This window comes from Triturus cristatus, chromosome 3_2 (assembly GCF_964204655.1).
Source record: "Triturus cristatus chromosome 3_2, aTriCri1.1, whole genome shotgun sequence".
NCBI lineage: Eukaryota > Metazoa > Chordata > Amphibia > Caudata > Salamandridae > Triturus > Triturus cristatus.
This window is the reverse complement of record NC_140584.1, coordinates 618,183,001-618,327,179: the sequence shown is the minus strand read 5'-3', so window position 1 is coordinate 618,327,179 and position 144,179 is coordinate 618,183,001. Positions and strand designations below refer to the sequence as shown.

Below are 144,179 nucleotides of genomic sequence, written 5' to 3'. Positions count from 1 at the left end.
CGTGAGCAGATTATTCTGTCGGACTCCTCAGTTCCTCAGGATCGGAACAATGCTCATTATGGTCCACCTCTCGATAGCTTCAAGTCTGAGGGCTATTATAGCGCAGATCAGTGAAGCGATCGAGCGAGGGAAGGAAAGGGAGGGGACAGCAGAGAAGGAGACCTGTAAAGACACAAAAGACAACACCGTTATCGTCCACTTATCCCCACCACTCTGCCCCCTGACCTTGTGTTTTAGCGCAAAGTGTGAAGAATAACCACCTGTAAAAGAAAATAAGGATAGGTGTGGTTCTTCAAGTTTCAGGCCACGTGCTTCACCCCCATACAGGAGGCCCGCAAGACAAGGCCCTAGTCTCAATTAAGAACACACACGCGCACACTACAAGGGAGAAGACAGTTTTAGTTTCAAACCTGCGCTATGCTCGGGGTATCCTCTCTATAAGTAACCCCTCCTCTCAGTTTAATGTACCCAATTGTTAGCGGTTAGAACGTCGCAGAGGTTGTAAGAGATTTTTTGACTCAACCACAATCCCCTGCTAGGGAAACAAAATCATAAGAACTCAATGTAGCGATCTCAGTTTCTCTGAGACTGTACAGTTTCACTCATACGGGTAAACAAAGTTTTCAATCATCAACAAAGGCAGTTATGGTTCACTCCTGGCGAACAATCCGTGTTTCACTCATACGGGTAAACAAAGTTTTCAATCATCAACAAAGGCAGTTATGGTTCACTCCTGGCAAACAATCCGTGTTTCTCCCACACGGTTCTATCGGTTTCTAGGAAGCACTTCAATGCCCAGGCACAGGTATGTCTGCCATGCACCGGTATTCCTGCTTCTCGCAAGAGCCTACATACGTGTGTCTCGCCAACGAGGAGGAACACCAGGTGATGACTACTAACGCAATGCCCTGTAAACCATCCTGCTATTGCTTACCCCACAATGTTCAAATAAAGTAGCCTGGTTATACTGGCGTCTGGATTAAGTCTTTAAATGTCTAGGATCAAGATGGACACGACAGCAACTGAAGCGGTGCACTGCACCCTTACCGTGCCATCACGCGTTTGCCAGCTGGTATTCTGAGCCGGTTTCTTCTCACCGAGACCTTACCAACACGATGCGCTACTGTGTAGCGACTCCAAAGGGCTCCTATGGCCGCCTGACCGAATCATGGAGGGAGGACTGGAACCGGAACAAAGTCACATCGCGTTGCCTCCGCATACAAAATAATCGGCAATGCCGCCAGGGCGGAAGTGCTCTAAGAAGCCTTCCGCGACTGCGCGCGCATGCCTAGTTGCCACTAACGCTCATGGGACATGTAGTCCCAGAGCGGTTCGCGCTTTTACCGGGAGACAATCAGGCCACTTTTGCATAAGGTTGCGAACAATCGGAACGGGCCGCGCTATCCTGACAATGCTAGTGTGAAGTGCCTGGATCGAAAAGTCAAAAACAATTGATGACAAATTCAAGCACAGCTAGTGCAGGACATCTTTTTGCCTAGGTTTAATCCATACATTCAGTATGCATTATAAGAAAGCAGTTCATTACATGGCGGTGCATAACTTGCTACTGTTAGTTTCTTGGGTCTTGATTTTTCCCTCAGAAATGGGAGAAATCCAACATAGCCCCTAATAGGAAAACTGAAATACTATTTTTGATGGTATGATGAATATTGTGTATTGAGATAACATAATGATAATTGAACTATGCCACGAATGTAAGCATACAGGTATTAACTATAGAAAGATTAGAATGAAACAGTCAAAGCTAGAAATGATTAGAAAGAACAAGTTGAAGTGGTGGCCATGGACTTATTCAGCATGTGGTTTGGAGAACATATCAAAGTGTTGCATCAGAAAAGTAGGACCAAATATCAGTATGATTCATATTTCGTTGAAAACATTGATATTGTACTTACATATCTTTATTAAGGCAGTTAGTTGGTAGATGGCATATCCATAAAATGTCTTAAAATTCACAGTACAAAATGAGGATAGAAGATGCGAGATACATTGGTAAGAGAGGCTGTGGGTATCTATTCTTAATTTGTGCTATGTGCTGCATTGAGCTGGTAGGCACATCGGCAGAAAAGGGAATACAGCTACACAGATATATGGTGGGTGCAATGGGTATGTTTCATTGAAAAGAGGGTGAAGTTAGTCTAGTGGTAGTGTTGATCCATATAGCATCAAGTTTTGCTCTTTTTGTTTTGTTTTCAGTCTTCCATGAGACCACCTTTTCAATGTTGGTGTTGCCAGTATATCATGTTAGGAGATGACAAGGGTCATTCTTAGGAATCAGATCACCTCACTAAGCTTCATAACATAGGGAACTAGGTGCTTACAGGGCAAGACTCAGCATAGTTAGTAAACTTCAAAATCAATGAGTGATAATAAGGGACTGGTAGTTAGGCTTGAGTGAAACCTTTGAGAGTGCTATTAGAAACAGGCAAAACTATAAGAATTCTCGCAACATCTCAGCATTCAATACTAAGGGCCTGATTAAGAACTCGTCGGACGGGTTACACCATCACAACGTTGACGGATATCCCGTCCGCCAAAATATAAATCCCATAGGATGTAATGAGATTTATATTTCGGCAGCCGGGATATTTGTCGCCGGTGTGACAGAGTAACCCGTCCACCGAGTTCTAAATCAGGCCCTAAGTAAGTGCTTTCCACTTCTTTCCAGATTATGAGCACGTGGAGTTTAGAAGACAGGGAGTGGGGCTAGTCTGGGGGTAGTGCAAGACCGGTATTTGGTGGCTGGGGAGCAGTAGGCGGAACCTCCGAGTCATACGTTGTAGAAAACTCAATCACTCCGTTAAGCTCAAAGGGAGGCTGTTATGCATAAGGCAGGATTTCCAGGGCCATTATATGAAGAGTTAGTGGGTATCATATTTACTTCACAACTTCAGTTAGTTGTAGGGCTTCTGTTTTGGATATTCGCTCACTTAATGTGTTCTGACATTTCCTACGTTTTCCTTGAGGAACCATATTTAAGGTCCTTGTAGTTCTTTGGCCTCTCTAGTATCCCTTGGATGAGAATCATTATGCTGGTTGTCTCCTTCGAATCCGTGTTTCCTGGATGCTTCTCTAGATCAGTGCTTAATTTCAGTAGTTGTTTTCCAGTGAACGGCACAGCCACTTATACACGGCACTTAATTGCCGACACTGGCACTTATGACAGCTGCCACATGATGGCGCTGTTTTTATAACTGAAAGATGAGCAGAGAAACAGTTGTTTGTTAATTCAATATACATTAAAAACAGCTAACACCTGCCACTCAAGCAATTCTTAAAGCTGTTGTGGCCTCGAAAGGTCTGAATTGTCACACTTCAGTGTGATGGTTAGTAGTTGTGTGAGTACAGTGGCAATGTGTGATGCAAACTGCAGTAGCCTCCCGATGAGGGCCCTGGCACTTATTTTTTTTGTTCCTTCTAATTAAGCAATGTGCTAGATGCTTCCAGACCCGATAAGGGGAACCTGGTTGTCATTCTGGCATTATTGCAGACTGCTCTTCCTGAGCATCTGCCAAGTCAGTTGGAGAACAATAATTCTGGGGAAAGAGTACTTTTCATCCTGATGCACAATTTCCATATTGTGGCACATTTATAGAGACAATTCCTCTTTTATCTCAGTTGTTACATAGGTGTACTAGGCCAGCTCTCCACTTAAACACACATAGGTGATAGAAGGAATGCTTGCAATGCGTCTAAGCATAGGCAATCACTCCAGTAGCATTTCAACCCATTGTTCATGCCCATTTTCCAAACTTTGTCTATTCTATTTGTTGATTAAAGGGTCCCAGAGTGCAGAACCACACACCGAGAGAGCGTCTGGTGTTTTGTTTTTTCTTCTTTCTCTTTTCACATCTTTTCCTCTGAGGGGTACCAACTGTGCAGCTTGATTAACACATACTTTTAGCCTCAATCCCAGGCTAGGTGTAGCTTCAGAATTTTGTTTCTGGCAGTGCTCTTCGGGGTCAAGACCCTGACAGATGCAGCCATTGGATGTTCTGTGAGTTAGACACAAACCATCAATGCAATAACTGTCACATATCCTGAGATATGTTTGTAAAAACGGTGCATTATATGCAGATTTCGTTACTTAAAAGACCAAACTCTACATTTCAGGGTATTCAACCGGCATTTTTGCCCTGGTAAATTTTGTCAGGTTTGATGTTTGAAAGGCGCTCTCTTGCGAAGAGTGCTGCTGTGGCAGCCATTTCCTCTGGTTTCGTGTATCCATACTCAACAGACCCTGTCGCCATTTTGTGTGGCAGCGAGAGATGCATGCCCTAATACAGCTGGATATTTTAGACTTAGAGTAACATTTGATATTTTATGCTTAGAAATATTTGGCCTTTGCTTCACTCAATAGGTCCGGATTTACGATTTGGTGGGTGGTCCCCCAGTCTGACAGGTTAGCTGAGACTCTGACCTCTGCTCCCGTGGCAGATGACATGCTAGCGTACGTAAAAATCTTTAGCTGCACATCATGGACCTGTAAGGCCTTCAGACAACCACCGGTGCACGATTGAAGAATTTGCCGAACAGGCGCCAAGTTTGTGGCACCTGTTCAATAAACTTATTTGTTTTAGACTACCAAAATCTACCAAAGCAGCAGTTTGTTCTCGAAAACCCAAAACCAAAATCTAATTATCCTAATATACAAGGAGTTTTCTACCTTTACATCATAACCATAAGTCAATGTCCATGCCAAAGGAGGAAAATCCACTGACAGACCCCCTCCTCCCCCCCATCCTAAATAGGGCAAGGCAACTGTCACTATTGCACTAAAGGAGAAACTGTATTCCGAACAAAGGGGCATATTATCAAGGATGGCGTTAAAAATTATCGCCGGTTTAGCGTTAGAAAACTGCCGCTTAAACGGCGATAATGGGCTTGATAATATGCCCTGGAGAATTCCCATAGAAGCCCATGTTCTGATGTGAACATGGGCTTCTATTGGAATTCTCCTGGGCATATTATTAAGCCCATTATCGCCACTTTAGCAGCAGTTTTCTGCCGCTAAACCGGCGTTAATTTTAACGCCGTCCTTGATAATATGCCCCAAAAGTAGGTAAAAACATTGATAATAGTGTGCATTGCTTTGCGTGATGCAAGCATCCACGCAGAACATGAGTAAATGACTCCACTCAGTGTGGAAAAGCCATGTTGTCAGCTACAATGTGGCTGGGACATATTTGATAATTTGCTCTTTCTCCTTTGACAATAGAGCAGAAAGTACACTGAACCATGGACGTAAATTAGGGATCACCGGGTGTCGCAACTGTGACACCTAAGCCACCCGTTGTGAACCCTGCCACCTTGCTTGCGACCCCTGGCTGTTGCCAGCCCTGGCAAGAGCACTGGTGACATAAAATCAGCTGCAGTGTGAGCAGTGCTTGATTGCACTTCTGAAGCTCTGCCTGCCAGTGGCATAGCAAGAGGGGGGGACAATCTGCCCTGGGCGTCACTTGGGGGCGGGGGCGAGCCATGAGGGCAAGGTAAGTTTTGTTTTTTCTGGATTCTCGCTTGTCGCAACCCCACGCTCGCTGTCATCTGGTGCCCGAAACCACCCCCACTCATCATGGTCGTTCGGCAGCACCCCTCCCCCCAGCACTGGGCAGCAAACTGTGGTAGCACCCCGGGTGTCAACAGCCTAAGCTATGCCACTGCTGCCTGCAGAGACATCATGATAGCCTGCAAACTGGGCCTGGGTGAGGGAAAGAACTTGTCTCACTCATTGCTATGGTGACCCTGGGCCGGGCAGGCCCGGGCTGTCTTTGATTTGTTACATTGTATGTATTAGCTGCGGGCCTGGGCCAGGAAGCTGAGCAAATGAGTACGAAGCACGTGCAGCATGGCTGAGCATGATTGGACAGTGACTAACTACATGTGCTGCAGCTACCAGCACATGTGTGTAAGTGGAAGCGTGCACCTGCTGCACCATACCATAACTGAGGACACGGTGCCTGGTGTGGTATGTGTACCACCATGTTTTGGACCACCAACCCGGACCCAGGGCCATCAATTAGGTAGCGCAAAAGCGCTACCAATGATGATGGCCGTGGCACAAATTATTGGCGAGCCCTGCATGGCATGAAAAGCTCACTGAAGTGGCACGGTCTTGGAGTTGGAGTTGAGTCGACTCGTGCCTGCTGCATAGATGCTGGATGTCAAGACTCTAGAGTGGCTGACTAGAATCTACGCAAATTCGGGACCAGGCCATGAGTGACTTGCGTCATCTGATTGTCACTCTCTGACTAAGTTGGACGGTCGGACCTCTGGCTGGTCGCGGGGCAGGTGAGGTTGTGTGAGAGAGAGACTGACTGAGTCATCATATTGTCTCGATTAGAGTCTCGACTCTCTGACTGCCTTTGTGGTGGTGCCAGTTGTTGTGACTCCTGTGAGCTGCTGGCCCTGGGCAAACCTCTAACATTAGCAACAAGTAAAGTAAGATAACAATATCTGTTCATTGAGTTGACACAAGATTTTCAAATGCCCTGCAAAACATCAGAAATTATTGTTAAAGAGCACACATTTCAGGTTCAACCCTTCTAGCGGTCTAGCCATTGTTTAGGTAATATGAATGACACATTAATTGCCATTGCTATGTGTCGACCACTACATCCGTGTAGCCACAGCATGCGCACGCCAGTCAGTGAGTGCTGGTGGACTGCCTAACAAGACATTGTCTGTTTTGAACACCACTAAGGCCGGAATGGCTATGCCGGACATCAGGAGATGGGCGGGCGTTTCCTCGGGAGGACGGAAGGGTAGGGGACAAGTTTTGTTAGTGTGGCCGGTTTTTTAGCAGTGCAGCAGTTTTAAAAGCACTGCAAAGTTCCTTGTATATTCAGCAGTTTTCGGACAACAATGAAAGTGTCAAGTAACTCTGGTGATTTGATAATGTACCTGCTAGCGAGATGGAAGTTTTGTCTAGTGGCAGTTTTCACTTATCTAAGGTAGCGCAGAGGGTAAACAGCCATTACAACAAGTTTTTTACTTCGCGATACCATTACAACACATGCATTCCCACGCATGCGTTGTACATCGCGAAGTCATTACTATGCATTTTTTTAGAACGCATGGTCATTTACCACTCATAAGGTATGTATGGTAAATGACCATTCCCAAAAAATGTAGATGATCCACATCGTGGTAAGGAAACAGAGGCTGCTCCGTTTCCTCATAACGACGTGCACCGCTCCTCAGAGACGACGTGAAGCAGGAACCAGGAGGAGAGAGGAACCACGAGAAGAGAGAGGTAAGGGGGATTGGGCATTGGGCATGGGTTACTTTTTCTAGGGTTTAGAGGGTCTGGGGGTCGTACTGGGGGTAGTGTTTTAGGGTTTTGGTTTTTTTGTAGTGTAGGATAGTGCTTTAGGGTTTAGGGTAGTGTCGGGGGGTCGTGCAGGTTAGTATTTGAGTGTAGGGACTGGACTGGGGGTCGGGGGGCATGCTGGGGGTAGTGTTTTAGGGTTTCGGGTAGTGTTGGGGTGTTTGTGTAGTGTAAGGGGTTGTGCTGGAGGTAGTTTTTTAAGGTTTAGGGTAGTGCTGTGGTGTTTGTGTAGGGTAGTGTTTTAGGGTTTAGGGTAGTGTTGGGGGGTCGTGCAGAGTAGTGTTTGAGTGTAGAGACTGGACTGGGTGTCGGGGGGTCGTGCTGGGGGTAGTGTTTTAGGGCTTAGGGTAGTGTTGTGGGGTTTGTGTAGTGGGGGTAGTGTTTTAGGGTTTAGGGTCGTGTCGGGGGTCGTGCAGGGTAGTGCTAGAGTGTAAGGACCGGTCTGGGGGTCAGGGAAGGGTTGTGCTGGAGGTAGTGTTTTAGGGTTTAGGGCAGTGTTGTGGTGTTTGTGTAGGGTAGTGTTGTAGGGTAGTGTCGGGGGGTTGTGCAGGGTAGTGTTCGAGTGTAGGGACCGGACTGCGGGTCAGGGGGGGTCGTGCTGGGGGTAATGTTTTAGGGTAGTGTTTTAGACTTTAGGCCAGTGTTTTAGGATTTCGGGTAGTGTTGTGGTGTTTATGTAGTGTAGGGGGTCGTGCTGGGGGTAGTGTTTTAGGGTTTAGGGTAGTGTTGTGGTGTATGTGTAGTGTAGGGTAGTGGTTTAGGTTTAGGGTAGTGTCGGGGGGTGGTGCTGGGTAGTGTAAATGTAGTGAGAGGACTGTCACTGTCACTTACCTTACAAACTTTTACCACGACTAGACCTTTACCTCGCATGCTCTTGCGTTGTAATGGCATGCGTGGTAAAGGCATAGTCAGGGTAAAAGTTTGCATTGTAATGGTATCTCGTTGTAACGAGTGCTATTCAGCACAGAGGGTTATTATACCTGCTGCAAATTAGGTGTACCATGCACATCAAAGAACAATATTTTATGTGGATAGCTCAGTGGATTACTGATTTTGTCTCTGAGATTCTGTTGTTATTGTGCAGTTCATAAGTTACATTCGTAATCTAGCACAGTGAGTTATGAACTGCCATCTAAGAGCTGCATGAAAGATGCATGGTACAAGTTAGAAAGTTATGTTTTTTCCCCCAGTCTTTCTATCATGATGTTGCTAAGAAAGGTTTGTTTGGGTGGAAATACATTTTTCTTATAAAAATCAACCCTAACCACAGTGTTATTTTCTGAATCCTGAGTTTGTGCTTTTTTTTTTTTTTTTTTTATAGAATTTTATATAGCGCGAACTTTACCCCAATCGGGTATCAGAGCGCTTTACATAGTACCAGTTGCATTACATGAAGACACAATCATTTTTTGTTAGGCACGGGGAGATTAAGTGATCTGCCCAGAATCACAGGATGTTCAGCGTCATTGCAGAGACTCGAACCCAGTTCCCAGATTCAAAGTCGACCGCCCTACCGTTAGGCCAACTCCTCTCCCCCTGAGACTAAACATTCTTAAAAAGTGCCTACCAATATGGATGACATTTGAATCCTACACCTTGTAGTCTCCTTTGCCTTCTGTAACATTTTCTATACACTGATTTACACATGTATAATTCATTGTCTCGGTATGTGTGTGTGATTTTGAAAATGTGGAAAGTTTTTCTTTAGGAACAGTGATTAATGGAGTCATTTTAAAATGCTGACTGTAACATCTTCATTTGTAAGGCAAGCATTCATGCCTTTGCTAATGCAGAACAAACATATTGTTGATCAACACAAGTACTGTACCAATGATGTGTATGTTTTCTGTAGAAGAAATTAATGATAGTAAACCTGGAAATGATCAATGGCTCCTCAGGTTTAGAAGTATGTATACAATATCATGGAAAGAAAGGTTGGTGGGAGAACTTCACCTGCAATAAATAGCACTGTTATCTATGTTCCAATACAGATTTAACTACATGTTACTCTTAGGGGTATATTCACAAGGATCTATCTCTGATTTAACAGCACTTTAGCGCAGCCAAAGTCGTGATAAATTTACCTCCCCATTCACAAGCCGGTGCAAACAGCCAACAGCACCACTTTTCCCGCGTTAGCATCCGCAACAAACATCGCCACGGATGACCCTGGCAACTATCGCTAATGAGATGCAGAGTAGGCATTCCCGAGCAAAAAGCCGCGACAACACCACTCCACAACATTCTCAACGACCAGCCAGGTCTGCGATAAGAACACAAAACAGGCGATAAGGCACGTTAGCCCCAGGAAATTAACACCTGCTCAGACCTGGTTTTGCATTTTTGTGGTGTGGCCTTGATTTTTACGCTGACATTTGACAAGTTATCTGGTGACTATCGTATGCTACCGCCTCATTGTGAATACTTGGTTGGCTCAGTGAAATTTTCCCGCGATAGGCTGCGATGTTGAGAGTTGCGTTAAGCTACTCTTGCGGTAGTTATCACGCGTTCTTGTGAATATACCCCTTAGTTTCTAAAATAAACGATAAAGTAAACTTGTTTTGAACATTATAGGCCTATCAACCTTTCCCTTTTATAAGTTATTTGTTATTGATAATGGCTGAGTTCAACTTGACTAGTGTATTTATCATTGTTGTTCACTATGTGATAGGTTCTTAATCATTGCTACATTATCTTAAGTGTATATCTGAAGATACTACCCGAAACAATGAATGTAGCTGCATTTTCAGTAGGATTTGAAGTATGTCTGTTTATAGGGTACTTTTGTATCAGTAGAAATTTTACAGTCTCTGTGTGTGGTTAACCAAAGCCACCTGTGCGTAAGTTACCAAAAGTTAGATGCATCACTTCCTGTAATAGCACCAAGCCAAAGGTCATGCAGTGTCACTTCCTTTGACTCCATGGTGTCTTAAGGTCACGAGATGTCACTTCCTGTGATTTGATCAGATTAAATGCCTTGGGATGTCACTTCCGGTGACTTTATCATGGTGGATCAAAGGGCAGGTGATGTCACTTCTTGTGACGTCACCAGGCCAATGTCTGTGTGATGCGACTTCCTGTAACATCAGGCAGGGGTCACATGGTATATGATGTCACTTTTGCTACCCCGGGCATTTTGACGAATTTACATCCATGCACTGAATCTTGGTGGGTTGAACAAAATGGAAATCTTAGGCGTACTAAAACTACCCAAGAATAACCTGGTGCGCAAGAATTATTTTGCATTTCTCTCTTTCTACGTTGCAGAGATCAGTGGAAAAATTTTAAAAACAGCTATTCCTAATTCATTAAAACGCCTCTTTTTGAGTCATCGATTGCCAGTACTTGTTGAAAAAGAATTAGCATTTTGATTGCCCAGAGAGGGAGTTTCTTCCTAGTAAAAGGCGAGCTCTAGTCGGACGTCTTCTAACTCACTGACAGGACTTGTGCTTTTCTTGCTGAGCTAATCTGCTTGGTTATTTGAAAGCCCAGGGAGATAGTCCATAGGTGTGGAGGTGCAATGCTGGTTGACCCCCTCTGCCTACAGAAAAAGAACATGCAACCTTGTACTAACCTGAATCTTTGTGTCCAACATTTATGTGTAATAGCCCATCTGAATCTTTACAATCTGCAGTTTTATCCTGAGAAAGATTACCACAGGAGCAGATAGATCAATTTTAGCTGAAAGACATTCATGTGTAATGACTTTTCGATCCCAGTTCTCTAGCCCTCTGATGTTAACTCTTGAAGGAGAGCAGTATAACCCTCTAGAAATCTGTAATGAGGATAAATGAATCTTCATATTCCTAAAATGGCAGATTTCGCATTGAAATGTTTCTTCTGTACCAGCGCTGATTTGAGAGGTGCTGCGTCCGAAATGACCATTCCAGAGAAGTTTTGTTTAACAGGTCTTGCACCAGTCCCTTGCAACTTCTTACACTACTACTATGTAACATCTGTTGCTCAGAACCAGCAGCATGCACGAGGAACGGCATAGAGTGGGTTATTTTGCTTTTGAAATCATGCAGTAGAAATCAAAACCCTTCTTCTCTTTTCATTGATGATCCCACCCATGCCTCCATTGATTCAAAGTGTGCCCTCTGAAACACCAGAATCTGGTGATGTTTTAAGCTTGACTCTTTCATGTCAAACAAACGCCAAGCTAATAGAGGAGGGGGAAGGATGGTAGTCCTGGTTTGTCTTGATTTTTCTCAGATTATCCCATGAGTGGTAGCTGACCGGATACATTGAGAACTGCCTTTTCAGTAAAGCAAACTAAGGACTTTTAGTTTTTGGACACAAGTACAGAATTGGTTTTATGAAAAATTGTTGAATTGTTTAATTTTGTTTTCCTTATGCCCCCATATACCCTGCAACCAGAGCGAGGTGTTCCAACCTGTATGTGGGGAACTGTCCTAGTTTTCCAAAGTGGCACAAGTTCGTTCAAACATCAATGGAACAAATCTTGAATTCATTGTAATATAACGTTATATAATGTCTTTATTAACAACCAAAATTATTTTCACCAGTCATTTCTTTAAGTTGGATCAAGAAATACTCAAATGTAATTATTATTTTCTTAGGGTGAGGATGTTATTGCAGGACAGAATGCTTTTCTTCATCATGATCTCATTATTTATCATATACAATAGAAACCAGATTTCATACCGACAATTTCAATGCTTTTCTCCTACTTATTAATCCGTTTCCTCCTGTTCACAGCAATTAATTAAAACAATACATCATCTTTAAAAACATATGGTTAAAGATGATGTAGTATGCACCCCTGGTTTCTAAACTAGGACGGTTGTACAGCTAGAGGCTTCCCAGGAAATCTGCCACTCTCTGTAGCCCGGGTTTCAGTTGACACCATCAACCATGCACTTGAAGATGCACTGGAAGATCTCCGGCTGTCAGGCTGGGCACGTATGTGTTAAAATGCAGCTTGTTTGAATATGGTGCTATGCAGGGGATAGCCCTTTCATTACTTTTAACATAGACCTTCTCAAACTGATGATCCAGAAAGTGGAAGGCTTGAACCTGTGTGGAGGATGTGAGAAGCCAACCAGTGACTGTATTGAGAATTGTTCTTAGGAATGGCTGTATCTGAAGGGGCTGGAGGTGGAACTTACCCACATTGATGGTTAAACCGAGATTGTGTAAAAGATAGAAGGTGATCTGGGTGTCGGTCAAGCACTGCTGAGTGCTTGCTTACCAGTCAGTAGTCAAGCTACAGGAAGACGTGGACTCCGCTCCTCTGGAGATGTGCAGCTACCACTGCAAACCATTTGGTAATGTCTCCGGGGGGCGTATTTACCCGGAAGGACAGAGCTTTGAACTGGAAGTGCTGTCCATTTATCATGAACCAGTGGTAGCGACGATGCGCAAGGTGGATCGGAATGTGAAAATAGGTATCCTTCAGGTCGAGGGTGATCATGAAGTCACCTTGCTTCAGCAGAGGAATGATGTCCCAGAGAGTGACCACGTGGAAATGTTCCAACAGGACGTACTTGTTGAGGAGCTGAGGTAGAATATGGGCCATCTTTCTTGGGGTATCGAACGTACAGGAGTATAACCAGAAAACGCTGGGCAGCATCAGATGTCTCAAATCACCCATGCCAATGCATTCCTTCCAAAAGGAATCTAAGTCATTATTCCTAATATTTTTCAGCCTAACCAGAGTGGGGTTCTATAAATGGAAAATGTTACCCTGTAAGCATCTGTTTGTGGCATGTAGTGCTGGAGATTGACATGGTCTGCATGCTCTCCTACCATCTACTGTTGGGCTCCGACGTGTCCAACTTGTTTTTCTACTAAAAAGTATAGGTACAGTGACTCTTCCTATGACTGGTAACATGCATGGCCACCGGCTAAATTGTTAAATTGTTTTCCCACATGGCGGGTGAGGATGGAGATGGAGATGGAGCACAGAAATGAAAGGAGAAGCCACGAAAGCACAATTAAAAAAAGAAAAGTAGGAGCAAGCAACTGCAACAACCGAAGGCTTCCAGGGAGGAGGATAGGTGCATGTGAATCTGCAACACTACATCCGACAAACAAATGCTCACAGGGTAAGTAACATTGTGTGATCTGGAGGAGTGTTGAGGAGTCAATGTTTGGCAGGTGCGGGTCCATTTGCTGCACCCACCGTTACAATTTGTATTTGTATTTTTGGTACTTATAAAGCGCATCAATCATCCCAAGGGACATCAAGGCGCTAGGAAAGAATGCAAATGCTAAACAGATTACTCTTTTAGCAAAAAATTATCTTACAAGAAATTATATATACATAATTGCACAGTTGTATTTAAGTAGCCCTTAGTACCCCTGATGACACGTTGAAGCATTTTTCAGAGAGTAGCACGTTACTCAGGAACCCAAAAACCCCAAATCCTTTGGAGTTATTCTCTCTCTAGGCACCCCAAAAGTAACCTCGGGTGGGTTGCTGCTGATGCTGCTGCTGTCTCTGATAGGAGGTGGAACCATCTGGAGAGGTTGCTTCGGTGCCGCCACAAAACTGGCTCCTATGAAAGGACCCATGTGGCGATGGGGGCTAAAGATCCCCCATTGCCTTAGCCGTGTCCTTAGTGATCTTTTCTAGCATCTGATCAACCTGAGGCCCAAAGAGATGTTCCCCATCAAAAGGCAGGTTTGCTCAGATGCTACTGGATTTATGGCTTAAAGCCCTAGACATGGAGCCAGGCAGGATGGCAAATGAGGATGCTTGAATTAATATGTCTGGAAGCGGTCTCAGCCAAGTCCAGAGCATACCTGATTGTGATGCTGGAAATATGTTGACCCTCTGCGACTAATTATTGTGCCCGCTGTCTATTCTGGTCCAGAAGGTGTTGGATCAGGCGCCCCATCTCATCCCACTGGGCCCTGTCGTACCTGGAGAGTAAGCTAACCCAGTTGGCCACCCTTTTCTCTGCAGTGTCAATCTTTTTACTCTCCTGGCAGCGAGGCATTTCCAGTACCTTAAGCATTAGCTCATTTACGTGCAGTATGCACAATCAACAAGTGTTTTGGGAGCCGACTCCATATTTAAGGTGGGCCCAAGGGGGAGGGCTTGTACTTTGTATCCACTCTCGGAGAGACCACTCAGACTTTCACAGGGTACTTAAAGGTTTCCTGGGTGGTCTTTAACCCTCAAGCATGGGGAGACATTGAACAGAATTCTGGATGTTGATAAGTGCTTTGATAAGGAAGTCATCCTCCTCAGTAACAGCGTGGACACCTACCTTCTGAAAAGTGGCTGCGCTGTGAATAACCTCATGACAAGTGATGGTGTTGTTCAGAGTGGAGGGTTTGGCAGGGTACAAGTCCAGATCCGTGTCACTAGGGGCAATAATATCAAAATTGTCCCAGAGATCAGTATGGTGATCAGAATCAAATGGAGCATCATAAGTGTCCAGAGGATGTAGAGGACTACCCTCCCTATAGGACGAGTGTGGGGAACCCTCTGACAAAGGTTGCTTATGTGGTGGAGGCGGTGGAGTAAGCAGAGAAAGGGGAGTAGAAGGAGTAGGAGGTACAGAGGGGCAAGAGGTTTGAGGACTGGTGCCCCTATCTTGATGTTTCTTCAGCTTGGGAGGTAGTGGTGGCTGCAGAGCTAGTTGCTCCTCAAAACTAAGCTTCCTTTTGTGAGGGGAAAGTCTCCTTCACCTTTAGCAGTGGTTTAGCCAAAATCGTGCCCGCTTGTGGGTAGATAAACAGTCTTTCCTGCTTAGTGCCCAACTCCTCTTAGAGGCACTGCAGAACTGGAAGGTCCTGTTCCTCAAGTCCACCAAGGAATGAACCATAGACGGTCAGCTGTATTCCAATAACTGTTTCTGCATCAAAGCAGGTCTTGCCACCAAGTGGTGTTTCCGCTCCAAGGAGCTCTTCAGCACCGAGGAACCTGATGGCATTAAGGAAGCTGTCGGCACCAAAGAATGCCAGGTCTTGGGTGCTTGTTTCAGCACCTGGGACAGAGGCAGAGTCGGCTCCAAAGACTTATGACACTGCCGGCCCTGCTGGGAGGCAGTGGCAGACCGGAAGGCTGTTGGCTAAAAAGTGGGCTTAATGTCCAACCCCTGGAGGAGTGGTGTTCAACCTGATAACAGGATCGATGTGGAACCATACTCACAGTTGATGCCTTCTGACGTTGGCATGGTGGAAGCCGGCAGTCTTCACTTTGGGTCCAGAAGGAGAACTTGGCTCTGGGCTGAAAGAATATGGCTGGTCAGAGGAAGGGGCGACAGCTGCTTCCCCTTCAACGTTCTCTCCGAAGATGTTGGGTGTATCCTTATCTTGTCGCTGCAACATTGTGCGTCCATGCAAAAAATGTAATTGTATCTTGCTAACAGGAGTGGAAGAAATGAAAAGCCTCGATGATGAGCACCAAACAGCGCCAACTCTGAGCTTTAGCAATGCACATCTGAACCAGACAGCAGAAGAAAACGATCTAACAATGGAGCCAAAGCCCATTCATGTTATCAGTCATAGGAGTCACTATACCTCGTGATCAAAAGACTTCTTCATAGAAAAAACAAGTTATACATGTTCTAGCCCGACACTAGATGGCAGGAAACTATGCAGAGTATGTGTATCTACAGCTACACATGCCACAACCAGAGGATTTTCAATAGAGTTTCTATTTCATGCATGGTTCCGATGCCCAAGTTAGCCCTTGTCCTTATTTCAATTCAATCTTTGTCACTTAGTTGAATTTGTCATATCTTAGTCCACAACAGCTATTTCCAAATAAAAGGCTGAATATGGCTTGCAGGATATTATAGATTACAAGGATGTGGCTTTTTGTTCCTGTACTCTGTGTGTATGGCTCAAACCTAGTAAGCAACCTAGTGGTACTGTCCCTATACATTAGCATCAAAAATAGTGTGACATTAGTGAATACTGGAATCACTCAGTTCAATTAGATCACGGGTACTCATAGTACGGCCCGCGGGCCGCCAGCGACCCGGCAAGCCTTTACTGGTGGCCCGCGGACCTTGCCTTGCATTTCCTATGAGTAAACAGTGAAGATGGCCGCAGGAGCACACGTAGTGAATACGTATTCACTACGTATGCTCCTGTGGCCATCTACTCTGTTTACTGCTGGCATCTGATTGTGCCCGCTTCTGTGACGTCACGCACAGCACCAGCGGGAAGCACAGGCCCTTTAAAAGTCAGCTGTAAGCGCTTTCACAGCTGACTTTTAAAGGGCCTTTTGGGAAGCTTCCTGTGTCCGTGGTGCCGACGACGTCCTTTCTCCGCCTGCAGCCTCTTCTCTTCCGCCTGCAGCCTTTTCTTGCCTCGGAGCCTCTTCACTGCCTCAGGACAACCTCGTCTCCGCCGGAGCCTCTTCACTTTGTGAGTATGTAAGTGAGCCCTTGCTGCTACACAAAAATCTTCATCTTTCGTTCAGAGAACTGGTAAGTCTTCCAATAGATTTCTGTTTGTGCTGCAGTTTCAATCCGGCACTTGTACAGGCAATGCACACTTTTTATTTACCCTTAACACATCTTTGATAAGACTTTAGCATCCGTGTATTTGTGTGTTCCCTGGTCCAGGAGGTACCCTGCCTCTGTATACTTAGCACCTGTTTCTTTTATCATTATTTTAGTGAGCCGCACAGCCTTATCTGGGGAATACACCACTGCAGAAGAGATGCTCTTCCTATCGCGATGACCTCTCGGCCCTGCCTCTTTTGTCATGCGGGTTATTTGTTATCTGACTGGTGATGCTGCTGTGTGCATGTGTCAGCAAGTGCTGCTACATGCTCCAGCTGCCTTGTAAGGCAGGAGCCGCAGGCCAAGCGCCCTCTGCACCTAAGAAAATGGGTATTTTCAGGCTCAGGGTTGGCGTTTATCAGCATGCTTACAAAATGGTTTACAAGGGTGAAGGAAAACGAGGAGCGAGCAATATATAGGGGAAATGACACCAGAAAATCCTTATTACTGTGCAAACCTGGAGTTTGGACATTCGAGCTCTTTACAACAGAGGCAGATTATGTTACAATTTGTTTTTTTTTTTTTAGGCATAGAGGGATTAAATGATTTATTCTTAATTATAGGATGCTGAGGGAAGGCTGGGATTCAAACCTGGGGGCAAATTTATTAAGTGTGAAATGTACAGCGCAGGGCAGAGCATGATGAACTGCATGATGAACCGTACTATGTCTTCCTCCCTACTCCAAACCTCTGACTTCAGTTTTGCCCCCCCACCATAGACAATCCTACCAAGCCTGCAAATACGATCTCCTGGTGTTTTCCGCCAAAAGATGCTACCACCAACGGAAGCATCCCTTCGTCCCCATGTCCGCGGGCACAGTTGTCTTGTCCTTGTCCGGCCCTGTGGCCAGCCTATGGAGTCTTTACCCACTGTAAATGGAACAGATCATGTGTAATGCCACTGTCTACCCTTGGCACATGTCTCTCCTTGAAAGCTACCTCTTGTCAAACAACCCATCAGGAAGATGCGCAGCATCTTGAGCACCTGCTGACCGCTAGCGGACTGTCTATTGGCCACATGTACCACTGCCATATTGTCCACTCTGAAACAAAACCTTCTTGTGTGCCCGCTCCTGCCCTCAGAGAATCACTGCTACCCCTAGGGGTCAGAATTCAAGGGAAACAATGCTCCTGCTTCCACGCCACAAACCACTCTTCCGCACACCATGTCTTGCCAATACAACCCAACACCTAACCCCAGCATTGTCTAGTAATGTTTTGAAACGGTAGTGATTTTTTTCCCCCCACTAGCCACGCCCCCACTGACCTCGCTCCCCACTGGCCATGCCCCCAACGGTGTGGCCCTCGGCCACAAACCACACTGTAAATTTGGCCCCCAATGGAAAGTTTGTGAGTACCCATAAATTAGATCAAAGTTGTTTTTACAGTGAGTGAAGAACACCCTTGCACTACTTTACAAAGTGAACACCATTGAAAAATCTAGGTTGTCAAAAAAGGGGTAAATGGTGATGCATGCAAAACCGTTGCCCCCTTTTCCCTACCCATTCATTTTGCTTCAATAAAAACATATAATTAAACCTTGAGACCTGATTGTAAGTAGTCGGGGCAGAACTGGTGACTCCACTTGCTTACTTAGTTAGAAATTACTTCTTAAGCATTATGCTAAAAACATTTTTATCGTTCTAGCTACATTCAGAAATCTTATTTTGCCAGACTTCCGAGGTTGTAGGAGATTAATTATAAACGTTGCAATCTTCCCTAACCAAGTGTTTTGACTTTTGTTGTGTTTTTGCAGTTCTTCAAATAATCTGAAATATTTAGCTGCATACAGGTCTTTGCATGTTGGTGTCAGGCAAATATCCATGTATTAGAAGGGTTTTCTGACCACTTAATAAACCTGGTTGCCTGGCCATTTTTTCCACACGGAGAGTGAAGTTAAGGAGAAAACCTTTCCGTAGGTAACAATATTTCTGGTGGATATATAATCTTCCAACATATTCCTAACCTTCCAGTTTGGTCTGAAAACCTTTTCCCCAAGAATACCTTTCCAGCTCCGTCAGGGGATGCCAGGCAGCTCAGCTCCAACTCCACTTCCAGATGTTATGTGACCGGAGTATATTAGGTGCGAACCAGCACGCTGGTGTCAGTTCCTGGTTTTTCTTTCAAGCCTCACTTGAGGCATGGGGAGAAATTGCGAAAGCTATGACGCATAGCACAATTGCATACATTAGGATTTTATTAATCATGGCACTAGCTCATTGGGCAGAAGGAAGAGCAGTGATGAATCTGCAGGAAGATTATATCTAACAGAAATATCGTTACCAAAGGGAAGAAACCATTTCTTTCAATGTATAAGGGATTGATCAGTGTCATACAGCTCGGGTAATGTACTCGTCTCAGTGTGCCTTAGATATGCAGAAGCTGTGCTTTGCAAAAGTATGCAAGGATGACCACATAGTTGCTAAGCAGATGCCAGCAACCGGAATGCTTCTGGATAGCAGTGTGGAAGCAGCCATGGAACTGGTGGAACCTCAAGACGTTAGACAGGCTAGATGTTAAAATAATTCTGACTCACACCACTTCACTATTGAGTTCCAGCAGCCTGCGTAGATTGTACAGGTGGCAAGCTACCTGGCTGCCAAAATAACATCTGCAAACTCAAGAAGGGAAAATAATTGTAACTAGCAATGCTCAACCTGCATGCATGCAGCTCCAGAGACTGGGGCTTAGGGTGGAGGACATGACATGACCATAGGTCTTCTCTATGTTGGAGGGGAAGAGGTGGCTAAATTAGGAGTGAAAAAAAAGATCGAATTAACATTCTCCTTGCCCAGTTTGGAGCCATCACTATAAACTGTGCCTCACCCGCCCACACTTTGTGCAGAGGTTTGGACAGAAGAGGGAATCTGTGGGGATGCGTACAGCAGACCCTGGGACCAGCTGAATATGAAGGCATCACCCATGGAATCATCAGGGAGGCAGGAATGACAAAAAAAATGAGGGCACTTTCTACCTTAGGCTATATCAAAGAAATCCCGAATGTGGAGACAATCAACTCCATCAGATAGCAGTGTAGCTCCCACTCGTAGACCTCCAGCTAGACAACTGATGGCACCCACTTTCATAATGAGGAAGCCTGTGAAATAAGCAGCTGCTTGGGAGACTGCAAGGGCTGCGCCCATTTCCACAGGCCAATTGCCTCCCAACATATGATCCAAGAGCCCACACTGCACTATTGATCTAATGGATGCTTGTGATGTTGTCCGACAGAGTATAGAAGTTGCCCCCTGCAATAGCAAGTTCGGTTGACCACTGCCCCAATAAACAGCCGCCCTCTGAGTGGCAGGGAGATGAGACTTCTGAATATTGATGGTAACACTGTGGTTGGGGAAAAGAGTCGTTGCCTGGAGATTGAGGAAATTCGATTTTCGATCACGATCGTTTTGAGCCTCCATTTTGTGCTCCGCCGCCATTTTGTGTTGCCCGCACTCAGGCAGCACGACGAACGAAGTCTTTTCTGCTTTTCCTGCAGTATTGTGTCAAAATAGCCTTGTACCTCTGTTTACAAAGCTGGTGTTAGAGACTGGCCGAGTACACTAATCCCTGTCTGGTTTTTCTAATCCCTGTTTTAACTATCTGTTGGTTCACACTATTCACTTCTGACTTTATCTCATCTTCTGGCCTTCGCTGTCCTCTGCTCGTATTCTCTCGTTTCACAACTGTCCTCCAAAACACACAAACGTATCTCGCCATCTGCAAGTCAGTTACAGACACGTTAATACCTTAACCGTAGGAGGGGTGGCAAACACAGTTGGAGGAGAGACTTCTTCGGGTTACTCAATACTTTTGTTTTCCAAATCTTTCTATTGGCTTTGACTTACTTTCAGACTATTCCTATTGGTCTTTCATTTATGTTTTAGGTGTGTCATTCGTTAATGTATATGTCACCGATGTACTATATAAGATTGTGCACCACGGAGGGAAGTGGCAGTCTCCTGAGAACATACCGTGTGTACTTCTAGGACAACTGTACTAGCTGCAGCTAATAAAATCTGATCTTTTACGCCGACAGAGTGCCCCCGTGTCTCTGTTAGCTGAAGCAGGAGAACCCAGGAGATTAAGGCATACCCTGCGCCGCCAGGCCCATAAGGTTTCTGGTTCTTCAACTGACGCCCAACGTTGGGTGGCTTCAGAGGTAGTGGTTCTGCCTGAAGGTCGTGAGGAACCCCGCAAGAAAATTCTGGAGGAATCGCGAACCACGTCAAGCGACCCCTGTATGTCGAAAGTGGTCCGAAGGTCTTTTGCAGCATGATTACTCCTTCCTGACGGCTACTGACGACTGCTGCCCTGACTGCCGCCCTGCCTTGGCCCTCTTTTTGGTGATGTATGGTAAAGCGAGACGATAGACGGGCCTCTGTTGGTGTAAGAAGACATCTTAGTTACGTATTGGTGGGTCGCTCCCACATTTGGTTCTTTGGTTCTTTGGTTCTTAGGTTCTTTGGGTCTTTGATTCGGGTATTGCAATAACCGAAGCCGAGGGGTAAGTACATTTGTGCTGTGTTAATTGAGTTAACCCCTTGATGTTTGTGAACTGTCCAGTGAAATAACGATACCTGGTCTGACTAAGTTTAGGAAACTTTGTTGTTTTGGTTGTAATAGGGATTCCCGGCTGGAGGACTCTTGTCCGATTCCTTCGGTTGGAACTCCCACTTATGAGCTCTATTCTAAACATGGTGTTGGCCCTATTGCCTTTAATGAGACATGGATCCGATACACGAAGAATGATGGGGTTTTAAAATGGCCAGAAAATGGTAGTTTTCAGCCTGACATACTAGATAATTTGGAAACTATTTTATTTAAAAGAAAAGCCCGTCCGGCAATGTTTGACTCTTTCCGCCTTTGGCGTAAGGAAGCCAAACAGAGAAAAATTAAGCAAGAAAAACGAGATAAGAAAGCACAGGGTATGACAATTATACAGGCTGCTCAGCAACTTAAAGATAATGAAGTTGATAATGCGATGGAAATTTCAGAAAGACAGCATCGTATGGCGATAGATAAATGCTATTCGATGTTGCCAGCTTCCCCTTCTGATAAAAGAAAAGATTTAGAGGAAGATCCCTTGATGTCTCACCTACTGAGATTGCCTCCGCCCTATGTACAAGGTGCTAATGCACCCCCGTTGTTACAGCCTGTTCAGCCGCCAGTTGCGCCTCCGCTTGCTCTGGCTCTTCCACACTTGCCCCCTCAAGTATTGCCGCCTCTGCCAGCTTTGCCTTCGACTCCTTTACCTTCATCTTCTTTGCCCTCTGCTCCCCCGGTAATTACTGATTTCTCTTCAGTTAGTTCGCCTAATACCTTGTCTCCTATCCTTATGTCCAATTCTCCGTCTATGCGTAAACAACTTACAGATACGGTCTCTGGTCTTTTATCTCCTTTCTTTAAGGCGTTAAATGTGTCTCCGGCATTTTCTCGAAGACAGTCTCGTAGTCAGTTCCCAGCTTCCGAAGAACGAGAAAGGTTGGACTCTCTCGCTCGCAAATGGATTGAGAAGGGTCCTCGGTATAGTGTACCCGACATTATGCCTACCTTCTCACAGTGGAATGCGCCTACGCAGAGATATGTTTTCAATGTTATGTGTGATACTCTTGTTAAAGGTTGGGAGGATATGGACTTGGGTTCGGTTCCTCAGGGTCTGTTAAATATTCAGGCAAATTTTGATAAGAGACTCATTGTGGGTTCTAAGGTTGAGGACGCTGTAAAGACACTTGTTACCTTTAGAACCTTATTTACCTCACAGACTTTTCTTGACTCCGATCCCTCAGTTAGGTTGACACTATAAAATTACCCAATGAGAGAGGTTCCTCCAGTATGGAGAGAAGAGGTTGCAGCAGCAGGTGCTAATCAAGCTATTCCTGCTCACTTCCAGCGAATATGGGTACATGTCCCCTGGAAAAGATCTGAAGTTTTGGCTCTTAAACAGTCTCTACCGGATCCTCGTAAGAACCCTGCAGGTTATTATAAAGAGTTGTCACAGACAGTTGATGCCTGCATCATGAATTTAGCAGACATCGATCTGTTGATAGGGAATGTAGTCCCACAAGCGTTATGGGCTAGGATTCGTAAAGAGAATCATGCCCAAGAATTAGGTGGAGACTGGGATACTATAATTGTCGCAGATAGAGACCAAGTGGGTGGTGCGAAGCCCGATGCTTTGATTTCAGAACTCCCTGGTAGGATTATTACATTAATGAAAACGATGATGCCTGCCTTGAGAGTTAACTGGGATAAACTAGCTGCGTGTAAACAGAAGAAAGATGAGAGTGTCTCCGATTTCTTCACTCGTTTCGAGGAGACCTTCATTGATCACAGTGGTCAGGACATGACTACGGAGGGTGGACAGCGATTATTTGTAGATAAGTTCGTATTTAATTTGCTTCCCGAGCTATCGCATAAGCTGAAAGACTCCGAGAGTTCATGGGCTGTTTCCTCTTCAGCCCAGATATTGGCTACTGCTCAATATTATGAAAATAGAGATAAAGAAGAAAAAGATAAGCAAGAGAAAAAGACTAAAGAATTGAAAACTAAGGTTCTCATGCAACAGGCTTATCCACCTCGTTATGCTCAGCCCCAGTTTCAACAGCCTCCACAGTTTCAGAGGGTGTATCAAAAGCCTGAGCCATATATTTCGCGACCTTTGTTAGGTCCTAATCAATGTGCCTATTGTAGAGAGGAAGGTCATTTTAAGAATAGTTGTCCGGTTTTATTGCAGCGTAATGGGACACTATCTGCTCCACGAGGTCGTGGTAGCCTCCAGTCAGCAAACAGAGGTAGAGGTCGAGGTATGTTGACCCAAGAACAGCATTCCCTTCCGCCTTCTAATTCCATGAACTACTTTGATCAGCAAAACGCTCGGTCTACACAGTATTACAATGAGGATTGTTATGTTGAAAGCGAGAATGAAAGTCTTCATGCTAACTAGGACAGCCATGGACAAAGTAAGGGAGTTGTGTCGATTCCAGTAGATCAGAATTCACCTTATGTTAATGTCACTACAATGGGTGTTTCAGAGCCATTTCTTTTAGATACTGGTGCGATGAGAAGTTCTATCATTCATTCAAAACTCCCTCTGGCTTAACGAATGTATCTGTAGGTTTTTCTGGCGCCCCAGTTCGTAATCCGGTTTCTTGCCCTTTGCCTATTTCAATTGGCCCTTATGATTTAGAAGTTCCGCTTCTCTTAACGAATGGTTGCGGCGAGAATCTATTGGGCTTGGATCTATTGAAAAGATTACATGCAGCGATATATTGCTCTCCTTCTGGTGTATATCTCGCTTTAGGACAAAAACTGACTTCTCCAATGTATTTGTCAAAAGCTCAATTCCCACCTGAATTGCTTTCTCTTCCTACAACGCTTTGGGCCACGGGTCCAAATGATGTTGGTTGTCTTGAAATTCCACCTTATGTTGTTACTCTCAAGCCCAATGCTGAATTGCCACGCGTTCCTCAATATAGAATTTCCACTGAAGGTGAAAGAGCGCTTTTGGAAATCATTCATGACTTGATTCAGAAGGATGTGGTTGAGGAAACGAGAGGTAACATATGTAATAGCCCTATTCTTCCTGTTCTTAAACACACTGATCCTTCTCAGCCTCCTGTTTATCGCTTTGTAATTGATCTTCGGGAGGTAAACAAAATTGTTGTACCACAGTTTCCTGTTGTCCCAGATATCACTGCGCTGTTGACAATGATACCTTCTACAGCGGTTTGGTTTTCTGTTATCGATCTGAAAAATGCTTTCGTTAGTATTCCCATCGCCGAAGAGAGTAGGGATATTTTTGGCTTCTCTCTTGGAGGCCGAAGCTTAAGGTTCAAACGCGCACCTCAAGGCTATTGTGAAAGTCCCTCTATTTATAGTCAAGCTTTGAAATGTCATCTTGATGCCTTTTCCTTGCCGTCTGGTGCTGCTCTCATTCAGTACATGGACGACTTGTTAATCGCTGCTGATTCAGGAGATATATGTAAGAATGTGACGGTTGCATTGTTGCGACACTTATCCAATCTTAATCATAAGGTTTCACCTTCTAAGTTACAATATGTTCGTCGAGAGGTTACCTACTTGGGTCATCTCTTATCAAAGGAGGGAAGACGATTAACCCCAGAACGTATCCAAGCAATTGCGCAAATGTCTGTGCCATCCACACAAAGAGAGGTACGTGCCTTTCTGGGCATTACTTCCTATTGTAGGCAGTGGATCCCTAACTTCTCTCTGTTGGCTAAACCTTTGTTTGCACTCACTTTGAAATATACGCCTCAGCCCCTTCCATGGACTGATGAATGTCAGAGGAGTTTTACTGACTTACGTGCTGCTCTGTGTTCTGCTCCTGTACTAGGTACTCCTGATTACAGTAAACCTTTTATGCTCTATGTTCATGAAAGAGAAGGTTGTGCGTTGTCAGTCTTAACACAGCGATTTGGAGATAAACAGCGACCATATGCCTATTTTTTGGCTACGTTAGATCCAGTAGCTAAAGCATTGCCTAGTTGTCTTAAAACGACAGCAGCAACAGCAATTTCTATTCGACAGTCGGCTGGAGTGGTGCTAGATAATACTCTCATTGTTATGGTGCCACATGCAGTGGATACTTTGCTAAACAGAACAAAAACACAGCATCTTACGAGTGCTCGTTTGTCTGGATATGAGCTGACGCTTTTGGCTAGCCACGTGCATATCAAACAATGTAATACTTTGAATCCAGCTACTTTGTTGCCTCTGCCAGAAGAGAAAGGTGTTCAAGAACAACATGATTGTTTCTTCCGTACTGAGGAAGAGACAAAAGGTAGAATTGACTTAACAGATACGCCATTAGTGAATCCGGATGGAACGCTATGGGTAGATGGTTCTTGTTTTAAGCTTCCTAATGGAGAAACAACTTCCGCCTATGCTGTTACTACCTTGCATACAGTTGTGGAAACAGCACGCATCAGACATAATTCAGCTCAGGCAGCTGAACTGATAGCTTTGACCAGAGCGTGTGTGTTATCCAAAGGAAAAAGAGTGAACGTGTACACCGATAGTCAGTACGCTTTTGGTGTGGCATTCAATTTTGGACGTTTGTGGAAAGAAAGGGGATTCCTTACTTCCCACGGCACTAAGATACAACATGGTCAGTTGGTGACTGACCTCCTTGAGTCACTTGCTTTGCCTACCCAGATAGCAATTGTGAAGTGTAGTGCGCATAAGAAGATTACTGACGATGTTGGTCGCGGGAATGCATTTGCGGATGAGGTAGCGAAAAAGACAGCCAGAGATGCTACAAGTCGCATGTATGTTGCGGGCCCCGCAAATAGGGTCAGAGAAAGAGGAATGTATGACGATACAGTAGAAAGTGTGAAATCAATTCAAGAAGAGGCTACAGAGAAAGAATTGAGAAAGTGGAAAGAAAGTACAGGAATGTTGGACGAGATGGGATGTTGGGTGGAATTGTCCGAGCACCAATGTTGGCTGTTACCAGATGCCTATGTACTACCTGTAATTACTATGGCTCATGGTCCAGCCCACCTAAGTGCGAAAGGAATATGCAAGCTTCTGGCTCCAGTGTGGCAAAACAAAGGAATCCCGAAGTGTGCAGACAATGTAGTGAAACATTGTATTATTTGCTTAATGTACAATCCGGGAAAGGGAACCCCAACTCCAGCAGGTCATTTTGCTCCTCCGACCTATCCATTTGAGGTGTTACAAATCGATTACTTTTACATGGAACGATGCAACAATCTCAAATATGTTCTAGTGGTGGTATGTGCCTTTTCCAGATGGATAGAAGCTTACCCCCTGAAACACAATACTGCTTTATCTACAGCCAAAGTACTTCTAAAAGAGTTTTTCCCTAGATTTGGTTTGCCGCGCATCGTCTGGAGTGACAATGGGAGCGAATTTGTGGGCCAAGTCATGCAAAAAGTTTGTGCAGGTCTTGGTATAAAACAGAAGTTCCATGCGGCAAACCATCCACAGTCAGCAGGTCTAGTGGAGTGCTATAATGGCACTCTAAAACTCAAACTTGCTAAAATACAAGCTAGTACAGGCCTTAGTTGGCCCGATGCCCTACCTTTGGCTCTTCTATCCACCAGAACGGCTGTGCATTCTCGTTTGGGACTTAGCCCTTATGAGATAGTTTTCGGACGCCCAGCTAATATATGGGGAGTCCCTCGCCCTAAAAAGTATTCAGACTTGCCATATCCAATGTTGATTGATTATTTGCACGATCTCACAACTAAATTGCGTGTTCTCCATCAACAGGTTCAGAGCGCTTTGCCAGAGGCCTCCACAGACTCAGGTCATTCCATCCAACCAGGTGACTGGGTTTGTGTGAAGAATTTCCAAAGGACGAAAAATTTGGAGCCTCGCTGGAGAAAACCCTGTCAGGTTCTTCTGACAGCTCGAACAGCAGTAAAAGTTGAAGGAAAGAAGAACTGGATTCACGGCGTGCACTGCAAGAAGGTTCCTTTGCCTTTGCCCTTGCCCTTTGATCGGTGGGTCCGCAAGGGTATAAATGACTCTGAAAGCTAGAAGGTTCCACGATTTATACCTTTTAGTGATGCACGCTTGAATGGAACATTGTCGGAAAAAGAAAACGACGACATTTTCCAAGAAGCTGTACCACCACATTTTCGTCTGAACACCACAAATCCACGAACATTGTTTCAGGATCAGACTGTACCTGATAAGGCTCATTACGATTTAAGACCCAGACTGAAGAAGAAAACTTGAGATTCTCTCTTTTATGTAGTTTCTATCCCGGTTGCAGGGTCACGGTAGGAGTAGTGGCAATAGGCCTGCAGGACTTGCAGTGTCATAGGACAGCAGACAATCGTGACCAAGTGAATAAGGAAGATTGCCGTGAGCATCCATTTAGAAGATGGAAACTACATTAGGCGAAAGAGAGAGAAAGAACAAAATGAAAGACAATCATTGTAAAATAATATACAGTCGTTGTGGTATAACTATGTGTTTTTATATTATTATGTATTTTATTGGCGTGTATAGGTTGGATTGTTTATGCTATGCAGCAAAAAGTTGTCCCTTCTTCTATCACTGTGCCTTCTTATTCTACTATCTCTCCGCATCTATTTCATACACTTCCTCAGCATGAACTCGTTAGAAGAACCGAATATTACAATAATTCATTTATCCAGTTATTGCACCAACACCAATTAGTAATTAATACAACCGATTTTTGGGTGTGTGGACTAATGCCTCATACCACAGAAAAAGGGATGCCATATTTAGTCCTTCCGTTCTCTTATGAAGGTTCTGCTTGGGCTTATTATGTAATTTTCTCTAATGCCTATCAAAGCCGATTTAAACGGACTGTCAGTTCTTATATTGGTGGACCAGATTTCAGTCATAGTTCATTGATAAAGGGAATGGTAGCTATGGCTAAAATCATGGAAAATAGTAAAATTTCTGTTGATGAGAGAAAAGCATATACTAATTGGAACGTCACTCATTATATCACTAGCCTTAGTGATAAGGTTAAACAGGGAAAATCTCCACCAATTTGGATTGTACCTCATCAAGGCAATTTCTGTTTGCAAATAAATGGCCAAACTACTGACACCGAACAGAGAAAAAGTTTTTGTTCCGATACATACATCCACTCATCTAAGAATTTGCCGCCGTTAGTGCCATCTCAGGGCACGTATTTCATCTGTCACGATAGAGCCTATACGTGGTTGCCGACTAGTTTTTCTGGAACTTGCTATATAGCTTTTCTTCTTCCCCCTACATACACTGCTTCTTCAAATTTTCATAAAAACAGATACGGCAGAGGAATTATTGATTCCAAAGACACAGCAGGACAAGAGGGAGGAGACTTCCTGAAAGGATTTCTTCCTTTTTGGGGTCCTATGGCAAACAGCAGGAATATGAGACAACTGGTTCGTGTTGTAGAGACTACCATAGACATCACTGTAGGAGCTTTGAGTAATATTACAGCGGAACTGCAGGCGGATCGTCTTATGACTTTACAGAACCGAGTTGCCTTAGATGTTATTCTTGCAGATCGTGGTGGAGTCTGTAAATTGATCAAATCAAGTTGCTGTATTTATATACCTGATGATGCTCCGACAGTATACCAGGCCATCTCTAAATTACATATAATCTCCGAGTCAATTCATCAAGACGAAGGAGATTGGTCGTTATTGGGATGGTTTTGGGGACTACTGTCCAAATAGGGTTGGAAAGTGCTAACATTCCTTGGTATGGTTTTAGCCATCGTTTTCTCTTGTTGTCTTTGTATGCACTGTGGTCCCGCTATCTGCGACCTTTGTGCTACTATGTGCATCCCAAAACCTAAGACACAAAGAACAGAGAATATTAGAATGATGTTACAGCAACAACTCGATGACCTCATGGCCATCGACATCGACTCAGATTAACGTGAGTCTGTGTATCTTGCCTGAGTTCTGGCAAAAGGAGGGTCTGAGGAAATTCGATTTTCGATCACGATCGTATTGAGCCTCCATTTTGTGCTCCGCCGCCATTTTGTGTTGCCCGCACTCAGGCAGCACAGCGAACGAAGTCTTTTCTGCTTTTCCTGCAGTATTGTGTCAAAATAGCCTTGTGCCTCTGTTTACAAAGCTGGTGTTAGAGACTGGCCGAGTACACTAATCCCTGTCTGGTTTTTCTAATCCCTGTCTTAACTATCTGTTGGTTCACACTATTCACTTCTGACTTTATCTCATCTTCTGGCCTTCGCTGTCATCTGCTCGTATTCTCTCGTTTCACAACTGTCCTCAAAAACACACAAACGTATCTCGCCACCTGCAAGTCAGTTACAGACACGTTAATACCTTAACCTGTGGGAGGGGTGGCAAACACAGTTGGAGGAGAGACTTCTTCGGGTTACTCGATACTTTTGTTTTCCAAATCTTTCTATTGGCTTTGACTTACTTTCAGACTATTCCTATTGGTCTTTCATGTATGTTTTAGGTGTGTCCTTCGTTAATGTATATGTCACCTATGTACTATATAAGATTGTGCGCCACGGAGTGAAGTGGCAGTCTCCTGAGAACATACCGTGTGTACTTCTAGGACAACTGTACTAGCTGCAGCTAATAAAATCTGATCTTTTACGCCGACAGAGTGCCACCCGTGTCTCTGTTAGCTGAAGCAGGAGAACCCAGGAGATTAAGGCATACCCTGCGCCGCCAGGCCCATAAGGTTTCTGGTTCTTCAAGATGTTCGTGGATCAAAGTTGGGGACTACACCTTTAGCAGTTAGTCATCAAAGTAAAGGTCTTCCAACCTCCATAGCAAAGCCTCCACAGCTGCCAACACCTTTGTAAAAATGTGAGACTATCATTATTCCAAAAGTGGAGCCCTCAAACTGAAAATCATGAACCTTAAATACCACCTGTGGGCATGGAGAATTGGAAGATGACAGCCAGCGTCCTGGAAGTACAGGGACACCAATCAATAGGATCTAGATCAGGGATACCATCTTGAACTTTTCCTGATAGCTGAACAGGATCAGAAGGCGGAGATCTTGGATAGTTCTTAATTCTCTGTCCATCTTGGGGATCAAGAAGGGAGTAAAACCTTGCACCCCTCTTATAGAGGCACCACTGCTATAGCCCCTTCTGTTTTGAAGATGATGTTTGAACCACCACACTCTTCAGTAACGGATGGAAGTAAAAAAAAAAAAAAAGGAGGAAGCTACACGGAGCAGGCTGTGGTGTCTACTAATCAGCTTGAGGATTACTAGGTCTTAAAACGCCTTCTCCCATGCACTCATTGTTGGGTCTAGGAGAGCCTCACTAAACAGAAGCAAGTGCCCCGCATAAGTTGTAGAAGAATGGAAGAGTTTTTAAAAAAAGATCCATAATCTCTAGCTGGAAGGTCTTCGCCTGCATGGTGTCAGCTGAAGAACCGGAAAACATCAATCATAATCTTTTTTTGGGGCCGGGGGTGCGGAGTGGGTTTTGGGACACCTGGCATTGAGGAAGAGTTCGGCATTGGGTAACGGTGTTGAGGCTCCATACAGTGCCAGGAATGGGGCCACTGCTTTAAAGTGGAAAATGACTTCTGCTTCATACTGCAATTTTTGTGCATTTTGGGTGGGGAGAATGTCTTAGGAGAATGTACCCTCGAGGGTGACTTTCCTTTTGGGGTGAGAGTTCACTAGAGAGTCTCCCTGTGGGCCTTAGTAAAAAATAGATTGTCTCCCACTCCCTAATGGCCTTTGGGTGCATGGAGGTTCAATAGCTGCACACTATAGCGTCACGTCCCGACCTCAGACACGACAGATATTCATTGTGGGGTTCCAAAGGGACATCTTCTTGCAGCAACCACTACAAAAAATATATTCTGAAAAAAAAACAATTTCGAGCACTAAGAAACACATCAACAAGACACATAAAAACAGGAATAAACACTAGTAGGCAAGATGGCAACTAAGGCACTCCGGGAATGTCACGTCCTGAGAACAAGTTATGGCTGGAGTTATGTGAAACCACCTGGTGGTGCTGGAGAGTCCTTGTTGGGGGGGAGGTAAATGCTTTTGAGACATACAGAAGTCTGGAAGGAGTATTCATAAGGTGAAGAATCTGCGGGAAGGTCTATTCATTAGAATTAAGCCATATGCACTTTAAACCCCAAGGTTCCTTACATTCCTGAAACTCGTCAGGGCTCATAGGAAACGTTCGGAGTCTTGCTGGGTGAACAGAACTTCATCAGCAAACATGATTCATTAAGAGTCAGTTATTATCCAGGTTGAAAGTCAGGCAGTAGACCCTACACAGAGAAGTGTAGGAGAGTCCAGAAGTGCAGAGAATTTCACACAGTGTGTTGAAGAAGTGTTCAATCAAAAAAAACTGTTGTTATGGAAAATAAAGATTTATTATAAATATTTCAATATTCCATTTATGGAAAACTGGTGATTGGGAAATGAACATGATACAGTTGAAAATCACAGAACACTGCATACAGATTGACTGAAGTCCTTATGGACTTAGGGAAGAATATGCACCTCTTCAGACCTACATGATTGCGAGGAGACTTGCTCAACAGCTTAAGGATTTCACACAATCTGGAAAGATGTTCCATCCACTCCCAGGCACAGAACCTCATGACAAACGACCCCTTGGCCATCTGAATTCAGCAGACACTATGAAGAAGCTCCATCACCTACAGAACTCCTCAAACCAAGTCTATCTTCAGCCACCACAATTTCAGGCACTCATGGCCACGAGAACAACCTTTACTCTTGAAGAAGTTTATGTACTATAGAGACTACTTCCCATTCAGTAACACTAGGAAAATCACTCTTAATACATGCCCAGCAACAGCTAGAGGTTACCTCTCCTCACAAGAACACCACATCTATGGACTTAGACCCTCTTTAATAAGTGGGGAAGCAACTGGGACAGGGGCACCTTTTCCTTCTGAAAGAATCAGCACCACCAAGACATTAACAGGTTACACTCGCATTGAAATGCTACCACAGTCACATTATTTGAATCTTCTCACCAGCATCATGTGGGTTATCAAACAAATAATCAGACTATCAGTTTACATTTTTTATCTATTTCTGCTATAGTAGTACGAGCATTAAACATCAGTGCTATTTCCTTCTTTTTCTCACCTCAATGAATATCCAGAACTGTGCCCACCTCCCCTTTTCTTGTTTTACAATATTGATAGGGTCTTAATATAAGGTTTATGATATGTACCCATCTGTACCATGAGGAGGAGGTAGGGCACAGTGACAATCTATGGTTGGTTTCTCAGAAATTCAGAGCTTCCAAAAGATATGTTTCATCAGCCACCTCCTACAATTCCAAGGAATGGTGTCGCCACTTGAATCAACTTCCAAAGCAGGAGCCCTAAAGAACTAGAGGGTATTGTAGTGCCTACTGGATGACAAAGTTTTGCAAGGGTGCCCTGTTAATTTGGATATCAGCCATGGTGTCACAGGTCACACAACAATGCTCAGCAAGTGCATCCATAGAAGCTTAAGTAGCTGCTTTGCACATGTTTGCCAGTAAGATATTCCTGAAAAGCTCAGCAGTAGCTCTTTTCTGTCATACATTTGTTTGCAATTAATAGCAGTGTGCACTCCTACACCAATTCCTAAACAGCACATCTGAATCTCCTGGATGACAGGTCTAAATTTATGGGATCTTTGGGCAAAGGAATCTTGCCTGGAGATCTGGAGACACTTTAAGAGCTGAGAAGCAGAACTGGCATTTGCGATGTGGAGTCCAGATCTTTGTTCCCATGTAATTCCTCCTCACCTTGTACACACGTTGTACAGGGGAGCATAACAAAAGTCAGTCGGTCCCTCAGCCTTTGGCCATTCTATACGCTAGTGTGTTTAAGCTAGCCCCATGCTAGTATGAGGAGCCTAAGTGATGTAATCAGTTTTCCTGTTATAGGAAAAGCCATATATAATGTGAGGATTGTCTCAACCTATTTCTACAAATGCAAGTCTTTATGTAGGGTCCAACACTGAAATATTCTGAATCGCTGACGGCCTACTTGCCATATTGAATGAACTTCAAGAATGCGTAGGAATTTGGTGCACTTGTGGTTACGGGGGTTGGACCGCACTAGCATTTTCATTGTTTTGGAAGTAACTGGTCTACCAGCCATGGACGCTATGACGAGCAGAAATGTAATGCTCATGTGGCTACGGGGGCTGGTTAATTGCCATTTCTCTCCATTTGTAGTTTCAGTGCATATACTTTCCTTTTTCTGAATACCGTAGGCTCTTATGAACTTGTGATTTATGCGGAAGCACCTAAAAGGATACGGGTGAGTGTTGTCCCTGCACATGTTTTTTGCAAATCATGAATGACATACACGTCAGTCTGACTGAATGTATCAGCCTGATTGAAAGTATGCGTTGACGACCAGCTCGGGTACTTTGAAGTATCTTTGAAATTAGGTATATGTTTTTATTTCTTAAATTACAGCCGAAATAGGAATTAGTGGTTCTTCTATCAGATGGTTAGAGGAGCAAGGGGCCAAATTATCCTCCCGTTTGTGGACAGTCAGTTGTTCTACAGATATATTGCTGGGATTTTCGGCAGCACATCTGTGTGAATGCTTTACCGGCACAGTGGAATGTCCTGATGGGGGGCATGCTTTTAGCGTCTTTCTTACACATTGGTGTTGCTTCCCCCTGTTCTTTCTTTTTCCTGTTGGTGTCATTGCCCCTTTCTGGTTATTAACAATGGCCCAGAAAGAGCAATACCTTCTTGAATATGTTCTACAGATATATCACTGATTTCTGGATAGCCCGTATGTGTGAATACTTTACCGGCACAGTGGAATGTCCTGATCGGGGGAATGCTTTTATCGTCTCTCTTGCACACTGGGTTTGCTTCACTACGTTTCTTCCTTTTCCTATCGGTGTCACTCCCCCTTCTGGTTCTTAACAATGGGCCCAGAAGAGTAATACTTTTTTAGTGTACAATGCTAATACAGTGCAATGCTCTGTTCAGGGGCATGTTTCTAATCTTTGTTTTCATATCAGTGTTGTTTAACCTCTTTTCTTCCATTTCCTACCAATGCTATTCCTCTTCTCTGGTTCTTAATATGGAGCTAGGAATAATAAGAACATTTGCTCATGACTACTTTATCTTATAGCTTAGAGTCTTACAAATACCTGAACACTTAGGTGGGGATGTGCACTAGAATTAGCGACCTTAGCGGAGTCATTCCTTGATGGTGAGAATATGGCATTAAATATTTAGAATATTTTCCTTTTTAAATGTGCTCTGGCACCCTACACATGGTGTCGGGTCAGCTCTCATTCGCAGGGATCTCCATAATGGATTAGTAGTTTCACTTGTGTGTAGTTCATGTCTAATGAAAAAATCTTTTGTTGTCTTCCCTCCTTTGTATGTAGCAGCTTGTTTTCATTTTTCACCATCTGTATATTTGGAAAGTGTGTTTATTACTGTATGTATTTTGTTAGTTACTATTAGTCGTTTTGGGTTGGATCCCAAAGAAAATCTTCTTCCTGCTTTTGACTGATCTGTTTTTGTGGCAGTTTATCATCTCTATTTTAGTCTACATTAGTCTCTGGTTTGTTATATAATTAGTACATTGTCTGAGAATGTGTATTTGTTTTGCATGTGTAATGTTTTAATAATGCATTTGGATGACTTTAAATGTTTTTATTCTCCGGTCTTAAAAGAATTATGTGCTTAGTTTTGGAACTGTGTTGTTCCTAATACACTGTCACTTTGCGTATGTATTTATATGTGTGTTTTCTGTGGCATGTTTGCAGCTCTGAAAGAAGCCTTCTACTAGCAAAACGCGCTAGCTGCAGCCTTTTTTGTCTACATGTGAAACAAAACAAGAATAAAAGAACACACTCATTTTGTCTTGCGCATACGGGTTGTTGGACTTGGCCCTTTTTGCAGGGTCATCCCTGAATTTTTTGCCTTCCTCCTATTTGTCACAAGTGCATACCTGTGCCAACTAGAGACCCCCAAGTCTAACACTGATCTATTGTGTTACCTTTTTCCAACACATCTTTTGTTGCCTCTCGAATATGTGTAAGGTACTCTGGATGTTCTTTGCATACTCTTGTCTACCCACTCCCCACAACACATTTGACCCAAGAGTTGAGATCTTGGTCCCACGAAATACCAATTAATCACACCTTATATTGTGGTGGAAGCGTGCTCTTGAGTGCTGCAGGACGTTTGGAACTATATCATACGAAGTCCTAGATTGGGCTTACACTGTTTTGATCTCATCAATGTGTTTTCCTTACAGATGTTTTCTTATCTATAAACTACAACAAAGTGGATACAAAAAAAAGAGATAAATAGTCCTCAGTTACTATGCTGAACATCAGGACACTACTTTGTTTCCATGTTGCTATCAATGATCTATAAGTTTCTGCAAAGCTAAAAAGAACATATGTTTGATGGCAATTTTCGATCCTTTCTCAAGTGACCTGAACTAGTTCTTTCTTACAAATGGCAGAACTTTTATCCACAGGCAGAGAATTTCTCACACACCTGAAAAGTGTACCATGCCCTCACCAGTCCATGGGTACACTGAGTGCCAGATGGAAAAGCCCAATCTTCTTGGACTGTATAACAGAGATATTGCGAAGTGTGCAGTCTTTAGTATGTCTCTGCCATCTATCACTACCATGTATTCGCTTTCTGTGTTTGCGGAAAGAATCACTCTGCCCCTATCCATTGTTCTGCTGTTCTACTGGTGGAATCCAACATGAATGGCATTTCTCAAAGTTCCCAAATGGCTCTATGAAATGGTGATCTTTTTCAAATACTGCCTCCTTCCTCATGCCACAGTGCTGACACTCGGTGGTTTGAGGATTAACTCACAGAAGTTCATCTAAAGAAGGAGTCATCCTCACCAAAAATTATTTTAGCTACAACACCATATTAAGGTTGACTAAGCCACATTCTTCACAGTATGAATTTCATGAAACCTCTCCTGTCCAGTTAACGGTCTGATATTACCAGACAATTAACATAAAAATGTTTTTCTAAAAAAAAACTCTAACTTTCTCAGCATCACCATCCAGGAAGATGTCAATACAGAAGTGCATGCAGACCCAGAAGCCACTACTGACATCACACTAGTCTGCGAGGCTGTGACCAACCAAATCATGTCTCACCAGTGAGACAGCGGATGAAGGACTGCTTGCATTATCCCAACAGAGGTAGATCAGCGTTTGAAATTGGACGCGAGACGGCACACCTATAGAGCTTCCGAACCTATACGGGGGATACTGGTTTATAGATGCAGACTTTCTGGTGGAGGCTCATACTGAGAGTTCTGGGCGAGCTGCATCCCACTCTGATACTCTTACAAAGAACACTCTGCCCTGGAAGAATGAATTTCTGCTGTTGAACGCAAATAACCACACACAACACACCTAAACAACCACAGAAATCGCCGTTTCAGGGAGTTACAAAAAAATAACAATAGTGGTGGCATATACAGATTATCAGGGAAACACACAGGTACACGCACAGCCACACATGACAGTCACACTGCACAGATAATGAACTCCTGCTCTCTGCTGGAGCGAGCACCTCCTCCGAGTCACAAACGTACTCTTCGACAACAAGTGGAGCACAGCCCCTACCACGGGTGCCATGAGCAAGGAACATGTGCACATTCACCGCAGAGCACTGTGAGAAGCAGCCATCTGCTGTGCACAGCTGCTTATGTCTGCTTATTACAGAGGATCTCAAGACCTCTTGGGCAGTAGGGTGACAAATTCTCAGGTGTCCTGCATTTGTAAGAACAGCATCAGTAGGTTTCCAGCCTGTAAAAAAAAAGACAAAGATTGGGCAAGATGCAAAGGACAAATGCCTCCTCAGTATCCCCATTTACCCCCTAAACAGATGTTATCTATGTGGCTGGACAACCCCAGAGACATACAGGTACATCTATAGTCACTCACGTTAAACACTGCGGATAGGATATCACATAAGGAAAGGTAGCCCTGTCCTATCTATCTTAAGGTCTCGGTGATGCATTTACGGTTGATTCTATTTTTCTTGAACTGTTCATCTGGCATTAACTATTCTCACTGTCCCTTCGATCATGGAAGTTTTAAAAGGTTTTCACAACATGAGCGAGGTTTAGTTCCCCTCATCAGACCCCCGAATACAGGCATACCATTACCTGGAGAAAGAGACGAGGGCCACAATGTCTAGAAGGACTTCTAGAACATAGAAAACCAAGAGGATGACGTTCATTACTGCTTCGAGACGTAACACATAGGTCTGCAGGAGCAGGTAGTACAAAGCCATCATGGCAGCTGGAAATGTCAGGCCCACACTGATGACTACAGGCAGTTTTCTCTGAGTCAAGTTTCCTTTTGAACCTGTAGCATGCAAAGAGCAGAGCATCTTGTAACATAAAAAGTCTAAAGTACAGTTTATACACAACAAGGAGAAAAAATAGATGGGGTGGAGAAAAGAAGAAAAATAGATAGTAAATGAACACATCAGCAAATCCAAGTTAGGACCCACGTAAAGGCATTTATTCTGAATGCCAGTGTGACATATTAAGCAATTGGATTGCTGTTTAATGGAGCACCATCAAACATTACTATGTAAGGATGCAGGTTTATTTAGACAATTCACCGTAAAATGATTTATGGACACTATAAGGAAGCTACACAAACTACAGCTGTTTAAAATGATCATAGACCCCACTTCATGGTGTACAGACAACAGTCTCTTGAGTAATGCACAACATATCATGGCATCCCATCCTGCGAGAGAAGTATTTCATTTTCTCTGATGTAGCAGATTACCAAATATTCACTGAAGTATGCAGAACACAAACAAAAACTGGCCGTTTACTGAACTTGTAAATGTATAAAAGGCACCCGTTACATATAACTTCCTCGGTTCCACAGACCCATGTGAAATAAAAATATGAAGGCAGTATTTAAATCTCATCTCTGTATGGAACCGGGGTGGATTCTCCATTAGGGCTCGGCTCCTGCGCCCCCCTGATATTCCTTCACATTCCTTTACAAATATTAAATAGATCGATTTATTTAGAGATAAGATCGTATCTCTAAACAAATTGATGTATTTAAGTCTGGGCTGGGTGTCCCAGGTTGCCTTCCCAGCCTCGGTCTGATGCAAGAGACAAAAGCCAGAGTAAATCCACTTTCTGAACTATGATGCACAACACAGGGCTTACTGTTCTAAAGCCCTGCATAATGAATCATTGTCATTGTATCCTATGGCAGTATCCACTGTAGGCCAGTGACGCTTTCAGCGTCATAGTTTTGGGCGTTAATGTCTCCATCCCTGTGCGAGAGCAGCCGTCTGTCGTTCATAGACTTAGATCCCACCCTTTCCCATTCATCACACGTAGGAGTGGATGCAAGAACGTGTGATCTGGTGCCTTGTTCTCTGTAATGGCAAGTGTTAGAATGCTAATCTTCTGTTAGGTATATTGTTCTGATACCCTCGCCACACTACTCTTCCCTACTGTGACAAGAATCAACCCAAGCCCTGACTGCACGTCTCTAGACCCGTTAGAAGTGGAGCTGCTGCATTTGTTCCCCTGCGAAATGATCCAAAAGAGGAGCAGGCCAGGGTTCTTGTCCCCCTGTGAAGTTGATGCAAATATCCGAGTCAGGGGCAAAGCGAGAGAACTGTGCTTTCAGTAGATAGTTATCTGCTGTAAGACATTAAAACTGACCCCGAGTACCGAGTCCTGCAGAGAAGTACATGCTGTGCGCCTTAAAGTCTATCCAGTTCAGCTGAGCTATGTTGGCTCATTTGATATAAATTCATTGCAGTTCTAATGCGGTCTGCAGGCAGAGTGTCTTTAAATCAGCTGCATGCCACACTACAATCACTACATCCCTGTAGGTGCATGGCCATGCTGCTTCGTCTCCAGACCAACAGCATGCAATGCAGACTAACAATAACATAGTTTTAATGGCACAGTTTATGTCCGCAAGGTTTGATGAAATACTAGTCTGAAAAGAAAAGCATTGTGTAGTTTTAAAAAACAATTGATTCACAAGAAAGAGGTGGACATTAGCGATCATAGCAGTCCGCACCATGGCCCTCCAGTCCACATTACCGCAGTCTTGCACACCAGTGACATGCCCTTAACAACATTAATGCCAAAAACATGGATTGATTTACAAACAATGAGTGTTAAAAACGTTAAGGAAATGCATGTCAGCTATTTAGTTTCTCTCTTATTTCAAGTTTTACTTAATCTTGCCTCACTCAAGAGTTTGCTATTTAATCATGTTGTGTTTCTTTCTGTATTATTTTTCGTGCATACTTTGAGCTGTGCAGGTGTTTGAGGGGCTTTGATTGAGAGCTCCAACGCCGGCGCTGAAGCCAAAGCAAAGTGCCTGTCAGTGGGTTGGCTTCTCTGCAAAGCACGCAGAACAATGGTCTTCATGTGTTCCAGTTGTAATTGCAATTTTGTGAAAATGTTTGTGAATGGGGGGGGCAAAATATTTACAGGGCAAAAGTAAATAAATTGCTTAAATGTGAGTGAGTGCAGTGTTTGGAAGTGGTGAAGTGAGGGAGATGCAAGGGAATGCATTTGGGGAAGAGTGAAAAGAGGGTGCCGAAGAGGAAGGAGAGGTGGTTGAAGATGTGCAGATGGACGAGATGTGCAGAGAAAAAGGACATATATATATCTAACCTAGAGCACACATAACTGAAGACAAAAATCCTTCCACAGGCCTCTATACAATTGAAATATCAGAATGGAAACATTTTGAAGGATAATTATTATAACAAGTCCTTGTTGTTTCTCATTTATGTTAAACAGCTAAAAACCGTTGACAAATCCAATCGCACTGACAGGTTTTAGGTGTAGGTCAGTGTGTTATATATCTGGATGCAATTACATTTAAGAGAGAACCCAAAATACCGGTCGGGTAGCACACTATATGAATCACAGAAATTTATTTTACGTGTTCCCTTTTCGAGAGTCAACACATTTTTCATTCCAATTAAAGACCTGTCTTCGCATATTTCCATATGACAGATTGCAGTCAGCAGCTGTGAATCCTTACCGAAGCCTGGTTAGAGCATATTCTTCCAAAGTTGATGCCGCATGCAGTTCAAGACACTGGGCAAGCACACACTTTTAAAAGGCTGAAGTTGTTGCGTTGCACAATTTGCACATTACAGTAACTGTCAAATATATTAATGCAATAAGATATAGGGCAGTTTTTTATGTGTTTAATATTTCAAAACTATACATTCCCACTGCTTTAAAAACCTTGCTTTATCACAAAATTAATTCACTTTAAGATGAATCATTTGCCAATCTTTTGTTCAATTTATTTCTCTGGAGTAGGATCCAGCCTAGAACCCACGTTTGTTCATTAAGCTTGCCCGCGTCGCTCACTACATAAAAGTCATACCAAACTTTTACGCCACGCCACTGGTATGGAAAAAAATATATTTAAAAATGGAAAAGTATCAAGCCCATTCTGTTTCTTTTGCTTACACACACCCTATACATAGATTCCAATCATTTTGCCTTTTTATCTACATTCTGTGGAACCTAATCAAATGTGGGTTCTTGTAGGTAAACTCAAAAATAAAAACATTTTCTTTTTTTTTTTTAAACATCTTTTTATTAACCTTTTCACTTCCAACCATTACTGCCATACCATATCGTGCTTCACAACGTACATTACATCTTTTCTGATTACATCTGCATTCTACATTAGGGACCCCTTTCATGTTCTTCATTACATTGACACCCGTCTCTTTAACCGCACCACAACATCCCTCTTCAGAGCTCTTTATACGCACCCCTACTAGTCGGAGTGGTCTGATTGGGATTCGTCCTGCGGAGGATCGCAGATATTGCCCTGATATAGATTCCACTTCCCCATATCTTACTCCATTTTTTGGGGCAGCCTCTGTGTCTGTATACTGATTTTTCAGTTACCATCAGTTCATCCATACCATTACACCATTTTCGGAGTGTCGGGGCTTGCCGGGCTCCCCACTGCTGCGCAATATCCCTTTTTGCTAAGGCCATCCCTAGCGCTACCCATGTTTGTACTGTCTGAGTAAGGTCTGCTGCTTCCCAGACATTCAGGATGCATCCCCGCGGTTCAGGAACCAGTGTTACACCTGTCACCTGCGCTACTGTGCGCACTATTGTTTTCCAATAGTCCTGGATGGCGACAAATTGCCATAGTATGTGCCAGAACGTGCCCTGTTCCCCGCACTGTCTAACGCAAAGCGGCGTATCGGCTCTGTGTAATTTATGCAGTAGCGTCCTAGTGTAGTAGGTGCGATGCAGTATCTTCAGTTGTATCAGTTTGAATCAAGCTGAAATCGCCACTTCCCTGGGGGATGCCAACGCTTCCTGCCAATCCGCCTCATCCAGCTCCCCCACGTCAGTCTCCCATCTAGCTTTTAGAGTTTGCGTAGGGTCTGGTTGGTTATTTATGACTTTTTTGTATGTAAGTGATATTGCTTTCTTCGTCATATGATCAGTAAGGAGCCTGTCCTCGAGGGGTGAGGATTCCGGCAATTTTGTGCCTAGTGGTATGAGTGCTGTTAATGCATGCCTTATCTGTAAGTATCTGAACTTCTCCGAGTCAGCCAATCCATAGCTCTCTTGCAGCTGCGTGAATGCAATGGTCTCCCCCTTTTTCCACAGGTCCCCCACCCTCGAAATACCGATCAGGTCCCATTGTCGGAAACCCTTCGTGTTCTTGAGCCTCCCTAGTTTGTTTGTATCCCAGAGTGGTGTCGCCTGCGTGATGACTCCTTCCTACCCCAAAGCCCTCTGGACTTCATGCCAGATCCTGATTGTATGGGCTGTTGGTCCTATGAGATGTTTGTGCTGATTAGTGTTGTACAATATTCCCATAAGATTGTCTGCACACAGCAAATGCCTATCCATGCGATAGGCCGGGTCTGCCTGATCCGAGTGAAGCCATTGGTTAATTACTGACAGGTGTGAGGCCCAGTAATATACCCTAATGTTGGGGAGCGCTATTCCTCCGTCATACCAGCCCTTCACTAGTTTGTGCATTGCGATACGCGTCGCCTTGCCATCCCACAATAGCTTGTTAAGCTCATTATTTATTTCCCTGAAGTATGATGGGAGTATCGGAAATGGTGTGTTTTGCAGGGCGTACAGGAACCTCGGGAGTGCCATCATTTTAAAGAGGGCCGCCCTGCCCAAGAGGGTAAGCGGCAGTGCACGCCAGCCCTGCACATCTCTGCGGAACCGCTCCAGAGGTTTCTTAAGATTTTCAGCTATGAAGTGGGAATCGTGCGCCGTGACATATACGCCCAAATATATGAACCCATCAGACACTATCGTGGCAGCACAGTTTCGCGGGAGTCGAGGCTGGTCGCCTGCGTGTACATAAATATGCGTCCAGTTTATTGTATATCCTGATACCCGGCCGAACGCCGCGCAGATATCCATGAGGCAATTGAGCGAACGGGTCGGCGAGGCCAGAGAAAGGAGCATGTCGTCTGCGTAGAGCGATACTCTGTCCTCCCATCCCGGCGCCCACTTGAGCCCACGGATCACTTGATCTTGGCGTATCCACGCCGCCAAGGGTTCCAGCACAAGTGCGAAGAGAAGCGGTGACAACGGACATCCCTGCCGCGTCCCCTTGGCCAGGGGGAAGGTGCCTGAGATTCTCCCATTGGCCACCACTTGTGCCATAGGTTTCGTATATAGTAGTTCCACCCATTTTATGAATTTTGGCCCAAACCCCAAATGGTGAAGTACTGCGAATAAAAATGGCCATTCCACCATATCAAACGCCATTTGTGCGTCCAATGAAAGGATTATCGCATCTTCTTGAATTAGTGATTTGCGTGCCATGACACTATGCACTCGCCGCAGATTTAGCGCCGTATTCCGGTGCGGCATGAACCCTGATTGATCCGGGTGAACCACCGCCCCCAAATAAGGCTGAAGCTGCATTACCAGCACCTTGGCTAGGATCTTTGCTTCTGCGTTGATCAGGGATATGGGCCTGTATGACATGCAACTGTTCGTCGGTTTACCCGGTTTGTGTATTGCTACTATCGTAGCCAGGCGCTGGTCCCCGGGAAGTTCCCCCTTCTGTAAGCTATCTTTATACATGTTCAATAAGTGGGGCGTGAGGACCGTAGCCAAGTGCCTAAAGAGTTCCACCGGGATACCATTAGGCCCCAGGGAAAAATAAAAACATTTTCATCTCCCAATCACACATAAAGCCCGAGAGCCAGTGCCTGCTTCACAACACCCACCAAATGATCTACCTTTTCAAGTTTACTCAGAAAAAGGAACTCTGTTCATGAAACTTTTTTATGAAAAGCATGACTCACGACTGAGAGCCTCATATGAGTGCCCTGTTATGCTAAATAGGTCCTGTGACATAATTTACTGGCATAAGGATTAGAAAATCTACAGGAACACTATACATTTGGAGTTTATCACTGAGACACATGGATTCCGGCAAATTATTCCCTAAAATCTTTTCCATATTTTCAGCTGTTCTGGATGTGGAGGTTGGGAGAGGGGGGCTAATATTAGGTCGAATCATGACCCATGTGTAATGGGGCCCTTATATTGAGCTTTCATGGGATGACCCTCTTTCTCGCCTTTACCAAAATTAAAAAAGAGGACTGTACTTTCTCTTATTAATGATGGGCTGGAAGACTTACAGTAGATTCCCGAAGGTCCTGTTCTTATCTGATGTGATCTAATGTGACTAGTGAGGTGATGAAAATGTTGCTTTTCCTTTAGAGCAGTCGGTTTTCATCCTTATTGAGGGTGTTGGAGTTCTTACCTTTTGACGGCTACAATGGGTTTATCCCCATGGCGTGCGAAGACAAAACAGCAGATCTCTGCTCTATAAATTGATGGCAGAGAAGTGGATATCTCTCAGGCTGGGCACTGGTATAGTAAAGATTATTTAAGTCCCCCGAGTATGGGGAGGGAAGATTCTTATTAGGTCTGGTGTTAGCCAAGGCCTTTTGATATTACAAAATATATATATATATATATATATATATATATATATATATATATATATATATATATATATATATATATATATATATATATATATATATATATATATATATATATATATATGCTTTCTGTTACGTCTCTTCATCCATTGGTCTGCTGTAAAATGTCATTATACGCCTACCACAGCATATAGTATAGGGCACAGTGCCAGCCCAACTCAGCTGGTCTCACTTGAATGACGACATTTTGCTTATGCACAATATGCACATCAAGAAGCAAAGTAGTCTATGCCAGTGACTAAGTAATTGCCTAGGAGTGTGGGGGAAATACTCCAGGGAGTCTACACCAACTTGAACAGAACTCAATTTTGTATTCAAAATGGGCCAACCTATTGATGGATTATGCCCCTTAAATCCACAGTGCAATCACAATGAATATGAATAATTAGAAAAAAGATTAGTCCATTATATTACAGGTCTTCAAAATTTCAAATTCAAATTAAGCATTTGAGTCCATAAGTTGTCATTTTCTTGTAGAATAATAATTTATTGATCTTGTGGTCCTTGAAATTAAAATATTTCAGGGTGTTACAAAAAGGTCCCAGTTAACGCATGTTAAGCCCCTCTACACTCCTAGGCTATTACTTAATAAACTTATCTATGGTTACTCTACACACAATGTGGTATTTATAATTCCAATATACCAACCCCCGCCTGCACCACACATACTCTAGAGAACTGCAACCTATCAGCACTATGCTCACACCCATTTTAAATGCATCCTTTTCCTCCGCGACCTTCCCAGATGCTTGAAAACATGCAACTGCCCTCCCAATGCTGAAGAAACCCTCTGCAGACCCTTCAACGCTTGTCGACCAGGCAGATTTCCCAGCCAAGTCCTTAGAGGAAATCATCAATAGACACCTTACGGAATACCTCAATGACCACCAACTACTTGAGAACACTCAGTCTGGTTTTAGGCTCAACCACAGCACACAAACAGCCTGCTGACTCTGGACAGAGAAGAAATGGCGACCCTCATCCTCCCGGATCTCTCTGCAGCATTTGACACAGTCTCCCACCCCATCCTCATCCAACGTCTTCATGACATTGGAATCCAGGACAGGTACACAGATGGATCTTCTTCCTGACTGAAAAGATCCAGTCAATCAGCCTGGCAGTGTACACCTCGGATACCCGCGATCTCTCATTGAATTCCTGGAGGGATGCTCCCCGAGCCCAACCCTCTTCAATGCATACATGATCCCTCAAGCCAGAATCATCTACTCTCGTGATATCAGCATCCTTTCCTACGCCGATGACACGCAACTCATTCTCTACCTCATGGACAAGATGGTGAGTACCCTGATCAAGTTCAAGTCCTGCTTGACTGAAATCACCCACTGGTTAAAGACCAACTGTCTAAAGCTGAATGCCGATAAGGCCAAAATCATGAACTTCGGGAAGAGCACATCACTGTGGGACTTCACCTGGTGAGCAACAGAGCTAGGACTGATACCCCCACCCGACTACCCATGCCAAGAACCTCAGGATCAAGATCGACAGCAAACTCAACATGACCTTCCAAGCCCATGCTGTCGGCATCTCATGCTTCCATACCAATCAATCAATCAATCAAGTGGCTTGTAAAGCGCAACTACTCACTCGCAAAGCACTGGGGGAGGGGGGGACTGCACTATGGTTCGGTCAATGAAGCAGGTCTTGTGGTCCTTCCTGAATTGGGGAAGTGACGGTGACTGCCTTAGGGAGAGAGGCAGGGTGTTCCAGTTCTTTGCTGCGAGGTAGGAGAAGGATCTTCCCCCGGCAGTGGTCTTGCGGATACATGGGATGGCGGCCAGGGCCAGTTGAGCAGATCAGAGGTCTCTGGTGGGTACATGGAACGAGAGGCGGTGGTTGAGGAATGCAGGTCCTGTGTCGTGTAGGGCATTGTAGGTGTGTGTGAGGAGCTTGAAGGTGATCCTTTTGTTCAATGGGACCCAGTAGAGGTCTCTCAGGTGGCTGGTGATGTGGCTGCTGCGGGGGATGTTTAGGATGAGCCTGGCAGAGGCGTTCTGAATGCTTAGAAGTTTCTTGAGGAGTTTCTGGGTGATGCTGGCATAGAGAGCATTGCCGTTGTCGAGTCTGCAGCTCATGAGTGCATGGGTGACCATCTTTCTGGACTCGGTGGGAATCCACTTGAAGATCTTTCTGAGGAGGCATAGCATGTGGAAGCAGGATGATGAGACGGCTTTAATCTGGCAGTTCATGCTGAGGGAGGAGTCCGAGGTGATACTGAGATTTCTTGCGTGGTCTGTGGGTGTGAGGTCCAAGATCTGCAGGCCACCAGGAGTCGTCCCAAGCGGAGGGGTGGAGCACAAGATGAGGACTTCGGTCTTCTCTGAGTTTAGCTTAAGGTAGCTGTCCATCATCCAGTTGGTGACAGCCTTCATCCCGTCCTGGAAGTTGTTCTTGGCAACTGTGGTGTTCATTGGTGAGGGAGAGGAACAGCTGGGTGTCATGAACCCCGATGATGCAGAGGAAGAGAACATCCTCTATGCCAGGATCAACATAAAACTCACCAGAAGGCTGCAGACCATTCAGAACTCAATGGCCAGAATCACACTCAACCTCCCACACCGCACTCACATCACACAAAACTTGAAGGAGCTCCACTGGCTCCCCATTCATAAGCGAGCCCAAGTAAAACTCCTCACCCATGCTTTCAAGGCATACGTAAAACAGGCCCTGCACACCTCAACAATCGTATCTGCTTTAACAAACCTTCCAGGGACCTCCGCTTGTCCAGACTACTACTTCCACAAACTCCAAGCATACGGAAATCTAGATCTAGTGGTTGAGCCTTCTCCTACATTGCTCCTAAAGCATGAATCAACATGCAGCTACACATAAGAGCCTCCTTCTCACTTATTCAACACTAGAAGAAGCTGAAGACCTGGCTTTTCGAGCAGTCCCACTAGACCCTAGTTTTCCTAGTCTCACACCTGCTCAGCACCAGACTGCCCTCCTGGGTGATAGTGTGCTCTACAAATCTGCATAACACACATATTACATCTACATAATACAGGCGACCACTTCATTATAATAACTACCATTTAATACAGCAATAAGCATAGGAAGATGTCTGGAGGTTAAAGGTCTGCAAAGACTAACCAGGCAGCAGTGTGACCAGCTCAAGAAAGAGAGCAATAAAATGGCATTGATAGAGGAGATATACAGCGTGATCTCAGGAAAATAACCACCCAGTGTTGGTCTCCAAGGGGAATTTTACAAGAAGTACATGGATACATTGGTCAATAAATTATTGGAAGTAATCCTGGAGGCAGCAAAATGGCTCTCCTTCAATGCTAGAAGCTATAATCGGCCAAACCGAACAAATGATACACTGGACTATAGAGCATATCATCGACTCTCAATGATTAACATGGACAAAAAATTATAGACTAGATACTAGCTAACAGATTGATCATAAAAGCAATGAAGGGACTGATATATGAAGATCAGTATAGGTGACTTGGATAAGCTTAGAAACAGAAAAAAAAGACAGGACTGGATGGGGTAGAGGTGGTGACAATCTCAGCCCAGGAGAGAAAGTAGCACTCAGAACCCTTCAGGAAAATAAGGAGATCATATTGAAAGAGGTTGACAAAGGGGGAAACATTGTGGTCATGAATGGACACGACTACAAGAGTAAAATACTGTCACAACTTAATGACATGGCATGTTATGAAAAGGTGGAGGGTAATTCTTCATCTAAATTAAAAACAAAATCTAGCAACATCTAAAGATATGGCATGACAACTGTTTAATTAATGATGACGAATACATGCATTTGCGAATAGACCGGCCGAAATAGCTATGCATCTACACACTCCCCAAGATACAAAAAAAAAAACCTTTTCCACCAAGACAACCAATAATTTCGTGTATTGGTGGACCCACAGAAAGTATATCTGAATTTGTGGATGTATTTCTACAGCCTCTGGTTAAAAACCTTCTCTCATATATACAGGACACAGAGCTTATACTTAATCTGTTGGGAAATATCTATTGGGAATCAGGCATGACAATGGTTACATTGGATGTTGTATAGCCTTGGACATGATCAGGGACTTGCAGCTCTACGACAAATACTAAATAAAAGATCAGCCAGCCTACGGTAATATACAGAGATGCTGCTGGAGATGACAGAGTTGATCTTTTGGAATAATGTGATCCTATTCAAAGATGAATGGTACAGACAACTACAGGGGACTGCGATAGGTTCCAAATTCACTCCTTCATACACCTGCTTCTTCATGGGAGAGTCAGCGGGGGAGCTAATTTGGTGCTCACATGGAATGCCATGGATGGACTGTGTGTTCTACTGGGGGCGCTACATAGATGACTGCTTTATGAATTGGACAGGTAGCGTACAGCAACTAAACAGCTTTTGCTCTTATCTCAATGACAATCGGTACAATATAAAGTTTATCTTTCACTACAGTACAGAGACAATTATTTTCCTGAACTTGGAACTTTACATTAGTATTAATAAGATTCATAGAAGGCTTTATCACAAGCCCACATCATGCAACTTAGTATTACATGCATCTAGTGCTCATCCAAAATGTCAGGTAACTGTAGTGAAGAATCAGAAGGTGCGACGGTACTCAATTACATTGAAATTAGATTTTTACAAAGAGGATACAGCAAGAAAGTGGTTAGTGCTGCTGGGAAGCGAATTATGAATGTGAGTAGGGAACAAACACTAATCAAAAGACAACAAGCAGGGCAAATATCTAAGAAGGTACGGCTGGTGATAGATTACAGCGGGCTCTCTGTAAAATTCCACAAGTCATTTTAGAGACATTGGCACTTACTGACAAGAGATAGAATGCTACAGGCTTATATCTCTTACAGGCCTAATTTAATTTTCCGTAGGGGGCAGACCCACAAAAATCTTCTTAATCCCAGTTACCCAAAACATAGATGCTAGGTCAATTGGCTGATGGAACAGAGTGTGGGCTTTTACAAATGCAGTCACTGCGGTATGTGCAGGTGAGCTATGGATACAAAAGGAGATTTAGCTATGGGGGTGTAAAGATGTAGGACATTTTGCATAATATTACCTGTAATACAAAATATTTGGTGCACATCATTGTTTGTAAATGTGAACGAATATATGTTGGCAGCACAATCAGGTGCCTTAGAGACAGAGTTGGTGAATACATGATGGCCCTAAAAGTCAACGATGTACGCTACCCCACTGCAACGCATGCCATGGAATGCGGAGCAAAAACTGAACATAAGAGTTTTAATTTCTGCGGTATTGACCATTTTAGCAGAGATCCCCGAGTGGCAACAGGGAACTGTGTCTTAGACACAGAGAAGCGATGTGGATTATGCGATTGTGGTCCGTTGAAAGGAATATGAACATTGACCATGAACTACAATATTTCTTGGGGGAATGATGTAGACACTATGGAATGTCTTCTATGCATATAATTGGGTAGCTTTTGTTTGATATCACTGGGTCATTAATTTCAATCTATAACTTGGTGGACTTCTACCATAATGTAAATTGCACCTGCATGCAGATTGACTACATTAGACTATAGTTTATCCCCGAGTGTGCATCGAGATTAGCTAGTCTGGTATGAACGCGGACGATGAGGAGACCAAATAGGACTTTAAGCATATGGAGACTCAAAAATATCGGTCTATTTCCATCATAGTACAACTGACCTCACAGCTAGATCACCTTTATCTACCTGTGTCATGAACAGGGGTGAGCAAATAGAATATAGGGCTCACGATAATCTTGGATACAACTAAGCCACTCAACTTGAGTCATTGCTGATTATGGCTCATTGATAAGGACATATTCCGAATGAGGGAGAAGATTCCAGTAGAATACTTATGCGAAATTAAGTAATAGAATAACACTTTTATCTCTACTATCACAATTATGATACATATCTACACTTTAACCATCCACTCGGTTTAATCTCGGCGTATATTGAGTAACTTACTACATTTCTTTCCTCGGCGATATCTGGTTTATGACTCGACACCAGTAAGAGTAGAAAAGATTATGGTGCTAATTTTGGTGTATATGATCTTATAATATTAGATAGATCAACGATATGATAGTCTACATATGTAAACATATAATTTGAATAGTGGATTACCTTACCCTCTAATTGGGGTTCTAATTAAACTTCGAATGTTATTGACCAAAGTACAAAGATTATTCTCCAATGAGTCTACAACATGACTCAATACCGACCAGAGTTAAACACACTAACAATGCCAATACGCTCCTATTTACAATTCAGATATGGCAACACCATTTGCTTGTACAGCATGCAGTTTGCATAAGGATAGTTGTCCATCCTTTATCTGCTTTTAAATAGGGAAGTCAATATCACAAAGACTAACTGAAGTTCTGGACAATGAGATCTCAAAACGTGCAATCATGAAAATAAATATAACACTCCTGGCAGACGCTCCCAGTGAAACACAAATGAGACAGATTGATAATGAATTCAGGCACAGAAACTGGAACATAGCCATGTCACGCATTAGAAAGACCTGAAGCAATGCTAGATTCTGACTCATACAATTTAGAACCATACATCACATATATGTGACACCTTTCATGCTTCATAAAGTAGATCCAAGTAAATCAGATCGATGCCCCAAATGCAAATAGAAGAAGCTACATTCTACCATAAGATCACAACATGCCTTATGATCTAGGAGTGTACTGGGAGAGGGTTGACGAGAGATAAAATAGTGCCAAGAGATGGCAAATAGTAGCAGACTTGACTGCCTGGCCTGTTTGGAATATCAAGATTTATGACGAAAAGCAAAATGACAGGGAGGTCAGCAATTTACAATTCTACTACCTGGGCATATAATAGCAATAGGCGGGATATGGTTAGCCCCTCACATAATGGACGGTTGATTGGGGATATCTAGGAGTAGTCATTGGTGGAGGAGAACATAAAAAATAGACCCCTAGAAATTATAAAGTAGGAGAGAACGTAACAGGATAGAGAGCATACATACAAGATACAGAACCACACAAGAAAAACGAACTCATCCTAGACTTTATCTTGGTCACCCAGATGGAGACATTATTGTAGAAATTAAAGTGACTATAGAAGTAGGGGTTCTAATTAGTTAAATAAGCACAGTTCAGGAATGTAGATGAAGAGCTGAGAATTGCTGATATGAAAAAAATAATACGTTCCACTATTTATTTTGCCAGGGTTTGTATGGTTTCTGTTACGATGGAAAAATAGTAAATGTATTAAATGGAACAAAAAAGAACAATAAAGATGATGTTAAAAAAATAAATACCATTTGTAATAACACAAGGTATCTGGATTTACTTTGTTATGGCAGTTATTGGTAAAAGAGTAAATATACAGTTTTGCATGTGGGACTGTGGTCACACAGAATCAGGAAGGGAGCACTTGGTGGCCACTTACTCCCTGACTTAACACTAACAGGTGTCTATGGGTTACATTCATCTTCAAGGGCCAGTGCCACCAGATATCCACGGTTTGCTTTACTTCACAGAACAAGAAACCAGTGGTCTCTGGAAACAAGAATACCGAGACTGCCAAGAGTTAGGCCTATCTGAAACAAACCCATTTCTGTCCCGATTGCCCTTCCAATCAAAAGCGTAATTTACGTAACACAAATAACATTGAAAACACAACCTGTACCTCCAGGGAGAACAGGCTACGATAAACAAAGGAAAGGTGTACAATGCAGCATAATTAGAACAACGTCATTGCCATACTGATAAGTTATTAAACAAAACGATTGTCCTTTAAGGGAAACCTAGAAGCAGCTGGAACAGAAGAACGGCATTTATCACCAAAGGAACCTTGCAAGAAAACAGAAATAATTACTTTCCTTAACAAAGATCTCCCAATAGACCATACATTTGCAGCATTGTATTAATTTAAGAACAGAAAAAGAACTCATTGGATTTTATGAAGTTGATCTCCGTTAGTCCCCCACACCCCAAATCAGAGAACGTGCTCATGGCCACTCAGTCGGTCCTCTCTCCCACCCAATTCCTCTAAAGCTTTTTTTGTAATTCAAACCTTAGAGTATGTGCATCTTTCAGATTCATAAAATCTAAAATTCTTTTTTCCTCACCAAAAAATATGCGGATGACCTCGATGGCAAGGTAGAGGAACAGCATCACCAGGTCCAGTGTCAGGTTAGCTGTGGGATATGGTAGGAGCAGACCTGCAGGGTCGAGACGACATAATGAGAAGCGCTAGCGTGGGCAGTGAGAACAAGATGGATTCTAGTGTTGGTAGTGCAAAAAGGAACATTACATACTGTGAAAGAAACGTGGGGTGAATTGGGGAGAAGGGAGAAAATACAATAACAACTGACAAAAGCCAAAACGTTAATGGCACCAGAAAAGAAAAGGTATCATAGGAAAGCAGCAGCATGGGAGAGGGAAGGTTGTTTGCTTAAAGAAGCATAGAGTGATTTGACCACTCTGTGGGTCTGGTTTTAAAAATGCACTACAATTGTAGACTGCTCTCTCCTGTCTTCACTGCCAGTGAGCGACCTGCTTTTGCAGATTTACAATGGTGAAAGGAGACTACACGTGTGATGCCACTAGCAAAACGAGGCCACAAACTGATGGGCTGCAGGGAGAAAAATGTAATACATCACAATAGGTTTACAATGATCTAGCGCAAGCAAACACATAATACAACAAGCCAACATAAATTATTGTACTATATCCTTGGTAATCTAGTTTGACTGCCCCCTTTAAGCTAAGGATGGGATGGATTAGTGTCAGTATGGTAGAATGTGAGGTTAACCACAGTTAGCACAGCGCAGAGGCAACAAGATAGGAGTTATAAACCCATAAATGGCACAGAACAGGAGAACAGCGGGGACATTATTAAGTCAGCTAAGTTATTTGACAGGTTACAAGTGCAAATGGACGTTACTATCCTGGTGACAGCACTGAAATGAGTGATAGTGAGATTATTAGTACTAGGGCATAGAAGGAAAATGGCACACATTGCTTTATTTTGCCACAAGAGAGTTTGGAATAGGTATGGTTTCTAGCCTTTGATGGCTTAATAGGAGACTGTTACACCCCAGGAGCACTTGAGTGGACAGATGCTGAAATTATGGACTGAAGGCAATGGAATGGAGGCACCAGACGTACTGTTGAAACTGAAAGATCAGCATAAGTTACATACTCACCTTTGTATGCAAACATGAGTATCTCCATCACAAAGTAGGTTGCATAATACCAGCCGTTCAGAAAGAGGAGGACCTCCAGGGGAGTGGAAGAGAGCTGTTAGTCAAGGAATTCAACTTCTACCCTGAAACAGAAACTGCCCAACAGGTTAAGAGGCTCTAGAAATATTTACCTGGGAGAATTATGTGACGGGGCAAAATTAATCAAAAGGACAGGATTAAACTTGCTAAATTATGTACCAGCTATTGTTCCATCCATTATTTTTTTAAACATAGAACCTAAGGTTGATGCTCCATATGTGTCTACGTGCTCCTGAACTTGCAATAACTGAAGAACTATTAAAATAAGTCGACACAAACTTCACTTTCTGCTGTCGTGGACTCCCTCATTTACTTTTATTAGTCATTTTCTTCCTAACCATTCTTTCTTCTATCCCACCCACCCTCCCTTCCCTTTTGTTTTCCATTGTTACCCCCGTCCATCTGTGCATCCTTCTTAGTTCCTTCTTTTTTGTAGCATGCGTGTTCTTATTTCCCACGTGAAAGGAAGCTACTCTACATCTGCCCTTTCTTCAGTCAGAGTCCTTCCGTCCTTATTTCCTCAATTTAACTACTTTATATGTCTTGGTTTCTTCTTTCATCCCCTTATTTCTTTGACTCTCCTATCCTACCTCAATCCCTGCGTTCATCTTTCTTTACCATACCACTGGCACTTTGTCTATTTTCCATCATCATATTATGTTCCTTTTTTTATTTATTTTATCATCTTTTATACTTTCCTACTTTTTATCCACAAAATTTCCATTTCCTCTCTCGGTCGGTCTTCTCTTTTCCCCCATTACCACCCACTCATCAGGACCCAATAGGAGGAACAGGACATCGGGAGGGGGTAGTGCTCTAAATCCAATTTTGCTTGCCAATTGCTTGTTAATGCGCATTCTGCAGAGTTTTTCATCGAACAGGAGAGGTTCTCAGGTCTTCAATCTTAGTCGGAACAACTCAGCCTCTAATTCTTTTGAGGTGGATCGAATTCCTACGGTACTAATGATTTAATTATAGTTGTACCTCTTATTACTATATATATTTGCAGTAGGAGCAGTATGCTCCGAAGGCGGTTTACAAGCAAATGTGCTATAACCTCTTGATGTATGCTTCCCCAAACAAACTAACCGAAGCAGCACAGTTCAAAATAAAGTCACAATTGCCATAGTAAACAGTGGCTAGATGAACACAGATGTTACAGTCTGAAAGAGGCAGATCCAATACTGAAGTCTACCTGGTATTTTTCTTCCAGCAGAGAGGAGTGTGGACTAGAGGGTGGAAGACGAGTACCTATGGTTATGAACTGTGAAGGGGTGGCCTGCACCTTGGTAGGGCAGGATATCACCTTACTGGCATCCCAGCTCTGTGTGCGTGTGAGACAACAGAGGGAGTGTGCCAGGTTCAGCACTGTTGGCACTGAGAACATGTAAATGCTGCACATTGCAGACTGCAATAATAGGGTCATGGAGGGGTGAGTTAAGGCTGTTTGGAATTCTGGCCATGCAAACCATACGTTTGATTCTTTTTTTTTTTTTTTTTTTGTAAAAATGTTTATTAAACAATAAATCAGTTACAAGCATGGGCCTACAACCACCAGGGCCGGCCGCTAGATTCAGAAAGGATCGTACATTAGTTAAGGCCGTAGGCGACACCTGGGGCCCAGCCCCGGAAATGGCTCAGGATAGCTCGAAAGAAACAGGAGACATACATTTAACATAAATAACAACAAAAAACAAAAGGCGAGGCATAAGGGCAAAAAGCGTGGGTCAGGCTACATCCGGGGGACTTTACTCCAGACCTTCAATTAGCTATCAACAGGAGGGAGTACTGATAGATCGGGGGGGGGGGGTAACGGGAGAGGAACATCTATATTCGATTATTACAATCAGTTGCAAGGAACCATCAAGGGTCAGGGGGACAAGGCAATATCGGTGTCCACTAGGGGGGGCGTACAGATACCCCCACGATACACGTTCCATTGCTCCCAAACTCTACCCCATGCCCCGGGTTTACCGCGGGCCACATATACAGTCTTCTCCCTGAACATACACCAGTCCATGTTCTCCTTCCATACTGACACGGTGGGCGGCCGCTGGGAGCCCCAAAGCTGCGCTATATCCCTCTTGGCAATCATGTAGCCCAGGGCCGCCCACCGCGTCTGCGCCGCGTTATAGTCATTGGGCTCCCACACATTCAAGACACATCGACGCACCTCCGGCAGCAGCGCCACCCCGGTGACTTGTCCCATGACCCCATGAACCCGACGCCAGTATTCCGCCACCTCCCGGCACTCCCAAAGGATATGGAGAAAGGTGGCACTAAGCCCACACCCCCGCTTGCAGAGCCCATCTTCCGAGAATCCCATCGCGACCAAACGGGGGCCCGTCACATACACCCGGTGGAGAATTTTTAGCTGGACCAGACGGAGACGGGCTGGAATGGCAACTTCCTTGGGGGACGATAGTGCGGACTGCCAGTCTTCGTCGTCTAATTCCACCCCGTCCCCCGTCCACGCCTCCCGAAGGCGCACCAATAGGTCCGCCCGATTATTAATGAGTTTTTTATAAATTAAGGAGATAGTACTGTCGGGGACATGACCATCAAGTATGCGGTCCTCGAGGGGCGAAGAGGCAGGGATCTTGGTCCCCTCCCCAAAGACAGAGAGCAGGGCGTGCCGAACCTGGGCGTATCGGAAGAACTCCTTTTCCGTGAGTTCGTATTCGCTCTGGAGCGCCGCGAAGGTCTTAACCGCGCCCTTCATCCATAAGTCTCCCACTCTACTGATGCCAATCGTGTCCCAACGGTCAAACCCCTTCGTTGTCCAGAGGCTTCCCAGTCGGTCGGAGGCAAATAAAGGAGTAGCGCATGTTAGTCGCTCACTCCAGCCCATGGCTACATTGGCCGCCTTCCAAATCCGTACCGCGATCTTAGTGGGGCCCGTCAGGGTCCGTCCAGCCGAGCGGGAGTAAAGCGCCCTGTTATAGTTACCGCCGGGAAGCAGGAATTTATCCATCTCGTACGCCGGGTTCAAGCCAGGCGCATACGTGGCATGGTTAATGGCTGATAGCTGTGAGGCCCAATAATACCTGCGAATGTCGGGAAGCGCGATGCCCCCGTCGTACCAGGGGAGAGTGAGTTTGGCCAGGGCAATACGTGCCCGTCCGTCCCACACCAGTCTCCTCTGCAGGCTCTCCACTTCCCGAAAGTAGGCCACTGGAATGGTGTCGAAGGAGTTCTGAAGTGCATATAGGAACCTGGGAAGGGACATCATTTTAAACAATGCGGCCCGACCCAGTGGGGACAGGGGCAGCCTACACCACCGAGCCGTGTCTTCCCTCAAACGCCGAAGTGGAAGCAGGAGATTGTGCTCATAGCGAGCCACCGGGTCCAGCGAGATGTGTATCCCCAGGTATTTAAAGCCGGACAGCGATATTTGGATCGGAAGCCGAGGCGGCAGGAGAGGGGGGCCACCGGAGATAGGATAGACACAGGATTTAGACCAATTAATCGTAAGACCCGAATTTCTCCCGTAGGAAGTCAGAACATCGAAGAGAACGGTAAGCGACTGCCGCGGCGAGGTAAGATACAGGAGGATATCGTCAGCGTATAACGAGACCCGATCCTCAAAGCCCGGGGCCCACCGGATCCCCCTGATCGAGGGCTCCCAGCGGAGCCAAGCGGCGAGTGGCTCCAGGGCAAGAGCAAAGAGCAGAGGGGACAACGGGCATCCCTGCCTCGTACCCCTACCGAGAGCGAAGGGCCGAGAGACCAGCCCATTAACCACCACCTGAGCCATGGGTCCCGTGTAGAGAAGCTTCACCCAGCCAAGAAATCCCTCCCCAAAGCCGAATTTGGTCAAGACAGCCCAGAGGAATGGCCACTCGATGGTGTCAAAGGCCATCGTGGCATCTAAGGAAACCAGCACGGCCGGTTCGGAGAGGTACTCTGCCCTGGCAAGGGCGCCATAAAGACGCCGCAAGTTGAGGGCGGTGTTGCGATGTGGGATGAAGCCGCATTGATCAGGATGAATCAGATCGCAGATGACGCTCAACAAACGATTGGCAAGGACTTTAGCCAGGATTTTAGGCTCTGCATTTAGCAGTGAGATAGGCCTGTAAGAGGCACAGCGGTCCCGTGGCTTACCTTCCTTGGGGATCACGACTATCGTGGCCAGTCGCTGGTCGACCGGAAGGGAACCGGCCTCAAGGGACTCCTGAAACATACGACGGAGGAAGGGCGCTAGTTTATCAGGGCGCAACTTATATAATTCGATAGGTAGACCGTTGGGGCCCATGGCCTTGCCCGAGCGAAGGGACCGAATCGCAGTCGCGATTTCATCTACCGACAAGGGAGCGTCCAGCTGCTCACGGTCCTCGGCAGAAAGGCCAGGCAAAGCAATGTCCCTCAGTAGAAGGCGAGAATCATCCTCATCCCTATCAGTCACCGGGGAGTACACGGTCCGGAGGTGGTCGGCAAAACATTCCACTATCTCACCAGGCTCAGTCACACACACTCCATCCGAGACACGCAACTCCGGGACCACACGATTCACTCTCTCCTTCTTGTCCAGCCACGCAATCAGCTTTCCCGCCTTGTCCCCGGCATCATACAACCGACCCTGCTGCTCCCTATACATAGTTTTGGCAGCGTCAGTGACAAGAGATCTGTATTCAAACTGTTTCAGGTTGAGGGCATGGAGCCCGTCCGGAGTGACACCCACCTCCAAGGCCGACTCCAGCCCCGAAATGTCAGTCTCCAGCTTCACCACCGCCTCACTCCTAAGCTTCTTAGCCACCACTATCTGGGAGAGGGCGTGTCCGCGGATTACGGTTTTAAAGGCTTCCCACAGGGACATTGCAGACAACACCGACCCCTCGTTTTCAAGAAAGTATTGGTCCATAGCCTTAACCAGACTCTCGCGAGTCGTAGGGTCTCGCAGGTACCACGGGTTAATGGGAGCGATCCGCCCGGCAGACCGCGACTCGGTGTCAAAGAGAAGCCACAGCGGGGAATGATCGGAGATACCCCTCGCCAGGTGCCTGACCTCTCGAATTCGACCCGTCTGCGCCGCGGGCATAAGGAAATAATCTAACCTAGAAAGACTCCCATGTGCCCCAGAGTGAAAGGTGTATTGACATTGGGTCGGATGCATTAATCGCCAACTATTCACCAGGCCGAAGGTCTCCAACAGACCACCTAGCCACGCCTGGGCAGCGGGGAGGGCCCTGGGTGGGTGACGATCCAGGTCACCCGAAACCACCGAATTAAAATCCCCGCCCATAAGCAGAAGGCCATCCGGAAGTTCAAGCAGCATTCGACCCAAGTCCGCGAAGGTGGAGTTCTGGAGGCCCGGGGGGACGTAAATTGAGACCAGGGCAAGGGGATGCCCCTCCCACCTCCCAGTCAGACAAACATAACGCCCTCTGTCATCTGAGACTACCCTCGTGATCTCCAACGGAAGTGAGGATCGCAGGAGAATGCCCACCCCCCTGGAGCCAGTTGTGAAACCAGAGTGAGCCACGAGGCGGTATCCCCCCCTGTTCATTGCATGGCAGACATTACCAACCAGATGCGTCTCCTGGATGAACACCACATCAGGAGTCAGACGACGCAAATACTGCAGAACTACACCCCGTTTGATACGGTCCCCCAACCCATTGACGTTCCATGACATCAACTTCAACCCGTCCCCCCCCATCCCCTCCAATAGATCAAAGGTCCCCCCGCAAGCAGCACAAGTCCCAAAGGTGGAAGAAAATCAATACCTCGCCCTGCAAACAAAAACCACACTACAAAACAACCCCTCCTTCCCCCCCACCCCCCCCAACACCCAACTCCCCCCACCCTGCACCCCTGCGGGCCAAAAACCCCCCCAAATTGCAGTGTGCCTGTCGCCCAACTAACCCCAGTCTACAAAAAGACGCCGGAGGAGGAAAGGGACCCGTCCCCGCCCGCCCCCCATACTGGTCCTAGCAAAACACACTAAACCAAAGAAGTACAACCCAGCTGAGCAGTGCAAATTAGCAAAACCAAGGACCAATAATCACTCCAAAGGGGACCCGTCACCGTTGGCACCCGCAGAGGGCCCGGGACGGCCACCTCTGCCCGGCAGCGAGTCCAACCAGTCACTCACGGCCACAGGAGAGTCAAAGAAGGCAGTCCGATCCTCATGTTCCACTCGAAGTTTGGCAGGGTAGAGCATAGAATACTTTAGGCCCAGCTCACGAAGACGGCGTTTCACCCCCTGGAATCCCATCCGCTGTTTCTGGACAAGTTGAGTAAAGTCCGGATAAAAGTTAATGGATGAGTTCTCATGTCGAACCGGGCCATGAGCCCGTGAGGCCTGCAGAATCGCATCCCGGTCTCTGTAGTAAAACAGTTTGGCCACGATAGGCCGCGGGGGGGCCCCCGGCCGTGGCCGCCCGCCCGGAACTCGATGAGCCCGTTCAACAGCAAAAAATTTACTCAAGCCCGCAGGGGTCAGCTGTTGGAGGATGAGTTCCTCGACCAGGAGGTCAACCGGGCGGTCGTCGGAGGACTCCGGTACGCCGACGACACGGATGTTGTTGCGTCGGGCCCGTCCCTCGAAGTCCTCCAGCCGCCGGGCCATCTGATCATTGACCACCTTGATGTCGCCAAGCGCGGCCTGCAGGTCCGACACATCCGCACCCAGGGTGGAGGTCCGCGCATCGAGAGTTTGAACCCTCTCGTTTGTTTTGGAGAGGTCCGCCCGTATTAAGGTGACATCAATCGCCACCGTATCGATCTTGCGGGCCAGGGCCTCGTATTGCGTGGCGATAGTCTCCCTGATGCCATCAATGGCGCCCATGATGTCCTGTAGGGAAAGTTCCGAAGAGACGGATGTGCCACCACCGGCGGCGTCTGAGGGGGGACCGGCCGGTCCAGGAGAGCCTCTGCCCTGAGTGTAGCGGTCCATGTTGTTGGTCTGGACCGATCCTCCACGGAGGGAGGCCTTAGTTTTACGCCCCTCAGGGCCCCCCTTGCCCCCCATGCGGCCACGGACTCCGAGGGGGACCGCCGATCAAAAGTAGCCGGGATACCGGCCCTGGAAACCAGCGCCGCACCCGAAGCCACAATATGGCGGTGCGGGGGGACCCAAGGCGATAGGCACTCTAGTGGCAGGTGGAGACAAAGCCTTGTGCAGAGGTCCAGGAAACCCCCCGCCACCTCAATCGCTCCACCGGCCAGCCCCCTGAGGTCTGAAAGTGAAACCGAAAGTGGCCGAGCGGCCCCTGGAACCGCGCCGCAGCCGCTGTTGTTCAACTGCGACACGGCCCCACGGCCCACCTTCGCCCCGGGCACCTCCGTCGGGTGGGTCCCAAAAGTTCAAACAACGATAACTCAGGATTCCCGGGTCCAATTAAATTTCTGAAAAGAGATACGTGCTCAGCCGGTCGTCATCTCCCAGATTCCAGAAACCAAATCAGGATATTGTCAGGATAAATTCCGAGGAGCAGCGAGGGTCCGGGGAGCCCTGTGCTCACGCGACCATCTTAGATGCGCGCTAGGCTCCTCCTCTACGTTTGATTCTTTATTGTTTGCCATATACATGGAACATTGTTAATAACTGATGGTTGCAATATATGAAGTATATCTACTCATAATACTGAGGAATACACACTCTTCCATAAAGAAACGGATACAACAGAAGACGTAGTTAGTTCAACCCTTACCATGGCACATTTTCCCTCCCTTCACTAAAATATAATCACTGTGGTGTTGTTCGAGTGGAAAAGGTTTTGTCGGGCAAACAAAGAGTATTCTCTAAGCATTACTAAGATCCTAACAAGAGTTGTTTCTCTGTGGCCTTTCACATGCTCTACTTTCACCGCCTCCCTCTTTCCACCCTTCTCTCTAATTCAGCCTTCTTCAGCTAGCCTCTTATTCTCCCTCTTCCTTATCTATTCCTCGGTGCCTTCCTCCAACGCACCTCCCTACCACCTTTCTCTCAAGCTGCAGTGGTAGCTTAGCTAACAGTCCCTGTACAGCGCCTGCAGTAGGACCATGACCGTTACCTCAAAAGTAGAATCTGACCCTGTTTATAAGACTCTGCATATGCCCCCCTCCTCAATGCATTCACTGTCATTAAATGTGGTGGCCATTTCCTTCATAGGGGCTGCGCTTGTCAGCGTCCATCCTGCTCTCACAAATGAGCTGTGGTGCTTATCCTACTGCTCACATAGCAGCACGGGTTAAAGGATACAACTCTTCCGCGTCTCCCTAGAAAAAACACAAAGAAAATCAAATGTTAGAGCTGTTCTCCTTCTTAAAGTATCAACCTGCGTGTACTTGTTGCCTCCTTGTCCGGGGCTGTCGAGCACTGCCATCCTTGCAATGTTTTCGATGTCCAGGTATGCAATAGAGCTGTTTTACCCTCCTCTCTCTTTCTATCAGGTGTGCTATGTGGGATCTTTTGCTCTTTCCCGGTCCTTTTTTTGGGCGGGTGGGAGGGGGGGGGGAGGGGGACAGGCAGGGCAGGAGGAGCCGATTTACTCCATGTGCCAACATCAACTCTTAGCTTAAGGGTTTGCTGTCCGTCGACGTTTCCTACTCTTGGTTCACACAGTTGATCCTGCATCCTAAGGAAACGTCAAGTTTCTCCTTCTATTATGAACTTGCCCCAGCACTGTTGCATTTCAACAGTTCTCCCTGCCTAGTTTTCCAAGTGTGGACTCTTAATCTCTCATTCTCCAGGTCTCCCTCCAGAACATCTTCCTGATCCAGAGCACAGTCAATGCTCCTCAGTCCCCCAGTACTATCCGTCCTCTCCCCCTATGTAGGTCGCACTCAGTGCTGACCCTCTTTATGAAAAAGCAAAGACTGTGCTCTGGGTCCTGTCCAACTTAATACATCATGTGGATTGTCTTATGCAGCAAAGCTGATGAAACACTCCATCAGGGGGCAACTATCTATCCATCTAGATCTGAATTAGTTGTGGAGTGTTTTTTCAAATGGCGTGCCCATCTGACATCAAGGGGGCACTGACAAAAACCAAAAGCCTACGACCAGTGCCATACATGTGCACTGGTTTTGCCCTCCTTATCAGCGGCTTTTTGACAGAGCAGAGCAAATTCTACCTTGTGTTTGACTTGCAAAGCCTTCTACTGGCAGGTCTCCTTGCTGCCTTTTTGAGAAGTCATTTAAAACTGTGGCTCTTGCCCCTTTCTCCCACACTGATGTTCTGCTACAGTGTACCAGTGCTGCCATCATGCTGTGGTTCTCTGGTGGCTTCCTTCATGCCTCTGGGGTTTTGGGTGAGTCCCCCTCCTGCTAATATTTGCACGAGCTAGGCATTCAGCTGCTGTATTCCCCAGCAAGGCCGAGCTGCTGCTTTCTTTCCCAACGCTGCCCATTCTCAAGAGGGTCTGCATGCATAACATAACATGAGTATTTGTAAAGCTCGCGTTCACCCAGAAGGGTATCTTGGCGCTGAACAACAAATGTTTATTGTGCTATTGCAACTCGGGGTTCACATGTCCTGTTGCTGTGCCTGACCAATGCTGCCCCTCATGCTGCTCAAGGGCCGCCTCTAACGTGATTGGGTTACAACTGCTGGGCAAATCAATCTCTCCATGCCTAAAAAGGAGTATGTCTGTGTGTAATGCAACTGGTGCTCATGTAAAGCGCTCTGATACCTTCAGGTCGAGTTCGGCTAAAAAAAACTGCGGTCTATCCTGTTCCTGTATTTCCCAGTGCAATTTATCCTGCTGGTGTCTTTCCCAGTTCTATCCACAGTGCTTTCTTCAGCTCGTGTTGACAGGTGCTTTTAGCTCCTGATCAGAGGTGCTGTTCCTCAAGCCGCTGTGTTCTCCAGCAGGGTCCCTCCTGCTGCTGTGTGCACTCACTAGCTCCTACCAGTATTCATTTGGCTCCTAGTGCTGGGCTCCTCAGTTCCACCCGATCTGTTCTGTGTCCCAGTTCTGTCCCTTTTGTGTCTGTGTCCCCAGTGCGCTTTTCCATCTCTATTAATGTTTTACCTCCCAAACCCAAATCCTTGCTTCCTATTCTTTCAAGTGCCAGCCCTCTTGCTATCTCTCCACGGGTACTGCCGCTCCAGCTCCTTTGCCCTCAAATGCAGCCACTCTGGACTGACTGAATCTAAAACAGTTATGCGGCAGGCTACATTCTAAAGGGGGTGGGGTCTGTGCACTGGAGTCTGCTTCTCTGCTTGTTCAAACAAGATTCTGGTTCATGTAATACAGAGCTTGCAATAATACCGTTGCCACATGGCCTGTGCAAGGATGCAGTGGCTGTACCCTGATCTTATCAAATCTATCAGCAGCATTCAACTCCACTGATCCCTAAATTCTTACTCATCAGCATGCAGACATCGGAGGAGGAGTTTTGAAGGGGATCACTTCATTTCTATCAGAGCAATAAGAGGGAGCAGAGGCAGCCAGGGTCGGATTGGGTGAAAAAATTGGCCCGGGCACCCAAACAAAAAGTTCCGCACATTTGCGGATCGCAACCTTTCAAGAAACATTGTGTGGTTAGCCTTAGGGGCTTATTGTGAGGTGAACATTATGGCAAATTATGTTTTTAAAATTTTAAAAGCCAGTAGCATCATCCAAGACGGGTAACACGGTTATTCCATTACAGATCACCTACGGCTTCTGACACATATCTTCAGGTTAATAAATTCGTCACCCCAGGTCCTTGAACGCATTGCTCTCTCTCTTACATCCCCAAACCTTTGCTCACCCTCAGATCTCTGGATCCCCTCAGAACCTAAAACTCATGGTCATCCTTAGGGATTCTCAGTCACCTCTATTCAACATGGGCCCAGAGGTTCACACTCATCCTCAAGTCTGTAGGCTTCTGCTCACCTCAAGGACCCACTGCTCAGGCTCAGATCTCGGAGGCTCCAGCTCAATCTCAGGAGTCTTTGGATTCCAGCTCATCTTCTGGTCACCTGATTCCCTGTTTGCCCTTAGGCTTAATAGCTTTTTCTCACTCATACCTAAAAGCTTCAGGATACCCTCAGTTCACTGAAAACCCTGCTCACCAGGAGATTTTGCAAAGCATATATTTCGGTGCAGTTCCCTTGCTGCTTCAGAAGTAGCTACTATGAAAGAAAAGGTTGGAGACCCCTATAGCAATCTATCATTCAACCCTTCTCGCCACTCAATATTTCCTCTCCCTTCCCCCATTTGTCTCTGTGCTTCTCTCCCTCATTTCCTTTTATCTCTCCTTTCTTTTTTCTCTCCCCTTTCATCCCAGGATGGAGGATGAATGTTTTTCTTTCTTTTTTTACAGCAATACTGCCAAAAAAGTGGTTTATATTAAAAAAAGAAACTTCCAGAACTTTGTTGAGTCCTTTTTTGCCTGGCACTTCCTTTGTTACCCCTGGCCCCCTCTGAGGCCAGGGGTAACAAAGGAACTGCCAGGAGTATCAGGGAGCAAGTTAGAGGTCACAGCTGCAAAATCCAATGTGTTTGGTTTGTGTGGACTTCAATTGGTTTGGTGCTGTACATGGACAGGCCTCACTCGCCCACTTCCTATGTCAAGTCAGATTTTATCAGTATGAGCTATTTTTAGGCCCTACTGGTCTGGTCTGGCAACTGACAAACAGGTGACCTGTTCATGGAGTTAAATGAGCAATAAAGATGCCTTTAAATCTTGTTGTCATGTATCACATTTGCTCTGAGCTCAAAGACAGAGGTCAAATGTCAGCTTGGTGTTTGTTTTTCTTTCTCCAATTTCAAAGTTAGAGGATTTTGTAAAGTGATCTCTCTGACAATGTAAATAGCTTGTAACTGAACTGTACACATATTTCAATAATTAGGAATTCCTTTTTTTGTAATTCTGTGTGATGAAAACAAAAGATTTTAATATAATGGAAAGATGTCAGGACACTTTACTTACTGATGTGCAAATGAAATATTTTTGCTGAAACCCAATTTCCACACAATATTGTCTATTTAGTTTTATCAGTAAAACTGAATGTTATTAGGAACATTTGTGGCCATTTCAATAGAAAATGTGCTGTCTGTAAATTACAGTGTGCTTCCATACCATGCTTTAATAATATATTTAATAAAATTGAGTTGTTAAACATAAACTGAGAAACATTCTTGCCCCAACTCTGATGCCAATGCTATTAGTAACTAACAGGTAAGTCAGGGGTCATGTGCTCTCAAACTGTGGGCTAAATTCTTATTATACATGAAGCAAAAGGTTTAGTCTAGTAAATCAAATAAATTAGCTTTTTTACACAGTAGAAATACTGAACTCACTGATTTGAAGGTGCTCCCATATGTGATGATGAAGAAAAAGGCGGCTGTGAAATGGAATAAGTGTCTAGTATCACACAATTTGAGACCAGTTTATGGGTCAAGTATGTTACATTTAGGTTTCGTAGAATATTCAAGTCTCTAGAATTTCAGATCTGGTAAAACTTTTATCATTTTCCGATGCCTGATGGAGGCTTGATATTAGGAGGTGTACTGAACTATAATGGTATGTGAAGTATGTTCCAGTATGTGTTGTACAGTATTGTAAGGTATGGTGTAGGATGATGGCTTTGCTTACCTGGTGTTTTGGAGCGAACCGGGTGTCACAGAGTGTCCTGGTGCAATACATTGTGTATGATGATATATTCTGGCACACTAGGATTCATGATGCTAGAATTTGTATGCGAAAACATGGCATTCAATAGTGCCTGAAATCTTATAGTATTCAGCATATTTCAGTGTGCAGTACGATGTTGTATAGTGAGGTGTCGTTGGATCCGACCTAAACAGTACAGTGTTAAGTGGTGTATTGTGGCGTTATGTGGTATAGTGCAATGTGATTAGAAGCTTTGCAGTGTGGCAATGTGTGCATGCCTTTAATGTTTGTTGTGCTGTAAGTAGTGATATGATGTGGAATATAGTGTGGTTTACTATGTTATGTGCTGCATTGTTTGGTGCACTAATACGTGGTATGGGTGTGGCCTTGTGTTAATTGTACAGCAGTGGACTTCAGATTTCTTTCATACAGCATCCCTCTCATTTAAAAGACACAGCAGCGCCCCCCCCCCACCCACTCAGAATTGCAAACCTATTTTATTTCAAAATTATTCTATTACATTGGGCTATCTAAACATATTTAACAATCCAAACATTGTATTTTTAAAAGGGATAGCTGAACATAAATGCAATCAAATACATGATTGTCAACATGCTATGGGCCGCCTTGTCTTCCTAAAGTGTGAGAGTATCCACAGTGTGATTCTTAACCAGAAATGAGGGGAGGGATTTTGGGGGGCTATTTAGAGCCCCCCCCCCCGCCCCTACACCTTCTCGCAACAAGACACTTTTTTTTTTACTAAAAGGAAAGCAACATTTTTAGTATGAAGCTCCTCTTGGCCAGTGCCTGCCACTATCCCCGAGATCTATTCAGGCCCCCCAGAAGAGACACACCCAGTTTGAAGACCTCTAGTATATGGTTTGTTTAGTGGAATCTTTAGCATGTAGAGCTGTATTGTGGAGTGAGGTACTATACTGGTAGAGCAGCTGAACTGCTTGTGTGAGCGTTATAGAAGTGGTGTGATTTTGAACTGCAATATTCCAAAAGGTCATTTGATGCTGTGGCAGAGTAGAATGTATAAGTGTGGTACTGAGTTGGAAAGGATACCTGTGTTGCTTGGTGAGGCAAGTGATGTGGGTTTAAGGTACTGAGAAGGTTCTGTCTCTCAAACAAGAAACTCTACAAAGAACTGGGTTGAACACTTTAGTGGTTTACAACGGACACATTTTTCAGTCAATGGGGAGCATGAACATGAGTAGAAAGGTTTGTAAAGAATGAACAGAGCCTTACATGTAACTCTTTTATTGAGTGGGATTCAGCACATTGATCTTAATGCAGGAGTTTGGTGTCCTTTGTTAAAGCACACTATCATTCTTACCAAATCATTCTGTATCAACTGCAATCTGTGTATATATTTCTTCCTGCTTTCCTCTGCATCCCATTTCTGCTAGCATGAGGGCTCAGCGCCGCAGTGTGTGTGCTCTGACCCCAAAATTGGTCAAAATTGCTTTTATCCACTTAATCTATTTAACTTCCTGAAAAGCCATGGTAAATGGCATAGAAAACACTCAAACGGCGTGGAACTTAAATGTCATATGCGGGCTGCATTGTAGATTTACACCACGCGTATGTGTGACAAAAATATATGCCGACCAATAGCATCATTGAGCTCCGGCTGGCCTGCAGTTTAAAGCACTGTAGTGACACATGGAAAGAACAATGGCCATTTTTAGGAAAACTTAGTTTTATATATTAATAGATCACCCCTAAAATGTACCTTCCAAAGCCACAGATCTGGGCGCTTTAAAAAGTGACACACTATTCACAGGGCCACTGGAATTATGCAATTGTGCAGCTGCTGTGATTTTTCGTATTATTATGATTTGCCACATTTACCACATAATCCATCATCTGCGGCATAATCTGCAGATCTTAACAAATTAAAATTTTGTTTCGAGCTCAAACACTTCAAAAGTTACTAAAATGCAGTGACACGTGGTGCTGCGCACTAAAAGGCCCTTTGGAAAGTTAAACTGGTCATCTTTTTGTTGCTTATTGATATACTTGGGGATTAATATTGCATTAATGAGTTGCAACCAATGCCCAGACAGTGTTACCAAGTTCAAAAATGATGAACTAATAAAGTAATACTATTACAAAATGTGTCACATAATGCCACATCATTTGCCTTTCTTTGCCACATAATTTACCGAACCCTGCAGCATAATGTGGCCCTCTCCTGCCGCATAATTCCAGTCACCCTGACTATACATCAGTAATAGTGTGCACTCACATTGACTAAATAGCCAAGGGCTCCTTTCACTGCATAGGCTAAGCTAGATTCCCCATAAACGTGCCTTGGTGAAATTAAAACCCTTAATTTCTGTTATGCCTATGAAAGTGTAATCAGAAATATTTTCCCCTCGGAAAAATGTAATTTAATGAGGACATCGAATTTTAAAGTAATTTTATAAGATTGCATGTTGCGCTGCTTGCGCTCAAACTGGCTAGGAACAGTTTTACCATTCATATGCCCTCAAGAAACCCAACACGCATTCCTGACTGGAGTTAATGACCCTGCTCACCTGAGGACATTAGCATGGCTTCTAAGCCGAGGAAGGAAGTTGTGTTGTAAATAAATGGCCACTCAACAGGAATTAACCTTCTGGGAGTGTTACAGAAACAGTTGGCAGAATCTACCTCTTTTGATTAGGAGATGCTTAATGAAGCTGGCAGGATCTTCTCCCATTCATTCCCAGCACCTTCCATGACTCTCCGCCTCTAGCCCCAATGGAGAGAACACCCTGTTCTTGGACTCGAGCAAGGCAGACGACCTCATTGGTGGTTTAGGCAGAGCCAGATACCCTTCTGACAGAAGGAGTTACCCATTTTAGATGTAGGGCTTCTGTTTTCTTTTTACAGTAAATCAAAGAAAAGTACAGCAAAAGGAGGTGGACATATGGCAAGAAAGTAAACAGGACTGAGTAGGAAAATGTCTCCAATCGCTAGATAGTGCACAGATACCACCCCCTCAGAACATTCCTTGAACTGCAACAACAACACCCAAAGGAGAAAGCTCTGCTGAAAGAAAGAAGATTCAAGGACTCTTGGGGGCACCCATGGATTGGAACTGCTCTCCTTGGGTCATATGGCTGAACTTCTATGTGCCTGCTCCAGGGACACAAAAAGCAAGAGGACTCGGACCCTAATAAGCCCCACTTGACCATTGAGGAATGGACCCTGCAAGACCCCTGGCTGGAGAGCTGGTGCCTAAAAGCCTATCCTGATGACCTAAGAGCTTTGCCAGCAATTAAAGAAAAGTAGGACTTAGTCATTTTATACACCTCTGGAGAACTGGGGCAAGGAAACCAGGTTTGTCCCACTCTGACCTTTTTGCTGCACTGAAAACAGGTACAGTAGGACCTTGCAGTAAAAACAGGTTGTCGTGTATCGGTATGCACAGCTATAACCTCTAGCCTTACCCTGCTAAAGAATTATGAGAACTTAAAAAAGTGCCTAAGTCCAACTGTGAAACTCTAGGCTAGAACAATATGGCAGTATCTATCCAGTACATAGTACATAGGCAGCTACAAAATCCAGATTTGGCCCATTCAGAGCTTTTGGTGTCAAAATCAACAGCTTCAGCACAAGTTCAATGATGACAAATCTGACTTTGAGGACCCTAGTCTGCTTCAGCCTTCAACCTTGCCCCGCTGGAACACTTTAACCTCCAGGAAAAAGGCCAAGTCCATAGGTTAAAATTTTTAACCAGGAGGTCCATTTGATGCATCAGGCCTCTGCTCTAGCACAGTCAGGCAGAAATCATGCCTAGTTCCCAGTCAAACACAAATGAATATTTTTCAGTAGTGCTTTCCCTTTCTAGGCGTCTTTACTTGTAATGCCTAGATCCCAGTCAAACACAAATGAATATTTTTCAGTAGTGCTTTCCCTTTCTAGGCGTCTTTACTTGTAATGTACATTCATATTGCTGGTTCCCACTATCCGATTTATTGGCATTGATGTCTTTTGGTTAATAAAATTTTCTCTCTTCTTTAAATTAGTTTGGGAATTAATTTGATTGTGTTGTATCCTTAACTTCTGGTTTGGTTTTTGACCTACTGTTTGGATTTAACACCATTTTCTCTGGATATTTTGTTAATTCCTGTGCCATTGCTGTGAGGGGTTAAGCAAAGTGTCAATGAAAATTGGTTTGAGACCAAACAAAGGTGTATTTTTTATGTTGGTAATGGTACCACCATTCCTAAATTTTAACCAACTTTCTGACAGGGCACAAGACGTTTTAATGTTTATTTTGTCCAACTGACAGACGTTATACTACAGGTAGCAGGAACTGAGTTACGGCACTCTGGTGCTCACAGCCAATCAAGGTGGCAGAAACATATCTCATTCATGCGAGAAATGTGTTAAGGGCAGAAGTCCATTCCAGCATTTTCAGCTATGACTGACTAAGACAATCCTGAACCTCCCTGCAGGTAAGACACTCCTTACTAAAATGAACCTAACCTAGGAGAGGACTTGGGGGTCAATACTAGTCTGCTGTGGGAGCACAAAGGCGGAAGAAGCAGCCTCCCCAGAATAAGGGCGATAGCTCACGTGAGAGCACTGAGATGTTGTACATGGTAAAGCACAATGCAGCTATCTTCTGAACACACTCAGAATTGCCTGGTGAGTGGTGGGGGCTAGGAGAAGGCATCTGACCCCTGTGACCGTGTCTGTGTTTTTTCCTCCTCATATCTGCCCCTCAGTAGTGCCAGACGGCCCATACAAAACACCGGGCACACTGTTTTTTTTGCAGGACGCATGCTGGCCTGTCACCAGAGAAAGCCAGAACTTCAGGCGTTACACACTATGCCATATTGTAAGAAAGTGGATTATGAAGTGGGCTGGGAAGCCGCCCGGGCCCCTGGAATTATATGGAAAGCTTTGCAGCTAGAATATTGCATATTTATGGATTTGCAGCATTTGCCATGTAATCCATCCTTTGCTGCATAATCTGCGGCTTTTAGCTCAAATGGGTTTCTAGCTCAAACAGATCCAATGTTACAAAAAACTCAGCAATGCATGTTGCACCACAGTGGAAGGTAATTGGCTGGCCACTTTTCTGTTGCTTAATGCTGTATGTGTGTGTTAAACTGGTACTAATGAGATGAAAAATTTCCCAGACAATGTTAACATGTGTAAAAATTACGACACAATGAACTAATAATATCAAAAAATGTACTGCATTACACTGCATATTTTGCCTTTTCTTGCCACATAATTTAGTCAGTCTTGCCGCATAATTTGGTCCACCGAGGCCACATAATTCCTGTGAGCTGGCAGTTGCCCACTCTAAGGAGTAATACTTCTAATACTAACACTAACTTGCCAGGGTGAACTGTAAACTCACTAACATAACTAGAGCTCAACCCCCTGGCAGTTATAACACAGAGCAGATCAATATATAAGGCATTTAAGCAATACTGACAACACACTGAACAATACTAATTCCAAACCGAATTAGAAAAATAGAGTACATTTTAATGAACAAAATAACCCTAAAACTTCAATAATATAATTAGGGACAAAAAGCATTAAACACCAATAACAGTCTATGGAAAGGGTAGACTGATACCTAGATGCGATTTTAGGCTGGCGTGACTGAGCACGGGTTGGAAACACCTAGTAAATTCATTTCAGGCAAAGTTCTTACCATCTGGCTTAGTCTTCGTAAGGAGCTCAAAATCCTCCAGTGAGGCAAGCCTGAAGCTGTATCCAAGGATGGAGCATCAAAACTATATCTTTGTCGATATAACACTTTTTCATGTCTTTCCTTATACTAAACTATGAATAGGCAGGCCTAACCTCTGTCTCATTCAAGTTAGTGGAGTTACTGGGTTCACCCCAACTGGGCTTCCTGAACTGAGAGTGATCAAATGGCCCATACGCGCTCAGAGAGCAGTTTTCACACCTCACTAAGGTCCAGCATTTGCTGGCCAGCTGCTGGCAAGCTAATGCAAATTACCCTGCAGGTGCTTCAGGAAAAATGGAAATTTCTAAAAGTTACTTTTCCTAAATATTTATTAAAATCCAGCTTAACCAATGAATTAGACTTTTATTAAATATGAAAAATATTTTTTAAAATACTATTTTAGCCAGGTCCTATTAAAAATGACATCTTTAAGTTTATAATCTGTGCTTTGCATTTTCCATGATCCAGCTACAATCCTGCCAGTGAAAAAAACCTTTTGGAGACTGGTCACTGAAGGAACATGCCAACTTTAATTTTGCACATGTTCCACTTTTAAATAACAGACACTTTACCTTGTGGGCAAAAAGACGGACTTAGGAGTGAATATTACTATTTAAAGGCAGGGTATCCAGTCTGTCAAAGGGTTATTTTAATAGGTTTGACAGCAGCGTTTTAGGCTGCTGCAGTTAGGATACACATGGCAGGGCTGAAGCCATGTTTTACAGGCCTACTGTGTGGCATTAAGTGCTGCAGTCCACAAGTGGCATTTAACTTACAGACCCTGGATGCATTTACTATACCATATATTAGAGACTTATAGACAAGTCAAATATGTCAATCAGGGATAAGCCAATTAAATCATGTTTAAAGGAGAGCACAGGCACTTTACTACTGTTTTGGAGGGGTGACAGTTCACAGAGTTCTAGGCAGAAGTGGATGAGCTACTGAATGCTCGAGCCAGAAGCCTGGCTCTGGCTCAGCTCAATGTCCTCTCGAAGTCTCGAGCCCAAAACAAGCCGAGCTTTTACAGGAGACACTGTGGCATACGGTCTACAGTTGCTGACAAGGCAACATGGATAACTAGGTTCGAAATCCAGCCTATGCTAAGCATCCTGCAGATGCCAGCAAATTTCCCTGTACTGAACAACACAAATGTTTAATGTAGTCAGTGTCTCTTATGATGTGCATTCATTTTCTTGGTCATGGTTCGCGTTACGTAAATTTGCTAAAAATAAAAGGTGGATTCTGACAGTCACTGTGCTCCGAACTCATCCTCCAAAAATTAAGGACATAGCATTAACCTTTTATGTCAGAAAGAGATATCCATCAAGTGGCTCAATTGGACAATAAGCCAGACCACTTGAACTAATGGATGTAGCAGAGTATGCTTTCTTTAGCTGTAGGATCCCCTATATACTTACTGACACGATCTAAAGGAATGTAGTTTAAATGTACAGTACCTGAGTAAGCTATGTGGAATGCATATGGTTGTTGCCACAACAACAGTACTTGAACGGAGAGTAAATGGCTGCATACTGTACAACTGAAATTCCAATAAACACCGTTTTTTTTTGTTTTTTTAAATGGCTCAATTGCGCAGCGTTAAACTGGAAAATCTGTGATCAAACACAGCTTCCCTGATTGAACAAATTTTGTGATCGTAGGCAAACACTATTTCACTGGGCCTCCCTTTTGTTCATTATCACACATGAGAGAACCTTCAAATATGATTATTCAGGATGTATGTTATACAAAACCTCCCTTGTGTGAGATTTATTAGCCTATAATATTGCTCCATCTATAATACAAATCTAGGCCACATATAGGGTACATGTGACAACTAACTTGCCTCTTAGTTCACTAAAAGCATTGCCACCATGACAGGGGCAAGCTCGGCTCTCCCTGTCAATTTGTTGGCTCAACCACCTCCAGTTCTAAGTCCAGAGACAATAGGGTCCAGAAAAAGGTAAACAATCTGGAGTGACAATGAAGAAAAGGCGTATTTCTACATATATAACTCAAAAATAGCAGCTGTTGCTATCTGCATTACTTCATTTTCAAGATTACTGAGTTACATTAAGTTGGACTGGGATGGTGGGTGATCATGTTGGGAGGACTGATGCTCTATCTATATCAATTCCTTTGTAAGAATGAATATGTGAAGGAAGCACAGACTGAAAACTGAAAATCTGCACCCATAAGTATCTGAGGACTGTTGCACAGCCAACTCCTGTGGCTGGTGAATATGTATGTAAGGGTGGTTTTGTCATACTTGTGGTGTCCTTCCCCACACATTTCTCCAGACAATCAAGCAAATACAGCAGATGATGCAGCTCGGCCAAAATGCCAGAGAAAAAAAAAGCTCTGCCTTTTTGAATATGGAGCCATAAAGCTAATATTGGAGTGCTAAGTTATGTTAGCTGAAGCAACAACGGGTTTCATTTATGCAGAGGGCATATCGCTATTAAAGAGGGGTGCAATTTCAGCTTTCACTGAGTTCAAGGGTCTGTATGTGGAGTGACTGAGCCAAGCAACAAAGGGGCAGCTGCAAATCTCTCTAACCTCCTTTCAGAATAATCCAGTTCCTCCTCCTCTACATTGACTATCCCTCCATATTTATTCTGCTACCCTATTCATTAGACCACACACTCACAATAACCACGCTCTAATCTTTTGCCCCTACTATTCCTGTTCTCCATGTACGTCCTACGCTGCAGCAGTCTGTCCCGTTTTGCTGTGTGTTTGTCTCAGAATGTCACAGGTACTATACTTGTGTAGTAGATTTTTGTTGAGAGCAATGAAAGCGTGCATGATACTGCACGTGCTGCAGCACTGCACTGCTGCTTCCATCATTATACCTGTTCTATACACAAGAAACACCTGCACCATGGCTGCCTGAGCTATACACGTTCTTTGCGTTCTTTGTATGAGAAGCTTGCAAGATGATGTTAATAAGACTTCACAATATACGCCCATTCACACCTTGGCAAGTGTCTAAAAGCGGAGATTTGATGCCCACTCAATCATCCCCTCCCCTCCAACAATAATGGTCTTGTGGGTTAAATTCATGCAAAGATCTACCCACCAAATGAATCACAACGTGGAACGGTAGTTGAATGGCGTAATCAAACAAAAGGCCCTTAATTCCATTGTTTGATACTGTACTATTCATAATTCAACAGTAACGCCATTCATTGGTGCAGACGGCGCAAGGTGCAAAGAAGTGCGCAATCCGTGACAGTGTTTACAATAACACGCCTAAACAACAAGGTGTCACATGATAATGCATCAATAAGTTCAATATCCACATACAATCATTACCCAACAACTAGAGTTGGGGCGATTTTTATAGTGTGGTCTACACACCCCAAGAAATGCCACTGGTTCCGGATTTCTGACCAGATATTTAATCGAATATTTCTAACTAGTACTTTGGTAAAATTATAAAGGTAGAATTTAGAAGTGGATGTTATAGAATAACAATTTGAATGAGCACTCGATGACTCCCCCAATTAAAATATACTCCTCTGATGCCTCCGTAAGCAAAGTGTTTCGTAAAGCACAACGTGACCTGCTGATAATGTAACGTTGATCAATTAATTCCCCAATTATCAACATATTTTATGGGGGACGTGGAAGAACCACTCAAAATAACACAATTGGCTGAGCATTCGGACGCACTAGCTATGCATGCACCAGAGCCATATGAATTTTATGAGATGAGCAACGGGGCAAATATTCCTCCTGGAAAGCCCTGGAAGTTCTTGACCACTAGTATTGAAATGCCGGTCCGACTCCGACTTGAACATTTACTTGACATGGCTTAGACTCAAAAGATATTTCCGAGGGTCACAGCAGGAAATTACCAATTACCTATTCTTCCTACCATGCGCAATCTCCCTGGCCTGCACTTGACCCCTCAAACTCTACAGCTCACCCTACATCCACTTGCGATGCCCCTCTCTCCATGCCCCTTTCTCAGAGCACTTTATTCCAGGTCTCCTAAAAGATCTAGCTGTCCCCTCGTCATGACCAGAATGCCTCTCATCACCTCCCCTTCTTCTTTGCACGCTCTTTCTGCCCCCCTCTTATCTCGCCTCTTGTTTTTTGGTGCCCAGTCTCTGTGTGACACTCACCTCTAGGCGCCATTTCCAGTGTCCATGGGAACCAGTACAGCGTCGGAGCGGAGAACCGTATTGATCTGTCAACAGTAAACATAGAAAGAGGACAGACAAATAGCCGAAAGAAAACCCTGCCTGTGGATATAGAAAGAGGACGGAATAAACCACTGTGACAGCGAGGGGGCGGGCTGCGGAGGTGCAGAATAGTCGTTAGAACTGAGAAATAGTAACTTTGCTGGGCGCGGGAGCCGTGAATAGTCAGACCAAAACAGAATAATTCATGGATACGATCATCAACAGATCCGATCACTCCACTGCAGGCTCCCACAAACGGCTAATAAAAAACTAGCACGCTGAAGTTATCAGGTCAGGGCTTCGTATTTACCCTGTTCCATGCGTGAATGGTTAATTCAGGCCAGATTTTTGTCGTTGCCTGCATGGATCTGTAGTCTTGGTGTTTGTCGTAGTATAAAACTAGAACTACAAGTCCCAGAATTAATACAAACATTCCAGGTGGAATAAACTGGTTGGGAACCCTATGTTCTATGAGGCACGGTGCCCTACACAAGTAGAAAAATACTGTCAGATATGTGCAGTAGATCTTGTTACCACATATACTGGAATTATGAGTTTTGTATTAAATAAAGTATCCACAGGATAAATGTCGGCAGTGCAAACCTGTTGGCATTAATAGGGGGGTATGGGAGTAGGGGGGATGGGAGAATATGGACAGCAAATACAGGAACATGTGTATTTGGGGGGTGAAAAGCACCAAAATCCACGTTAAACCATGAACATTCATGCTACGTGATAATTTTTGCCCTGATGAATACTGAATAAACTCAATGTGGGTTTTTATTCTGTGCAGTAATGACACATTTACTAGCTAATGAGAAGGAAAGTTTCAATTCTATTAAGGACTAGGAAGCGAGGATTATGTATTTATTTCTTCACTTTATTTTCACAGCAGTATTAAAAGAACTTAAACAAACAGTAAAACATTACAGACTACACATCCCATCAACCATAGGGGAGCAGTCTCCATGGTAACCATAGTCCAATCAAAGTTCAGTTCATTGCATAGAATCATGTGACGACCCTTCCGCTTCCTCATCTTCACTGGAAGATGTTAAGCTGGGATCGCCGGCCTATTCAAACTTTTGATAATTACCTACAATATGGAGAGAGTCCCGTCACCGTATTCTTCAGAATATCAATAGGTCAACATTAGTCAATGAATCGACTCGGAGTACAAACTGCATAAATGCCAGGCGCGCAACGCCCATAGGGGTAAAAGGGCTTTAGCCCCCCCCCCCCGTCATGTGTCTCAGCTGGGGCTGCTGCAGCTGAAGCTGCTGTGGGCTGGTCTGGGCAGTGTCTGAAGTCTCATTTCCGGCACGCCCGAGTTGTTCACAGATCTTTAAAGACCATTTGCATATTTACATACCTTTGTAAACTGGTTACCGAGGTTTCGTTTTTTTTCTTTTGTTCCAGTACCGTCTGGACCCCCACTCTGCCTATCCCTTACATTTGTATTTTATATTAACTGCTGTAGTGTGAGAATTCATTTCATGAAAAGGAATATAAAGTAGGGTTGCCAAAAGAAAAATGGCAGCCATGTGTTGTTTAAAGAGCCTGTAAAGACCTCATCTTGACACTAAATAGGGTTATAAATAAAAAAAGTATGTATTCATTTGTAATGTGACTTTTCTGTCTTTGTTCCCTTTAATTATCAGTCATGGATCATTCAGGCAGCCCTAGAACACAATTAAAAGAGCTTTCTATTTATATTTGCTGTTTGAAGTATGCACAGATAAGTGCTGAAAATCCGGCTTTAGGTGACTGTTTATTTTTGTACCGTCTGGGACATCAAAATAATGAGCTGGCAACCCTAATCATAAGACTGGACATTTGTTGTAGGATCAGCACACTATTTATTTCCTCGATCCCTGATTAATGCCATAATAGCAATAGTTTAACTTATATCTGAAACCTTGCACTCTGCATTCAAACAACTATCTCCTCATTCTCACCCTTCACTTTCACGCTCACCCTGCACTCACAGCGATCACAATGCACTCACACTGATCACCATGCACTCGCACCATTCACCCTCTCACCATGCACTCACAGTGATCACTCTGCACTCACAATGCACTTGTGCTGTTCACCCTGTACCTCACCCTAGAGTCACACAAGCACACTACTTACCCTGCACTTGTGACACTTCACTCACCTGACCCCCTCACTGCTCAATCTGTAATCTCACTCAAACAAGCCCATCACTAACCAGGCATTCATTCGTCCCACTCTTCACTTACATCCGCACCTAAATTCATATGGTCACCTCAGTCACCCTGCAGTCACTCCTCTTACCCTACTCTCACACTGTCGCATCGCTCACCGCGCATTCACATGGGCACTCCTGCCACCCACACAGCGCAGAGGGTTAATGTGCCTGCTACAAAGAACGTGTCCCATGCAGATCACAGATTTGAGTGTGAGTGAACTATGAATAGCGCTATACAAAAATGAAATGTTTGTCAGAAAGGTGCTATAGAGAGATGAGGTGCATTGTTGGTGAGAGGTAGTGAGGGAATTCATGGAGAAGGAGGAAATGGGGGAGGGGGCGCGAAAAAAGACTGTTGCACCATGTGTGACCAATGCTAGGGTGAGCCCTGGCTGGGTGTGTTAGCCCATCCCGGAGTTCGGGTCTAGTTGCACCCCTGATGATGGAGCAAGGACTGGTATAAAAGAGATTTGCTTGGATACAATCTTCTCAAATAACTTGTAATACTGTAATAATTATGTTTGTAAATACTAATATGCATTACAGTTCATACATTTAAGCTTAGGGGAAGCTTGCATATGTGTCGTACTAACAAGTAACCCGAGCAAACGCAGGAATCTGTAATGCGCATGCGTCAACTACAGCTACGTAGTAATGACGAGTCTTTGCTTGGAGGGAAATCTTTGCAGCTGGGCAATCACTTTTAAGATGGCGCATGCTTTTGCTGAAACTAAACCATGTAACTTTATTAAAATGCTAATGCGAAAGATTTTTATAAGTAAATGGGATTAGAGTAGAGATAGGTGGTATACAGTGAAATCATTTTATTTTGATTTCTAACATGTTTCTTTGACTCTTTCTATTTAGTTCGTATTTGGGCCTCAGAGCAATACTAAAGTCTATATGCCATGTGATACCCAACACATGCGCACTCGTAACCCGCCAGGAACCATGATGATGTTCTTGAACCACAGCCAAGGCCACGATCGCAACATGTCCTGGGAAAGCAGAAGACATCCTGGATGATGAATGAGAAAATTATTAAATGTATACTTTTTATTGATAAAAATGTGAAATGCAGGTGGGAAATAAAGCTTGGGGAAATAAATTAAGGGGCGGGAACGCTCAACAATAGACTAAAGAAAATTGTTAAAACTTAGCATGGTGTGATGATCATCTCCCCTTTCCTGTCCAATCAGAAATAGGAGTTTCATACATTTGAAACGTTTAGGGGTGGTACATGCCATTAGAAAAGTATAATTGAGGTAGTTTAGTTAGTTAGTTAGTTATGCTCGTACTGCCAAGATTCTGAGAGACCGGGATGCTGTCCGAGAATTGAATAAATGCTGAAGAAGAATCGATTTCCAGACTTAGAATTTGAGCCAATTAATTAGAAGAAGATCGCGAAAGAATCGAGGAGGCACATATTAGAAGAAGATCGCGGAAGAATTGAGCCGAAAGATAGTGTCAGAGAGGGGTGCAACGCAGGCGTCGTATCTAGAAGAGGTCATCTATCCTGTCCCTAAATCCTGTCCTTAACCTTTGTCACCCAGGGGACCCTTTCCAGCTCCTTGGCCAAGGGATTGGTTTCCACACCATACTAGGTAACTATAATTCTGTGTAGTATGTCATTGTATTGCTCTCTCTGTCTCTCCCTATTCAGGTACTGTCAGCGTAATAACATTGTTTAACGATTTTTCAAACTTAAATTAGATTTTCCTGGCTTATGGGTCAGAACATCTAGGCTCTGGAGGTTCAGACAGGCGGATGCCTTTCATTAACTTACAAACCCAAGAATGCTCCCCTACTGGTTTGCCATCAACCTCGCTGTGTCCCACTGAGATGGGCGATCAAAAATAATTAACTATTTCCTAAAGACAGCCAGCAATGGTGTTTCTGGACAGCACCGGTCAAATATCCCAATCTTATAGTTCTCTGATGCCCACTCCTGGAGATCTGACTGCCCACAAAATAATTAACTGTTTGATAAGCCAGCCCAACCTGAGCTAGTTCTGCTAAGTGGTTTAGAATGTGAGTGATCTTTGCCCCCACGGGATCCACATGTCTCTCCAGACACCAACAGTGCCATTGTCTCCAAGCCGAGCGATACTTCTTGACTGTATCTGCTGCCCATACCAGTTGGATGAAGCTTGCAGCATCTACCAAATGTTGTGCGTCTTTTAAGCATCCCCTGAAATCCTCCAAGCCATGAGGGGTAACCGACCCTGGAGGATCAACAGATGAGAGATGCCCGAGGGTCCTTGACAATCTAAGGGAATGAGGGCAGTTGTATCGGGTAATCCCATAACAGTTCCATCAGCATCGGGAACCAGGCTTCAGCTCTCTAGATCAACGTGATCATCACTAGGGAAGCTACTTGCTACTGCGCTTGAGCAGCTACTCTGGGGATCATCATGAAAGGGGGAAAGGCATATGGGCAATCCTTCAACCAATCTTGGAGAAAGGCATCCACTGCTGTGTTTTCCGGGTCCGTTCTCCAGCTCACATATCGTGGAAGTTGATGTTTCAATCGTGAGGCAAAGAGGTTCAAATTGCAGACACCCCATCTGTCCATTAAAGCCAGGAAGACTGCACAATAGAGTTGCCAGTTGCTGTAGTTGGAGAAGTTCCTGGAGTTCCAATCCACTACCATGTTCACAAGACCGGGAAGGTACTCCGCTGTCACTGAGATCTGTCTCTGTAGATAATAGTGCCAGAAGTCATTTGCCTGATTCAATAAAGCCTTCAATCGCGTGCCGCCTATACAGTTGAAAGAATGAACTGCTGAGATATTGTCCATCCTCAGCAGAATGCAGCATGATACCCTGTCTCTGGTGAGGGATTTTATCGCAAAGAATCCAGACAACAGTTCCAGGCAGTTACTGTGCAACTGTAGTTCCTCCTCTGACCATCTGCTTCCCATCAACACCTCCCCGCATCGGGCTCACCAGCCCAGTCAGCTGGCATCCGACCCTATGACCATATCTTGAGTCGATCCGAAGATTGATCTCCCATTCCAGGCTGCCATTTGGTCAAGCTACCTCTGGAGTTCTGTCCTGGCTTCCTCCAGCAGGGAGATGATCTCTGAATAGGTTAAGCTTCTCCTTAGATGTTGATCTTTCAGTCTCTAGAGGGTCCTGTGGTGTAATGGTCCCGGATAATGGCCTGAATTGATAAGGAGAGTTGGCCCACTATACAGGCCAGCTGTCGCAGCAAGATCCTTTCTCTCTGAAGAACTTGCTTGAGTTCCTTCCATATCTTGGCCACCTTCGAAGTGCGTAAGCTCAGGGAGGTTGAGACTGAGTCGATGAGAAATCCTAGAAAGACCACCTGCTGCGCCGGTTTCCTGCTTTTGCTCGTTGATTACGAAACCCAGGTCCTGGAGCAATGCAATAGTCATGTTCAATATGCGGGTGAGCTGCACCAAAGACTGATCCATATTCAGGATATCCTCCAGGTAGATAATCATTCTCATTCCCCTCTCACCGAGCATTTCCAGCACTGGGAGTAGCTACTTGGTGAAGCACCATGGGGCCATAGAGAGGCTAAAGAGAAGTGCTTGAAACTTGAAGATCTGGCCTTTCCATGCAAACTGGAGAAATCTTCGTGCTCCACAGGCAGGCATGAGCTTTGCGTGGCCGCAAGCAAGCATTGTGACAAACCGTTGATATTCAGTTCCTGAATTTAGCCTACCTCAGGAAAACCCTTTTGTCTCGTTATGTCACGTGGCCCCTTGTGATTGGTGGAGGTTTTTCAAGCACATTTCATCATTATTCGTTTCTACTACAACGGAATACATCACGTACTGTTACTTTGAACTTGGAATACGAAGGGTCTAGCATAGCCCATATTACGTCTACGAATTCTTACTACCATCGTGCACACTGAGCACTGCTTTGAGACATTTGGTCTGTTACATGTTTATTACTTAATTAAGAATTATTGCTACTTATTCAACTTTCGTCCTCGGGGCTCTGAGGCACATATGTTATGTCTACGATATATTGATTTGGAATGCGTGTGATCCATCAAAAATACTTTTGAGCCTTGAAAAGGTCATCAAAAGATGAAACACATGTTGGCTGTATTCACCTTTGGCTGTATTCATCTTTGGACTACAATCCAGATTGTTTCTCTGTGAAAATTAAAGTATTTGAAACTTCAGACCCCAAAGGTGTCTTGTGTTTGGACCGTAATTAATGTTTGTACTTTCATAAGTTACATCTTCTTTGTGGACAACTATTTGGGCCTGTCAGGCTGAAAGTCCAAGACTTTTGAACACTGTGGTGCTTTTGGACATATTAGTATCTATTGTGTAACAGGAGGTTTTTTTATACTAATAAACACTAGATAGGCGGCATAGTGTAATTAGTCCTTGTACAGCACACATTTCCTTTTGACCGTGTTCCTCTACTCACCCTGAATCTGTGATGTGCGAGTTAAGTCAAGTGATCACTACCACCTAAGATTGTTTATTACACATTTCATCTTGGAAGCATGTCCCGTCCACAGGAATCAGCCAGCAGTGAAACACACACTTGCTTGTTTCATGTCCCGGCTGCAGGAATCAGCTGGCACACTAATTGTTTCCATGTTTTTCGGCAAGTTTGCTTTTGTCAGTGACACTGAAGTAAACAGCATGTCAAAGTGTTTATTCACTCGTCAGTGACATGCACTCTGTTAATTTACATCATAAGTTCATCATCCTTTTCCCAAGTAAATTGGTTTCACTGCAAGGTAAACAGTGGCACGCACACTTTGCGTGTCAGCTGAGTTCAGCACCTGTGAAAACTGCAGTGACACACACACACTTTTATTTGTTGGCTATCACAAGTTTGTTTTTATGCACACTGTGCATGTCAGCCTTTGGTTGTAATAAAGGCTAACAGTTGTTGCTAATTTGTAGTGGGAAGGCAGGAGGTGTATACAGCCTTAATTTACAAAAGTACACTGTCCTATTTGGTCATCTCCATAAACATTATTATTAGTCATATTTTCTGGGGTAAAAGTGGTTTAACTTTGAGCTTGGCAATTGTGTTTGTGAAATGCAGTCGGTAATACCTTCCCCCCCCCCTCCATTTGTACAGTCACCAGGTGAACCACCAGTTAAATGGAAGATCCGGTTTTAAGGCTTTTGGAAAGTATTTAGGAGCCATTGGTGAAAATCGATACTGTACAGAGAGGAAAAGGTTTCTCCTCAAGCACAATTAGTGGTTTGAAGGACAAACTATTTTTGAACATCTTCCTCCGAGACAACAGGCATCAGATGATGATGAAGAGTAATTGGACGATTTTCAGGAGGCAGTTCAGAAGCGATAGAAGCAGTTTGATGTAATGCCAAGTCTAATTGTAAACAGGTATACATTTTCTACAAGAGAACAGCAGCAGGAGGAGTCGATAGACTCATACATGGCAGCTTTATGTGTTTTAGCCACCGACTGTGAATTTGAAGACTTCATGAACCAGTTAATCAGTGACCAAATAGTGGTCAGGTTCCCTGACAAGAAGGTACAGGAGAAACGTCTCACTTATAAGAATGCTTCTCTAAATGAGACAATTAATATTGTCAAAAGAATTTAAATAGCTCAAAAACGTTAGAGAGAATTGCTTAATAAGGACAGTGTTGGGACAATGTTAGAGAATTGATCTGTTAAGGGGGTGAACAGCAAATTTTCTTTTCAGAAGAATTACAAAAAAATTAATAGAGTTGACAAGAATCAAGTTTTTAAGCAGAAAAATGTATGCTTTGGATGTGGGTACCCTCAACATCCTCCCATGGGAGGATGTCGAGGGTACCCACATCCAAGAATGCCACATGCAAGAACTGTGGGAGACTTGATCATTTTGCTAAAGCGTGCCAGTCAAAAACAAACAAAGTGACTGTGGTGTTTGAAGGTGATTATCGAGATGATATGACTGTTTTCGTGGTTGGTACAAGAGAAATGGTTTTAGTCATAAATGATGAGAATGAACATGAATGTAGAGATCTATATTCTGATTTCTGTGTGGACAGCAAGATGTTGAAACTACTAGTGGATTCTGCAGCAAAAATGACCATAATAATGGAAGAGCTGTTCAAGAACACATGGGACAACAAGGTGTTGCCGGCTCCAGACAGGTGTCTGGTCTCATATGAAGGGAAAAAATGTAGTTGATTGGTTATTTTGAAACCACTCTTCAATTCAAAGAGAGGATCATTAAAGGGAAAGTGTATGTTGCAAAAAAGGGACGTAACATTTTCGGTTCGTATCACCAAGGATTGTTTGGGTTGATTTTGAGACCTGGGAAGGAAGTACAGGTATCTTTTGTCAGGGCGAGTTATACGGACACCAACATTTCATGGATGCTAAAGTTAATTAAGGTGCGAACTAGTTAAGCCATTATGGCTGCTAGCCTGGATAACGAATGCTACTGCTGCCAGTCGCCGCTGGGGAGAGGGGTGGGGTTAATTCTTGGTTAAATATTATTATTGTTATGAAAAAGTGCATTGCGATATAAGGAAATTCACTGGATGAGTGTGCTCGATGTTTGATTTGCATGAGAAGAACCATAGTTCGAGAATACTGGATGCCATGCGATATGTATATGACAAATGTTTAAGTTATGATGCAATGTCACCAATAAAAACAAGATACAAAAGCTACCTAAGGTGTTTGAGGACGGTTTCGGCAAGATTAGTGGGTTCAGACCCAGGATTAGGGTCCAGGACAATGCGATACCTGCTAAACACAGACTTAGGCGGGTGCCTTTTACCATCAGAGAAGAGTTAGCAAACATTCAGGAAAGAATGTGTAACCAAGGTGTTATTGAACCCATAGAATCTTCTTTATGGCTTTCCCTGTTAGTTATCGCAAGGGAAATAATTGGAGATCTTAGAGTCCTGCATTGATTTGCGCAGCTTAAACAAGGTTATATGGGCTGACTTCCATCCTTTTCCGCAAATTGATGACATTGTGTCTAGTTTTGCTGGTACATCGGTGTTTAGCAAGATTGCTTTATCATACGCTTACCATCCAGTGGAATTGGCTCGAACTTGCAGGCATTTTACTGCTTTCACCTCGCCAGTAGGCACTTTTCAGTTTAAGAGGATGCCTTTCGGTTTGGCATCTGCCGCTATGGTTTCCCAACGTATCATGAAATCCATACTTAAGGGCATCAATGGTTTAGTGCTACAAGATGATATTTTGGTTGCTGCTAGGGATTTCCATGAACATGACAAAATAATGCACAGTGTATTGGAAAGGCTGAAATGTGCCAGTGTTGTTGCAAATGTTAAGAAATGTTAGTTTGCCAAGTCACAAATTGAATATCTAGGTCATGTATTTTCACGGCATGGTGTGGAACCGCAACCGGGTTTAGTGAAGACTATCGTATAAGCTCCTGCACCCAATAGTAAGAATCAAGTGTCATCTTTTCTCCGTGAATTTTATGCAATGTTTATTAAACATTTTGCCAACCAAACAGAGAATTTAAGGAATCCCCTCAAAAAAATAACTGTTTTCAAGTGTCAGAAATAGTTTTGTTGAAGTCTGAGAAAGGGTCTGAGAAACGTTTGGCACCATATAATCCCGCCAATCAGTGCAATCCCACTGTTGATGCCAGCAACAGTGGTTTGGGAGCTACTCTTTCTCAAATGAGGGGTTTGAGTGAACACACATTTGATTTTGCCTCGCGAGCTCTGCGTGGAAATGAGAAGAGATTGTCTGTGATAGAAGCAGAACTGCTTGCTTGCTGTTGGGCAGTGGAGCGATTCAAGTGTTTTGTGTGGGAAAGAAAGTTCAAAACTTTTACAGACCACAAACCCATCGTTGGTATTTTGAGTGGGGATGTCATTAGAGATTTGACTCCCAGGATTGGAAGATTGAGTACGAAACTACTCCAATACAATTTTGAGGTAGAGTAGATCCCTGGAGGGAAGAATAAAAGGGCAGATTACTTGTTGAGGTCTTCATTAAGTATCATTAAATTTGAACCTGAGGATGAGGATCAAGAATCCCTCCTAGCAGCAATTGATGTGTTTGGAGAGTTCTTTTGTAAGAGGTGAATGGCTGGAGGATATGGGAAAAGAGCAAGGTTCAGGAATGTTTGGTCCGTGGATGGCCAAAGGAATAGTCTTTGCATCCTAGTGTTCAACCATATTTCAAGATCTCTATTGAGCTAACATCAGAAGATGAAGGACTGATCATGAGAGGTGACAAGTTTATTTCACCAGTGTCACTCAGAGGGCGTATAATACAGGCTAGTTACGAGGGTCATATGAGCCAAACTGTCACCAAGAAAAGGTTACATGCTGTGTATCGACAGAGAAATTGTTGAAATAGTCAGGGATTGTGTCTTTTCTCCACCAGTGATAAGGTCCTGAAGACTGTCACTCCACCCTTAAACGTTGTTGAGCTTCCAGAAAGGCCATTGTCCAACATGGCTGTGGATTTCATAGGACCTTTCAGCATTCTGCCAACCAGGTGCAAGTATGCTGATGTTTTGGTTGATTATTACAGTAAGTGGTGGGAGGTGAAATTTGTCCAAGAACCCAACACCAATTTTGTCATATCTTTTTTCAACAAGGTGTTTAGAAGAAAAGGCTTACCTAAAGAGCTGGTCTCTGACAATGATGTTCAGTTTGTGTCAAGAGAGATGAGAGAGTTTCTGAGCAAAGCAGGAATCAAACATAAGAGGGTGGCTTTGTATCATCCACATGCAAATGGTTTGGTGGAGAAAATTAACAAAACCTTGGTAGATTGTATGCAGTGGGCGTTCAGAATGGTGTTGGTGTACACACGGCAGTGGAGGATATGCTGTTTGCCCATCACACTAGTCCCAATGCAGTCTCAAGTAGAACACCTTTTGAAATTATGAGAGGACGGTTACCTGCCAGTGTCTGTTTTTTTCAGCATGGTTGAAAGAGTGCAGGTTTGGTGCCTTTCATAAGTGTGATATAGATACGTGTATCCGCCCTTTGGTGGAATTGCCACAAAGAAAAACAAAATAGAGCTTTGATGTAAAACATGGTGGGAATAAGCATGGGAATGCCATCATGAAAGGAGATAGGATCCATATAAAAGAACCTTCTCATGTGCTAAAAGCTCCGTTTAAGTTCAGGGAACTTGTAAAAGTTGAAGCCATCAGTGGTTATCTCTCATGGTGAAAGAAAATGAGTGGTGGAATAGCTCAAGGGTAATGAAAGTAAAGGACAGAGATGTCATGGAAGCACAAGAAGAGTATGGTTCGGATTGAAATGAAGTTTGTTTCCAGACAATGGTGCTCAACAAAAAAGAGTCATCAGGAAACCTTTAAGGTATCGATAAAAATATGTTGGATTTTTGTGTATTTGTTTTTGCAATGAATATACATGAAAAGCTTTATGTATGTATGTTCCTTTTATTGCATGTTGGTCATCGATTTTCTCACTGTTCTTTTCAGTCAAATCATTTTATATTGTTAAAATTATATTAGTGTCTTTCGTTGTTTTATTGGGGGAAAAGGGAGATGTTGTAGTAATCTATTATATGAGTTAAGACAGAGATGGAACACCAGGGGACATATTCTCAAGGACTTAACGCCGATTAAACTGCACTTTAGCGCCGCAAAAGTGGCAATAGATGTTTCGCCCTATTCTCAAGCTGGTGCAAACTGCTGATATCGCCAGTTTTCCAGTGATAGCTGCCGCAAAAAACATCGCCACGGATGAGAAACACCACTTCGCGATATTCTCAACAACCAGCCAGATCGGCGAAGCAATCCAAAAACAGGCGATAAGGCGCGTTAGCAGCAGGGATTTAACACCTGCCTTTTACTAGTGTTAAGCAGGACGACAACCTGCAGAATGAAAGGGAGCCCAGCCCAGAGCCACATCTGAAGACCAACACATGTCATGGAGCTACTGATCATACAGCTCAGAGACCCAAGAGGGTCACAACACCCACCGCCACCACCCCCAGACTCCCCTACCCCCTGGACCACCCCCCCCCCGGACTAGCACCTAGGCAGAGCAGTACAAGACAGCGGACGATCCTAAAACGCACCAGCCTCAGAGACTCAACGCCAGATGATGCCATTGCCCCCTACAGGCTCAAAAGGACAACCATCCTCCGCATCCTGACCCACATTGCCCACAGGCTAACGGTACCAACACAGCGGAGAACCAACATCCCTCCGCAGACAAAGCTGCTGAATGTGCTGCACCTGTTGGCCTCTGGTACCTTCCAACCAACAACTGCTAGAGTCGGAGGAGTCTCACAGCCAGCCCTACCAAACTTCCTCACACGTCTTGGATGCATGTCCACAAAAGCAACGCCGGGCCCTTGTATCCGCACCAAACGCCACTTCCAATTCATAGTGTTCCTGCGCAACCAACGCCAGCCATTGCTTGACGCCTCTGTGCTCCAGATCCAAGATTGTGGCCACTGAAATGGGGGTGCGCCAGGTCATGAAGTCCAGTAGTCAACAGTAGTGTAAAAACAGTTCTTTATTACAAATACATAAATCAACAATACGAAAAGCTCAGCCAACGCGTTCCATTCCCAACGGGGAACTTCATCAGGGCAACACTGCGTATTCAATTAACTGCATATGCTGCGGGAACTCCCCAATACAATTCCATAAATGGTGACAATGGTCTAGCGTCCGTATAGTCACAAACGTAATCTGGTACAGTGTATTGCACTTGGACAAACCGGAATGCTTACAGGTATGATAAATCCTGCATAAAAAGACTGAAACAGAAGTTTGTGTGGTCATAACCTTCGTAGGAAAGAAAAGGAAGGTTACGACCACACAGACTTCTGTTAAGGTCTTATTATGCAGGATTTATCATACCTGTAAGCATCACAGTTTGTATAAGATTGATACCCCTGCACCTTCACTTTCACCCACACTGCACAGGAACAGCTAGAGACCAAGCAAGGGAACTACGCCATAGCTGGCTTCCCGCACGTGTTGAGGGCAATTGACTGCACACATGTACTACATGTGCCCCCTGCCGACACTGCACACAATCACCGCAACAGAAACCACACACATTCCATCAATGTGCGGGCAAAAGTGGATCACCGTGGCATGTTCACCAATGTCGTCACAAACTTCCCAGGTAGAGTGCATGATTCCTACATCTTCCGCAAGTCCATCACCAACCAGCGCTTTGCGGATGGCACCCATGGAAATACACAGCTCGTCAGTAAGTACCAACTGAACACACCACACACGTCAACTCCACAATCATACAACTCACAACTGTGGGAATGCACACGTTACAAAATCACATACAACATGCCAATCAACATGCCCAAATACCAGACATGACAACACAAGTAACTGTGGTAACAGTGGCCAGCCATGTAGACAAACCATCCACGGCATGGCACCTCTGCCACATAATTGCAGAATATGGGGAGAGGTGGGAACCAAGTATGTGCGAAGGAGGCAAGTGCCCCATCAATGAGAATGTACACAATGCCAAGATGTGCTGGACAGACTTCCGTATGGAGAGCACAGACATTTCCATGTGGACATATACCTCTCGTGTTTGTAGTGTTGTGGACAGTGAACACAAACAGGTCACCTCAGGCAGTGTGGAAGACCTTGGACATGTAGCTTTGTCATTCCCCCCCTGTAAGCGTGAGCGGAGTGGCCTTGGCCTGTGTATGTCGTGAATAAATAGCCCGGGGCTCTGGGCGTGGTTCAGTTCTGGGCTGCACAAGGAAGTAACAAATGTGTGTGTCACTGTTGTAATGTCGGCGCCACCCGGGCTGCAATCGGCAATGTCGTCGACTTACGCCTCTAAACTCTATACTGTATTTTATATTCGATTGTTGAGTATGAGATGCTGATCTGACTTTTTTGTATTTGCAATTCCTCACGCACCAAAAAGTCACCTTTTAAAGTCACCTGCCTGGGTTAAGGAAATCGGCTGATTTCCCTTTTACCTCGTCATGGTTTGCTCACTCACCATTCTGCTTATTAATTGCTTCTAAATCATAATTAAATTGCATCTATCTTCTGCAGTGACTACTTGTATAACTCCAATTTCTGATTGTATTAATTGTGATATTATACCTACTCTAATTGAACGGGACCACTGTTGCTTAAAAATATATGTCTACCCTTGGTCCCGTCTGACTTCTAGGGTTTCCTTGTCTCTTACTTCGCAGCCATCTTCTCCTGGCACCCTAGCACACGGCGTTGGAAGGCCATGTGTTGTTCGTGGGGGTCCTGGGAGACAGGCATGGTGGTGGGTGCTTCCTGCTGTTTGGTCTGTGCAGGGGGTGAGGTCTCCTTGATGCAGCTGGGCTGCCCTGCTCCTGGAGGTGAGGTGCCAAAGCTGTCCATGAGCTCTTAGGGGCGGTCGGGGTCGAAGGTGTGGAAGTCCTCTTCGTCATCAGTGAAGAGATGTTCAGTCTGCTCTGCAGGAGGTGTTGATTCTCTCTCTGCAATGTGAAGGGGAGATGCAGTTTAACATTGTGTTCACATGTATGTTGACGCATTGTACAAGTTTACATACAGACTGCATGACAATGTACATTGTGACTGACTGGGAGGAGCTGCCTATTTGATGCGGGACAGTGGACATTTTGACAACATCACGGATGTGTGTTTGTACTTGTACATTGCCATCTCACATTTCCCTGCTATGCCAAATGTGATTGGCCAGTTTCTACACACAAGCGGCACCAGTTGTGAACGTGTTGCAGTTTGTACCACATTGTTGTCAATGTTGATGTGCTCTGAATGTTATGTGTGTGTGCTGCATTTTGGGAGATTCACCCCTTGCAGCTCTGATTTTGCTGTGTGCCTTTCACTTCTGTGCTTATACAGTACTGAGATGTTGCATACTTGGGTAAATTGGGCTCTTCGTGGGAGTTGGGACTCTGGGGCATGGTTTGTCCGCAGATGTGTTGTTGACGTCAGGGGTTGTTTGTGCACATGGATGTGTCAGAGTGTGACTTGCTCCTTTACGGATGTGGTCCACACTCAGCCACCTCAGTGTTGTGGCGTGCAACATGTCATGATATATTGACATGCTATTCGTCATGCAGTGTCACTTGCATTCTCAGTGTGGCTCACAGACACGCCGCTTTGCTGGGTTTGGCACGTGTGCAGGGGTTGGCTGTGAGATTGGTGATGTGTGGGAAAGGCCCCTCTGTGCACATGGTCGACGGGGGCCTACTTGCTGTTTCTAGGTGTGCTGCAGGGTGCCAAGGGGATCAGGGACATGATCCAGAGTAATTGTGGGTGTGGGTGTGGATTAAAGCAGCAATAAACACTCTAGTTCCAGAAAAGCAAACACATGAAAAAGTCAGAACCTTGGTTTTGTGACACGCAACGTAACCAGAATCAATTCTGTAGAAAAGCAGAGAGACGCTGGAGAATAAATTATACGGAGGCCGAGAACATTGTATACACACAATCTCTGAGCACATATAAAAAATGGTCCTGGACAAGAAAAGCCGCTACTTCACGGAGAAAATCAAGCAGGCTGGCAACTCTAGTAAAATACTTTTTTCAATGCTAAAGGAGTTAGGTACACTACCTGCTCCACCAATAGAGGATACTAGTGTAGCATTTTGCAACTTACTTACAAGTTTCTTCGGGGACAAAGTGCAGGCTATTATTGATTCCTTCACAGAAAAGGGTACCGACCCTCTAGTGGATTCCCCCAATATACCCCCTCAACGTACTGTTTATGGTCTGGACTGCTTTGTTTCACCCAATGTATAACAGATTTCTCATATAGTCAGAGCAGTTAAATCTGGAGTACCATCAGACCCATGCCCCCCTCAAATATTCCAACTGGCATATGATGACATCAGTGAACAACTCAGCCTACTTTTTAAAGAGATCATCAGTGTAAGCATTTTTCCAGATGCATGGAAAAATGTCTCAATCCTCCCTTTATTAAAAAAAAAACAAATCTGGATCCTTGTGACCACAACAATTATAGACCCACTGCGAGGATTCCTTTTCCAGCTAAGGTCTTGGAGAGGATCATTAACTCCCAACTCACCACCTATGTGTCTTCGGAAGATCCGCTGGACCCCTCACAATATGGTTTCCATCAAGGACACCGCATGGAGACTGCCCTGGTAATGGCAGCAGAGGAGCTTCGTACCACGCTGGATTCAGGTGCAAGGGCCGCCTTGATCCTATCGGATCTATTGGCGGCCTTTGTCACTGTGAACCATGACATTCTTATCAAAAGGCTCCAAAAGGTGGGAGTCAAGAACTCAGCTCTAAGCCTGATTATATCCTATTTAAATAATAGTCTGCAATTTGTTCAGATTGGCAACTCCTGCTCAGAACAGTTTACACTTCCATGTGAGGTGCCGCAGGGCTCGTCACTGAGTCCTACTTTGCTCAATCTATATGTGACCCCCTTAGCTGATGTCATCAGCCAGTTTGGCTTCTCACTGGTCTCCTACGCAGACGACACTCAGATTGTGGTGTCCATCTCAAGCAATCTGGAGGATACCGCTGCTCGCTTTAATCAATGCATGTCCTATGTAGACCACTGGATGAGCTCAAACTGCCTAAAGCTCAATGGAAGTAAAACAGAGGTTCTGTTGATGGGATCCAATACCTCTTTTTGGTCACAGAACTGGTGGCCTCTGGACATGGGAACTCGTCCTACTCCAGTGCATAAGGTTAAAAACCTGGGCCTCATCTTTGACGACAGACTTACCTTTCATCATCAAATCAATAAAGTCGCCTCTCAGGTTCATTTAACACTGAAGTTAATCCGGAAAGTGAGACCATTCATTCCCCCAGATGCAGTAAAAACACTAGTGACAAGTTAAGCAATGTCCAGACTGGACTACGGAAATGTCCTTTATTTGGGCCTTCAGAAACAGCACTTGCTAAAACTTCAGGGGGTGCAAAATGCTGCCGCCAGGATGCTTCTGAACATTCCTAAGTACCAGTCTCTCAAGGCTTAAAAACACTTTACTGGCTCCCGGTAGAGAGGAGAACAGAATTCAAATCTCTATGCCTAGCGTATAAAGCTGTACATGGAACAGGACCTGCGTACCTGAAACAGCATTTTTCATGGTACCATCCTTGTAGAACGCTACGCTCAGCGCAAAGTAAACGTCTTAAGATACCCAAATTCAGGAAAGTGCGCTGGGGAGGAAGCAGCTTTATCCTGAACACCGTAAAATTGTGGAACATGCTCCCCTTAGCTATTAAAAACTGCCCAACACTACTTTCCTTCAGAAAAGCGCTGAAAACTTTGCTCTTTTCAAATTAAATCTTTACTTCATTTTCTTTCATTACTGGCAGACTCCTCCGCTGCAGCGCCTAGATGCCCCTGGGCATTCGAGCGCTATATAAATCTCAAAATCAAAGCAAATCACTGTGCTATACTTAATTGTGCATGTGTGCCATTGTACCCATCTCCCCCCGTTCCCCAGTCCCTGGTCGTTACTCACCCAGTTGTAGTTATGTCAGGTCATGTTGAGCAGTGTCCAGTCCCCCAACTCCTGCCACCGTCTCCACACTGATGACTGTGGACACCATTTCCTCATCTCATCCAGCTCCTCCTGTGGTGCTGGACTCTCACCTCCAGTCTGCATTGCTGCCTTCTGGTTGTTGCCGAGTTTCTGCTTGGTTTTGCGCTTCACATCATTCCAGCGCCTCTTGACCCCTTCTATTGTCCTCCTCAGCCCTCCGACTACATTCACCTTGTCCGCGATGGACTACCATATTCCACTTTTTGTTGCCAATGACACAGTGGAGGTGACGAATAGTAGTTGATAGTGTTCTATCACCTCCGTTATCAGGATCCTGTTTTCCTGAAGACTGAACAGTGTCTTCCACTTCTTCTTCTCCTTGCCCTTCCCTGACCCCGAGGTCCCAGGCTGGTCATCCATGTGGCTTGTGGGGTTCTAGTTGTCCTCTGTACTTGCTCCGGCTACCTCCATTGTGCGTCGCAGTTGTTTAGGTTTTGTTTGTGGTTTTTTTCCCTGCTTTTAGGGTGATTTTTCCCGCCTGACATGTGTGAATGATGCATGCCTGGCGCAGCTTATTGCTGATTTTTTTTATCGCGGTTGGGCCCATCGCCACTTTTTTCATGTTCGGCTTGAGTTTTTTATCCCCGTTGAGGTAATTTTATCGCAGGCATTTGATGCGTTATCGGGAAACTATTGCATGTTACCATGTTGGGAATACAATGTTAAAACTGAGTTATTTTCCTGCGATAGACGGCGATATGAAAAATTGTGTTAACCTATTTTGGCTAGGATTATCGTACGTTCTTGAGAATATCCCCCACAGTGTCGAATCTGTGGTGTTCCAGGTGCATCGTCGGCATTCTGGCTCTGCAATTTGTGGAATCTTGAGAACCGCCAAACCCAAGTTTCCTTCCCAGCTTTTCCTTTTTGCACTGCATTGTGGGGCGCATTCATACTGCCGTGAGGTCACGTTGCGTGACCTTTGCATGCCACCACATTGGATGCACAGTTTCTGTGTGCATTTCACTGGAAGTTTGTGTATTGTTCTCACACTAGTTCATTTTGGTGTGAGATTCAACTGCAACGTGCGGTGACATGCACACCTAAGCATCGTTTTTCACTTTATATGTGACTTAACATCAGTGCGCAGTGACACGCACACCTCAGCATCAGTTTTCCACAACAGACAACAAGCATTGAGGAATTTTAATTACTGTACTTTTCAGTAATATTCTACGGCAGTGCGCGGTGACCCGCACACCTGCCATTGTTATTTGTCTTATAAGACAAGTACCCCAAAGTTTTGATTATTCATTATATTGTTCTATCTTTCATACAGTGAACTAGTCCTTCTTTAGGTGAAAAAAGGACAATGTACTTAGATTATTTTACAATGAGCTAGTTTTCCCTGGGGGGGGGGGGGGGGGGCGGGGGGGGGGGGCAGTAAGTACGCTGTACAAGCATGGCCAGTCAAAACTTCTCATTGCAACCACCTCAAACCTTTTGGCCTGCTGGAGAGAATCCTTGCATGAAATGGATTGAATGGGAAGCTTATTTTTTAAATGTTATATACACTATAGATGAAGATGACACCAGAAAGGATGGAAATAATTTTGTTGCATTCTGTTGGCCCAGTTGGATTTAAAGCTTATGAGGAAATGACAAAAACTCTTGGGGGTAGGGATGTTAATGTGTTCGATGCCATTGTGAATGATTTTGATAATTACTTCGTGCTCAAGGTGTGTATCAGAATTATTAGGTACAAATTCTTTCATAGAAAACAAGAAGTAAATGAGACTGTGGATGACTATGTGTCTGCCTTGAGGAAATTGGCTGCTGATTGTAAATGTGATCATCTTCAAGATCAGTTTATCAGAGATCAGGTGGTGATGCATGCGAGAGGTCATGCCATTCAGGAGAGGTTATGGATCAACGGTGATGCTGATTTAAAAGACATTTTAGCTATAGTAAGAAAAGCTCGAATGTCTAGTCACAGTGCTAAATTTCTCAAACAAGAAGCCATAGAGGAATCAGAAGATGTTATTAGCAAAATCAAAGCTAAAGGTGTGGCTAAATCTAAGAGATAAACGGTTACAAACCAAGAGTTCATCAAAAAGGGGAATCTGAGATGTTTTTGCTGTGATAGCGCTTCACATTTAGCATCCAGCAAGTCCTGTCCTGCTATCAAGCAAAACTGTTCCCGTTGTGAGGTGGGTGGTCATTTTGCCAAGGTTTGTAGGAGAAAGGGGAGCTGGAGAGTTAAGTGTGTGGATAATGTAAAAGAAAGTTCAAGTGATGAGGAATCTAGAATAAAGAAGTACCCTTAGTGATTGTAGTAATGAGACACCCAATTTTGATTCCAAAGAATTGTTTATTTTAAACATCAGATAAAATGGGGACATGCATAGGAAGAAACCGTTATGTTCCATGTCTATAGGTGGTGTTGTAGTGCAAATGTATGCTGATTCCAGATCTCCATATACTAGTGTTGATGAGGAGACCTGGAACCCTTTGTTCGTCAAACGGTTAGGTGACAAATTGTTGGAACCTAATATTCATCCTGAAGGATTTTCCGGTGAGTAAATTGATATAGTTAGTTACAGATCTTCATTCTTTAGATTCAAAAATAGAGTCAATAGGCAAATTGTATGTTGCTAAAGGAGGACCTGCAGACTTAGACTGGAGGGATCAAGGGAATTTAGACATCTTTTTGAATCCCAATAGCCCTGATCCAGTCATGGTTTTAAATGACAGTGAATTACTTTGTAATTCAATTTTGGAAAACATAGGTTGTGCATTGATTTAAGGCATCTCAATAACAATATTGTTGTGGATAGATTTCCTCTCCCTAAAATTTCAGAGACATCAAGAATGCTAAATGGTGTACATTATATGGGGGAAAGAAACATACTCCATTGTATACTCCAACGGTGACTGCGGTACTGCTCTGGCAAGAGGCTACCTCCGCACTAGGATGGAAAGATAAGATTGCGAAGGCCACCCCCTTCTGGAGACAGAACGGTTGGGACTCTTGGAAACCTGAGCAGGATTTGATAAGTGGGATCTCATTGGGCTCTCATGGGTCGTAGATGTCTGGGCAGGAGGTAAAGTGGTTCCCTTTGCAGACCTCCAGCGTAACTATGAGTTGAGCGTGGGAGAGACCTTTCGATACTTGCAGGTCAGAAATGCATTGCATAGGGCTATCCCCAGGGGTACAGATTAGCCGGCCTCCTCGTCCTAGAAGATAGACTCCTTGATGACTATCTTAAAGACAAAGCAATCTCCCTGACTCACAGAATGATATTAAATAACCTACCTGACGTATTAGCAAAAACCAGGGCCAAATGAACGGAGGAGGTGGGCGATTTAAAAGATGAGGGCTGGAGGGAAGCATTGGTGTCCCCCCGGGAGGTGGAAATCTGGTCCAGATTAAAGCTAATCCAGCTCAAACTGTGACATAGAGTATACTATACTAGTGTGTTGTTGGTTGAGATGGGTGTCTTGAGTTCCCCATTATGCCCTAGAGACTGGGGTCAAGAGGGAACGTACTTTCATCAGTGGTGGGACTGCCCGGTAGTACAAACATATTGGGGTAAAGTGACAGGTAAAATGTGGAAAATCTGCAAGAAATCTATGGAGGTCACTCCCCGGTTATGTCTTCTTAATATTTGGGAGGCAACTGATTTGACAGAAAAGGAAAGGATCTGGGTCACCCTGGGCAACGTGGTGGCAAAACGTAACATTGCAAGAACTTGGAAGGGGGCCACTGTGCCTAAACTCCGGGATTGGGAGGCCGATATGGACTGGTGCATGCAGATAGAAAGGGTAGTATATGAAGGGTGGGAATGCCCGCAGAAGTGGTCCAAGATTTGGGGTAACTGAAACAAATACAGAGGGATGTTATGTGCCCCACCGAACCCATCCCCCCCTTGCAGGAGTGAACACTGTCTGGCCAGAGGATGGTCGCAAACTGTGAGGTTATGCCGTAATGTATGATTGGGCTGATCAAACAAACAGATACGACTGTGAATGCTACATGCACTGTATCATTTTATTGTTAACTGTGTTTAATTTGAGCTGATATTTTCTTTTCATCAATAAAAAGAGTAAAAAAAAAAAAAGAATGCTAAATGGTTTTCCTCCATTGATTTGTCTGCTGCTTACCACCAGATTTCTTTAAGTGAGGAGAATAAAACATACACAGCTTTCATTACACCTTATGGATGTTTCCAGTATGAGGTTACCGTTTTGTTTAGCTTCCGCCGCTGCAATTTTCCAAAGACTTATGTACAAGTTGTTTCGAAAGTGCTAGAAAGTGAGGTGTTTCCAGGATGATATCCTAATTTTGGAAGAAGATAGGCAAGAACACGACAGAATTTTAGGAGAGGTTTTAGGTGTCCTGGAGGCATAAGGTTTGACAGCAGAGCATTCGGAATGTAAGTTTGCTGCGAAGTCTATCACATATTTAAGTCATGTACTCTGTGGGGACGGTGTTTTTACTAAGCCTTTGTCAGTGGAAGCTATTCAGAATGCACCTAGCCCAAAGAATAAGGAAGAAATGAGATCATACCTTGGGCTAGTTGAATTTTATTCCAAATTTGTAAAGGACTTATGTAGCAGGGTTTTTTGAATTAGGCAATTACTCAAGAAGAAAGTAAGATTTTTGTGGAGCGAGGAGTGCCGTCAAGAATTTAAGAACATTATGAAAGCTATTGCTCGGGCTCCTGCTCTTAAAGGTTTTGACTTTGAATTAGATAACATTGTTATGGTTGAAGCCAGTAATAAGGGGCTTGAAGGTGTTTTGTCTCAAATCAATGTGGATGTTAAGGCGAACATAATGGCATATGCTTTGCGCACCTTGTCCCCCACTGAAGAAAAATTCTCTGTTATTGAGAAAGAAACTATAGCCTGTGTTTGGGCTCTGGAGCATTTCTGCTCATTTGTGTGGGGAAAACCATGTGCGATGCGTACTAACCACAAACTATTGGTCAAGCTTTTAACTACTGAGGGGCTTTTCAATGCATCTGAAAGAATCACAATGATGTCAATACGTTTGCAAGATTTCATTTCTAAGGTTATATATATACCAGGAAAAAAGAATGCCATCGCAGATTTTTTGTCACATATGCCAATAGATTTGCAAGATTGTTATGGTCATGATTGGGATGATGTGCAGATTGCGTTAATGCATGACCAAGGTTTCCATAACATTACAGATTGGGAAAGACAATATATTGTAGACAAAGATTTACAAAAACCGAATAGAGTTTGTGGGATGTGGATGGCCTAGGAAATCTTGTGTTCCTAAAGAATTGAGATCCTTTTGGGAAATACGTCATAAACTATCTGTGGTCAATGGTTCTATTCATAGGGGTGACAGAATAGTACCTCCCTCTTCTATGAGAATTGACATTGTCAAGTTGTGTCACGATAAACATTGTGGTATTGTAAAGACCAAACAAAGAGTGAAATAATGGTATTGGTGGCCTGGCATTGATGTGTGTATTGAGAGAATTGTGAGGGGTTGCATATGGTGTGCCAATTCGGATAAGTCATTAGTCACTCTAAGACCTAAAATGTGTGAACCCATCACTCCCAGCAAACCGTGGCATACTGTAGCTGTGGACATTATTGGATCCATTGGAGAAGAGGCTAAATATGTTATCGCTCTGATTGATGTGTTTTCAAGGTGTGCTGCTTTGAAGATTGTGTTCAAAATAACTTCTGAGGAAGTTTTGAAATTTCTCGATAGAGTTTTCATTAAAGAAGGGTTCAGTACAAATTGTATCCGACAATGGAGTTCAGTTCCTGTCAAATGCTTCTAAGGAGTTTTTTGATAGAGTGGGGTTAAACAAAGAACAACATCTTTATAAAATCCAAGTGGTAATGGCATAATAGAAAGGTTCAACAGAGTACTTAAAAATGACATAGAAATAGCTTTCAAGAATGGCAGTGATTGGGAAGTTCAGATTTTCAAAATTCTATGGATGTACAGAACTACACCTCATGAAGCGATGGAAGTATACCCATTTGGGGTTATGAGAGGTCATGGTGCGAGAACTAAATGTAACCCCGAGTGGATGTTGGAAGCGGCTATTAGCACGATTCCAGTGGATGTAGTGAGATCCAGAATTGTAAATAAGCACAAGAAATATAAGGAAATATTTGATCGTAAACATGGTTCAAAGGGAGCAGTGATAAAGGGGGGTGCTGGGTTAAAGTTAAAAAAACCCTGGAAGGTAAAGAAAAGAGAAAGTCAATTTTCTGAACCCCTGAATATGACGAAAGTGTTATGAAATGCTGTTCAGCTAAGTGATGGCAAGCTTTGGAATTTAAGACTTGTGGCTATCTTTCACAAAGGGTTTGATTCCTTTGATTCCGTTGTGGATGTTGGGAGTGGAAGTATTTGCAATGGTGTTGCTTTAGGTGAAAATATGGATTTGGATGAGTGTGTGGATAGAACTGTTGATGAAACAGGAGTGCACACAGGTGTTTTTGCAGATGGTGCAAGTAACAAAAATAATGAGGAGTTGGAGGTTGTAAGGAGTAATGGTGTAGAAGGTGATGGTGGCAGTGATGGAAGAGTAGTGGAGGATCTAGCAGTTGAGAGATGTTCAGAGTGTGTGGTTGTTGAGGAAGATAAGAGTAAAGAAGGTTGTGATAAGCAGTTACGTTTAAGAACTAATTGGATGTCGGATTTTATCTGTGAAGACATATTGGAGTAGGTAATTTTAAAAAGAAAATTTGGAAGGGGGGAGATGTGTTGTGTTGTATATTTGCTTGTTCTTTTATCTTGTTGTTAAACATTTGTTTGTATTCTATGTTCTATGCACGTGAGTCAGCTCCTACTCCATGTCGGAGATTCTATTTTAGGTCTCCGACAGTGGTCGTTAGTAGCTGAATGCAGGAAGATGCAAATCCTTGTTCTCTTCCTCAAACCAGTGTTTCTATTTACAAATAAATAAGCTTTTCAACCTATTGGGTGTCTGGCGTGACTTTACACCAGGACATGCAGAAGGTGATTGCGGCATCCTCCACAGCAAAATGGGGCCGCAGCAGATCTCAGGCGCACCTACCCAGTTGAAAGGTGTGTGTTCACGGCCATCAGTGGCAGACCTTAGCCTTCAAGGACTGCAAACAGTCCAGAAGTGTGAAGCATACAATGGTAACAATAAAAAGGGAATAAATGGGGAAAAAAACAATAAAGGTTCAGGAAAGGGAGAACGGTGGTCGGACTACAACCAAGGAACTATACAATGCTGTTTCTTAAGTTACCCTAGAAGCAGCTGCCTTCCCACAAGGCAGATTAGTCATACTGCTAACCTGACCTAGAAGTCTCCACTTACCTCAATGTGACCCAGCCACTACTGACCAGCACTGTAGTTTCCATTTCTTTGTTTCCCTTATGTCTTGTGAACCCCCTGAGATCACAGTGTCATTTTATTTTCTCAAGAATCTATTCCTGACATCCCTGTATGCTGAAGTAACAGTTACAAGGAAAGTTACTTTCCTTGAAAAGTGTTACAGGAAAGCGCTGAGAATTAGCTCAGATGGAGGAACCATGAGCCTTGACGGGACAAAGTTCAACTGTAAAGTTGGAGAAGGTCTTCTAACTGGGAGTAAGACGTTTTCAATACCCTCTTAAATGTCCTTGTTGACCAGGACCCCGAAGAAAGAGGTTAGTGAAGGACATTTTCTATAATTAGGAATAGCTGCACAATGTCAAATAAAAACAGTAAGCTAGTGCTTCTTGTTCTTGACATCTGATGCAGTCAATATTCTTGTGCACATACCAACAAAAATGTCTTCCATTTAAAGGCTTAAGAATCTTTGGGGATAAACCCATGGCTTCTTTCAAAATGTCCAAACAGCCCTTTGGAAGATTCAAATTCCCATATTCAATTTAATAAGGAGCTAACTTGATGAATTCAAGAAAAATAAACTGGGGTGCAGGATTTGGATCCCTTACCTCAAACAAAGATGGAGCCTGCATTGCACCTTCCTCTGTGGATGCTCCAACAGGTGAAGAAAGTTATTGTACTGCCATTGTTGGGGCCACTCCAGCGCTATTAGGATCAGCCTGGCCTTTAAGTTAATCAGCTTGAGGATAACCAACAGTATCACTGGAATCAGTGGAAAAGCCCAAAGAAACCTCCTTGACCAGTCAATCAGTCAATCCATAGGGTATTCCTTTTTATCCCTGCTGGTAGCCTGGGGATAAAGTTAGAGATCTAACTAAGGGAAACCCCAGTCGCAAGTGAGGTTATGCAAAACTCTGTCATTTAGAACACCGTTGGTCGTTTTCTTTGAAGATCTTTCTGAGGGAGTCTCCTTCTGCCTTTTCAACACCTGCTATGATGATCTGCACATTTCTGGCAATGAGTAATTTCCAGACAGACTAAGTTTCCTGCAACAGCACTCTGAATTATTTTCCTTCTTGATTGTTCATAGAGTACATAGTTGTTCGATTGTCCATCTGAACAAGTAAAGAGGTTTTTTTTCCTGAAGGCAATTTGGAATGCCTAGAAGAACAACTCTCAGCTCCAGAAAACTGATGTGATAGAACATCTCCCTGAAAGACCATATTTTGATTATCTGAATAAGATCTATATCAGCCCCCCACCCTGTGAGAGAGGCATCTGTGACAACAGCCTATGTTGATGAAATTCACTCATAGATTTTCTAATTGGCCCCACAAGTGTAGAGACTGGGCTGCAGTTAGAGACAGGGTAAGTTTGTCTTCCCGCTTGCCTCTGTATTGGAACCATTAGTTGTATAGACACTGTTGGGATGGTCTCAGGTGAAAATGAGCATGTACAACCTGGAAGGAGCATGAGGCCACTAAAACTAGAAGGGATCAAATCTCTGTTGCTGTCGGATGGTTCTTCCTTACAAGAATGCAGCAGTACGATCAGACAGATAATAAATAGATTCTTCTACTCCCAGGTAGTGTATGTATTGTACCAGGGTTCATTTGGATTTCTGATTGACATGCAAGCTCAAGTGGTGTAGGGTGTAGACTGCTATCTGGAAATGCTGATGTGCTTTGATAAGCCAGCTATCTAGATAAAGGTGGACAAACATCTTCTGCCTTCTGAGGTGTATCGCAACCACTGCCATGGACTTCAATGTTCTTGCTGCTGACTTGAGGCCAAATTAACATTGTATTGGTAGTGTTTGTTCCCGACCAGTAACATCAATAATGTCAAATCTTTCTCCACAGTAGGAATGTATGATCAGGTGTTTTGAAGATCTATGATGCACAACCAATCTCCATGATTAAGCATGCGGGAGATTTTCTGAGGAGCTAGCATCCTAAATTTCTCTCCATATCACTTTTTTGCCATCTCCCAAATGTGGCTGAACTAATGTGTCAGGCCATTCTTTTGAACCAGAAATTGAAACAACTTCTTTTTAAAGAAGGACATTTACCTCCTCTTAAAGCCTGTCTTGATGGTGCTGTCTTGACTTCTTTGTAGGGGCAGCTCATGTTCAAGGGTGTGAGGGGAATTTCCCTACCATCAATGGGGAAGAGGAGAAGGATGTTTATGCAGCTTAGCATGAAGGGCTACTAGATGCTTGTTATAAGTAAGCCATTTTATTTGTTTTGGTGAGGGATTGGTGCTAGGACTGAAGAGACCTGCACATGTGCTGAAAGAGGAAAGTCCTCACCTGCAGTCACAAGCCGGGCATGGGAAGGTTTAGCAGTGATGAATAGGTTTGCGTTTGGGTGTTTATAGCTCTGGTCCCTGGTGCGGTTGATAGAATTCCATTCAAGTAATAGGCCGGGGGCAGAGCAGGCTGATGAGGACAAGGTATGAATGGGTGGTAACCACCTAAGTGTGGGCTCTACCTCCTCCACTCTCACCCACTGCTGGTTTGCTTTTCAATGCTAAGGGGGAAGCTGGAGGAGAAGTCCGGCATCTCTTGAGTCTGACTTTCGATTTCATATGTTCGAGAACTGCTGGAGAGCACATTGCTGTCGAGGAAGAGCTCTTCATCCCTTGGCAGCAAAGCTGACTCACCAGGGAGTGCCGCTATAACTTTATTTACTTTTTAACTGAGCTGGTGTCTTCCCATCCACTGATTGTTCAATAAAAATAAGTCACCCATGACTGCAGCAATAGTCACACTACCAGCTGATTGAAGTGCTATTGTTGCTGCAGGCCCCTGCCATAAATGAAACGCATGCACATCTCTAGGTCATTCCGTTTACCTTTTCCAGCTGTGCAGAGAACACACATTAATGATTGAAAAATAATGTGAAACTGCTTTTATAACCAAGTTAAACAGTTATAGAAAGATGTGAAAATGACAGTGCAGCTGCCCACTGTTTTTCAGTCTAACGGGAATTCTCAGCACAGATGGAAGTAACAAATACAGAATAATGTACAGATGTGTAAGTTTTTCATTTAAATGATGTAACTGTAGCAACAAACAAACAGCAAATAACTGCTTAAATGATTGTTGCTGCAGTCGTGGATGACTTATGTTGAATGAGCAAGCCACTTAAAGTGAAACAAGTGTTCAGGCTTGGCTCTGTCTCCTAAGCAGGAAGAGTATTTAAATGCCCCATAAAAAGAGGAATTCTATTTTCCATAACCAAGTCTTTAAGAATTTAGTTCCGAAAAATCTATTTTGGAATTTAGCTCTTTTTCAAGTTACACGGGTCAGGGCAAATATCATTTAGTGTAATATTTTTTAGATATATATGAAGCCAGATTGCTGCTTCACTCACTCGTTCCATGTACATCTGAAACATTTACACTTACCACTTTCAAATTTCACCAGCCGCTACTGCTTCTTTGGTGGAATTGATGGTAAACGGAATCTGGATCTTAGAAAATAGTAACTCTGCAAAATATTTAGCACCCACCTGTCTTTTGAGATCATGAGTCACTCTTCCAGGTAATTTGAGATAATTCCACTCATCTGAGTTGGTAATAAAAGAGGAGAAAGTGAGGAGCCACTGTTTCCCTTCTGCAAGTGGATTCCCTGTAGCCGCAGAAGGCCGGCGATAACATTTTGCTCTTGATAGTTCTCTCTGCGCCTCGGTTTGATACCTCTGCTAATATTGGATCTGAGGCCACTGAGGGGTTTGAACACTCTGCAAGACATAGCATCACTCTTAAGTCTTGTAAACTGTTTACTTATGTTCTCTCTTCTTTTCCAATCCTACTGTTCTTGGTGTCTCCATCTTCATATGCTACATATCTTTGTCTGCATAAGAGCCAAACAGTTTTATGACTGAATGGAAGATGAGCAGTTCTCTGTTGAGTTTCTGGTATGTGAGGTGGTGTGTCAAGACGAATGTCTCAAGGCAATAGCCATGCGCACCTAGATCTGAGGCAGTAGCAGCAGCAACCATGATGTCGTTGTAGGCTAGCATACATTTGTTCAGGATCTCCATCAATAATTTTCTTCTCTTCTGAGGTAACTGATCTGCAAATTGTTTAATAGAATTTTGCAGGGATCTATCATACCTGCCCAGCAGAGCAGCATAACTGGCAGTCTCAATCACTTTTGTGATGTGCCACTGACTTTCCTGCTTACAGTTTCCATACATTTGCCTTCCCTACCAGGAGGAACTGCAGATGATGCTGTAGTAGGACTATTCCTTGTGACAGACACAGTCACATAGTACAGAAGAACTTTTGACCTAAGAAACAGAGACTCTTGCACAGGAGGCCTATGTTTTCTTGTACGCAAGATGGAGCTACCTTCGCAGGAGCTAAACATAGGTCTATTGCAGGCACTAGCAGACCTGAGATTAGTGGAAGGAATGGCCTGAATGACGAATGTTGATGCATGGTCTCTGCTGTCACAGATGTGGAATGCAAAGGGATGCCCAGATTGATCACCCACTGATCACAATCTCTCGGGAGGTTTTCATGTCAATGGAAGAAATCCCCACTGGGGGAGAATCCCTTAAAGTTGCAGAATGTATTCTGGCTCTTGATATAGAATGTGAAGAAGCTGATGAACATAGCCATGTCCTTAAAATTAGCCTTGGCATGTAAGATCTCCTGGAGTGTTTGGAATGGTGAGAACAACGGTTAGCCAAGTGATCAAACTGTGATTTGAGAGAACAACATTTCTGACAGAAAGGCTTGGATCCTCTTGGCCTTCCTGCATTATGAATGAAGTGTCTCCATGGCAGCAGGACGACTGAATATTTTCCAGGAAGCGGAATGTTTTAAGATGCGCTACTCAGATCTGTTGTCTCCACTGGTATGGTTGACTGTGACAGTGACTGGGGTGTTGGTATAAGCAAATCCAGAATTTCAAATACAGGTGTTTCCCCCCTGGTAGGAGAGTCTGCCCTTTAGAGCTCTGTCAGAGATGGATGGAAGCCTTTTTGACTTTTGTATGTGATCCACTCTGCAGACAAATGGAGAGAGACAGATAATTCTGTAAATTTTGACTTCGAGTGATGCCTCCCTTGATGTTAAATATCTATACTTCTTCAACATCAAATTTTCCTCGAAATTGACCCAGCGTCCGATGGAGAGCCACCATGCATAAATGTCACGGAGCTCAGTGTTGAGCAGGACATATGGCACTTTGCCATTGTGGTGTCTCTTCTTTGATCCCCCCATGCAGGATTCCTCAGAGATGCAGCTCTGGTAGAAAGAGCCTATTTCCCTTACCTGCCAAGCCAAAGAGTGATTCCTGGTGTCTGTGGTCACCATTGTAAAGACCAAGGAAGCAGATCTCCTCTCTGTCCTTTAAAGTACATCTGGAAAATGTCAGGCAGTACTGCAAGATAGATAGTATGAAAGCATAAAATGCACAGGGCATGAGGGTCTGACTGTGCAGTTTTTCTGCGACACAAGGGGTACTTTTTAAAAATAGATTGCACTTTTTGTGAAAAAGGATATATTTTTAGGTCAAGTCAGAAAATGACAGAAATACACACTAAGCTGTAAAGAACGTTGGGTGGCACATTTAAGGAAGGTTTAAAGATTTCCTTTTTTTTGTAGGGCAGATGAGTTGTAGGTTACATTATACAGGTATCAGTTCAGGCTTTTTGTTTTCTCCACATGGGGAGCTGATCCATGCTTTAGCAAGTCTCTGCTGCTATGAATTACTGCCTACATCAGGGTTGTTAGTTAAACACTTTTTCAGGCACTTTGGATCTTTTTTCTATTATTTGGCTTGAGAAATCAACTAGAAAGCATAGAGCAACACAACATTGAGAGGACTACATCTTGCTTGTAGCAAGTACATGGTTCATCTTATTAATTAGAAATATTTTATATTTCTAAATTCAATATATTGCTTCGATTGAATTGAATAGCCATTCAGCGTCTGCTACCTAGCATATTGAGATATTTTGAATGCCAAACAGACATGGGTCTCCAGAGTTTCTTAAACTGTAAATGTTGTTGGATACCTTTTGCTAGTTCATAAATAAACAGAAAAATGTATCACCATTGTTCTGGTAATGGCGGTTCTTTGTCTTTCCAACACTCTGCAATATTTATTCAAGCGCCAACAATTGTAATGAACAATATCCTTTGAATATCTCCATCTACTCATACATTTCCACCCCACATCACAGTAAAAGTATTAATTTCAATTTCCTGACCATATATTTGGCCCAACTTATGTGATATAGGGCCGATTACAAGTTTGGAAGACAGGATTTCTCTGTCACAAACATGACAGATATCTCATCAGCAAAATTACAATTCCATGGTATCGTATTGAACTTGCAATATGGCAGACGGGATATCCATCATATTTGTGACTGAGTATCCCATCCGTCAAACTCGCAATCAGGCCCATAGTGTCTTTAAACACCTTCAGTATTGGACAGATAACATATCTATGCCCCCTGCATCCTCTAATTCACACCTTGGACAGTTCGAATTTGCCCTTATTTTCCATTTCAACAGTTGTAATGGAGTGTAATATTGCTTATTCATTATTTTAAAATGATGGATTTTCAAATTGGCTGATTGAGGCAGTTTATAACCCTGATTGATAAACCTTAATATCTCTTCTATAGAAATTGGGCAATCAAAATCATGTATCCAGTGTGAAGCAAGTTAGTCTAGGCCATCATTCTATGTGCTCTAAAATATCTGATATATCTTTTGAGTTGTAAATTCTGTATGGCTTTTGCATATGATATACATTAAGTTGATAATCCCATGAGTAAATTGACTGGATGAAATGTGATTTAAATATGCAACAATCTGAAGGTATTTGAAAACCCAGTCCAGGGGAGGCCATATTTAGTTTATAGTTATTGGTAAAAATAAAAAAAATCCAATTATTATGCAAGTGATCTTGATACCCCAGTTTGTCCAAACATTGCAGTATTGGTCCTGGAGAATTTTGGGAACTGGTGTATTGTCCCGGAGAGGGGTAGGAATGTTGTTGAGGTAATACATGGGAGCTTTTGCCAAGCTTTCCAAATTGAAATAGTTGCTCACTCAATCTTGAATTTAACTCTCGTGTTATAGTTAGGATTCAAAATTGTGATGCAGCATCCACTGGCTTCGTTACCCACACAGAGATTATATATCAAGGGAGATTTCACCTATTTAGAAGGTGAGACTAGTTATGAAATTCTTCTGCCCATAGATGTCCAGTATTAAAACTATAAATCAGGTAGGGTTCAGATCCCTATTTCGATGGGTAGTTTAAAAAATCTAATTGCCCATCTATTTTTTTTAACCCCTCCCCCACACAAACCTACTGATTGCAGAATACAGTTTCTTGAAGAAAGACTAGGGACTAGCAATGGAATTGAAGAAAACAAGTAAAGAAACAGGCAAAATTGTCATTTTAACCAGGTTGCATCTTTCAAATAAACTAATAAGTAACCTATTTCAATTCCCTATTAAAGCAAGAGTTTGTCTGTACAAAGTCTTGCAATTGAATGTAAAAATTGTTTCTATTTTATAGCTGATCCTAATACCCAAGTACGTTCCTTCTCACTATATAGAATGTGATGAAGATGGCCCTTTTTGCAGGGTTATCCCTAAACCTTTTGCTTCTTCCTCCTATTTTTTTCCTGACCAGCTGTTGTTGGTTGTAGGACGCTGGGCACTTTACCACTGCTGATCAGTGCTAAAGTGCATATGCTCTCTGTGTAAATTGTGTTATGGATTGATGTTTCCATGATTGGCAGATTTGATTTACTTGTCAGTCCCTAGTAAAGTGCACCGAGTGTGCCAGGGCCTGTGAATCAAATGCTACTAGTGGGCCTGCAGCACTGATTGTGCCACCCACATGAGTAGCCCTGAAAAGTTAACTCAGACCTGCCACTGCAGAGTCTGCGCGCAGTTTGTAACTGCTATGTTGATTTGGCAAGTGTACCCACTTGCCAGGCCCTAACCTTCCCTTTTCTTACATGTGAGTCACCCCTAAGGTAGGCCCAAGGTACCCATGTGGGCAGGGTCCAGTGTATGTGAAAGGTAGGACATGCACTGATGTGTGTGGCATGTCCTGATAGTGAATTACTGCCAATTTCGTTTTTCACTATTGCAAGTCTACCTGTTCCCATAGGACAGAATGGGGAGTTTGTTTATAACATCTTATATACATACCTGGCCCTGGGAACTAGGCAGGAAAATAAAGTTTAGTTTTCCTGAACTCAGAATCTAAAGATGCATCTTTTAGTAAAGGTGATTTTTACATTCTGTGTTTAAAAATACCACTTTTAGAAAGTAGGTATTTTCTTGCTCAGCCATCCAGCAGGCCTCTGCTAGGTTTGTGGATTGACTGTCTGGGTTTTAGATGACAGGGGCTGGGGAGCAGCAGTGGCTCCAGATAGTCTAGGTGGGTCAGGAAAGGGCTGAATAGACCTGGGCTACATTTGGAGTAGGGGAGGAGATTTCCTTGCACCTGAATGGGCCTGGTCTGCCTCTGACAATGCCGTCTCCACCTCCTGCCAGGAAGCCACACCAGAGAAGGCAGAACTGGTTCTGGTTGGGCACAGACACTCTCTGCCTGAGAGGACACAGGGTTTTGGGCTATAAAAAGTGGAGCCCAAACCCCTGAACTTTAGAACTCTTTGGGACCAAGAAGACTGCCAAGAAGAAAAGCTGGAGAAGCTGTGAGGAGGAACTACCACTTTGCTGAGTACTTTGGTGTGTTGGCTTGCGGTGGCTGCTTCTGTCTTGGGCAGTGAAAGGACTGGACTGAACTTTCTGCAATCTATTTTGTGAGTTTCCCCAAGGTCTTGAGGTAGAGCTTGCCCCTGTTCAAGAAGTCTCAGGAACAGCAAAGACTTCAAGTTCTTCTGCCCTCAGCACTGGGGACTGTGTGTTTTGTGCTGCAAATGAAAAAAAGGCAACCCGACGCCATCTACGATGCCGCTGCCGACGCCGCTGCTGACTCCGTGTCCTGAAGGCATCGCACAGTGCACCGCGACCCTGGTCTAACCGACGACGCCTGCTGATGCCGCCACCGAGCCGCTGCTCACATCGCAACCTGTGGGCACCGCACTCCGCATCGCCTCGCTTCATGACGCCGCCTTGGTATCCCCGACACCGCCGCTCCATGACAAAATTGACGCCGCTGCTGGTACAGTGGTTCGAGGGCACCGCTCGTAATGATACACGAAACACTGCCCTCATCCCGCACTCCAGCCTTGGCCTACCGACGCCGGTGCCATCGACTCCAGTTCGACAGCCGATGACAGCGCTTCAGCAACACCGCCGCTGCTGCTTGCAGGATGACCTGCCAGCACAGCAACGAGCACCGCATCACTTTGCACCGTGACCCTGGCCTCACCTACAACAGCATCTGATGACGCCACTGAGCCGCTGCTCGTATCGCTACCTGAGGGTGTCGCACGTCGCACCGCTGCACTTCGCACCGCAGCACCCGACGCCTGCAAACGCAAGTGCTCCTGACTTCAACCGTGAGGACTTCAATCTGCAATGCGTGTGACTTCAAGGGCCCGACGACTCCTGCATCGACCTCCGGAACCGACACCTGTGGACACCGTGCTTTCGGAAGCTCAACGAGAGGTCGTCGAAGCCCTGCATTTCTAAAGGTACTGTTTTGCGGGTCTTACGGCACCGTAGCTGGCCCGCGACGCCGCGGTCAGCCAGAACTGTTTGGATTTGTTTGTTCACGACACCGTGATAGCCCCAGAGGGAGCTATCGACTTCAAGGAACTGTTTTTCAAGGTTATTTTGATAACTAATGATTTCTAAGTACTGTATTGTGGATTTTTATCGTTTTTGGTCTTGTCTTAAGTATATAAAAATATTGGATATTTTTCTAAACTGGCGTGGTGTCCTTTTGTAGTGCTTACACTGTATTACTGGTGGTTATGTGCAAATGCTTTACACACTGCCTTTAAGATAAGCCTAATTGCTCGTGCCAAGCTACCAAGGAGATGAGCAGGGGTTATTTTAGACGTGTTAATCCCTTATCCTGACTAGGAAGAAGGGTCCCTACTTGGACGAAGGTACCTACCTCTGCCAACTAGAGACCCCCATTTCTAACAGGAGGGCTACGCTCTCAGCTTTCCCCCACTGTAGCATGTCATCGTGCCAGTTGGACAACGTTGGGCACCTGGGGGACTTCCATCTCATGGTAAGAGCTCTAACTGCCAGGATGAGGTCCAGATCTATAAATCTCAGTTATACCTTCAGTGTACTTGTGCGTCTACGAAGGCCCATGAGGCAGTCCAGAACGTTATCTGCAATGAGAATATGTGTGACCTCACCCAGGTATCTACGAACTTCCTTCCAGTAGTCCCGGAGGCGGGGGCATGACCGCAGCATGTGGAGGAAGTCTGCCTCGTCTCCTTTACAACGAGGGCAGCTATGGGGAGCCTCGGGGAACATACGGTGTATCCTGTGAGGGGTGAGATATGACCTGTGTAGAACCATTGTTGGCATGAATTTCAATTTGGCGTTACGGGACACTCTTTTGGGGTGTTCAAGTATACACTTCCATGCTTTATCCGAGATTTCAGTAGTGGAGTCCTCGGACCATTTTGTTCTAAGGGATACAAGTGTGACAGCGGCATGTGTTCGTATACCCGTATATAGCCATCTGACTAAGTGTCCTCCATTCCCCATATAATGTAAGAGGTGGACCAGGGTATGCTGTGGGGGTTCAGTACGCAGCGGGGCCTAAGTGTTTTTAATGTAATAAGAGACCGCAGCATATAATAGGTATAAATGTGCGGGTGCACCTGTGGCATGTAAGGATTCGTGATCCAGCAGAGCCCCATCTCCGAAAAAAGCCCCAACATCTTCCACTCCGGTCTCCAACCAGTCGCGGATCCTGTTGCTTATGAGTGTGCCCTGTGGTGTGGGGATACCCAATAAAGGAATGTTTGGAGAGTATGGGGTCGCTGTAAAGGTATATGACAATGCCCTCTTCCAGCATAATAATGCAGTCTTCAGGAGGGGCGGACTGTCAGCAGGAATCTTAGCTTTAGGTAGTTGAGTAGACAATTTCCTGCAAATTTCTACCAGCCGTCCAGTAGGATAGCCATTGCAGTTGGCTGGCGTAGTAGTAGGCTCTGAGGACGGGAACCCCTAAGCCTCCACAGCGAGGTCCCAACTGGAGTTTTTGTAAACGGACTCTCCTACGACCTTTCCCCCACATAAGCTCCACTAGTATAGTATTCAGGGTGTTAAAAATAGGCTGAGGGACCACAATGGGCAGATTCGCAAAATAATACAATAGGCGCGGGAACATTACCATCTTTGAGATGGCGATGCGTCCCATGACCGATAAAGGCAGCGAGATCCAAAAAACCACACTATTTCAAGGGCCGCTATGGCCTTTCTTAGATTGCCATCAAGTTGATCAGTCTGCGTATGGTAGACCTGGATACCTAAATATTTAAAGGTGGCGGGGGCTACCGGCAAGGTATAAGCGCCAAACTGCATGTCGTCAGGGTAAGGTATTTCCTGGAAGAAGTAGGCCACAGATTTCCTTGGATTTATAGCTAAGCCTGAGACCGTTTCAAACTGGGCAAAGATATCTGGAAGGAGAGCATTGTTGTCCGTCAGATCGCGTAAGTATAGCAGGATATCATCCGCATAGATTTTGAGGAGATCCGTTGCGCCATCAATGGGGATCCCCAGCTGGTCTGCCGACCGCCTGAGCGATATTGCCATGGGCTCTAGTGCAAGAACAAACAGTAAGGGGAACAACGGGCACCCCTGTCTGGTGCCCCTATGTCTTGTATACTGGGTCGAAATATGTTTGCCAGTACGGGCCCGCGCTGTGGGAAAAGTATATAGTAGACGCACCCATTTAAGATAGGCGTCTGGAAATACAAAATGTTGGAGTGTCGCAAACATGAAATCCCAGGAGAGGGAATCAAAGGCCGGACGGAGGTCTAGTGCCACGCATCCCGCGGACTGGTATATGAGGGGGATAGCCTTCATAACATAATGCAGCCGTCTCATGTTAAGAGATGTGCTACGGTTCGGCATGAACCCACACTGATCTCTATGTATGAGCGTATTGAGGTAGGGTTGTATGCGGTTAGCAAGGGCCTTGCTCAGGATTTTGTATTCTGTCGCCAGTAGGGAGAGGGGTCTATAATTAGACATATCAATGCAGTCCCGTCCTGGCTTGGGTATCGAGGTAACCAATGCTTGCATGGTAGACTGAGGGAGGTGGCCGGTTTCCAGGGCGGTCCTCTATACTGTCTCTAGAGTGGGCACTAACGTGTCTGAGTTCGTATGATAGAATTCGATAGGCAAGCCGTCAAGCCCAGGAGCTTTATTACAATTCAGTCCTTTAATCACGATTCGGATTTATTGCTGCATAATAGGACCGTCTATTTCCTTTTGTATCGTATCAGGGAGCACAGGGAAGGTAAGGTCCTGTAAGAATTCTGCAATAGAGGCACTCTCAACTATAGGGGGTTCCGCATAGAGGGTGCTAAGGTGAGTGTAGAAGGCTAGATTTATCTCCTGTTGTGTGTGGGCCATACTGCCATCAGGCTTGCGAATCTGTGTTATTGCCGGTGGATCTGGCCTGTCTCGTACCAGGCGGGCTAGCAAAGTGTCAGTTTTGTCCGCCTCTGAGTGTTTTCGCTGCATGTATGCTCTATGATCAATTATCCATAGATAGTCCAATATCTCCGCATGGTCAATACGGGCTTCCTGTAGAGCTGCTGTTTTAGTTAGGTCTGGCACTGCCTCCTGTTCTAATGTGTTCATTTTGTGCTCAATTCTGGGCAAGCGTTGATGTATCTCCTGCCGGGCCCCCACTCTCATTCCTATTGATTCCCCCTGCACCACTACCTTTAATGTGTCATAATCTATTAAGTGAGATGAGGCTGTGTTCCAATTGTCTGCTAAATAATTTGTAATAGTAGTGTAGAGTGATGTCCTGAACAGAGCATCTTCCAGTAATTGTGGGTGCAGTTTCCAGGTGGGTACCGGGGTTGGTACATGCCCCCAGGTAAGTGTGAGCTCTAGGGGATTGTGGTCCGAGAATGTCTTTGCCAAGTAAGTAGAGTGGCTGGCCTGGGTGACAAGGGAAGAGGAACATAAGAATCTGTCTATCCTGGTATGGAGACTATGTACGGGAGAATAAAAAGAGTATTCCTTATGTGTAGGGTGTATGTGTCGCCAAGCATCAGACAGTGCCCAACCATCTGCCCAGGTGTTGAACACGTCGGCAAGCCTGCTGGCATTTATGCCATGAAGGGGAGGGTGTGATCTATCTAAGTCCAGAACAGCGTTCCAATCACCTCCCAACACCCACGGGATACCGTCCCATTCAGCCAAGGGCATGCTCAATCGGTGTAAGAATTGGTCCTGATCAAAATTAGGGGCGTAAATACTGCCCAGAATCACCAGAGAGCCATCTAGTGTGCCCTTTAGTAATATGTATCGTCCCTGATCGTCAATTCGGCGTTCCAATTCGGTAAAAGTAACCCGTGGCATAGCCATATGGCAGCCGCGGTCGGTGGTAGGAGTAACTGAAGGGCGGTGACGTGGGGAGGGGGAGGGTCAGGGTGGGGGGTAGTAAACTATGGATTACGGAGGTTTACAGGTAAGTTAACATATAAATTAATAAAACGAATTTCGTTGCGTGCACTGCATCGACGTAAGTGCTGCCCTGGAGTCACGGATTTCCTTGAGTATTAGGTCCAATTTATCGGGGGGAGTCTTCGGTAGAGTCCAGGGACGTTGTGCCTGGTTCCTGATGTCCCTCCGTGGGTTTTGCTCTGAGTCTGCCCATGTTGTATGCTTTTCAACCTGGGTACAATGAAGTGGGTTCTAGTCATCCAGGGCAGATAGGGCGATAAGTGTATGAGGTGGGCCCACCCCTCGTCGCAGTCCTGAGACCCAGCAGTAGGACCTCGGCAAGGAAATGTCCGCTCGCAGTCCAGGCACTCGTTGCAGAGATACCCCCGGGTGCCTGCTCGGATGTCACCTCGGGCCCGCCTATAGCGCACGGGTCACATATAGTCTGGTAGCGCCACGAGGGAACAAAGCAAGTAAGTTGTGTCAACAGAGTCCAGGCTGCTAAATCTCCCTGTTTTGGCATGGAGAGAAGTTCAAACGGGTCCCTCCAGATAGCCCCACGGCGCGGTATTAACACCAATGCGGAGTCCAGTCCACCATGACGCAATGCAGGGAAAAAAGGAAGTCGGTCCCAGGCCCTGTGTGGCAGCGCGGTCACCAGTGAGCGAGGAAGGGGTCCAAGGCAGCCAGGGGACAAGGGCGCTATCAGATCCCTGTCCCACCCTTGGTCAGTAGCTTAATGTTCCCAGTGCTCGCAGTGTCCCGTTTAGGAAACAGTAAGGTCCAGGCAGAGGCCAATTCCGAGTCTCTCTCCAGGCAGCACGAGTATCCGTGGCGTTGAGCAGCAAGGCTGCGCAGCCCTATCCTCTGGGCTGCCTACACCACCAGACTGCAGTGCCCTGGGGGGGAGGGAGGGCCAGCAACGCAGGACCGGAGGGCAGCGGAATCCGCAAAATGGGTGCAGCAACTCACCACAGTGTCCGTCTCCGGTTCAGTCAGGCATCCCCTGGGGGTCTATGTCGCCTCCGAACCTCACCCGGATCGAGACCAGAGTCTAGTGGCATCTCGCAGGCACCCCCGGGCCTCCACCTCACGGCCCGCCGGCTCGTCCATCAAGCACCTGGGTCCTCAAGCAGACCTCACCGCCCTCGGCCCAGCGGGTCACCACCGAGCCGGCCAGGCCGCGGTTCCGACGATAGAATCTCTTCAGGTGATGTCGGGTCCGTGGAGGCTACCAATCAGTGGTGCGCCGGGTCCTCGCGTCACACGCAAGCCCGCGGCCTCCGCCCGAACTCAGCGGCGGAAAGGCCCGTCTCCAGCAGCGCTCGAGATTTCCGCTCCCGAGGTCCAACAATGCGTTAGCCCTCACAGGGGACCACAGCGCACAGGTAGCTGTGCTCTCCGTCACTAGCAGGTCGAGAACGGCAATGCAGGAGGTTTATTTCCCCCCGAGGGTCCGGAGCTCTACCGAGACCCGACCGCCATCTTAGGCAGCTAGCCATGCCCTCCAAGTTGTAGTTTATTTATAAATTACTTTTTTTTTGTTTGTGTTCCCCCTCACCTCACCTCACCACTTCGCAATAGGCCCATTCATTTCAACTGGTACAATATTGACATTATCTAGTATATACTTTTAATAAGGTTCAAAGTATATGGTAAACAATAACAGAGAAGCTCTGCATCCTTGGCGTATACCTCTGGTAATCTTTAAATACCCAATTGCACACTCAATATTTTTAATCATAGCCTGCGATTTGGAATAAAGTACTTTTAGCAGTTTGGTATATTGTATTGCAAACCCAATCTCTAGCATTACTGACCAGAGGTAAGAGTTAGGAACCCAAGTCAAATGCCTTCTCCGCATTGGAAAGAATCATGGCTAACTCTTTATGTTCAGTTTGTACAAAATCAAATAATGTAATGACCATATTGATTTGTTCAGTAGTGTCGTGCCCAGGTGTAAACCTATGCTATTGTTGGGATCCCACTTGATTGATGATTGTGACTAATCATATTGCTACAATTTTATAATAAATCTTGTAATCAGCATTGATTAAAGAAATAGGCTATATTTGTTTTGCTGGTTTACCTTTTTAAAAAAAAAAGAAAACTATGTTGTTGCTTACCCAAGATTTAGGAATTGCCATTTCATTATAAATACACATAAATAACTTGTATAGCATTGGAACATGTGCTCTCTCACAGATATTACATAATTCTACCAGCAGAGAGTTATCTTCTATGGATTTCCAGCTGGGCAGTTTTTTAATCACACAATGTATCTCAGCCACATTAAAAGGTTTGTCTAATTTAACGGCTGAAGTGTGGTCAAGCCCTTATTAACTGATTTTAGATAATGCTCACTTATATGAGCCTGGGGCTGCTTATTTGTTTCCATATATAACTTCTCATCGTAAAGACAGAACAGATCTAATGTCACCATGGGATCTTTAACTACCTCACCCTTATCTTCCATCATGGACATGGTTTAATGATAAAATACTGATTTTCTTGTTCTACAAGCCAGTATACGCCCTATGCCTCCCTATATTCATACGCAGGATACGTTTTTAGCATGAGTTGTGCAGCTATATTCTCATGTAGGCTGTATAGCAATTGAGAATTCATGATGGAGAACGGAGTCAAAAATTAAACTGCATTGTGATATCTCTGCTGTAGAGCCTTTGCATATCTCTTTTCTAATTCTTTAATACATGCCCTGATATGACCTTCCTTATCTTTGTCTTGTTTCCCCTTTTGTGAAGTATAATTTACAGTTAAGCATTGTGAACAAGCTTTTAAAAAGCCCCAGGCAATATTTAGGTGCCGACCCTTCATTTTTATTAATCCACTAATCTCTTGATTCAAATATTGGGTTCTTTCCTTATCCCTGAGTAGCCTTCTATTAAATGGACAGTGTTTATTCTGATTGCTTATTGAGCCTTCATTTATCATAATTGTGATGTATGAGGAATGTGAGTCAAGATATTTTTGGCTGTACCTCGATTTTGGCTTGTGCACGCAGATCCTGAGAGTAGTGTTCATGTGTGTGTGAGTAACATTTACATTGAGGTTTGTCATGCATCTATTAAGCCATGTATCTCCTCAAGTCGAATACTTGACATTCTAACTTTTTGCATACATGTTCCTAATCTAAGATAGAATCAGTTGTTGGTGACATCACACAGAAACATCTCATCAGACAATAATAGGGTTGTGCCATCTTGCAAGCCCCAATGTAAAAATGTTTTAAATGATATGATCATTAGAATTTGAGCCATAAAGTGTACCTATTGTGATCCAAACTTTCGCAATTAGGATCTCATCTACTTGCATTATCACTTAGTGTTTGCTGTATTCCATGTTTGCTGCATCGGTACAGTGACCCCACGAAGAGATGCATTTTGACCAGAAAATATCACTGGTAGATATTCTAGATGTTTTAACCAAGCATAATCTTTAAATCCTAGAGGAATCTCCTGCAAATAAACAATATCAAAGTTGTTTCTACCCAACTCCTGTGCAACTCATTGTCTCTTATGCGAACTGTTAAGCCCACTGATATTTCAAATTACAAGCCAGACCTAATTCCCCTGTCATGGCCGATATTATAGCAAAGCCCTACACTGCCTAGTTGCTTACACTGCTAATGCCGTTCCTGCACCTTCATGTTTCTCAAATCTTTTTTACCCTATACAGACCCTGCTGCTCCCACCTTCATTTACTCCCATCACTACCACCTGTGTCCGCTGGATACTGCCTCTTTGCCGACATAAATCACTTTCCCTTTGCTTAGGAGGGCTGCAGCTGGAGCAGTGACTCTCTTCCTTCCCTTGCAACCCATTGTAAAAAAGGGATCTAAAGATGGGGTACTATAGGTTATATCAAGCCCACCCCTCCCACCTTACCTATACATTTTCTGCATACCCTTAATCACATATGCCCTTCACCATCCCTACTCTTTTTATTACCGCCTCTGCAACCCCACCATGACCAACTCAGTCCATTCAATTAGTATGCGTAACATCCAACATTTTTTTAGCTTCTTTCATCTCCTGAAAATTCCGAAATTCCCCCTTGAAAAGTCCTTTTGGTTCCCAGCCCAATCATTATTACTGGAATCCATTACTTTTTCAAGTCGAACACAACTGCTTGCATGTCCCTCTGGTTTTTAGCCCTATTAACTGAGAGGTCAAGAAAAACTGTAAGAGTAACATCCAGAGGGGTTTGTATCCATCTCTTCTCTCTTGTAAGTAGCCTATCTTTTATCAAGAAATCACAAACCTACACAATCAGTCTTTGGTAGGGAGCCTTCTTTAGCTGGGTGAAATTGGACCCTGTAAGATCTTGCTATAGATAAATCCTGAGGACCTTTTATTTGACCGATACCCATAACCCAGTCTCGCGAAAGGTTAGAGAATCATCTAATGTTGGATTTCACCATGTTTCCCTCCACTTGTTCACCCGCTGCAGTGCCTCCTGAATTTTTTGCTCCTTCTGGAATGTCTATGATTCGGATACTAGTTATTTTAAAGCATTTTTCCAAGCTTTCACATTTCTTCTCCATGTCTTAATCCTGTCCTCGAACTATGTGTGGAAGAATACTTGCCCTTCTAATTGGGTTATTTGTTTTTCATATTGCTGGTAGGCCTCTAACAATTGATTACTTTTCTCTGTCATTTGATTAATTTAAACTTTCCAGATTGACAATTTTTACCTCATACAAAAGATACTTAACTAAGGTTTTTCCTGAAGGTTCTGCAAGTACCCTACCTCCAATTTCTGGTGCTGACTGCTGATCGCTTGCTTTTTCATTTTCAAATGACGATTGGTTAGACCCCTTTGAGGATGGGTGACAACTGAGGATTCATATGTAATAATCTCTGTTTTCATTTACATGGGGAACATGGCGGCCGTCAACTAAACGGCCGCGGGTTGACAGTCTGCCCGGGAGTTTTGATCCCTGGTTATCCCGTAAATTATTATATTGTACACTGCTATGTTCTTTTCTCCCTTTCTCCCACTCCCCATCGTCCTGTGTAAATACCTTTGACGCTATACTGCTTACCGCGTCGGCAAACGGCGGATGGCTCCAGAGCTCCGGGGAACCTTCACGACAATCCGTCCTTGCGGTGGGAGGGCGCGCCTTGGGAGTGGCGTCGCACTCGAGAAGCATGTTTCCAGGCCCGGGCAGATGGAGTCAGCACCAGTGACTGCTTCACGGAGGTGCTGAGATACGCATGGCGACTTAGGAAGGGGGGGGGGGCAAACCTCCAAGGTAGGAAGCGAGGAGGTAAGACCAGACGCAGGAGTGGAGCCGGGAAAAGTCTTTTTGAGGCAAAAAGAAGGTAAGACTAATATTGTTGTGCACTCAGGGACCTTGTCTCCTTCCGAATTAAGACATAATTGGCGGAGTGTGACCCCTGTGGATACCAGGGGTTAGGAGGAGGGGGAGGCCCTTTACATATGGAGAAGAGTGAGGGTCAACAAATACAAATTAACCCCTCAATGAAAGGGAATAGATACACTCTTCGTACAATGGCCGCACAGTTTTTACCTTCTACTGGGCTGAATATCCAGGACCCCCCCTCCTTAACTAGTGTAAACATCTCCGAAGCACAAAAAAAGAAGAGAGGACGGGAGGAGAAAGATAAAGCAAAGGAGAAGGGAGTAAGAAGTGAGCCTCCTGTAGATACCAAAAGCCCAAGATCCAGAGGCAGAGGGAAGAAAACATCAGCACCTACACTGAAGATTACACCTTCCCTAAAATCCTATTATAAAGTTCTTGCCACTCCAGCCCAACCCTTAGCTCCTTTTAAAGAAGGCCCTCTATCCTATATAGTCAGTGAGATGGAGTCGAATCAACATCAGACTATGCCGTTGGTAGTTTCACAACCCCTCTTCCCATCTCCGGTTCTTAACCAAGGAGCAGAAATATTATCTGAGGATTCTAGCAGCCCCCAGTTATCTGTTCATCCCGCGGTCTCCACTTCAAATCGATTTAGTGTGCTGGAACTACAGGATGCTCAGTCTGATGCTCATCCAGAAACAATACAACAAGCACTATCTCCCCATCATTCTCCCATAACAGGCCCTGGATCTTTGGCAGACATCCTTTTAGCACTAAAGGAAGAGATGGGGAATAGATTCACAGTTTCTGAGACCAGTCAGGTAGCAATCCAGGCCTCTTGTGCAGTGTTAGCCCAGAAGTTGGAGGAAGTATCTTTAAGAACAGACACTCTGGAGCAGGAGATCCCGAAAATTAAAGAGGCACTGAATGTATCTTCAGCAGAAATGGTTAAGCTAACGAGACAAAATAAAGAAATGAAAGAAGATCTAGAGCGTCTCGAAAATCACTCTAGGAGAAATAATCTGAGACTGATCAATGTCCCTGAAGCTCTTGAAGGTTCTGATATCAGGGGATTTGTAATATCATCACTAAAAGATACAGTCTTAAAAAACTCCCCAAGCATAGCTCTATCTCAAGAGATACAACGAGTACATCGGGACTCCTATAAAAGAAATCCTGCAAAAAAAAAAAGCCTTGGAAAATCCTGATAAACTTTCTTACCTACACTGTGAAAGAGACAATTCTATCGGCAGCACTTAAGGAAGGCACTTTAACAACTGACTCTTTTTCATTTGGATTCAACGGATGGAGGAATTGAAAAAACTGGGAGTAATGGCACAATTGAAGTTTCCAGCATCACTCCGCACTATGTGAAACAATCATATGTACGTCCGCCGCTAAGTAGAGGAGGTCGACGACCTTATAGAAAAAATTAAGAAGGGAGCAGGGGTATAGAGATATACGGAACTGAGGGAAGTTAGGAGTGCCGAGGGAGAGGAAAATGCAGAGAAAAAAACACCACATTTTTTTAGCTCAGGAGACTGAAGCCCCTTAGGCTTTTAGCCTAAAATATTAGGGAGGGTTCCCCGGAGGGATGGGCACGTGGGTGGGATCAGGGGTGGGGTGGGGAGGGAGCACGGGGTGGGGAGCAGTGGGACAAAAACATTTTTAAATCCTCTATCACACTTCCAATACCAGTTAGCTTGGTTTTTGCTCTGCTTGTTATTATTTATTTGTAGGTATGTCCAGATGGCCCCCTTAACGGGGGATCCTTTTTAATTGGAGCTAGGGACCTAAAGTTCCTTTTGTGGAACATCAATGGATTAAGATGCCCTCGCAGGCAGAGGCTAGTAATGAAATATCTAGAGAAAAGTCCAGCCCAGATCTGCTTAATCCAGAAGACCAATTTGAGTCTTTTAGAGAGCCGCTCTATATTACCACAGTACCCTTGGATAAAATATTTCTGTATATCAGAACAGACAGCTCATTGCAAGGGGGTCGCTATTTTGATAAAACAGGGAGCGGGTTGTGTAATTAAATCATTTAAAACAGATCAAACTGGGAGATGGATTAAAGCTAAATTGGATTTTGGAGGATCTGAGTTAGTGTGTGTATCCTTTTACGGTCCGAATATTGATGACCCTACGCATATATGCAAGTTACAGTGGAATTTGATGGAAGTAGATTCCCCCATAATAATCGTAATGTAATGTAAGTGGTATTTGTAAAGCGCTGACTGCCACTCCGCAAGGAGCATCGTGGCGCTGGTTGGTTGGAGGTGAGAGGGGGCCCTAAGGATACTAAATAAGAGAAAGGCATAATTCGTCTGGGGTGCTAAATACCCAAGTTTGACCTCAACACAATTAAGGGAGCGGAAAGCCTTGGCTTTTGCCTCTCCCTAAATGCCTACATGTCCTTCTCAGGAGCCCTGATTTACCGTCCTCTGGGTCAGAGCACCACCTTTATAGACTCACTTGGGGATCCCTTAAGTCATCTCCTGCTCAGATATGCCAATTTTACTTTGTTAGGAGATTTTAACCTCCACTTGGAAGGCAGACCCGAACCAGGAGGAGACAACTTTCTTCAAATTATAGAACTATTGACATTGCACCAACTGGTGGAGGGCCCAACACCCCGGGCCGGCCATACTTTGGATGCGGTCTGTTCCAACTTTGCCTCGTTATCGGTCAACACCCCCACACCTCAGATATGGTCAGACCACCTCTTTGTCCCCCTTACACTTAGGGTTCCACAGGTGAGCCTCCCTGATAAGTCACCCCCCAAACCCAAACATGGGCACAAATGGGCACAATTAGCTGACAACCCTAAGCTAGCAACCTCTGCCCAAGCTCAAACCCCCATTCTAACAGGGTATACAGGGTTGGACTCACGCCTCTTCCACTCCTGGCTAACCACTGTATGCAATGAACTTATCCCACCAGAGAGACCTGATAAGTACAAGAAACAAAAAATTCAGAAAGTCCCTTGGTTTACGCCCGCTCTGGAACACAAGCACATCTTCTATGTGAGCAGCACGAGCGTAAGTGGAGAAGATCGTACAATGCTGAAGAAAGAATAGCTTATAAAAATAGTAGAAAGCTTCATCACCATCAGATCAAACTCGCCAAAAAAGAGTACTACTCCAAGAAAATACAGGAGGCTAACCAAGACCAAAAAGTCAACTTCTCAGTCGTAAAGTCCTTCACAAACCCTAAAGTGCTACAGAAAGAATTCCCCCCTCGCAAAAATATTGTAATAATATTTCAGTGTTCTTCGAAGATAAAATTCAAAAAATCCAAAAGGACTTTTTAACGGCTCCTCTCCAGGACCTGGATGCCAGCCCCGAGCTAGTTCCCGTGGCCTCCGCTCACTGTATCCGAACTTTTGAACCAGTTTCACTAGAACAGACTCGCGAGGCCATAGGAGCATGCAAATCAGGGTCACCCTTGGACGCCTGCCCTCCATGATTCTCCACAAAATCATAGATACGGTCAATCCAATTATAAATCAGATAGTTAACTCTTCTCTAAGCTCAGGCATAGTTCCAGATGAATGGAAGCTTGCACTGGTAAAACCACTAAAAAAGAAACAAAACATCGACCCCTCTGTGCTCTCAAACCTCTGCCCTATTTCCCTACTCCCCATGCTAGGCAAAATCACAGAAAAATTTGTTCACAAAGAACTAACCAAATTCATTGAAGACAATAATATCCTTCACCCTCAACAATCTGGCTTTCGCCCCAAGCATTCCACAGAATCAGCTCTCCTGGAAATAACCAACGCACTAAAGACTATAACAGACAATGGCTAGAAATCGGTTCTGATCCTACTCGACTTGTCGGCCGCGTTCGATACCATCTCGCACAGTATCCTCCTGAAACGACTCGAACGCGGTGGCATCTCTGGTACCGCTCTGGAATGGATAAAATAATTTCTCACCAACCACAGACAAGCGGTTACCCTTGGTACTTTCCTCTCGGTAGAACGCAACATAACAACAGGAGTCCCACAGGGCTCATCATTGAGCCCACTGTTGTTCAACATTTATATGACCCCGCTCATCTCCCTGATAGGATTCTTTGGGTTTGAAGTTACGTCCTATGCAGACGATACCCAAATGATCCATTCTCTGGATAACAATTCTACAGAGGTCGAACTTAACTTTAAACGCTGCCTATCTGCAGTCATCCAGTGGAGGAGGGACAACCACCTTAAATGCAACACCGACAAGACTGAAATCCTCCCCATAGGGAAAGATGTCCTATTCCAGCTTTGTAAATGGTGGCCTGAGGGAACATCACCCCCGCTTGAAACAGTCAAGGTAGCCAAAAATTTACAATTTGACACTGAACTCTCCTTCCTTCCACATGCTACAGCCGTAGCAGGGACCTGCTTTAGCCTCATCAAATCGCTAAAAAAATTATTTGATCTAATTCCACTTGCCGCAAGGAAAGCAGTGGCAGTGGCCTTGATTCTCTCACGCCTAGACTATTGCAACAGTCTTTTGGCAGGAGCCAACAAATCAACACTAAAGAAGCTACAAGTTGTCCAACACACTGCGGCACGTTTAGTTCTAAAACTCCCACGAAGATCCTCGGCATCTGCGGCATTAAAAGTCCTTCACTGGCTTCCGCAGAGGTGATGTGTTTGAATATTGATAATTGGGGGAGGGGGGGAGAACAAGTCAGGATTTTAAATACCTGGGTATTATAATTGATAAAGACATCGTGAGAATTCCACAGATTAACCTAAATAGGGTTATAAAAGAAATCGATCGCCTACTAGCAAGGTGGAGAAACCTTCCTTTAACAATCTATGGTAGGGTCAATCTAGTTAAAATAGTCATTCTCCCCAAACTAACTTACTTGTTTAACACCATTCCCCTCAATTTCCCAAAGCAGGCTATCAGTAAAGTTCAGAGTAAGATTGTGAGTTTTATCTGGGCTTATAACGGTGCCAGAGTGGCCTGGAAGAAGCTGAGGCGCTAGTTGGCTAAAGGTGGACTAGGCCTTCCTGATATAAGTTGGTATTGTGTAGCTTTCCAATTTAAGAACATCCGGATGCTGCTGATGAAGCCTGACGATTTAACTTGGGGAAGACTTTTGACTGAAATGATAAGGCAGGACGGAGGGCACGGTTTCCTGTATAGATTTGGGGCACCAAGGTACTTCAAAAAAGAAGGTTTAAAAGTACTGACGTCCGCCCTCAGTTTGTGGTATAAGGTTAGAAGCAGTTGGGGGTAGGTTACTATTCGGATTTCGCTCCAATTTGGGATTCCCCTGCAACCCCGCTATGCCTTAAAGATAGCCTAACTATTCCAATCATAAAGGTGGGCATTATAATATGGTCAGATCTGATAACATCAGAGGGGGTCCGTCCTTGGGAGGTTCTAAGAGTCAGGATTGGAAGTAACTTCTATAGATTTAAATACATGCAATTAACATCTTGGTGTGCATCTGAAAAGAATGAAATCTGTGGTGATTGGGAGTTGGAGCAATTCCTTCAGGATGTAAATCTCAAGAATAAGGAAGTTTCTAAGTGGTATGAGAAGTTCCTGGAGGTAGACGAGAAAGAATATCCGCCGCAACACTCAGTATGGAACGAGACTTTGCTGGAGTGTGATACTGAAGAAGCATATGAACTTTCCTTGAAACTTCTATATAAGTATTTAAAGCCAGCAAACCTCAAAAAGAATCACTTCTTTGTTATTAATCGGCTATACTGGACTCCGGCCAAGATAGCAAAGTTTGCACCATCCCCCACCCCCAAATGCCCAAGATGTGGTTTCATAAAGGCTAATGACCCCCACGACTTCTATGAATGCCCCAGGCTGAGACTCTACTGGAGTGGAATTCAGAATGCCCTCTGTGGTGTCTTTGGCAGGGAAATCACTCTAAATGCGGGACTTTTTTTCTTTGGGGAAGATGGTATGATAAGCAAGAAGCTGAAACATCTACATAGAGGGTTACTGCTCTACCTCGTGCTGATAGCTCAGAGAGAAATATGTACGAAATGGAGAGATCCTTTATCCCCCAAGTTGGAAGATTGGGTTCAAGCAGCTTCTGGTATGGCCCGCTTAGATCAGGGCGGAAGGAAAGCGAGTCGCCTAGATATCTGGCAGCCCTTTATACTGTGGTGCAGAGGTCTGGGACTTGAACACCCCCATATGCTCAAATGATTACACCAAGCCACCAACAAAGGTGTAGGTCTGGAACGGTTTACAGACCAATGCGAATGCAGTGGCCGCGGCGCGCACAGGCTAGATGGGTGGCTCTACAAGAATTGCAGACGCATATTTGGTGATATGAGGAAAACAAAAAAGAAAAGAAAAACAGTAAGAGTAACATCCAGAGGGGTTTGTAACCATCTCTTCTCTCTTGCAAGTAGCCTATCTTTTATCAAGAAATCACAAACCTACACAATCATAGTCTTTGGTAGGGAGCCTTCTTTAGCTGGATGACATTGGACCCTGTGAGATCTTGCTATAGATAAATCCTGGGGACCATTTATTTGACCGATACCCATAACCCAGTCTCACGAACGTTTAGAGAATCATCTAATGTTTGATTTCACCATGTTTCCCTCCACCTGCTGCAGTGCTTCCTGAATTTTTTGCTCCTTCTGGGATGTCTATGATTCGGATATTAGTTATTTTTAAGTGTTTTTCCAAGTTTCACATTTCCTCACCATGTCTTAATTCTGTCCACGAACTATGTTTGGAAGATCACTTGCCCTTCTAATTGGGTTATTAGTTTTTCATATTGCTGAGTAGTAGGTAGGGATACCACTCATCAAGCGCAAAATCCTGGTCCCAAAAGTGACAGGTCTGGCCGCAAACTGCTAGTCGCAAAAGTGACAGGTCCGGAGCAAAATCCTGGTCCCAAAAGTGACAGGTCTGGCCGCAAACTGCTGGCCGCAATAACTATGGTTTTAAAAGGGGGTGACATGTAGGGCTAGTCCCAAAAGTGACAGGTCTGGTTGCAAAAAACAGAGGTCTGTGTGTATATGTTTAAAAGTGCGCAGAAAAGTGCGTGCATGTAGGAGGGAAATGTCTGGGCATGTTTAAAACTGGGGGGTTGCAGACAGCTGGTGGTTGAACAGCTGTGGAGCAGGCCTGAGGCCCCAGCCCATGGCCTGTGAAGGCTCGGGCATGTAGGTGTGAAAGTGGTAAAGGGTAACAGGCCTGAGCTGGTGGGAGGACGAGTGAAAAAACCCAGCCCAGAGCTGCCCCCGACAACCTGAAACAGGGTGGCAGCTGGCAGGATGTAATTCACACATCCCAAAACTCCTGGCCGCAAAAAGTGACATTCCTGGTCCCAAAAGTGACAGGCCTGGTCTTAAAAGGGGTGACATGTAGGGCTAGTCCCAAAAGTGACAGGTCTGGCAGGAAAAACTCGGGCCTTAAAAAAAAAACAAAAATGACAGGTGTTGGGGGGTTGGGATTGGAGATAGATCCTGATCCCTGGAGCCCTTCGCCCCGGGGAAAGGGCCAAACAGCTTTAACACCTGAGGGTCATTATAAAAGTGTCAAGAAGGTGTAGAGAGTTATGCGATGGCCACCCAAGCAGCGGTGTCTAACCCTAATGTACCAGATGTCAAAATAATAAAGTGTTGTACTGTTTATACTGTACAAGGATAGAAAAGGTTCCCACCCCAAAGACCACCATGACATTGTTCTAAAGCCCCCCAAAAGCCATAAAGGGTTGTGGGGTCTTCAAATTAGCATGCTGGGACAAATATAAAAAGGCCCCTTAAGGATTCCTGCCCCAAACACCCATTCAAAAACCCCGGGGGAGCGACCTGCCTGGATTGTATTGCTGTACCTTAAGGATTCCTGCCCCAGCAGCCATTCAAAAACCCTTGGTGAGCAACTTGCCTGGATTGTTCTGCTGCAGAGAGCCACCCCAGGAACATAAAGCAAGAATGGACCTGTGCCACTTATCCCAAATTGACGCAGCCTGCTACACTGTAATGGAGGTAAATAAGGGATGACGCCATGCTGCATGTTTATGGGTTATTTAAAGTATTAGGGACACTGCATCCAAGTGAGCATAGACAAATTTTAAATGGTGCTCAGTGCATATGTGGTATTGTAACCTTGGTGTTTTTATTAAGCTTTAAGGCATTATGATCTGCTGGTTACTGAGAATAATGTTGGCATTGAAGTTTTTAAAAGACGTAAAATACAATGTAGATGTATTTAAAGTGTATAAAGGAGGGCTTGGTTGTGGCGCAGGGGTTGTAGTCTTAAGATTATAAAAAAATTATAGAAACATTTTTACCATGCAGCTGTACATTTAGGGTCAAGAATGTTAGAGGTTATGAGGCGCTTGTATTGCAAGTTTACCAGAGGGCCTTTAAATAAAATACAATGTTTACAAATTCAAAATAAATAATACAGTTGGTACTCACCAACCTGTTTAACCTGTCGGCGAACTGCCTCAGAAGTCATAGTCTTCAGGTTAAAAAAAAAAAGCTGCTACAAGTCCATGGGGGCTCAGGAGTCTGTGATGGTATAGGGCTTGATGTCCTTTTTTAAATTGTAAAGTCCCAGAGCCCTCTTGCTGAATGCGCTGTTCTGGGGCTCAGGAGGCTGTTCTGGGCTGGGGGGCATGAGGGCTCTGTTTTCTTTTAAAAAATAACCCCCCGAGCCCGCTTGTGGATGGCGCTGCTCGGGTGTCTGGGGCTGGTTCCCTAGTGTCCACGGGGCTCTGTGGCCCGATTGCAGCGGTGTTTTTTAATGTAAAAAGCAGCCCCTGAGCCCGCTTGCTGGTGGCGCTGCTTGGGGGTCTTGTGGCAGGGCTCCAGAGTCCGTGGGGCTCTGAGGGTGATTGCCGCTCTTTTTTTAAAAAGCAGCCCCCGAGCCCGCTTGCTGGTGGCGCTGCTCGGGGGTCTTGGTGCTGGGATCCAGGGTCCGTGTGGCCTTGTGGTCGATTGCCACGTTTTTTTTTCTCCAAAAAATGCGCCCGAGCCCGCTTGCTGGTGGCACTGCTCGGGGGTCTTGGTGCTGGCTCATGTGGTCCGAGGGCCTCAGGGACCCTGCTAGTGCATTTTTTTTCCCCAAAAAAATGCCCCCGAGCCCGCTTGCTGGTGGCGCTGCTTGGGGGTCTTGGTGCTGTCTGCAGGGGTCCGTGTGGCCGTGTGGCCATCGGCCGGCTGCCGTGCTTTTTTAAAAAAAAAAAAATGCCCCCGAGCCCGCTTGCTGGTGGCGCTGCTCGGGGGTCTTGGTGCTGTCTGCATGGGTCCGTATGGCCTCAGGGACCCGGCTGCCGTGCTTTATCCCCAAAAGAAAATGCCCCCGAGCCCGCTTGCTGGTGGCACTGCTCGGGGGTGTTGGTGCTGGCTCCAGATTGTAGGCATGGTTGCCTGATTCCTGCTTCTCCTCCGGGTCTGATGTGCCAGGCCCGCCCCTTCAGTGATGTCACCAGCGAGTCACTGAAGGGGCGGGCCTTGCACATCAGAGGTGTGTGTGTGTGCGTGTGTGCGTGTGTGTGTGCGTGTGTGCGTGTGTGCGTGTGTGTGTTACACCAAGGTGTCAGAGCGCTTCACAATAGGAGCAGTAATGATACATGAGGAGAAAATTTACAAGTGAACATGTTACAAAAGCAAGCGTTACGTTACATGCGGCAATTGTGCAAGTATGAAGAGCAAACAAAATACAAAAGGTCGCAAATAATACGTTACAAAAGGATAAAGTGACGTGTGCAGGTTACAAAAGCATACAAAGTACACGTAGATGTAAAACATTGCAATAAATGGCACACTCAAAACACTATAACAAACGTTACGTTACATGCGGCAGTGGTGGCCATTGTATGTTAAGGTTAGCCCCAATGCCGGCGCTATTAAAGTACAGGCTTCTGCGCTACACAGGCTGCCATTTTTTGAATATGTGTTTTAGAGCACCACATGTAGCGCTTTTTTATAGTTTTTATAAATGTGGGTTGTGGCATCCTCCTAACAGCTTTTTTAAATGCCTACATGAATTGTTTGAAATTGTAATACATTGTTTAAGAAAATGCGTGTTTTAAAACAGTTGTTTTTTATTTAATCCAGATGCAAGACCCTGCAAAAACAGACGTTATCTATGTACCCCAGGCGCTGGACACCCCTGAAATAACTATCAACGCCGGAGAATTGACAGACCCGCAGACAGGTATATATATGTAGAGTTCTGTAGTTCTACGTAGTTTTGTACACAAATCTCTCAGAAGTTCTGTTTTTTCTAATGGGGTTCTCATGTATGTATGATTTTACAGCTTATGATCCAGACCTACAACAAGTTCTTGAAGATCTTATGGTGTACTTCGATGCTCAAGGAGCTATGAGCGATGTGCAAAACACTACCGTTCCTACATGTAAATAAAAAAAAGCCTGCGGTTATTTAAACTGTCTAAGACGCTGGGAGCTGGGGTAGGCAAAAGGCCTGACCAAGGGGTGTATAGGGTACCTCCGCAGAAAGATGTCTAAGGCCGGGTATTATTTTTTCTTTACAGGGCCCCAGTGTTATGCACGGACGGCGTCAAGGTACAAGAGACTGCGCAACGTTCAAAAGAAAGACCTTTGAAGAGGAAAGCTTTAACGTGTAAAGGGGGACCTGCGCCAAAGAAAGGAGCTGCAAACAGACCTCTAGCAGGTGTGTTTTTTACAAAAGGGTGTGAGAGGTACTAGCGGTGTTACAGACTCTCAGCCAGAGGGTCCAGCGGCTTGTAGCAATGCCTGTATAAAAAGATGGCTGTGTAGAATATTAGGATGGTGGTGATTGTACATGGTGCTTTATGGTTTCTCTAATATATATATTTTTCTCTTTATATTCTATAAGCGTCTCAGAAACATGCTGAAGAGAGGTCGGCACAGCCATTAAGGGACATAACAGCAACCGGCCAGAACAACAGATCTGTCGCAAAAGGCGTGAGTAGGCGTGTACGCCAGGAGAAACTCTCTACATACTACAACCCTTCCAACACGATGAACAATCCTATAGAAAAATCTCTTATGCTCAGGGGCGGGGTCAGCACTGTAGGCGTATTTACAAATCCAGATAACATAGGGGAGGGTTTGTGTAAAAACGGTACAGCTGGTCTGAGCCCTCTCAGGGTATCAAAAGGGAAAGGTGTCGCAAGCATGGCACCGCTTAAGAAGAAACATCGGGACTCAGAGAACCGCCCCTACCCTTTAAAACGTGAGAAGGCCACCCTTGTATTCACAGAGCCCCAAACCGAACCCTTAAACCTCAAGAAGAAGAAGGAGCAGGTGCCCCCAGAGGTCCAGGCAAGGCCCTCAAGTCCTGAGAAGAACCCGAGGAGTCCTGAGCAACAATCAAAACCCTTAGACCTATCCGTAAAAAGGGTTGCTAAACCCCTGAATGATGTCTATACCCCCCTGATCTCCAAGGAGGTGGCAGTTGTACCGCCGGTTGTAGAAGAGCTGGCGCCGCCACAGACCCCTAAAACAGCGCGCCTCTCAAGAAAATATCTTAAGCTGAAGCCTGGGGTCCCGAAGCTACAGGTAGCGCCGCCCCTGAACAACCCTATTACACCTCAGGATCCAGTCTGTGTCCTGAAACCCCAGACAGTTTCAAATAAACTAACGGTTCGTGTAGAGGTGCACACCCCGGCTCAGACCCCAAAGCAGACTATAAGCGTTCAGGACCAGCCTAGGGTCTTCAAATGTGATAATACGCAATTAGGAGGGCTTTATAACGGGAGCACCGACGTTCTCAAGGCTTTGGGTGGCCTGGTAGACAGCGTAGGTAGAACCACAGAAGCGGGGCACAAGGAGGCTTCGAACAACGGGGGTTTACAGAGCCCTGGGAACCATGCACCACACCATATCACAGACATTTCTGCTAGCCCCCCTGATTATTACGACGACACCCCCACACAATCCTCATACCCTGTGCCCCGTATTACCCCACCGGGAGCATACGACCCTACCAGCCCTGCGTCTAGCGTAAGCCCCACACTGCCCATAGCAATATGTGGGGATAACAATACCACCTTGGACCAGTGGTCATTGCCGCTTATTGCTGGGGTACTTATCCGCTCATGGACACACCAGGGCGTTCGCAATGGGTGCCTATTTCTAAAACACTACCGGCACAGGCTTTACAGAAAGGGGCTAAGGCGGTTAGCCGTAAAGAGGGGCCTGCGGTGTTACAGCCATTTATAAGACCGCGCAAGGTGGTCCCAACTAATCAGACGCAAGCCGGTTCTATAAACACACCTGCGGTCTCGGGGGCGCATGTTAAAGAGATGCAGGTGGTGGTTAGAAAACTAAAACGCCAGGCTAACGCCGCTAAATTAAAATTGGGGCTGGGGATTACCAGTAACATATTCAAGAGGGCGGCCCAACAGAAGGTCGTGCAAAGGGTTGATATGTGTAAAAAAGTGATCATCCAGGCATGTCAGGCGGCTGTGGCAGACATATGTGGTATAAGGGCGTGACTATGGCAGCGCCAACCCCTAAAGAGTCCCGTGGTCTGTGGTGCTCATAAGAGGCCCCCGAAATCAAAGTATAACCGTAAGGTGCAGAGGTTACTGACAAAGTCCTTACGCTTCATACAACTGTTGAAGCTGCGGCCACCTGTTTCCCTAGACCCCCTCAAACAAGACACCCCTGTTTCCCTAGAACCCTTCAAACAAGGTACCATAGTTTCAAGACCAACGCCTGAAACACAGCCTGAAATACTTAACTCAGCACCACGCAACCTCCAATACATAGGGGCAGGATCTAACATCCCGAGGGGCGGCCATTTGAAGGGGGTAGGGGGTGGAGCGTTAAAACTCCAAACCTCTGAACATTCAGAAGAACCTCGGGGTGGATCTGTAGCGGAGGCCTCCCTGAACAAGACGTACACCGCCACAATCCAACCTGTTCAGATAAGCTGGGGCCTGGATCCTAGAAAAGCCGGGGCCCGTAAAAAAAAACAAAAGTGGGTTAATAGTGCAAAGCAGCGTAGGCTTTTACTATGTAAGCTGAAGAAGGCTAGAATATGCGCAACCCGGAGGTTTACAAGGACCCCCGAGACAGGTCACGACCTGAACCCCCAAAATGACACACCAGAGAACAACGGCGTAAGTCACACTCCTGATGATGAGGGTTCAAAGCCCGTGTTTTTAGAGTGTTAGAAGTTACAGTCGCCCTGTAGAGAGGTTTAACGCCTTAGAACACTATGAGGAGTTTAGATTTGTTAACCTACACCAAATAACATCATCCGATCAGGGGTTCTAGCTATACATCAGGCTGTGCAGGAGCTCATAGAAAGGATGTTACGCGATGTGGGTCCTAATGACTTTTTCCAACTCCGCTTCCAGGGGCAGGGTTTTGACAGGCCTTTGTTCACCAGGAGGAAGGCCCGAGATGTGTTTGACGCTGTGCAATTTTTAGAAAACCTCTCCAGGCTTTTACAGAGTAAGGCTGAACTAGTCGCCGATGGCACTTTTAGAGTCATAGCCCTCATTGTACGGGGCGTGAGGGGGGTGTTTCCAGACCTTTAAAGAGCATACTATACAGTCAGATAATTGGTAAGAAACAACGGTGGCTGCTCAACTTTAACAGCGACGCAGCCAATACCTGTCTGGCGGCCAGCATCGTGGGGCTGTTGATGGATCGCAAGACCCCTGACGCTGTCATCCTGTCTAGAGCGGCTGAAGCCCATGAGGTTCTTGAAATACCTCCTGACCGCATGGTCGGCTTTAGTGACATAGGTCTTTTTGAGAACTATTTTGCAGTGACGGTGAAAGTTCTTTATCACAATGGCTCCTCGCAGTACTTTACAACCGGGGAACGTGTGAGAAACAAGACCGTATATGTCCTACCCAATGAAAATCATTTTTATGGAATCTTGAACCTTAATGGTTTTCTGGGGGTTAAGTATGTGTGCGCCCATTGTGACCATATATACAACAATAGAACATATCACCAGTGTGAAATGCATTGTAAGATGTGTCAGAGGGACGGGTGCATAGAAGACACCACCCTGAAGGTAAGGTGTGGCACGTGTAGGATGTTTTGTCGCTCGCAAGATTGCTTGAGCATACACAAGAAATCTTTTAACTGCATTCCTAAAACGGATTGCCGCGAGTGTGGGCGGTATGTGGCCACGGATCACAAGTGCAAAGGCATGATATGCCCCCGTTGCCATGTGTCTTTCACGGCCGACACCAACCATCAGTGTTATATGGTTAAAGGGCTCCCCCAAACCAAGACCGAAGACTATATAGTATTTGATATAGAGTGCACACAAGAGACGGGGGTACACCAGCCTAACTATATTTACGCACACCACCTAACTTCCGACGCTAGCTGGGAGTTTGAAGGGCGAACGTGCGTTGGTGATTTCCTCAGCACTTACATTCAAATCAAATTCCAAGGGTATACCATGCTAGCCCACAATTTGAAAGCCTACGACTCCTTCTTTATTCTGCAAAACATGATTCGTGAAAAGATCCAAGTTGAACTCATAACCCAGGGTTCTAAACTGATGCTGATGACGGTATGCCCTTTACAAATACGGTTCATAGACACCCTGAATTTCCTACCCATGAAATTGAGCAAGCTGCCAAAGGCCTTTGGGTTCCCAGGATGTAAAGGTTATTTTCCACACTTTTTTAACACCGGGGCTAACCAGAATTATGTGGGGCCCATGCCGCCTCCTGCTAGCTACGGGGTTGAATACATGATGCCTGATGAGAAAGAGAGCTTTCTACAATGGTACTCTGAAAACCGTGAAAAGGAGTTTCAGTTTCAAACAGAGTTGAAAGCTTATTGTCAGGCTGATGTAATGATCCTGCGGCAAGCTTGTAACCTCTTCAGAGATGCGGTGGTGTCTATGACTAAAAAAGGCAAGGTCTTGAAACCTAAGACAACGACTAAGAAAGTCAAGGCCTTGAAATCCAAGGACCTAACTAAAAAGGGTCTGGCCGTGAAATCCAAAACCCCTAAAATGCTAGAAGCGGACGAATACATAGACCCGTTTCAAAATGTCACTCTGGCCCCCATGTGTATGTTCATCTACAAGCACATGTTTTTGAGGCCCGAAACGATCGCTCTAGTACCGCCAGACCTCTATAACGGTAAACAGAAACGTTATTCAACCCCCTCTATCCAATGGCTCATGCACGTCTCTGAGAAGGAAGACATACAAATTCAGCATGCCTTACAGGGTGGTGAATACCGCCTGGGCCCCTATCACCTGGACGGGTACTATGTAATTAAGGGCGTGCCGACGGCCTTTGAATTCAACGGCTGTTTTTACCACGGCTGCCCCAAGTGTTACAAACCCCACGAGTATAACAAAATGCTGGGTGCCACATTTGAACACTTATACAGACGTACTCTGACAAAGGCCCGGTATGTTGAAAAGCGGGGCTTTGCTATGAGAGTTCTTTGGGAGTACGAGTGGCTAGACATGTTAAAAACAGACACTGACCTCTGCTCTTTTCTTAAGACTCGTGATTTACCCAAACCTCTGGAGCCCCGCGATGCCTTATTCGGGGGTCGTACAAATGCCATACAGCTGTACAAGGCCGCTGGTGAGGGTGAGAAAATACACTACTATGATTTCACCAGTCTGTACCCTTTTGTGAACAAAATGAAGTTGTACCCCGTGGGGCACCCCACAATCATCTATAGTGATTTTAAGCCCCTAACCGAATACTTTGGCTGGTCAAATGCGAAATCTATCCTCCTAAGCAGCTTTACTTTCCGGTGTTACCATGCAGAGTCGATGGTAAGCTGCTGTTCCCACTCTGTCGAACATGTGCGATGTTTAAAGAGGTTGACGTTTGCAGCCACACCGAAGAACAAAGGATGCTCACAGGGACTTGGAGTACACGAAGTGTGGCATTCAAAGAACACTACAACACAACTCTTTGCACCCTACATTAATTTGTTTCTCAGAGACAAACAAGAGGCCTCAGGGTATCCAGAATGGTGTACTACTCAGGATGCAAAACAGAAATACATCGCTGACTACTACGCTCACGAGGGTATCCGTTTACGCCCCCATCTGATAGAGGTCCACCCTGCACGCCGTCAGTTAGCCAAACTCTGTCTCAACTCCTTGTGGGGAAAATTTGCACAGCGCACGAACCTGTCAAATACTACCTTAATAACAGATCCTGATGAACTGTTCAAGTACCTATTTGCTCCATGCTACGAAGTGTCCAGCTGTGAGTTTATCGATGACGATACCGCTGCTTTGTGTTGGAAATACACCCAAGAGTACCCCACAATGAGTAACAACATAATCATTTTCATAGCCTGCTTCACGACAGCCCACGCACGTCTAGAGCTTTACGGGGTTATGGATAAGCTCCAGGATTGCTGCTTGTATCATGATACAGACTCTGTGATTTTTCTGAGCAAACCGGGGGATGAAGACCCTCCTCTAGGGGATTATCTGGGTAATCTGACCAGCGAGCTAGATAAGGATGAGTATATATTAGAATATACGTCCTCAGGACCTAAGACATACAGTTACCGTACAAACAAGAACAAAGTGTGTATGAAGGTCAAAGGGATAACATTAAATGTCAGCAACACCCTAAAAATCAATTTTGATAGTTTGAAGAATCTGGTGCATGAATACGCTACCGCAGCCGATTCTGAGAATGCTAAAACCATAGTCGTGAACCAGCCCTGCATAGTCAGATCCAAAAGGAAGTGGGAAATTACAACCCAGCCCCTACATAAAACATTGCGAGTTGTTTTTGATAAAAGGGTCCTGACTACTGACTATAAAACACTGCCTTATGGTTATTAGGCCCATTAGAGAGCCAGCCTCCATATCATGGACACCAGGTTGCAACATCCGTTCTCCTGCATGCTAGCAGGGCCCTCAAACTGCGGTAAAAGCTACTTTATAAAAAAAAGCTCCTAGAAAATGCCGGCTCTGTTTTATCCCAAACCCCTAACAACATTGTGTGGCTTTATTCATGCTGGCAGCCTCTTTATACAGACTTGGCTCGGAGGTTCCCCCATATCAAATTTATAGAGGGTATACCGGATAACCTCAACGATGATGAGCTACTGCCCCCGACCCTTGTAAATATGATAATTGTCGATGACCTTATACGTGAAGGTGGTGATCATCCGGAGTTAGAGAGAGCTTTTACTCAATATTCACATCATCGCAATCTAAGCATCTGCTACATTGTGCAGAACTAGTTTTTACAAGGGTAAGAACAGTCGGTCTATAGCTCTCAACGCTTCATACCTTGTTTTATTTAAAACCCCCCGTGACAAACAACAAATATCCGTCATAGCTAAACATATGTACCCCGGCAACACACACTTCTTCATGGAGGCCTTTAACGAGGCTACATCAAAACCCCACGGGTACCTGTTGGTAGATTTAAACAAGCATTGGCATAGCCAATAGGTCTCGCCTTTGGGACCTTATAAGTGTTTAGCCATGCAACAGTTGCATAACTAAATACTTATAAGGTCCCAAAAGCGAGACCTATTGGCTATGCCAAGCGGGCGTGAAAGTGATGGCGATCGCGATCAAACATCAAAGCGGCCGTGCAAGTGAAAGTAATCGTGGTCAAGTGCGGCGCGCGCGCCCGCGCACATGCACTGTAGCTCTAGGTTGGCCTGGTAGCACTTTTTGGAGCCCTCTCAATAAGTCTCGCCAGACCAGCGCATGCGCTAGGTCAGGCGAGACCTAAAAATGAAACTCTAGAAGACTATAGACTGAGGGCTGATATTTTTCCCCCCGACCTACCGGTAGTTTACACCCCAATGCCCAAGACCCGGACCTATAAAAAGCAGTGCTGATGCCTTTTAGAGCCATTTACAGACCCACCCTTATAACACACAGTGTTGACCATGTCTGCCCGCCTACGCCGCAATTTAGCTCTCCTAAAAATGCTTGCGACAGCCAGCCCCCAACACCGAAAGGCCATCCTGGGCGCCGCTTATGACGATTTAGTGTCTGCCATTTCAGAAATAGCCCTAAACACCCTAAAAGGCAACCTCCCTATATCAAAGCGTCAGTTACAGGTGTTGAAGAAGAAGAGGGGTCTTATCAGGAAGCTCAGTAATAAAAGGGCCTCGCTCATCACCAAGAAGAAACTGGTGAAACAGTCTGGGGGTTTTATAGGTAACTTGCTGGGCATAGCTATACCTATAATTACAAGCCTCCTCTCGGGCCTGTGATGGAGCATGCCACAAAAATGTATCTGGTTCCTAGGCAGCAAATTGAGCATATGGTGTCTTCCTCGGACAATGCCTGGGATATCCGTAGAAATGAGACTCTACGTCTGGATAGTGAAATTCAAGAAATTTTGAGCAGGACCGATCTAAATACCTACGACAAGGCTAAACTTTACACCGCCACTCTCAAAAAATTCTTAAATTACTACACCCAGTGGAATACCGAGAAAAACAAGCTGACTCTATATACCCCAGACTCTGAACAACCAACAGCTCCAGCCAACGCCCCGCAGCCCCTGCAGCCGCCTCCCGATCTTGCAACAGCCTCAGATACCTTTGTTGTCGATCTCTTAAAACATATAAGCCAGAGGCACAGAGGGGCAGCGCAGATGATAGAGTAAACTCGCAGCTTCTAAAGACCTAACCTCTTGGAATGAGCGAGGTGAATTTCTCTACAAGGGACAACCGGTTGCAGGGTCGCACATGTACGATCTAGTCAAAGGTCTCACGCACCCCAAAATCCTAACGCCTCAAAATGCGCCTCGTGGTTGGGATCAGTTTCTGCAAGCCGCTGCTGAACTCAATATACCCTCCACGCTCGTTGGGAATAATGAACACCGTCGCCTGCTAGAAAATTTGAAGGACCCCCTACTACCATCGCCTATAGGTTCTGACGTTCGAAGGCTATCCCCTAAATGGTCGACCCCTGCACCTGTGGTGCCACCTCGCAAAAAGACAGTGCCCAAAACCCTCATGTGGATTACGCCTTGATGGTTCTACAGTCTTTTTGAATAATTGTGTGTATTATGTGTATAAACGTGTCTGTCTTTTTTCTTCATAGGTTTCTTCAATAAAGTTTGTGAAACTAATGACCCACCTACCAACCTGTTTGTAATAAACACATGTTATAACTTTTCAATCCGTCTCAGTCGTCTTTTAAAACACTTAAGGTGCATGTATATTGAAATACGGAGTCTGAATACATGTTTTTTTTTTTAATATAATGTCTTTATTTTACACGTTCAACATTAAGCACACACCTGTTATAAACCCTTACAGTTTTGACAAGCTGCATATTCGGTCTGACCGACGCCCTTGTGTTTTCTTTGACATATTTCACAACTATACTGTCATTGTTAACAAGATCCCTTGAATATAGATTTAAGAAATTTCTAAACGAAACACCCTCTGACATTTTACTGATAAAATAAATGCAGTGTTCCCCGCATGTGATGGCCATGGAATCCTGCACCCTCAGCTTGTTATACTCCACCACAGCTGCAGCTGTTTTCACAAACTTGAATATTGGCTGTGTATAGATACTGTGTTCAAGGAACTCTGCTGTACTGTCAAACACTGTAACCTTGTCCCTAGCTATAAACAAGGCGGCCCAATGTGTCCCACCCTTGTCATGAGGGTCTGTGTTAAAGACTAGGGTGCTCGGTCTTTCTGACCCTATTTCGGTTGGTAACCCATCGCTAGGGAAAACCCCTAAAAAGTATTTCCTAGCGTATTTATGCCTGTTTAAGAAGTCACGTATCTGCACAGTGTCCATTTCACAAATGTTTTAAAGATAGTCAAACAAAATCTGTCTGGCGTGGTTGATCTGAATGATGTTGTCGAATACCGAGAATACGACCATGTTCACATTTGTCCTCAGCGGCTCGGCGAAACGTATTTCAGCTTTTAGATCCCCGTTTTTTACCAGGTTGTAGTGATCGCCATCTTCCATGTCGGGTGTTAGGTCGAACGCGAACAGCGTGTATCCGCTCCCATAGCCTTCTCGTGACACGGCCACACCACAGTCCCTTTGATGCTTCCCGGTTATCAAAACCAACCCTTGATATTCCCTGACGTATTTGGCGGCTGTAAAACTGGGTGTGTAGGGTTTTGCAGGAATCACATTGCCCTCGTGGACCAACGCCGCGTAGTTGATACTGTAGTGTTTAAAATTGAAGGGGTTTGAGGCATAGGTGCCGCTAAAAGCTGTATTGTCCACAAAGCCTATGATGATGAGTTTGGGTAGCTGCCCCAGAAATAAATTCTGCTGCTGTGTTAAGCGGGTTCCTGCCGGTATACTGAATACCTTCAGAGATACTCTTTCCACAGCGTACTTGGCGTTGAATATATGTAAAGCTTCGGCGTTCGCTAACCTGACGCTCGGGGACACTTTCACTCGCTTTACAAACAGGCTCGCGGCCAGGATGCTCAGCTTGTAGTGTTCCGCATCCCCACTGATGAGGCAGAATAAGTCCTTGTTGCGATTGAGCTTGAGCTTAAGATCAATTCCCTTGATGAGCAGTTTATCTTGGAAGAAGAGGTCTGAATGTATGCGACCCAGGAGGTCAAAGGTACGACTTGCGGCTGTTTGTTCATGTGCTCTGCAACCGCCGAAGTAACAGACCCCACCATATTCTGGGCAATGCTCGTGGCGGCCGTCTTAACATGAGGTTTTGCAATTTCATAGCCTCTTCTCAGGAAAGGCATAGCTCTTCTAAACAGACTCCTAAAGAATCCTCCTAAGCCAGCCCCGTACATAACAGGTGAACCTTGAAAGTACGGGGGTCCTACATAACCGGCTTGACTTCTGTAATAGTCCCTGTACATGGACGGGTCCCCGTATGTTTTCATAACCACCATTCCTGCTGCTTAATATCTCCTGTCGTGTCTAGGCCTTAAATGAAGCTTAACAATAACTTTCCCGTATTTAAAGGCCACCGGCTCAGACTGATCATCGTAGATCATAATTGAAACAGTGTCAAAATTGTTTTTAGAAACAGCAACGTAGTCAGGTTTGTTAAATTGTATGTTGACCATCGTATTATTATCACCGTGTACATGAACCCATCTTAACAGCGGCGAGTAACTATCCCCGATCCTCTGAGCCTCTACAATATCACCATACACATAGAGCATGTAGAACCCCCCCATTAATATCGGGGCACGTGTGATCTTGTTCCACCGGACTTTTCACATGTTGTACTGTACCTAAAACCCTTCTTAATTTACCGGAGCAGTTAAACAGGGTGTTGCGATTTATGGATTTAAGAAACACCTTCCTTCTAACGTTATCTAGCACCAGATGAATATTCGGATGTGGTTCTATGGCAGCTATGGATTTGTTGATGGCTTCGACAACGCTTGAAACGCTTGGGTAGTAGCTGTGAGGGAAGGATACGTGTATGCCATTGGGGTCCTGTTCACGCTTGATGTGAAACTTGGTTTCGGCCGCTGTAAATGTATTCCATGTTCTAGGGTTCTGGATTTCTGTTAGGGCAACCTCCCAGTCCCCTTTCGGGTCCACAGGCTTAGCCAATTTAATGGTGTAATTAGAAATTTGATTGTTGGGGAACATGCCCTTAGAAGCGTTGGATGGTAAGGTTATATAAAAGGGCTTTGTCTCCATCGTATCAGCTGCTTTGAGCTCACACACCCTTCAGGGGTCTGGCCAACACCCAACTGTTAAATTTCTCAGGCCATCCCCGTTATTTGACATATGCCTGGCTCTTAGCACCGCTACCTTTCCTTTTCAGAACCTTTTCAACCCTGTACACACGGTTCGGATCATCGGGCACTTTTTGTAACTCTTCCTTGTAAAAACCCCCAGACACCGTTTGCCCATCATAATCCTTTAACCTGTAAATATACAGCCCTTCCTTAAGCTCCACACTTTCCACTATAAATATTTCATCGCTAAAAGTCTGTTGGTAACCCTTCGTGAAGACCCCTTTCAATTTTGAAATCCTTACGTGATCACCTTTTTTAAAAAGAGGCTTCTTCAACTTTGTATCGAAATTACGACCATACACATTTCTCCAAACAGTTAACGAATCACTAGGTGTTACATCTTTGGGGGCCCTTTTGATGGTCCTATGATAACTGGCATTATATACGGCTAAAAAAGCCTGCAGAACATCCACGTATCTGTAGGTGTTGTGGGCCATAAAATACCTCCACATCTTAGACTTTAGAGTTCTGTTAAACCGTTCTACAACAGCTGCTTTTACCTCCGTGTGTGTTACAAAATGTTGAACATTGCGCTGTTTTAATAATTTCTGAAATGCCTTGTTTAAGAATTCTTTTCCGGCGTCTGTTTGTAGTTTTTGAGGAATACGCCCCTTATCGAAGATGGCTTTAAAAGTGGTTGTGACGCTAGCCCCACTTTTATCACGCAGCGCCTCTGCGTAGGCGTACTTGGACAACACATCTATGACGGTTAATATATAACAAGAGCCGTTGTTATGTTTTGCTATATCTTGAAGACTTATTATGTTCGCTTGCCATTGATAATCTATTTGCGCATTAACGATTGTCGGGCGTCTCTTAAAATGTCTTCTGGCCTGTTTATGGAGTGAATACGCCTCCTCGCCTGATAACCACGTCTTCACAACTTCTCTGCTTACCGACTCCTTTTCATCCACAGCCCTTCTATATAGAGCTTCGGCGCTCCCTAAGCTGCCAACTCCCCTAGTATCATAATAAAGTTTTCTTAACAGGCCCCCCTGCATTTACACACCATGCAATGAATGACGCTTGTGTTGTGTAAGAACATTTTATTAAAAAATAAAGAATATTAGAAAAATCAAAGACAATGGTTTCATATCTTTTCACATTCTGCATAGTAAGTACGGCTTAACACAGAGCCACCCTTTTGGTTTAACACTCTACTAGTTTGTTCTAAATACACGCTATCATGTAACGTTACATAAGACCTTGTTTAAAACAGTCTTCGGGGGGCCAAAGACCCTGCTTTTTTATACAGATTACACATACGCCTTGCTATGAGTCTTTCTATCATCCTTCTATTGAAAGCAGTGTCCATTCCCTGCATAACGGTTAGTTTTAAGCTTGGGTCAAAGGCGTATCGGATCTCATTGAGTGCCACTGTCAAGATCCTCAACATATCAGGGTGGACATATTTCTTTTCATTGTACAACCCATACACAACCCTTAGCAGTTTATACACCTTGTAAGGGTCTAACAAAGTACAAATATATCGTATTGTTCTTGTTCTGTATGATTCACACAAGCATTCGTGCGCCGCCTGCTGAGGATCTCTGATTTGATGACCTTGACAAAGGCTGTAATAGTCACGTTTGACACAGTTTAGTACCACCGACGCAACGAAAGCCTTAACTGCCTGCCTGTCGTCGTAGGTCAAGCCAGGCTCTTCCTTTTCACACGCGTCGGAGCCACATACACACTTATCGCAGCCCTCACGGTTTTGACATGTGGAACTTTCAGCTTGTTTTGAACACCACAGGCAATAGAAAATTACATTGCTCGCTTTTCCAGGCCGCCACTCTGATGCAGGCCGCCACTCTGACGCAGGCCTTTTTGGGGTTTCTCTCTAGGTTCAAAAGACGAAAGAATGACAATACGTTAGTTGAAGAAATAAAATACATCATTTTTGTAACTAGCTGCTCATAACATTTTCCTACTAACCTCTGCATTTTCACCTGCCTCTGCGGCGGCTCTGAAATCTTGCGAGTCGCTAATCTCCTGCGAGGACCCATCATCTTCGGCGCTTGTCCCAGGCTGTTGCCTACCGGCCTTCTCTGCAGCCGTATTCTCATGAAGGTCCATGTCTTCATAGACGGATGTCTTAGGAGGTGTTACAACTTCTTCATCTTCCTCCATGTCCACTGAACTGAGGCCAGCAAGCACACTGCCACTACACAAGCCCTCACTTTCGCTGCTGTCGCACTTAACCAGGACCATCCGGCATCCGCAATCCTTGAGCCGAAGTTCTTCCATAGGCCTACACAGGCCGTTGCCAAAACCAGTAACGTCGCAGCCCATATCCCTAGGTGTTTCTTGTTGAGCATTCTCATCCATTACCAGAGGTGTTAAGCTGCGGTAATATCTATTGATAACGGCCTGGGAGCCATCCAACACAGGTCTTTTCACGAACGGGTTGTATCTCTTCATTTTGGCT

At 44.6% G+C, this 144,179-nt stretch overlaps 1 protein-coding gene across 1 annotated transcript; it reads right to left on the bottom strand.

Annotated features, from left to right (window-relative positions):
- Nucleotides 1-31,673: 31,673 nt before the first annotated feature.
- TMEM216 (transmembrane protein 216) lies at nucleotides 31,674-76,107 on the bottom strand. Its single transcript, XM_085648521.1, has 6 exons — nucleotides 76,034-76,107; nucleotides 61,839-61,855; nucleotides 53,576-53,669; nucleotides 52,496-52,588; nucleotides 37,488-37,689; nucleotides 31,674-37,125 (listed from the first exon to the last, which is right to left on the bottom strand). The coding sequence occupies exons 1-6, from the start codon at nucleotides 76,044-76,046 to the stop codon at nucleotides 37,110-37,112; spliced, it is 435 nt and encodes a 144-aa protein (XP_085504647.1). The 5' UTR covers nucleotides 76,047-76,107; the 3' UTR covers nucleotides 31,674-37,109.
- Between the last annotated feature and the right edge of the window lie 68,072 nt (nucleotides 76,108-144,179).

Coding starts and splice junctions, on each gene's coding strand:
- TMEM216 (XM_085648521.1), bottom strand. Junction 52,589..53,575: donor ACTCATGTTTGCATACAAAG/GTGAGTATGTAA, acceptor TCGACCCTGCAG/GTCTGCTCCTACCATATCCC. Junction 37,690..52,495: donor GGTCATCCGCATATTTTTTG/GTGAGGAAAAAA, acceptor TGCATGCTACAG/GTTCAAAAGGAAACTTGACT.